Below are 144,179 nucleotides of genomic sequence, written 5' to 3'. Positions count from 1 at the left end.
TTTTTACCCTTATGTTCAATTTTTGGAACTCCTCAATGTGCTCCATTATTGAACCCTTTTGTTTGAGACTTATCAATTGGCTAAAGAAAGTGTTGCTTTTTGTATCCTCATAATGTGTTATCAATTCTTCCGTAAAAATTGCCCAAGTGATAAATTATTTATGAGAGCAAAGCCATTGATACCATACAAACTGATTTGGTTCCAAATATAAAGTTGCAATACGTACCTTTTGTGTGTTTTGCACATTATTGAGATCGAAAAATTGCTCCATCTGTAATATCCATGTTGCGAGATCCTTGCCATCAAACTTCCTCATATCGATTTTTGGAATATGGTGGGTCTTCGATCCAACATTAGAGTCTATGAAATCATGATTAACATTTCTTTTGTTCTTATCATGAGTTTCCTTTACTACCATTTCACCATTAGTAAGCATTTCTTGTAGAAACTTTGTTAAATCTGTCTTCAAATCTTCCATGCCTGTCTTCAAATCTTCCATGTTTGTCTTCAAATCTATCTTCAAATCATCCATCTTAGCTTCCACGTCAATCATCTTAGCTTCTACGCCTTTCTTTAAACAATCCATATTATCTTCTACACCTTTCTTTAAACCATCCATCTTAGCTTCTACATCTTTCTTTAAACCATCCATCTTAGATTCTGTTCCTTTTTGTGTAAGTTACAGTTGTTGCACTTGGTCTTGTAATTTGGATATGTCATGTTGCATTTCCTCCTCTTCTTCATGAGTCATGCTAGAGCTTTCAAGTTCCTTACTAGGTATTTTCATTTTCTTTCCTCGGGGCATCAGTTACCGATAACAATGCTTTACTATGCCCTTTGAATTCCTTCAAAATAAATTTCAAACCAATCTTAAGCAAATATTTAAAAGAATCTACACACCTTTTTTCAGTTTGTAGGAGCTCGATATTGCCTCTGATGTATCTCTGTGCATTCAAATCATCAAGTTCTGAAATTGTGAACTGCAGTATCCCTCTTTTTTCTCTATCCAATGCCACCAGTCTGATCCAAATTGGATTCTCCAAGGAAGAGTTATGCGAAATCTCCCACAATGACCTGATTATAGACTAGTTCAATATAGCGAACCTGTACAACGTGCCACGAGTCACTGTTTCAACCTTTGGCTCTGTAAAATATATACAAGAAACTACAGTCCGTCCTCTTTCTATAACTTCTTACGAAATTTCAATCCAATGCTCAGAGAGAAAGTTATGATGATTTTCCCCGGGTCACTTGTTTGGAATGTAATTCAGGAGTCTGCAAAAAGGCCAACTTCCTCAGATCATATCTCCGCAAATATAGCGTGAAAAGCTCTAAAATTCTGAACCGAGCTTTAACGCGATGTCTTCTCAAATGGGTTTTTTTTTTAGCTTCTGAAACGTCGCAGAAAAAAATTTATAATTAAAATGCCACGATGACCTGTTTGGAGCAGCGAAACCCTAGAATCCAAAGCTCTGATACCAAATGTTATGAAACCAGCTCAAGAAAATATAGAAAAGAAAGATCAATGCCTTAGAATTCAGCCTCTTCGAGGGGGCAACCTCCTTTACATTACATAAATGAACAATTCTTGGATAATACAAATGAGAAAACCTCCTTTCTATATATAGGAGTCTAAGGAGTCACAATATAACCCAGCCGACCTAACAATAATAATATAAAGCCACAAAAATAACAATAGAGGGATTCTATGGGGCATAGTAATAACAATATGGGGATAATAGGGGCACAACAATATTAATAAGGGGTACAATTACAATAGTAATGGGGTAATCACTAGTATTATAGGGACCCAACAGATATACTCATTCCTATAAAAGGAATATACCCAAGTGCCCTCTTAGTCAGGGACTTGCCCAAGCTCCCTCTTAATTAGGGACTTGTTTCCAACATCTATCTACTTCTTTGGTGGAGATCATCGTACTATTAGTTGCTTGTAGGACTCCTTATTTTAGTATCATGTCATGAACTCCAACTTCTTCATCATGGAGCCCTCATCTTCTATATCTTCTTCGTAGGGCATCGATCATCTTCTCCATTACTTCCCTTTAATGAGCCACAGGGTTGAACCAATAGTTATGTCATCCTTCTCTTCATCGGAAATTGATCTTCTAGTCATCATCTGGATTTCCTTCGTACAACTACCTTTTCCAAGTCATTTTTCTTTCAGGATCTTCCATCCAATTTTACGAGTACTACTTGTAGGTGACTTTCTACAACCCTCTTTCAGTAGCCCTATAACAACCTAACTAAAGGATTTCTCAAAAATAAAAAATAAGCAGTAAATCAAAGTTACATTTTTATGATGGCCTTTCATCATGACATCAACATCCAACATATGTATGAATCCATCTCCAAAACATACATTACCGGGGTTATCTTTTTTTGGTACACATATTAGGGTCTTCATACCTTCTTCATGGAGATGGAATAACTAATCCTTCTAGTCAATATCAGATCTTGATTACTTATCTTATCTTATAGATGAATCTTCCAACAAACTCTTATTTTATTGCACATATTTCTTTCCTTAGGATCTTCTTTACATGGTTCTTTCAACATGAGAACCATAATTGTCAACCACCTCATATTCTCAATGAGGTCATACTATATTGATTCCATCTTGTCAATATGTATAAGAGTTCAAGGCATATTGTTTACATGTCTTCATGCATCTTTCTAATGGAAGAGTTTCTTCTTCCCTCTTCATGCTCATGAGATAGAATATCCAACCATTTTATCTGCTATCATATGATGACATCACTTATCTATTTATTACCAAATATATATACATACCTCTTCCTCCATGTGGTTATCTAGACTTTCTTCTAGCACCTTCCATTCCATGCTTGAAGATAAGAGTACTTCAACCAACTTGAATTTTTGCACATCTTTGTCTTCATACCTTACCAATGGATCCCACACAAGGTGGAATGTGGACTTTTTTTGAGACACTTCCTTCTTCATAGTGTTGGGTAGCGGATCCCCCCATAGCATGTTTTTGGGGCTTGAAGCCCGAATTTTGGTCAAGTGTAATGTAAAGACCCCACGAAATGCGGGCGCGGAGCGTGAGAGTCTAGGGTTGTCCGCCCTAAAATAATGTAATTTAATGTATGGTATGTCGGCCTACCCATGGTCCACGGACCATGGGATTGTATAAATAGAGCGAGGCTCTAAGTGAAAAGTCGATCTTAGTAAGTTTTGACAAGTATGGGATAGATGTGAAGGAATGGTTAGAAGATAGAAGTGAATCTGAAGTGTATTAGGTCGTAGTAGTAGGTAGAGGCTCTACAGTTGAGTGCGCAGAGGCCTAGTAGAGTCCGCAACTGAGTGCGTGGACCCCTGCAGCTGAGTGCACGGGGTGGAGTCGAGTCTGTAACTAAACTAGAGTATTAATAAAGATAAGGTTGATTCAGAATATTGTGCATTTGCTTATAGACCTGTATTTCTATGTTCTAGTTATTCTTTATGCATTAATATTATTTTCAAGTACGCACGCTAATCTGAAAGTTTAACAAGTAATAAGAATATTGGGCCTGCACAAACTAAGATAAGCACTAATATAATAGCACAGTAAGGATTGGATCGGAATAATACGAAGGTGCACATGGGTTGTGAAGAATAGAAAGCTGCACGAAGCAGTGCAGCACGTAGATTAGGATTGTGAACCTCCAGAACCCTCATCAAGATATCCATAGGGTGCAGAAACTTGGTTCCATCACCCTCCCATACTAATTCGAGTGAGATCTCAGTCCGCGCTCTGCAGACTATTGCCAAAAGGGCCAGTAGTACCGGGATTTGCTTGGCTAAACTCACTGTTGAACCTGGGTCAAACCCTATGTAGGCAAAAAATGGATTTGCTGTCGGGACCAGGATCTGCCTAAGGGATGTCTGATGTCGTGCCACTGGACCCCTTAAAGAAGGAAATTGAAGAGTGGTTGGACAAGAAGATTCATGAATTTGTGATACAGGAAAACAAAAATCCGCAGGTATCCGAGAAAAGGTAGCTGGATCGCTACGTGTATACGGAAATCCACGAGATCTTCTTTGCATCCTTTCCTTCTGAACTGTACGAGTGGATCGCGAGGTTAACTGACAGCCAGGGAAGGTGTAAGCTCGACCAACCGATAGTGTGGACTCTGGAATTCGTTCGCAAACTAGAGGCATCAGAACATAAGATCGCACGAGCTGTGGACCATTGGCTTGACCGGATAATAGGGGGATTTAGCATTGGGTTTATGATAAACATGATAGTGAGCTACAACGAAGCAAAACAATGTTTTCTCAAGAGGCTGCGAGGTAAGTACATTAAATCTTTGAATACTTGGATTAAGATGTTGTTATGTGAAAAGCAGGTCCCTTAATTTCACCTTTGCGAGAGAGTGAGGAAGAGCTCACTCGGGCCTCTCTGAGAAGTGCGGTCAATTTGATAAGGCAGCACATTCCGCAGTTACCACCCTCACCCATGCCACCACCCGCTTCACCTCCCTCACCTCCATCTCCACCCACTCCACCTCCACCAACCCTGCAATTCAGCATGGCGAGCACGATCAAGCTACCCGTATTTAGAGGAGTAGGGAATGAGGATCCAGACCAGTTCTGGTTCATGGTAAGAGCAGTGTGGGAGCGCAAGGGGTCATGGATGAAAACATTAAGAAGGTTACAATGGTGAGTATGTTGCAGGATCGCGCATTGAGATGGTATATCAAGCACTCTAATGATCACCCAAATGCAGGAATAGCAAAGATCCAAAATGCGCCAAACTGAGAATTTAGCCGGCCGAAATCAGAGACACAGTCAATCATCGGGTTTAAAGAGATCGCGATGCTTCCAGGCGAGACCCCCTGGGATCTGGATCAGCGGCTAAAGAGTACGATCCGCGAGGCTAATATGACACTCATGGATGCGCAACATCACGCATGGTTTGTGGCATCTCTAACACCACACCTGAGGACAGTGTTGTCGCAACAGAAACTTTCTACCCATGCCGAAGCGTTGAAAATGGCGATGAGGTTGCATGAAACACCGATACAGGATCCGGGGTTGGGAATTCAACAAATCCATGCACAACTATAGAATCTATGCCTGGAAATGTAGATCTTGAAGCAGGATAGGACACCACGGCCGGAGGCGCGCGAGGAAGTGTGGTGCATAAAATGCAAAGGCCAGGGCCATGACAAGGACCATTGTCCAGTATTCGCGAACTACTTGGCAAGAGGGGGACCAATGCCATTGAGACCGGAGGCACAGGCAAGGCCAAGTGCAACACCCACGTTATGGTGCGCGATCTGTCAGATAGGAGGAAAACACATGATGGATAATTATCATTTGCTACAAAAGTATACACAGACTCCCCAATAGTTGTTTTGTAATTTCTACAGGTCAATAGGGCATGATGAGCGTACTTGTCACAGCTACGAGCTAATGACGGATCGGACCCCCGCATATAGGATGCAGACAGAAACGCGAGCTGTCGACCTAGCTGCACGGATGGCGCATGTTGGATTTCAGGGGCAAGGTCGAGGACGAGGAGGAATGGGGCCAAGAAGGTGTCGTGGACAGTTAATTTGTTACAATTGCGAAGGACCAGGGCACTACGACTGCGATTGTACCAACCCAATGAGACTATCTTTTTCATATTGTGCTCAATTTGATCATGAATTCATAGATTGTCCTACGTTGATCACACAGATGCGCAAGAAGGGGGTACTCCAGCCTCCTTCGACTCAAAATATTCAAATGATGAGGTCGGAACCACGTGAAGAAGACCCAAATGTGAACATGGTGCTTAGAAGCGGTGTGACCATAGGTGAGGATAAGGGGAAGAAACTTGAGGAAGATACATGAGTTCGCAAGGCTCCTACAAAGGAACCTAAATTTTACATAGAACGCACAAAGGAGACATTCATGGAAGCTAAGCAGAGCTTCGCGGAGGCCTCCACTTCAAGTAGTAAGGATCAACCAGAGCCAAGGATGGATCCTTCTATGCTTACTATCTTTTTGGAGACATGCATGAAACTGCTGCGATAATAAGGCATTTAAGTGACGACAGGAGTTGATCACTAAGTGCACAGAGTCAGGGGAACCATGCCTAGTCCAGAAACTGGGAAAACATGCATTGCGCACCGGGAGGGAAATGAGATTGACGGTGCATATTCGCGAGTTTGAAATGGATCAGGTAATCCTAGACCTGGGTTCGGACGCGAATGTGTTACCAAAGCAGACATGTGAACGCATGGGCAAGCCTGCGTTACAGTGGTCCCCTATTCAATTACGAATGGCGAACCAACAGAAGATTTTGCCATTGGGGAGGTTGCAAGGGGTAACAGTTGATATCGAAGGCACGAGCACACAGATGGAATTTGAAGTAATAGAGATTGTCAATGACAGCAATCCTTATCCCACGTTTCTAGGAATAGACTGGGTGAATGATATGAATGGAGCCATCAACCTAAAGAAGCAAAAGATGATATTCGAGAAAAATTCCGTTCGCTTAGTTGTTCCGCTAGACCCAACCAAAGGAGCACGCTACACCGAACCAATGCGCGATGATGAGCTAGATTGTATTTACCAAATAACATCACGAGACTAGGATTGGGTGAACCCAACTGCAGATGGGAGAATCTCATGGGAGCGTGACAGTTCCTGTACTTCGGATTCAGACAAAGAAGTAGAACACTAGCAGAACCGGTTGCACGAAGTGACAATGCTGAATTGCAACATGATGATTAGATCATTGCGTTGCATGACAACAGAGGCAAGGGAACTGCCAACATATGATGGAGTGATAGCGGTGGATGAATTCCTAGACAAATTTGAAAGCGCAGTACCGAAATAGTAGCGGTACGGTGCGCTGGAATCGGCACTGCGCACAACACCTGCACAATGGTGGAGTACACGTCAGAAGACCATTGTAAACTAGCGCGAATGTAGAAGGTAGATGCGCTTGTGGTTTGGAAACCCCCAGCGTCGAACGAAATCTGGGCAGCGAGGACGAAGCAACTTGCACGCCCACCTGTGTCGATGGGTGCAGACATGTGATGCACAAGCACATCCCAGACTAAGGATCAAAAGTCAAAACCTGACGCGGCAGCACGAAAAGTGACGCACACCACAAATATTCCACATCGAGGCATTCACAAATCTATGTAGAATCATGAAAAAATTTTACCAGGTGGAACGAACTAATTGGGACCTGCGTACCAGCAGTCTGATGGGCCTATAGGGCCATGCACAAGAACCTGAGCGCGGGAATGATTCCGAAGACGACGAGCAGAGTCGAGGCTGTAGCTTTGGAAAAGAATCCTCACGTAATAACTCCCATAATTGGGACAGCACGCGAGGACCAGAGCGAAGAGATTATGCAGCCACGCGAGGACAAACATATGCATATTCAAGAAGCCATTCAGCGAGGGAACCTTGAGCTTCGCGAAATCGAAGAAGATCGGGTACGACTGAAGCAGAGAAGCATGTTAATGGACGCGGAAATCAGAAAACTGGAAACCAAAATCACGCAAGCAATATGCGTCGACAGAAGGACAGGACAACATATGGGCAGCCATACCACCACACTAGAAGATTATCGCCAAGAATTTCTAGCTTTGGTACCATGGTTGCGATCGCACCTTATCAGACAAAGTAACCAGGGAAGCGCACCGCATAAGGAAGAACGCGAGGTGCTGACTAGTGCGAGGGTAACTAAGGAAGGCCCGCAGACCGGGTTGGAAGGTGACTTGAAGCCTCGCACCGGTGGTGCGACCACCTGACTATCTGTAGGAAGCATAGTCTCAGCGCTCCAAGCAGTTGAAAGAGAGTGCGAGACTATAAAGGAGTCTCTATGGGAGTTGTGCGACACGGAAGCTGCACGCAGGATCAGTATGATGCATGGGTCGCGTTCGCGCACAAGGGGCTACTCTATCGTGTAGGTAGGCTAGAAAGTGACCGTTGGTGTCACTATTCATGACAAGATGTCCAATTTAAGGCAACGAGGAGCAGACGACGGGCAATTAAGACACAAAGTCAGAACTAGATTTGGGACTATTGGCCACCAATCTCGCATTAATGAGCCGAATATGGTGAGAACGGTCAAATTTGAATTCAAAAGGGCCTATAATTCATAGGTGGCTCTCCACCGAACAACCCTTGGCACTTTGAGAATTCAATTGTTGCGCTATCAATTGGGTATGAACCTGACGAATTTGAAGGCTATGAGAGCAAGCCCATGGTTTGAAACATTGTTGAAGGAGACACAGGATTCCCTGATCAGAATAATGTTAACAACCAAGGGAGCCGCGCAGAGCTCTAAGCCATCGGTAGGGGGTGCATCGAAAATCCCTAAATCGCCCCGGACGCCGACCACAGGCAGCAGGACCGGTCAGTATGTCTCCGCGAAATCTTCAGTTTGGTAAACTGTCTATGGAAGACAATGGAAAGATGGTTAATATTGAGACAGATGATCAGGAGGAGGATCTTCAGGCCTTTGTAGAAGAGATTGAACCAGATGAAGAAGTGGAGGAAGACATTCAGCCAGTACGTGTTGCAGCAAAACTTCCCAAATATGTCCCCCCATGGAAAGGGAAAGCAAAAGTACCCAAGGATGTGGATACTGTTAAGAGCGCACTCGAAACCCCACTCCCCCTAGATGGAATTCTATTTGAGGGTTCAGTCCTAGGCCGCATGCCCGTGATGAAATTTGAATATTGGGACCTCATGGACATCGAAAAGTTCCCACATTTGGAGACTAGAAAACTTATGAAACAAATCAAGGAGAGGTCAGTTACAGCGCTACAGCCGCAGAAATGGTTGTGCAAGGTGGAGGAGGCCGAGCTACTCCACCTACTATGGATTCCACACTTTCACCGGGCACCAATCACGATATTCGTCATCAGGCAACTACTTTGCCTAGTACATGATGGGTACTTGTGGCTGGAGGAGCTGATTCCCATCACGGCGGAGCTTATTCATAGGATTTCTTGCCTTCCCTGTACAGGAAGGGACCCCGCGGAAATAGCTGGCCAAAGCGGAGACTTGGCGCTCGTAGAAGCCATGAAGAAGAAATACAGGTTGGAGAAGAAGCAGAGGGGCTATGTCATTACTAGCATTCAAGACAAAGGGGTGTGCGTAGCCACCCAGCTGCTGGCAGGAAAAGTGATGAGAAAATGTCGTGACAACGAGGTACCAGCAACGGTCATCACACTGGCCAAACAATGCGCCAAGGGGGTATAGTTCAACTGGGCGTAGTTCCTCTGCGAGGAGTTCCTGACGAACTGCAAGGAGGCCCAGGAGCAGGGTAAGACCTTCCACTATGCGTGGTTGCTCTTATCCATCTTGTTGGTTGCAGGGGAATTGCTGGAGGATAGTCAGTTTCCTCCTCTTGACCAGGACTTGCCAGAGGCAGCGAAATATGCGTCGCTATGGGCGACAAGGCATGCTACGCGAATCCGCGAGATCAAGATCTTCTGGATACTCATGGAGGCAAGCATACGAATGTGGATCAACAAATGGTCGCGCCTATCCCCCACGATATACGACAGTCTACGAAGCTTTGCAGACTTTAAGGCAGATATGCACAATGTGTATATCAAGGCACGGAAGGATCCGGAGCAGAACTGGACCAAACTCCTGTTCATCGCAATTGATGATGTTGTTTTTGCGGTGCTCGACTCATGGCCACCTGAATGGCGCGCCCCAGATCTAGTAACGCATGATGAGGCAGCGATACAAAGACAAAAGGATGCTGCCAAGCTATTGGCACAACAGAAGCAGAATGAGAAGTTTGCCAAGGAAGTAAGGGCTTCCCGCGAGGTAGCAAAGGCCGCTGCAGAGTAGACCAAGGCCGTTGAAAAAATAGCAGCAGTTGGGGCCACCACAATGCAGGAGAAAAGAGGCCCAGACTTGACCACAGGACATGGGACAGATGATACGGTGGAAGGTGTAGACCCAAGTGTTAGTGTCAGTCTTTCCAGCCTTCCTCCAGTGATCAAACGGGCTCTTACAAAGTGATTTTGAAGTGTCAAGGTCAAATTTTGTCATTTCAGTGAGTCTTCAAGAAAAATTTGGTCATTGGGCATTAGGTCTAGGGTTTGCTTTCACTCTTTTCAAAGTTGCCAAAATGTCAGTCTATGTCACTATTCAGCTGAGTCTATCATCATTCATAGGGTTTTCTTTATCATGTCAGTGTCTAATGAGTCATTTTACACCTTGTTCATGCTTCAGTTGCGCCTAGGTAGGGTCATTTCCCTCTCCTAGGGTTTTGGAGGTAATTTCTTTTGGGCGGCCAAATCACCGGCAAAACTTGTTTCCTGAGGTTGTTCACGAGGAGGGAGGACCATCACAGCAGCATGACATCCCCGTCACTAGACATGTCAGCTCCTCACCTTTGGTTACTTATCAGAGAGGCCAGAGGGCCTTATTTGTAGCAGCTCGGCAAGTACTTTCTCCACAGCATGTGGAAGGGGTCTCGCCTTCATCATCAGTTCAGCGAGTGTTATCTCCACATCAGGTGGAAGGGGCCTCGCTTTCTTCAGCAGCACAGAGGGGCAAGCAGCCCAAGATTGATGAGGGGCCATCAGGTGTTCCAGATATAGAGCTTATTGATCTTGATGTCAGTTCTCCTAGCCGAGAGTCAAAGGAGATCATTCAGCACCTTAGAGCTGAAAATGATGCATTGCAGAGGAGGTTAGAGGGGGCACAATGGACAATCTCATATCTAGAGCAGCGAAACAAAAAGTTGGAGGATGAGCAAGCTCTTGATGAGTTGTGGAGGATCCGTAGTGACCGCAACTTGAATCGAAGAAGACCTGGTGATCCATTGCCCGCTGAGCGAGAATCCATGCTTATCCAGCTCAATGCTCACTTGGAGAGGTTGTTGGCTAAGGCCAACCAAGATAAAAAATTATTGAGAAACATGAAGAACCATTATTGGGCGAGAATGCATGTGTGCAAGGCAAAGATGAAGATGTTCCAAAGGCGGTTGGCCAAGGCACAAAAAAGGAGAAAGAGGCCCGATCCCCTCCATATCTTGGCCGAGACTTCACTGAAGGACCAAGGCACTAAATAGCCCAGCCACAGCACAAATCCCAAGAAATTTTGAACATTTTGGGTCAATTTTGATTTTTCAAGCAATTTACAGGTTTTGTCCATTAACGGGTCTCACCCCCCGCACGACCCTTCATCCTGGCAACTCCATTTTGCAAAAACTCAGCATTTCCAGATTTTTCATGAGAAGTTACATATGCTCTTTAATGGACAAGAGATTTTATGAAGTTTTGGGCCTCCAGAAAGTCAAAAAAAAAGCAAAAAATGACTTTCTACCACATTTTTGAGACACAGAAAGCAGTCTTGGGAGATTGCAATTTTGAAGGGGTAAATGACCACCAAATTCAGAAATTCTAGTTGGGTTGGAAAGTAGACTCACAGACCTTTCCAACAAGCCTACTCTTGCTCAATTTTGCCACCTGGAAGTGCCCCAAAAGTGGTCGCAAAGGTGCGCGACCTGTCAGGCAGAGGCACGCGACCTATCAGGCAATTTTCTCAAAATTTTACTGTACAGCTCAGAAAAACGCAGATTTGACCATGTTTGACTTTTTGGAGTGGATTGTTATCCTCCTTGATGTAAATAATGTAATTTTTTGACACTTTTACACTTATGTATCTCTTCTGGAAGATCCATTCATGAGATAGGTGAAAATTAAATGAATGAATTGGTTTTCAAGTTTATAGAGGCAAGTTGTTTTGACTGCCTAGATTTTAGTGCTCAGTTTAGAATTAGTTGAAACAGCTCCTAGAAGGATGAGCTCGACCCCTAGAGGCAAGGGAAGAGGTTGGCTTGCCTATATTATGTATTTTCTTAATCATTTTCAGGGGTTGGAAGGTTGGACTCTTGAGGGAGAAGCTCTTATTGTATTATTCACTGTATCTCTGCAATTTTTGGCTAAGGAAGACCAGGGTTTTGCAGTCCTTTTTGGGATTCTTGTGGTTACATGTATTGATGGTGTGTTTCTTTATGTACCTGTAAGTGTGTTATGTGAATCATTTCTTTTCTTTTCCTTCTGCACATTAAGCAAACGAAGTGTTAAAGTAAGAATTCATGACTGTCATGCTCTGCTTTTAAGTTTGTTTAATTTCAATGTTTTCTACTGTTTAAGGAGAATTCAAAGTTATTGTTTGCTCTCCTTAGCTCCTCACCTGTCATTCCTGACCATCCACCTCAATCAAAGGCATCAATATTGTCTCCTACCTCGCCCCAAAGAACCCCCTGCAGAAACTGTGCCCAATCCCCGCACCCAAAATTGCCATCCCCTCAATTTGCCACCAAAAACCTTAAAAACCCCAAATCAACCTTTTTGATCAGTTTACTAGCCTAAAATCAGTGTTACCCTATTGGTCATCTCATCCATTGAAGATTTCACCGAGATAGACCGGAGAGAGCCCTCTCCAGCCCCGTAGGGCTAGCTACGAGGCTAAGTGGTTTGATGTTGCCTTGAGGTTTACCTTTCTCAGCCTGAGGTGAAATTTCAAGCGCTAACATATTGGCGACCATACTGGGGAGAACAACTTGTTTTTTGATTGATGTGTTTGTTTCATAAGTCTTAGACGGAGCCTGAAGTTATGCCAGGTAGCCTTCGAAACGCTTTTTCTTTGCATAAGCGGAAGTAGATAAACGTTGCTTCAGTCCATATCCGTGAGCTTGTGAATACAACATTTCATTTGCATTTTACCCCAGTACATGTATCAAGTTCAGATCTGATTGTTGATAGTGGACAACGATCAGCCACTTGAAAGGCTGAAATCATTCACTTGGCGACTCTAAATCATTTCGAGATCAGATCCAAAGACTCCACTGGAGGATGATCCCAACCAGCAGAAACATGAAAGGACAATATGGACATATCACGTATTCAAGTTGGAATTTCATCCAAGACATTTTGTTCTTTGTCATAAATTATTTCTTCTCTTTTCCCAAGAATGTCAAGAAGGCTTTGCAATGTATATTGTATTTGAGAAGAGATCCTCGGCCTGCAGTTGATTCTTTCCCTTGAAGATTGTGAATACTAAAGATTTGCATGCCTTTGAGCTTGATCAGGATCCTTTTTCCGAATTTTGTGATGACCATCTTCAGATTGATGAGCCTCAAGAGACCAAGACTGATTCTATACCTGTTGTACATACCCCTACACCTTGTAAAATTCCAGATCGGTATAAACCTCTTGTTTTACCTTCTGTTCTCCATGCTTTCCCCAAAAACTATGATCTATACTTGCTGAGGTTTGATGGTGAATGTAAGAATGTCAATGTCGAGCAACATGTGCAGAATGTTGAGACTTTTCTAGATCTTTTTGAAGTTGATGATGAAGATGTTAGTATAAGGCTTTTTGCTCTTTCTTTGCAAGCCAAAGTGAAGAGTTGGTTCAAAACCCTGCCTGATGCGAGCATCTCAGATTTCCAGCAGTTTGTCAAAGTTTTTCTCGACAGGTGGATGATCGGGCAGAACCTTTTCTTGATTGTAGAAGAGTATAACCAGCTGAAAAGATTGCCAGGGGAGACAGTACAACAGTTTTCAGCCAGATTTAACCAAGTTTATTATTCGATGCCAGTTGATATTAGACCTTCTCCTAGATCTGCTCTCTTGCACTATCCGGGTGCCTTTGATCCGGAGATGGAGTTTCAGCTGAGAGAAAGGGATATTACAACACTTCATGAGATGCAAAACAGTGCAGTAAATGTAGAGGGTCATCTGCTGATCCGAAGGGCAAGGTTGAAGGAAGAAGAGATGAAAAACATAGATCCGGCCGAATCAACATCTTTAGAGGTAAAGCTTGACATTTTGGTAAGTGCAGTGGAAAAGATGATGGACAAGATCAACGCAAGAAATGCTTATGATGTTCAAGATCATGGTGCGCTGATTGAAGAAGAACAAGTTGTTGATTCAAAATATTTTGTTTCTGATCCCAGTTGTCATAGTGATTGTTTTATAGATCATTGTGAAGAAGAGAGAGTTGTTGATATGATGTGTATGTTTGATGATGATTTGCCTCAGTTTGATGAGTATGATGATGATTATGTTCTCCAAAAAGAAGCTAATCTTGCGGACAAATCAGCAGCTAGTTTGTTGGAGGAAAAGGTTCACTTACAGCAGATCGAGTACAATGATCAAATGATGCATATCAGCTATGACATCGACGAGGAAAGTGCAGCAAATTTTGAAGTAAGTGAAGGATCTTTGCCTTTTTGTTTTGATTCATTTCATTTCATCAGAGATAACTACCATGCAATCAGAAATCAAATGTCAACAAGTCTTGATCTAGACCATCTTGAAGGCAATAAAAACCTTGTTCAAGACTTCTCATATTCAGATTTGCAACCCCCGAAAGCCATTGATTTTCAAGTTGCAGCTGAAGACTTGGAAGTGGACACACATGATTTAATGATTCAAGGTGACTCCGTACCATTCTGTTTTGAATCATTTCAGTTTTTGAAGGGTAGATTGCATAGTAAATCTTCAAATGAATGGAGTATAACAAATCAGCAATCTCTCAGTGTTAATGTTGAGGATGAGATAGATAACAGAATTCTTGAGCAGCCTGTAGCATTAGATTTGCAGCCACCACATGAAATTGAAGGACAAATTACAGATGAAGTTTTGGAAGATGAAATACATGATTTGATGATGCAGGAAGATTCTATACCCTTTTGTTTCGAAGCATTTCAGTTTATAAGGCAAAATTCTCGTAAAATCTCTCAAGAACAAGATGAACAGCTAGAAGGATGTCATGCATTTTCAATGGATACATTACAGCAGTCTTTTCAAGTTTTTCATGATCCAATAGCTGATGTTTTGGATGAGGTTTGCAGTCAAAGTCTTTCTCCATTGACCACATGTGAGCTTGAAACATGTGCTGATATGAATTTGATCCGGCAACCGGTTTCTTTGTCATTTTCAGCAGAGGTCTCGTCACAAGGCTCATATCAAAGTGTGCATTCATGGTATGAGAAGAAGAGAAGTAATCCATTGGATGAGCTAAGTTCCAGTGTGCTTGAATTTCAAGATCCTTATGCAGTGTTTTTGGAGGTGGATAGAGAATTCATATCATTCTACGGATCTGTTTCTAAGTCGTCATGGGAGTTGCATTTTATTAGTTCTCTCTTGTTGGTCATAAGCGAGAACTTGTGGAGAATTTGAACAGCAGATCGGATACTTGCTTGGTTACATTGGTTGTTTCATTTCACTTGATCAGGTGATGTATGACACTGTTAGAGTAGGTTTTGATGAATAAGCTCCCCTTTGAGCATCATTTTCAGTTTGTCGGTTGTGTTTCAGTATCGAGTCAGTTTTTAGTTGAGTGAGAGTCAATCTGTGTTGTCAACTCATCAGTTTTTAGTCATGCATTTCAGCTTGAGTTTTTGACTCCATTGCCCAATAATTGTAAGGCACTGGTCTGCTCTCCCAGAGGTCTAAGGTTCTTGGCACCTCCAAGGAGCTACCATCCCCATTGGAGCCAATGTTAGTGTCAGTCTTTCCAGCCTTCCTCCAGTGATCAAACGGGCTCTTACAAATTGATTTTGAAGTGTCAAGGTCAAATTTTGTCATTTCAGTGAGTCTTCAAGAAAAATTTGGTCACTGGGCATTAGGTCTAGGGTTTGCTTTCACTCTTTTCAAAGTTTCCCAAATGTCAGTCTATGTCACTATTCAGCTGAGTCTATCATCATTCATAGGGTTTTCATTATCATTTCAGTGTCTAATGAGTCATTTTACACCTTGTTCATGCTTCAGTTGCGCCTAGGTAGGGTCATTTCCCTCTCCTAGGGTTTTGGAGGTAATTTCTCTTGGGCGGCCAAATCACCGGCAAAACTTGTTTCCTGATGTTCATACACCTTCCCATATCCTTAAAGTACCTTATCAAACACTTCCCATCACTGAGATCCCCCAAATTCTTCATTTTTGCACAAACCCTAGTTTCTAGCTACAACCTGGCAATTTTCTAGGTTGGGCCTGTGTTTTGCCCTTTTGGACCCCTTTCCCTCACTCAATCCCTGAGATTCCACTTTCCCCTACTTCCTAACATCCCTCCCTACTTCCAAAAATTTCCCCAAGAATTTAGAAGCCCCTTATCCCCTTCATTTCGCTTCATTTCGACAAAATTCCTTGTTTCACACATCGGGATAAGTTTCACTCAAAAGCTGTTTCAGAGCAATCAAAGATGAATTTTGGAAAACTGAGAGAGGTTTTTGTTTAAAACATGCCAAGGAAGAAAAACCTCCTTCACTTTTTACACAGGTGTCATGGTTTGAGAGAAATTTCAAGAATATCGTTGCTTCAGGAGAATCAAAGACACCTCTGTAGTGACCTTGGGAAAATCAAGTTTTCTCCTAGCTTGGTTGGCCAAATGATTTGCTTGATGGGTAAAATGGTAACTATACACAAAGAGCTTTCCAACGAGCTATCCTGCACCTGATTCTAACACCACGAAGGCCTCCAAAAGCCTCCTGCAAAAGCGCGTGACCCGTTGAAGGCGCGCGACCCATCAAGACACATTTGCCAGTGCAAAAATTACACTGGCGCGACCCGTTGAGGGCGCGCGACCCGTTGGGGATTTCTCCACAGGAATTTTCCAGTGAGCCACAAATCAACTTCTTTCTCCTAAATTTCTTCAGGTAGGCCTCTAAATCATGGTGATTTTGCTTGGTAAAGAAAAAATGAGCATGGAAGATGTGTCAAATGCCATCAAGATGAAATGGGAAATTCATGTGTATTGTGCTTAAAAAGGTCAAAGTGCAAGTAAAGCTAGGGTTTTGTTTTGTTGTGCTCAAGTTCATCCTTTTCATCCCCACTTTTTCCCCACGTCCCATTACCACCTCCCTTATCATTTTTACCCAATCTCCCTACCAAAAATACTAAAAGCCCTAAAACCCTACCCCTACCCCTAAAAATCAATAACATAACCCTAAACCATACTTCCCATAAAACCCTTGCATATTATGATTATGTGATGTTGTATATGTCATAATTTCTTCCCTAAATTCCCTCTTACATATATTTTCCCTAAGTCCCCTCAAAAGTCCCCCTCCCTAACTTTTCCCTTGTGTTATTTGTCCCCTTGAAACAGCATCTCAAACAGTGAAAACAGCAGGGCATCCCATGGGAGGGGTTTATCTCTCGTGAGTTTTTCACAGCGCCATCATCACCCCCTGAGGTTGTTCACGAGGAGGGAGGACCATCACAGCAGCATGACATCCCTGTCACTAGACATGTCAGCTCCTCACCTTTGGTTACTTATCAGAGAGGCCAGAGGGCCTTATTTGCAGCAGCTCGGCAAGTACTTTCTCCACAGCATGTGGAAAGGGTCTCGCCTTCATGATCAGTTCAGCGAGTGTTATCTCCACATCAGGTGGAAGGGGCCTCGCTTTCTTCAGCAGCACAGGCAGCACAGAGGGGCAAGCAACCCAAGATTGATGAGGGGCCATCAGGTGTTCCAGATATAGAGATTATTGATCTTGATGTCAGTTCTCCTAGCCGAGAGTCAAAGGAGATCATTCAGCACCTTAGAGCTGAAAATGATGCATTGCAGAGGAGGTTAGAGGGGGCACAATGGGCAATCTCATATCTAGAGCAGCGCAACAAACAGTTGGAGGATGAGCAAGCTCTTGATGAGTTGTGGAGGATCCGTAGTGACCGCAACTTGAATCGAAGAAGACCTGGTGATCCATTGCCCGCTGAGCGAGAATCCATGCTTATCCAGCTCAATGCTCACTTGGATAGGTTGTTGGCTAAGGCCAACCAAGATAAAAAATTATTGAGAAACATGAAGAACCATTATTTGGCGAGAATGCACGTGTGCAAGGCAAAGATGAAGATGTTCCAAAGGCGGTCGGCCAAGGCACAAAAAAGGAGAAAGAGGCCCGATCCCCTCCATATCTTGGCCGAGACTTCACTGAAGGACCAAGGCACTAAATAGCCCAGCCACAGCACAAATCCCAAGAAATTTCTAACATTTTGGGTCAATTTTGATTTTTCAGGCAATTTACAGGTTTTTTCCATTAACGGGTCTCACCCCCCGCGCGACCCTTCATCCTGGCAACTCCATTTTGCAAAAACTCAGCATTTCCAGATTTTTCATGAGAAGTTACATATGCTCATTAATGGACAAGAGATTTTATGAAGTTTTGGGCCTCCAGAAAGTCAAAAAACAAGCAAAAAATGACTTTCTGCCACATTTTTGAGACACAGAAAGCAGTCTTGGGAGATTGCAATTTTGGAGGGGCAAATGACCACCAAATTCAGAAATTCTAGTTGGGTTGGAAAGTAGACTCACATACCTTTCCAACAAGCCTACTCTTGCTCAATTTGGCCACCTGGAAGTGCCCCAAAAGTGGTCCCAAAGGCGTGCGACCCGTCTAGCAGAGGCGCGCGACCCGTCTAGCAGAGGCGCGCGACCTATCAGGCAATTTTCTCAAAATTTTACTGTACAGCTCAGAAAAATGCAGATTTGACCATGTTTGACTTTTTGGAGTGGATTGTTATCCTCCTTGATGTAAATAATGTAATTTTTTGACACTTTTACACTTATGTATCTCTTCTGGAAGATTCATTCATGAGATAGGTGAAAATTAAATGAATGAATTGGTTTCCAAGTTTATAGAGGCAAGTTGTTTTGACTGCCTAGATTTTAGTGCTCAGTTTAGAATTAGTTGAAACAGCTCCTAGAAGGATGAGCTCGACCCCTAGAGGCAAGGGAAGAGGTTGGCTTGCCTATATTATGTATTTTCTTAATCATTTTCAGGGGTTGGAAGGTTGGACTCTTGAGGGAGAAGCTCATATTGTATTATTCATTGTATCTCTGCAATTTTTGGCTAAGGAAGACCAGGGTTTTGCAGTCCTTTTTGGGATTCTTGTGGTTACATGTATTGATGGTGTATTTCTTTATGTACCTGTAAGTGTGTTATGTGAATCATTTCCTTTCTTTTCCTTCTGCACATTAAGCAAACGAAGTGTTAAAGTAAGAATTCATGAATGTCATGCTCTGCTTTTAAGTTTGTTTAATTTCAATGTTTTCTACTGTTTAAGGAGAATTCAAAGTTATTGTTTGCTCTCCTTAGCTCCTCACCTATCATTCCTGACCATCCACCTCAATCAAAGGCATCAATATTGTCTCCTACCTCGCCCCAAAGAACCCCCTGCAGAAACTGTGTCCAATCCCCGCACCCAAAATTGCCATCCCCTCAATTTGCCACCAAAAACCCTAAAAACCCCAAATCAACCTTTTTGATCAGTTTACTAGCCTAAAATCAGTGTTACCCTATTGGTCATCTCATCCATTGAAGATTTCACCGAGATAGACTGGAGAGAGCCCTCTCCAGCCCCGTAGGGCTAGCTACGAGGCTAAGTGGTTTGATGTTGCCTTGAGGTTTACCTTTCTCAGCCTGAGGTGAAATTTCAAGCGCTAACACCAAGCACCACCTCTACACAATTGAAACGGTCGCGTGGTACAAAATGAACAAGGCCACTGAAGAAGATCAAGGCTTCCAAATTGGATGGGGAGCCTATTACACTGACACAGGGTGATCTATACAACATCGGTGACACAGTTCGCGATGTCACTAGGGAGGCACTCCAAGAAGCAATGACGGAGCAGCAGAATGTGTTGGGGGCACTCAGGGAACAATTGCAAGGACTTCAAGTGTGACTCCCACAAGAAGGAATGGTAGCCTTTTACGGTGCCATGGGAGCATCGGCAACAGAGTAGTTGTTTCGGGCCAAAATGGCCAACACTATCGCGCTGTTGGAAGGAGCACCGACAGTGGACAGCATGGAAGATAGAGCCGCGGTAGGATGGATCAAGGGACTCGGCCTAAACTTGGCTGCCCTTCCACGGGATATTGTATACCAGCTACAGGACGAGGCGACAGCAGAGCTCCGCACTAGGGAGAGATGCGCAGTGCAAATTCTAAGTGAACAACGAATCAACATTGAATAGCTTAGCCTACAACGCGATGAAGCAGTGGCTCAAAACCAACAGTTGGAGCAGATCATAGAGGAAGCATGTCGCTGCGTCCTAGAACTGGAAATTGTGACAGATCTGCCAGTAGGAATGTGGATCCACAAATTGGCCAGTGGATTCCGTGAGGCAAAGGAGGAAGCTACGAGGATCCAGCTGGACCTCAACCTGCAAATTGTTGAACTACAGTTAAAGGCACAGCCCTCCACACCCCCAGAAGTTCGAGATCAACGCACCGGTGATATCCGAAAAGGGTTGGAAGAAATTGAACAGGTAGTGCAGAGCTGCACCACGTTGTTGGAAGAATCCTTCGGGGTCCTCACAACCTTACAGGAGGACCCCACCATACAGCGGTTGGAAACAAAGGCGCGGGAGCTTCAAATGCAATATGACAGTGTGTGTGGGACAGCGCAGACAGTGGTCCTAACTCAGCGGCTCGCGAGGCTACAACAGGCAAAGGCATTGAAGGAGAAAGTGGACGCAACATGCCAAAAAGAGGTAGTACTTAAAGCACGCATCCAGCCTTGGATTGATGAGGCCTTCCTCATCATGGCCAACATCGAAGGAAAACTTGCACAAATGAAAGCGATGCATGACCTGAGACAGGGATTTGACCCTGACAATGAGCATTCAGCCGAGCGAGCAAAACAGATCCAGCAGACGACAGAGCAGTGCGCTATGGATCTTCGCGCAGCACAGGCACAGTTGGATGGACTTCGCGCCAAGATCGCCGCACTAGCAAAGTGACTCGAGACAAGTCACGATGATTGTGTTGGGGGCCTGTTGGGCAGCGGATCCCCCATAGCATGTTTTTGGGGCTTGAAGCCCGAATTTTGGTCAAGTGTAATGTAAAGACCCCGCAAAATGCGGGCACGAAGCGTGAGAGTCTAGGGTTGTCCACCCTAAAATAATGTAATTTAATGTATGGTATGTCGGCCTACCCATGGTCCGCGAACCATGGGATTGTATAAATAGAGCGAGGCTCTAAGTGAAAAGTTAGTCTTACTAAGTTTTGACAAGGATGAGATAGATGTGAAGGCATGGTTAGAAGATAGAAGTGAATCTAAAGTGTATTGGGTCGTAGTAGTAGGTAAAGGCTCTGCAGCTGAGTGCGCAGACCCCTGCAGCTGAGTGCGCAGGGCGGAGTCGGGTATGTAACTGAACTAGAGTATTAATAAAGATAAGGTTGATTTAGAATATTGTGCATTTTCTTATAGATCTGTATTTCTATGTTCTGGTTATTCTTTATGCATTTATATTTTTTTCAAGTACGCGTGCTAATCTAAAAGTTGAACAAGTAATAAGAATATTGGGCCCACACAAACTAAGCTAAGAACTAATATAATAGCACAGTAAGGATCGGATCGGAATAATATGAAGGTGCACACAGGTTGCGAAGAATAGAAAGCTGCGCGGAGCAGCGGAGCACGCAGATTAGGATCATGAACATCCAAAACCCTCATCAATACATCCCTAGGGTATGGAAACCTGGTTCCAACACCCTCCCATACTACTTTGGGTAAGACCTCAGTCCATGCTCCACGGACTGTTACTGAAAGGGCTAGTAGTACCAGGATTTGCTTGGATAAACTCACTGTTGAACCTAGGTCAGACCCCAAGTAGCCAACACATAGTAGGGGTGAACCTTCTCATAAAGATTCTAGTGGGGGATCTTAATGATCCTCATTCTACAAATTCTCCTTTCTAATAATGATGATATATGATGGTCTCTTTATCTCTTATTTTGCTAGATGACTGTCTCTCATCTTCACTCATCTCCACACATCTCTCTCTCTCTTCATTGATTGGGTATGGATTTCTGGGTTGTCTCTCTCTCCACATGTGCGAAGGAAAGGAAGGCAAATTTTATGTTTCAGCGTTGACTAGGTTTGGCAAAATTTGCAAAAGGTTTTTTTTACTGCGTTGACCTCCTTTGACTGCATTTTTGTGAGGGCTATCTCTGTTTGGGCAGGCTGCATTTCTGGGCACAAAAATATAGGTTAAATGTTTATTTTTTACCAATGTTGACTATGGATAAGGCTGAACCAGGTGGACTATTTGACCACACTTTGACTGGGTTGATTTTGGATTGTTTTGAGGGTTGATTCATCTTGTTGTTTGGAGGCCGAAGTTGACTGAATTTGACCGAATCTTTGAGGGTCAAATCTGCACTGTTGACCAACGTTGACTTTTCTGGTTAGGGAAGAAAGGAATCCTTGTGGGATATAGTGAAAATTATAAGGGATATAGAATTTATGTGGTTGGTCAAAATCAAGTTGAGATAAGTCATGATGTCACCTTCGACAAAGATATGGCCCTGTTAAAATTGGAAACTAGGGCCAAAATCCATGTGGGTCATCTTATTTATGGTAACAGATATTTTTCTTGGATCCCTCTCATCAAGGTGTAGGATTGATCTAAATATCATCTAATTTCGATAAGTATTCATGGAGTTATGAATTTAGTGTTATAAGACAATTCGTCAAGTTTAGCCAGCAACCAAATAAACCCCACATGTGCTCAATGTTTTTGTATAAAAGGAGATGACTTGAGAGTCATTTCTCACTCACACTTCTATCTTGATTTCTCTCCACTTGTCTTGGATTTTAGTGGAAGAGAAATCTAGGAGTGGAATCCCTAGACGTTGGAGGAAAGAAGACTAAGGGAGTTTCCCTAGAGGAGATGCCCTAGCCCTAGACGCTGTCAAAGAAGAAGTCTAAAACGTTGTCAAGGAAGCATGCCCTAGCCGTAGTCTTGGAGGAATATTATTAAAGCTAAGATAGGCCCTAACATAGTCCAAAAGAGATGCCCTAACGTTGTCCAAAGGCAGCCCTGAACGTTGTCCAAAAGGCATCCCTAAATGCAATCTAAGGGCAACCCTAAATGCAGTCTAAAGGGAGCCCTAATGCTAACCTACGGTTCCCTAGATGCAGGCCTAATACGGCTGAAAAGGTGGGTTGTAGGTGACCCTCAAAACAGGGGCAGCATGAGAGTTTGAGGACTCAAACATGCCCAGGACAACAATGCTAATAAATGGGACAGCTAGGCTACATGGTGCTGCTAAGACACATGGGACAGCAGCAAGGGATGGCAAGGCAAAGGGGACAGCAGCAAGGGGACAACAGCAAGGTATAGTATGACTGTTAGGGACAGCAACTACAACATATATCTAGGCAGCAGTGGCAAGGGACAGCTGCATAATAAATGGGACAGCAAGATATGCTAAGATAAATGGGACAGCTAGGCATGATGCTTGGTGCAGCAAACAGTGGGACAGCAAGCACTCATAGGAGCAGCGATGGATGGCTAGCATGGTACAACAAGGCTGAAAATGGGACAGCAGCCAAGTATGGTGCTGCAAACTCATTAGACAGCAGCAAGGTACAGTGTGCTAGTAAATGGGACAACAAAGGGATGCTAAAGCAAAGTGGGACAACAGTTGTGACATGACAGCAGAAAGCATGGACAAAAGCAAGCATGGAAAGCGTGGACATCATGGAAATCATGGACAGCATGGATAGCAGTGGCAAGCATGGTGCTGCAAGCACATGAGACATGTTGTATGATGACATGGTTCAACAATGGCACATGGGACAGCAGTGAAGCAGTCATGAGGTCCAACATTGTGATGATCGGTGTAGCATGGTGCAGCATGGTGAGGTGCAGCATGATGATGAGATGAAGCACAATGATAGATGAAGGAGTCACCTTGGAGAATCATTTGAAGCAGCATGTCTTCAACTGATCTCATGTATTATCTTCTTAGAGATGATATATGCTCTTATCTAGATAAGTCAAAGTGTTGACTTTTGTTGTAAATGTACTATCTCTCTCTCTCTCTCTGTTGAACTATTGAAGAACATATAAGAATAATTGATCAATGGTTTCCCCACATTAGTGTTTGTCCCTGGATAGAGCCACATCTTGTGTCCTCTTATATTGTCTTGTCTTCTGCGATTTATGTTTATTTTCTATCTCCAGTTTACTTTAATGCTGATGTGATTTCTAATCTGGAAAAAATATTGAGCTAACTGTGAAATTTGAAATAAATTGCTCTAAGCATAGAACATACCTAAAATTAACATGGTACCAGAGCGAGGTGAAGACAAAGCCCAAGAAAGAGTGAAAGAGTAATCATCGAAGACAGTTGGGAAAGGACAAAAGGATCAATGGATTCCTCATCCCTCTTCAAATTCACCAAGGGTGAAGTCGAAGCAGAGAATATTATTAGAATGGTGCAGAGGAAGCTTCTAATGGCCTACCTAAATACCACTTCAATGGGAAGTCTGGATCTAAGGGTGGAAGGAAAGGCAGATGCCTTGCTTGCAACAAGTTTGGTCATTATGTGAAGGAGTGTTCGAATGGTAGGGACACATCACTTGATGATGATAACAATCATTCTAAGGACATCTTCAATGATCAGAGGAATGATAGGTAATGCAGGTCATCAAGGTAACGGCTAAATCTTCAAAGCAAGGAACCCCAGATATGAAGAATCAAATTTTGTTTCTGATAAGATAAAGAATCATTATCTTGTATTGGCCCTCTCCTTCAAATTCTTTGGGAATTTGGCTTATTGATTGTAGTGCTTCAAGGCACTTCATCGAATAGAAGGGTGCTCTCTCTAATTTGATAGAGATGGAAACAATCATGGGATTATACTTGGAGTTGATTCCACCTATCCTGGAAAGGTTGTAGGGAATGTTACCCCTCAATTGAATGAGGGTAACTCGATTCATTTACAGAGTCTCTTTGTACCTGATCACAAGAAGAACCTAGTGTCCATTTCGGCAATGGAAGTCAAAGGTTTTAGGGTGGAATTCATCGATGGAAAGGTACGTGTTTGAAAATAGAATTTTCAAAGATGCTTTTTCTCATGGGTTATGGGGTCCTACCCGATGTGAGTCAAATGGTGACAAGGATGCCTGAATTCAAGAAGAGCATGAAGGTACATGTCTGAGATGTACTGAAGGAAAATCTTACAAGGGGACCATTCCCCTCATGTAGCAGGTCCACAGGTTTGGAACAACCCGAGGAGTTTGAGATTCATGATTGGGAATCTCATGTATATAGGTGGAAGAAAGCCCTCTATGGCTTGAAGCAAAACAACTCAGGCGTAGTATGATAGGATTGATAACTATCTGATGAATATTAGATTCACTAGGAGTGAAACTGATCCAAACCATTGCTCAAAGGTTGTGGATGATAGACCTCTCATAGCAGCACCTTCTCAGGATGTCCTATTTCTAACAGGTGCTGACCCTATGATTTGGAGAAGTAAGAGGGAGTTGGATTCTAGATGTGGAATGGTAAACTGAAAGCCTGTGACTACCTTGAGGATCTTAACTTTCAGAAGTTATATAGTGGTGATGTTGGACCAGATTTGAGAAATTCCTCTGAGTTTCATAAACTCATTCGCGTTGATGTTCTTGGTGAACTTCCATCCAGACATATGTTTTGTAGTTAGCATGATGAGCTATATGGTTGAGCCTCACTGGATTGGTGCCAATAATATTCTGAGATATATTCGGGGCACAATCTCTCATGAATTGAGATACACTGTCGGAAATGTGAAGCTGCATAATTATTTGAATGCTGACTAGGCAGGAAGTGTGGAGGATCACAAGAGAACTTCTGGTGCTGGTTCTCTTTGGATTATGCTTCGATATCATGGATGAGCAGGAAGCAGAAGTCGGTTGCTATAAGCACCGCTAAGACCGAACACATAGCTACGAGTATGATCTCGTGTGAAGCTACCTAGTTGTGGAATCTCTTCAACGAGTTGTTTGTACACATGATGGATACCATCATGATCCTCTGTATCAACCATGGGGGGGATTCGATTGTTGAGGAATCATGTATTCTATGATTGCTCCAGCATATAGACATCATATACTACCTTATCTGGGATATGGTACGTCGATGAGCGAGGAGGCTCCATCACATTGAGGATGATGTACAGGTCGCATATATTCTGTCAAAGCCCCAGGGAAATTTCAAATTTGTGACTTTCTCGAATGACTTGGAGTCATTGAGAGACCCTCTTATGAGAGTCCTGCATGTTGCATGCATTGAGCTCAGGGAACTCGGGGGGCTTGGGGTACTTACTAGAGGAACAAGCAACCATAGGGTGACTCACCCTCACCTAATGGTGTGTTTTGTATAGGGTGAATGGCTCAGCCTTCCCCTATGATACCCAGTGGTAACTTAGGGACAGGATGAGTGGTTCTCCTATCGAGGCATCCTACCCATGTAGTCTGGGACTCATGGGAAGTACCTCTCATCTAGCCAATGAGTAGGGAAATGGGATTAGGGACCATATTAGTACTATCGATGGACACATCGTTGTATCTACCGTACTCCCTATGCTAGGATGACCTCCATTGATACGGGATCAATGAAACTGATCTGGGATCAGTATGAGTGGTTTGAGACACCCTCTTATGATGTTGATCTAGGATCAATAAAACTGACTTCGGGTCAATAGAGAATGGCATGAGACATTCTCGATCAATTCTTATTCATCATGGTTCAGCAGATAAGTGTAGGGAACTGATGGTAGAGATAGTACAGTCGGACAGATGGATCAGCAGATGGAGTTCCCCCTAGTTGAGAGGGAGTGTTAAAATTGGAAACTAGTGCCAAACTCCATGTGAGTCATCTTATTTATGGCAACTGATATTTTTCTTGGATCCCTCTCATTGAGAGATGTAGGATTCATCTAAATATCATCTGATTCTGATAAGTATTAATGGAGTTATGAAGTTATTTGTGTTATAAGACAATTCGTCAATGTTGGCCAGCAACCAAATAAACCCCACATGTGCTTAACGTTTTAGTATAAAAGGAGATGACTTGAGAGTCATTTCTCACACACACTTCTATCTTGATTTCTCTCCACTTGTTTTGGGTTTTAGTGGAATAGAAATCTAGGAGTGGAAGCCCTAGACGTTGGAGGAAAGAAGACTAAGGGAGCTTCCCTAGAGGAGATGTGCTAGCCCTAGACGTTGTCAAAGAAGAAGTCTAAAACGTTGTCAAGTAAGCATGCCCTATCTAAAGTCTTGGAGGAATATTATCAAAGCTAAGAGAGGCCCTAACACTGTCAAAAAGAGAGGCCCTAACGTTGTCCAAAAGGCAACCCTAAACATTGGGCAAAAGGTAGCCCTAAACCCAGTCTAAGGGTAGCCCTAAATGCAGTCTAAAGGGAGCCTTAAAACTAACCTACAGTGCCCTAGATGCAAGCCTAATACGGCTGAAAAGGTGGGTTGTAGGTGACCCTCAAAATAAGGGCAACATGAGAGTTTGAGGACTCAAACATGCCCAGGACACCAATGCTAATAAATGGGACAGTTGGGCTACATGGCGCTACTAAGACACAGGGGGCAGCAGCAAGGGATGGCAAGGCAAAGGGGACAGTAGCAAGGTATAGTATGAATTTAGGGACAGTAGATACAGCATATATCTATACAGTAGTGGCAAGGGACAGCTAAATAATAAATGGGACAGCAAGATATGCTAAGATAAATGGGACAGCTAGGCATGATGCTTGGTGCAACAAATAGTGGGACAGCAAGCACTTATAGGAGCAGCAATGGACGGCTAGCATGGTACAGTAGCAAGGTACAGTGTGCTAGTAAATGGGATAGCAAAGGGATGCTAAAGAAAAGTGGGACAACAGTTGTGACATCACAGCAGCAAGCATGGAAAGTATGGCAAGCGTGGATAGCATGGATAGCAGTGGTAATCATGGTGTTGCAAGCACATGAGACATGTTGTATGACAACATGGTTCAATAATGGCACATGGGACAACAATGCAGCATAAGGTGCAGCAGTCATGAGGTCTAGCATTGTGATGATGGGTGCAGCATGGTGTAGCATGGTGAGGTGCAGCATGATGACGAGATGAAGCACAATGATAGGTGAAGGATTCACCTTGGAGAATTAGTTGAATTTGCATGTCTTCAATTGATCTCATGTATCATCTTCTTAGAGATGATCTATGCTCTTATCTAGATAAGTCATAGTGTTGACTTCTGTTGTAAATGTATTTTCTCTCTCTCTCTCTCTCTCTCTCTATGTTGAACTATTGAAGAACATATAAGAAGAATTGATCAATGGTTTCCCCACATTGGGGTTTGTCCCTGGCTAGCGCCACATCTAGGGGCCCCATCAAGGCTTCAACCCGTCGGGAAAGTTTGATGTCTTTGCTTGGACATACTCTACGATTTATGTTTATGTTCTATCTGCAGTTTACTTTAATGTTGATGTGATCGCTAATCTGGAAAATATATTGAGCTAATTGTGAAAATTGAAATAAATTTCTCTAAGCATAGAACATGCCTAAAATTAGCAGGCCCTCAGGAAGATCAACAACCTTCCTATCCTGAGGAAGGACAAAGAAGCTAACATACGAAATTAGGGTGAAAAAGAGGACGAAATGTTGCCTGATATTGATGAACCCATGGATCCTACTGATCCTCCTCCTCATGAACCCTCCTCCTCCAAAAGGAGACTTTCATGGCTTAGGGAGACTCTCGAATATTCTGAGAGACATGTTGCACCAAGGGGTACTTTCCGTGAAAGAAATAACTCGAACATGTATCAAGGATATTTGACCACCATGAGCACTATCATTCAAAATGAGCCTTCATCATTCAAAGAAGTCATGAAGCAACAAGTATGGAAGGATGCTATGAATGAAGAATATGAGTCAATTATGAAGAATGATGTCTGGGATGTGGTCCCTAGACCCCAGCACAAATCGTTTGTCACTTCTAAGTGGCTCTACAAAATCAAGCATGGAGCTTATGGTAGTGCAAAAAAGTTCACAGCTCGCTTTGTTGTTCGAGGCTTCTCTCAAAAGGAAGGTGTAGATTACAATGATATATTTTCACTTGTTGCCCGATATACCACCATCCGCTCGATCATATCCCTTGTTGCCTCGCAAGGATGGAACCTACATCAGATGGATGTCAAGACGCCTTCTTGCATGGTTCAATCAAAGAGGAAGTCTAAGTGGAACAACCTGAGGGGTTTGAAGTACATGATCAGGAATCTCATGTATGCAGGTTGAAGAAAGCTCTCTATGGTTTGAAGAAAGCACCCTGAGCTTGGTATGAGAGGATCAATAGTTATCTGATGAAGCTGGTATTCACTAGAAATGAAGCCGATCCGAACCTTTACTTTAAGGTTGAAAATGATAAAACTCTCATTCTGGTGCTTTATGTGGACAACCTCTTTCTAACAGGTGCAGGCCCTCCCATTCACAAATGTAAGAGGGAGTTGGCTTCTGAATTTGAGATGAAGGACCTAGGACCGATGCATTATTTCCTAGGGTTGGAGGTTTGGAAAAACCTAGGTGAAATTTTCCTCTCTCAAGGAAAATATGTTGTGAAGATATTGGAAAGATTTGGGATGGTGGATTGCAAGCCTGTGACTACTCTGATGGAACTCAACTTTAAGAAGTTATGTGGTAGTGTTGTTGGTGAACTCTCGTCCAGACATATGTTTTGCAAGTAACACATTGAGCCAATACATGGTTGAGCCTCATCATATACATTGGATTGCTGCCAAGAATATTCTGAGATATCTTCGAGGCACTATCACTCATGGACTGACATACGTTGCCGTAAATGTAAGGCTACATGGTTATTCTAATGTTGATTGGGTTGGCAGTGTGGTGGATCGCAAGAGAACTTCTAGATGTTTTTTTTCTTTGGGTTCTACTTCGATATCCTAGATGAGCAGGAAGTAGAAATCAGTTGCCTTGAGCATCGCTGAGGCCGAATGCATAGCTGCTAGTATGGCCTCCTGTGAAGATGTATGGTTGATGAAGCTCTTCAATGAGTTGTTAGGAAATGTGTTGGATACCACCGTGATCCTCTGTGACAACCAGAGTGGGATCTGATTATCAGAGAATCTCGTGTTTCATGATCGCTCCAAGCACATAGATATCAGGTACCACTTTATCCGGGATATGTACAACGAGGAGCAATAAGAATCCATCACATTGGAACTTATGAGAAGGTCATCAATATTCTGACAAAGCCCCTGGGGAAGGTCAAATTCTTGGTCTTTCGAGAACGACTTGGAGTCGTGGAGAGACCCTCTTATGAGGGTCCTGTATGAGATGGACATTGAGCTCTGGGAGCTCCAGGGGGCTTGGGGTACTTATTGGAGTCGTGAGAAACCATAGGGTGAGTGTTTAGCCTTCCCCTATTGGTTTGTTATGTACATGGTGAGTGGTTCATCCTTCCCCTGCGATACCCCTTGGCGACATGTAGGAAGGATGAATGGTTCATCCTTCTCCTGCTGAGACATCCTACCCATGCAGTATGGAACTCATGGGAAGTACCTCTCATCTGGCCAATGAGTAGGGAAATGAGGATAGGGATCATAGTACTATCGATGGACACAGTGTGTACTACAGTACTCCCTATGCTAGGATGACCGATATTGATCTAGGATCAATGAGAACTGACTTCGAGTCAGTAAGAGTGGTATAAGACACTCCCGTTTGATTAGAACTGACTTTAGGTTAGTAAGAGTGGTATGAGACACTCTCTTTTGATTGGAACTAACTTTGGGTCAGTAAGAGTGGTATGAGACACTTTATTTTGACTGGGACTGACTTCGGGTCAGTAGAGAATGGTATGATACATTCTCGATCACTTCTTCCTCTTCATAGTTCAACAAAGCAGAGTAGAGCAGTGCATTGATGTCATAGTTAGTACATATTGGCAGATGGATTAGCAGGAGTATTTCTCCCTAGTTGAGAGGGAGTGTTAAAATTGGAAACTAGGGCCAAACTCCGCATGGGTCATCCTATTTATGATAGCTGATATTTTTCTTGGATTCCTGTCTCCAAGAGGTGTAGGATTGATCTAGAGATCATCTGATTCTGACATGTACGAATGAAGTTATGAATTTATTTTGATTATGGACAAATTGTCAAGGTCGGCCAGCAAACTTATGTAGGCTCAGAAGCCCAATAGTCACATCTATTCATCCTCAACGTGGCATATAAATAGAAGGTGACTTAGCCTCATTTGGACACACACTCATCTTCACACATCTCTCTCTCTCCTCATTGATTGGGTATGGATTTCTGGGTAGTCTCTCTCTCCACATGTGTGAAGGAAAGGAAGGAAAATTTTTTGTTTCAACGTTGACCAGGTTTGACCAAATTTACAGAAGGTTTTTTTACTACGTTTACCATGTGTTGACCTCCATTGATTTCATTTTTGTGATGGCTATCTCTGTTTAGGCATGGAGCATTTATGGACACAGAAATCGAGGCTAAACGTTGATTGTTGACCAGTGTTGACTACAACTAGGGCTGACCGCCGGTGGATTGTTTGACCAGACTTTGTCTAGGCTGATTTCAGACTATTTTGAGGGCAGATTCATCTTGTTCTTTGGAGGCCGAAGTTGACAAAATCTTTGAGGGTCAAATCTGCATTATTGATCAGAGTTGACTTTTTTGGTTAGGGCTCTTTTGTTGCTGTTATAAATTATCAGAATTTGTAAATTGTATTATCTCTCTTTGTTGAACTATTGAAGACTATAAGAAGAATTGATCAAGGGTTTCCCAACATTGGGGTTTATCCCTGGCTGGTGCCACATCTTGTGTCCTCTTGTCTTGGCTTGTCTTCTACTGTTATGTTTATGTTCTATCAGCATTTTACTTACATGTTTATTTGATTTCTAAACTAGATATTGATATTGGGCTAACAAAGAAATTGAAGTAAAATTTCTCTAAAGCATAAAACAAACCATTCTTGCCTAAAATTAACATATTTTCAGGTTCTTCTACTTCTTCGGTGATATGGGATTCATTTCTTTCTTTCTCTTCTTCTTGTCCTTCTTGAGTTTAGGACAATTCCTATTAAAGTGCCCATATTCATTACACTCATAACATTATATCTTTGACATGTCGATCTTCCACCTTTTCCAAGGATCAAACATTCCAAACTTCCCTTTCCTCCTAGCCATGACAGCATTTGCTTGAACTTGTTATTTGATCCAACATCACTCTTTGCCTTTAGTCTAGTTTCTTCAAATTTGCATAATGACCATAATTCACTGAATGGAGTAGCTTCCTTCTTTCCATAGATTCTTGATACAAAGTTGGCCCATTCATCAGGTAGTGCATTGAGCATAACGGTGGTCATTTCCTTATTAGGCATTATTTCTCCTAATTCTTATATTTGGTCTCTTATTTGTGATACCCTCATAAGGTATGAGGCTACCCCTTCTTCCTTTGATACCTTCATCTTGTATAGTTTGGTTATCAATGATATAACTTCTTCTGCGGTGCTTACAGAAAACAATTCTACCAACTTTTCATACATCTTTTGATTTCTCCAAGTTTGCTACATAAGGGATGATGGAATCCTTGATTGATTCTATGAAGATTATTTGAGCCCTTATTTCCCCTTTCATATACTTCAATAGCGCTTGAGATTGCTCTTGAGATGATTTGGAGGTTGAACCCTTGGGATCAAATATATACTCATCTTCCACACAAGGAAATTTGATGACCCAACTAGTTTGTTGCTTTCCCTGTAGAATGAAGTCATGTTGATAGTAGATTCAGACATAAATATAAATATACTTACTTTTCAAGTGAAGATGGTATCTTCAACTTGATTCCTTCTTGATAATGTTGATAATTGAAGATGTCTTCCTTCTCCAAATATGACAGTGCTCCTTTTGCAAGAGAGGGAAATAATATTTATTCCTTTGATGATCATGGAAATGTTTCTTTTTTCTTCCTTGGATGATGATAGTAGAATGTGTGAGCTTTCCAAAAATTTTGAAGTGTAGAATCCTTTTATGAATGAGCTAGGGTTTTTGAGGTATTTCCACAAAGTGTTGATCCTTCTAGATGATATGATCCTTGAGATGAGATGGGTAGTCCTATTTGATGCTCCTTAATTCCTTCTTTCAAGATGATGAATGGATTAGTCCTTCTTGATGATCTCCTTCAAGTTTCCTTTCTTTGTTGTTGTCACCTTTGCTTTGATACCATGTTGAGAAATCTAGGCACAGCTAGATTAGGTGATTTATCTTAATTTGATAATTGCTTGTGATGTAATATTACTTAACTTGATTAGCTTCTTCTTTCACTTGATTACAATTAATGTCCTTTATCATCAAACATCTACCAAACTATGAAATACAATGAGACAAGAGGACACAAGATATAGGCTATTAACCAAGGCCAAAACCTCTCCTTTTGAGAGGAAAACCCACAAGAATTATTCTTTTCTTATAGAATGCTCAGATGATGAATTCCAAGATCTATGACACTTTAGAAAGACCCCTCCAAGGCCAATTCAAACCTCCGTTTATGAGATTGTTCTTCACAAAGTCAACCTTAGGCAAATTGTTGTAACTTCTCAAACTTCGTACTTGCAACTTCCTAATTTCAGACCTACAATTTTTTACTACTACAAAAACCCTAGCTCTTGCATGTGTGGGAAAAGATGGTGATTCTTCTTCTTTATCCTTCACTTGAATTGGTTCTTTCTTATAGGGAATTCAACTTGCAAAGTATACCTATTGATGCCCTAACTCAACTTCTCTTAGTAGGACCTTTGCAATTTGGTCTAACTACTACAACAGGTGCCCTATTTTTCTCGCACATGTGAAGGATAATAACCCAAAGAAAGTCCAAAAACTTTACTTCTTTCTTCTTCTTCTTTTTGAGGTATTTAGGCTTCTTTCTTGTCTTCTTATCCTCAATCGAACTTCTTGAGAGATGGATGGATGTCCCTTTAAGGGAGGTCAATGTCTCTTATATATAGGCTTCTCTTCTAGGTCGAATAGGCTTAGTGAGGCCGACTTGTCCTTTCATGGAGGCCGACTTATTGCAACTGGGTTGACATGTCTTGGAGGGGGACTCTCACATAATCTACGACTCAAATGATTTATTTTACATGATACAACATGTTCAATGGGGTCTTCTTCATATGACAATGACTCATTTTAATTCATGACTTTATGACAAACCTAGAAGCACTCAATGGGTTCTTTACCTATAAATAAATTTACCTTGAACATGAAACCCATGCATCAAGAATGAAAATAATAGATTTATTTTCTCCTTAATATCAAATACATAAAATCATGATTACATATGTCATTATGAAGGCCGAACCTAGCTACATATTTCAACGCTATGGAATCCAAGCAGGGCCTATGGTTTACAAAATCAAGGACAACAAGATACCTAGGTCAAGGAAGGATGATAAGGGTTAAAGAATGATAAACTTCCAACAAGTTTTTAAGAGAAAATAACCTTAGGAATGTCTCTAACCAAAAAAACATAGGTGCATAAATGATGTTGGAGCTAGGGTTCAAGGTTTCTCCAAATCTAGCCACAGGATTTGCTTCAAATTTTGATTACACTTAGAGGAGACCCCAGCGCAGTAACATGTCAACTAACTCTTACAAGTGACCAACCTAATGCATTTCGCACTAGGACCTAGTTGGACTTCTAGGTTTAGGGTAGAAAATGGGAAAACGGTGCAGAAAAGGTTTATCAATGTGAAGTGATCACCAAGGATTTGTACATTAGTGTCTGCCTTTAGGAAATATGGAGTCAAGGCTTACTTTGATTTGAATATTTTTTCTCTATCAAGGAGACCTATGCAGCTTCACTAGCCCTAAAAGAGGTAGCAACATAGCTACAAGAGGATTTTATACTTCGATGACAATGTTTAATGGAGTTTCAAGGATGCAATACACAAGATTGACCTCTAGGAACATTCTTTCATCATAGCCTATGAGTAATGCATGCAATTCTTCCAAAAATATTAATGTTCTCACAAATTCGCATTTGAATTAGGGCACATTAAGCATCATGAAATGAAATTCCATACATTAGACATTAAACAAGGTAAAATATAGCATCAAAGAGCACTTACAAGACAATGAGAGTATATCCAACCATTAACATTGCAAAAGGAAGCTCCAAGAAAAGATAGTGAAAACTTTCCAAATGTCAAAGTGCATCCCAACATCCAAATTTTGTCCAAAATTGCAAGTCTTGATTCTTTTTACAAGATAAATCAAAATCTAAGTGATGATGATGAATACAAATGAGGTCTCTTCAATTTATATGAGCCTCAAGGGGTTCAATTTAGTCTAATTAGCCTAATGAGCCCCTAAAAATAACTTTAATGTGCAAAATAACAATCCTATTGGTGACAAACCCACCAAATAGCTCAGGAGTGTACAACAAGCCTTCCTAATGAGGCCCAAATGATAGAATAACGATGTAAGAGGGTCATTCGAAGGCCAAGGTAAGTCCTATGTGTCCCAAGATGAAAAGGAAAGCAATCCAATGACCAAGGGGTTAGCCCCTTGGTTTCAAAGCAAAACACTTGTGGTGCTCGCAAGTTGTTGTGGGGCACAATGAATGTTCTCATGGGTCTCCAATTGGATCAAACATGTCGATGCTCCATGAATAAGGGCTAGAATGATGATACAAGCCTTCTCATTTCTCTTCGGATGAGAGAACACCTCATCTAGGCCCCAAATCAGCTTCCAAGTGTCATGTGCAAGTGTGTGGCTCACTGGGAAACGCAGCCTAAGTGTGTCATCATCTCTATATGGTTGAGGCATGAACAATTAATGTGGAGTGTTGAAGATTCCCATGACATGGCGATATATGCTATGTTGTGGTGGAGGCCCATGGCTCTCAACGCACACCCTACAAGTTCCATTATGACCCTCTAGAGGGCTTGGATCTCGTATAGGGAGGCCAAGCCCAAGATGAAGACCCACCTGCAATCTTGTATAAGATCCAATGCATCTCCTCACCTTCCAGTACAACAATTCATTAGTGCAATTAAATAAATAAGCTTGCAAATCAGGGGCAAAAATGGACACTTCATAGTGGCATGCACTTCCTAATGGGATTTAGAGTGTACAAGAGTCACCAAGCTCAAGAGTGAGATTAATAAAGGACTTTATTAGGTGGTTTCAATCTCTAAGGGAGTGATAGGTCCATGGTACATCCATCGAATGGCAAGTATCATGTGAAATGATGGTGGAACAAAATGGGGCAACATGGAAGGCTTCAAGCCACATGCCATGGTATAAGGGTAGATGTGATGAGGGAAGCCCATAGAAGGGTATATGGATGTAGGAAAGAATAATCGTGATACATGAGTTACCCCAACCTTTGTTTTTAAACCCTTCTTCATATGCCTTTTCCTTTTATTAATTCTTCTTTCTCTTAACTACTTAGGGCTCAAGGGGATGAGAGCATCATGTGTATGATAAATCAGTGATTACCCCCTTAAGGTTGGGTCGTTCATCACCCACCAGGGGTTGGGACAATCATGGGTTCCTTAATGATGCAAAGGGCACACATAGGGGCCCTAGGAACTAGGTTGATGGCCATAATGGTAAGGGGTAGAGCTCATGCTTGGTTTTTTCCCACATTCTAATTTCTTATGTCCCGACCATCATTTGCATTTTATGGTACATTTCCTGTTGTAAGTGGCCAAATTATGCTTTTAACTTGATTTTTAGTTGCATCAACCTCCAAGGCATCGTTCTAGGCCTGGCCCAAAGTGTGCACAAGGAGGGGAGGCTAACTCCTTATGGATCCAATGGAAAAATGTGGACCTAGATGGGAAAAGAGTGGAAAGGGGTTATAATGAGCGAAGGGGAGTGAGATATATGATGTCGGGAAGCGGGACCACACAACCAATATTAGGTTTTCCCATGTAGAACCACTCTTAAAGCTAGTAGCCAATAGAGGAGATCCCACGAGACTAGGATACAATATTAACCACCAATTTGGGACAAGGAAACAAGAGTACAAACCAAACCCATTCTTTACGTCGTATACACCCATCAATCCATTTCCAAATGTGTCCCAGAAAAGCAAGAAAATATATCAAATTACATAATTAAAGCCATACTTTTGGGGTTGGAAGGCCCACCGTCAAACATACGATCATAACAGATGGGCGAGGGCACATAACGACTAGCTCAAGTGGCGGAGAATGGTGGCACATCGTGCTATCTGGTGGCTGGAAGGGGTTGTTGTCTGCCGACTGAAGACATATCTAGGAGAAAAATTCTCCCATGGGTGTCACCCACTGGTGTTGGGTAACACTCCCCATTGAAGATAATTTTCTTGTCATATAAGTAAGGACTTCCAAAAAAATTACACAAATATCAAGTGGTACAACCTTTAATTCTACCCCATCTATGAAATTAGAGGTGATCACATATTTGAGCTTACATTGTTTAGATACTTGTAATTTAGCATTTATGCATACCTATCATGAAGGATATAGTTCTGGATGAGGTTTAGTTTCAAGCCCCAAAGTATCAACAAATAATTCATAAATAAAATTAACTTATGAACCATTGCCAAAGATCATATCAATCATAGTATATTTTGAGATAACTCTAATATAGAATAGCCCATTTATTTTCCTTTCATAATGCATAGTTTTAGATTTTAAAGATAGAGTATTAACACTATAAATAGCAAAAGAAGATATACCTTATCTTCCCAACATTTTATATTTTTTCATCACCTGAATCTAATCCAAGATTCTGTTGGATTGTAGCCATGGCCTTTTTATTACCCTTCTTATTTCTAAACCTCTTTGGGCTTAGTTTTGTAAGAAGTTCCCAACACTTAGCCTCAACATGTCCTTCATTTCTGCAATGTGAACATGAAGGCTTATCATAGTCTTTCTTTGTTGTGTTTGTTTATTTCCATTTACCATTTCCTTTGTGATTTCCTTCAACTGACTAAACTAATTTCATTAAGAGAATTTCCTTGACAACGTTTTCCCTTGACTCAATATGAATGGTTTTGACACAAACTTCATCAAATTTAGTTAGATTAAACATAAGTATAGTATGTCTCAAATAGTTATGCAACTTACTAATTACTTCAAAAAAGTTTCTTGTGTATAAAGGGAAATGCTTAGTATAAGTGCCCTCTTTCTAAACTCTTGAGTTAGTCTTGCAATTATGTCCATTATTTTGTCTTAGATTCTACCAATCCATTATTACTTGTTGTATATACCCAAAAGGATAAATTTGCCCCTTTAATGTAGCAATGAATTCATACAAGGAAGATATCAATCTCCATATCTTAAATCATTCTTTCCCACCAAGTTAGTGTTGTGCCTCCGAATTAGAGAGTAGCTAGTTGGACTTTTGCGTCTTTGTCCACAATTTTTTGAACCTGTTGTGGCCACCAACAACCCCCCTCTTTATTTAGTATTAGCAATAACACTAGGTAAGTGGGGACCCTTAGTAAAAAATTCAAAAAATCAATTAAGGCTCATGTATTGTACTCCTTAAGAAACATTGCATCACGCGAAGAATGATAGGACATTTCCTTATGAGTAAAAATGATAAACTGCGAGATTACGACGTGAACTCCATCGCATCGCATGCATTAATAAAACTTCACATTGGAAAACCTTCAAAAATCGCCGATATGCGATATCGCATATCGCATATTGAAAAATTGCATGAAAAACACATGGCGATTTAACGATTACAGCGATCTGCGATTTTGCGATACTGCGATCCGTGATCTTGCGATAGCACGATCAAACAACCTTGCGATAGCACAACACGATGAAATTGTGATAATGCGATACAGCGAAATGCGATACTACGATGCAGATCACAAAAAAATTCCATCACAAATTTTCCTAGCTCAATATTCAAGAAAAGTTTTCCATAAACCAAGAACTAGATACGCATTAATGATAATTAATGAATTATATGCCAGTTGTTAATAAAATATGGTTTGTGTTGTTCGAAGATCCAGTTTATGTCAGGTGGCATGTTTTTGCATATCCGTAGCATTTAAAGCTTTCCTGTCGATTTTTATTATCATTACTCTCTCCTCACTTGTGAACTACAGGAACGAAAAACAAAACATTACACAAAGCAATGTGCAGGAATCTATGAGGAAAAAGGGTAAAACTATAATGTTCAAAGACAGAGAAAAGACGCCCGCATGCAACAGAGCCGCAGATTCACAGAACGTTGTTGAGCCATCCATTGCAGATATTTCATTTACAGCCATGGTTGAATGAGTATTGAACGATGCTGATATCAATAAGCAGTTTAATGCTCAAGGTCAAGAGCTCACGAAAGCATTATTTTTACAAATTTTGAAGCTTTATACCCGGTGAAGAAAAAGGCGCCAAAGGCGAAAAACACATCAGAGAAGCCCGGATCAAAGAACAGAGGCAGTTTCCGATGCACGATTAGCGCATCGCTGAGAAAATTGCTCAAAAAGCAAAGCCTCTAACTACTCAGTCACTCGTAAGCCCAAAAAATGCAAGAAAGAAATGGTAAAGAACAAACTGGAAACATAAAGCTAAAGAAAACGCAGAAGCGATTCAAGGGTTAACCAAGTTGAACTTGGATTATTACTGAGCATACGCGGTGAAGCCACATAGTCAGAAGATGACTCTCGAGTATATCATCGATTTTGCTGAAAAGATGGTGCCAGCTCTTACCATTTCTATTTGCTTAGCTCAACCAAAAGCAGAAGACAGTCAACCGACTCTACCCAGGCAAATACTGAATGCTTGCAACATTAAGGAGCAAATGCAGAAATAGTTAGATATTAGATTTAATTTTTAGAAATAGTTTTTCTTAGAAAAAGGGTGGTCATTTAAATCCTAAATCTGTGTAATTAAGTTATTTATTTAGTAGTATTTAAACCCTTCTCATGCATTTAGAGAAGGGTCCAGAAATTTATCAAAAACTTGTCCTCAGAACATGCACTTTTGCACCCTCAGAGGAGGTTTTGGTGAATGAATGGATCAAGATTTGTTGATGTTTGCATTTTATATCTGCTACTGATGTTTCACTTCTGTACTCTTAGTGGATGTTAGAGCAAGGAGAGATAAATCATTGTCGCTTGAAGCTCATGAGTAGGATTAGTCATAAATGGTACTTTTATCTCTTGAACATTTCTGCTTATGTGTTAAAGTGATATACAGTTTTTAGTTGTTTATGTATTATTGCATGAATGCCTGAGTTATCATTTGGCACTTTTGTACAGTGATATCTATTTATTTATGCTTAATGTATGAATAGCTCATTATGCGATATGTTTTTCACAACTGTTTCGTCTAACTTTTTATGCGAAGTGGTTCATCTTTATTGATTTTCTTTCTTTTAATTGCTGAATGATCTTTATTACCAGTTGTTATTTGAAATCTCTTTAGATCGCATAATAGAAGAATTACATCCCGGGTTAGTATAGACTTAGATGTTACAGCTTATTAGATTACAATAGCATAGAATTAGATTAAAGTTTGAATTAGCATATCTTAAATAGGAACTGTTAGATCAGCGACATCGAATTCTACACACACACACACTCATAGATTGGGAAACCAGTCCCATTATCCCCAGTTGGACCTGCTATACCAAACGGATAAGGAGCTGCCAACCAAGGTCCGGACCGGGCGGGTATCCCCCTTGTTGTCAACCCGATTTTCGGGGCTTCAACATATTTGGCGCTAGAAGGAGGGCCTGAACTATGAATGGCAAGTAAATCTAAATCTGAATACCATTCTAAGAGTAAATCGCCCTCACCATCTCCCCCAACTTCTCCATTACACTTAAATCCAGAGTTAGAATTCACTCGAGTATCAACCGCTGCTACACACCCTGACATTTCAGAACAATCTACCGTTGAACTTCCTGAAGTCGAATCTCTCATTCACAAACTTCAGCAATTTTCCATTTCTCCTCAAAGGTCTAATAAATCTCAAGGCAGCGTGACTTCGCAGTATAACCCTGCTCATCCCCTAACCAGGCTAAAGAGTGAAAATTTTGGCGTTCAGCCAACCGAATTACCTCTTCCCACCAAGAAAATAGCGAGGAAATCACCTAAAGAGTCCGACAACGAGACTCTTTCGTCAACATCATCCATCTCAACTTCTTCACCGTGAAGTCAACCATCCACGCCACCACTCCAGATCATCGTCCATTCGTTCACTGGAACCCCCACAACTCTTCCTCAATCATCTACAATCATAGTATCCTCATCCTCCCAGCCACAAGGATCATCTTCTGCACTTTCCTCTGTTAGCAGTTCAACAATGGCCTAGTCACCATGGAATAACCCTGGGGTAGCCTTAATGCCTGCACCCTTGAGTCAAATACCGACCCATCCTGAGAAATGGTTGCCTAAATTTAATCCCGAGGCAGGCATGCTAGCAGAAGAGCACATAAACAACTTCATGCTATCCATTAATCTCAATGGGGTTACTAATGAAGATGTTGTTGTTCGGATTTTTCCTTATACTCTGCAAGGAACAGTCGGGTCATGGTATTTTTCATTACCCTCTGGATCCATCACTAGTTGGGACATCTTCCAGGAGCAATTCCTAACCAAGTTTGGTGATGACAGGTCTACGGCAACGTTAATCAATGACCTATCCAACCTTAGGGCCGAATCTAGAGAGCCTATCAAAGATTTCAATTTACGTTTCAATAAAATCTTCAACAAAATTCCTACTGCTTCCCAGCCCAGCGAAGAAGTACGATGTGAATGGTATATCACCGCTCTACCATCAAACATAGCAATCTTCGTGGACAGGGCCAATAAAACAACCTTAGCTGATAACATGAAAGAAGCAATAGTAGTAGAGAAACGAATAATAGCCCTGGAAAAGAAATCCACGATAGAGGAACGTAAATCCAAAAAAGTCACCTTCAAGGAAGACTCCAAGAAGAAACAAGCAAAAGATCCATTCGATTTGGAAGGATTGCAGAAATTTCTAAAGACCATGTCCAATGAAATGGTCGACATCAAAAAGCAAGTAGCAGAAACTTCTTCAAAAAAGCCCTACAAAGCTTTTAAAATAGGTCCTTCAACGGATTCAAAGCCACCCAATGCTATTTCAAATGCTGAATCCGAGGAAGACGAAGAGGAAATTGCCACTGAAGGGCAGACTGATGAAGAAGAAGTTGTGGAATTACAAGGAATGTGGGATTTCATCCTTCCACAAGAAGAAGATCAAGAAGTATTTCCAGTTAGCACACGAAGCAAAAATCAGCTTGATCCTCCCCAGACTATCCCTAAGCCGAAGAGCGCAAGCTTTGCAATAAAGGATAAAGTCACAACAAAGAAAATGACATCTAAAGCGACTCAAACCAACCCAGTCCAAATAGATGAATCAACTCCATCTAAAACACTGATCGTGTCGGATGAAATGGAGTACAATATTATAGAAGACATGAGAAATACTAGGGCCAACATCACCCTTTACGAACTGAACAAGTTGAAGCATCAACAAAATATAATGATGAAAGAATTACATGCCGTGCCAGGTACACCTTTGCCTGCCGCTGTATTTTCTCAAGCTTCCCATAACATGGGAAGACCTCCAACTAACGCGATCAATAAGATTGATCCGAATGACATCGCCCTAATTGGAGGAAGATCAAGATCTCACACTCCCCTGTTTCTCCTTACTTATGAAATCTTCAATAAAAATGTGCACAAGTGTTTGGTAGATTATGGTGCTTCATCGAATATTTTACCCAAATCCATATGTGCCAAGTTAAACGTTCAACCACAGAAATCCGTTGTGTGCATAGTTCAACTAGATCGATCTCAAGTTGAAGTGATTGGCGAACTAAATCAAGTAACCATAAGGTTGTCATCCAACCCAAAGGTATGTCAAGTTATTGACATCTTAGTTGCTGCATTCCTGAATTCTATGGCTTAATCCTTAGCAGGGATTGGTCAAAAAAACTTCATGGATACTTCGCAACCAATTGGTCGCACATGTGGTTGCCCTACAACGGTAAACCGAATCAAATAAAAGTTGAACGAGAGCTACATCAAAAGTACATAGTAACGGAGTTAGAGGGGGAAAATGAACCAGTAGCGTATAACAGCAGCATTATTGGCAATTACTCGATAGATTCTTTCCTCAGCAATTTCAATGCTCATGCGTCACCCTATTTAGAACACTATGTTTTGTCCCAAGTTGAAAATTTTTCTCGAATTGATAGTTCAATAATGTATCAAATTTTTAGATAAACCTGTAAATAAATCTTTGTTTTGGAAATTATTTTTTGATGGTTCTAGATCTAACGAAGGAGCAGGAGCAGGATGCGTTTTGATTAGTCCAGAAGGAGATAAAATCATGTTCACATGCAGACTCGAATTCGCTTGCACCAACAATACAGCAGAATATGAGGCTTTGGTCCAAGAGTTGTACAAAGCAATCGGGTTAGACGTCAAATATCTTCAAGTTTTTGGAGACTCTGAGATTGTGGTTAAACAGGTACGTAACACTATACATTGCTTATCAGGTCATTTAAAAATTATATCCTTAGTTCAAGATCTGACCGAGCATTTTATAGCATTTAATATTTCTTCAATCCCCAGACTCCAAAACGCAAGTGCAGACCTTTTGGCTAACGTAGCTTCTAAGCTTATTCCTTCAGAAGATTTTATTCCAAATAGATTCTCAATAGAATTAATCTTTAGACTATCCATTCCTGATAACATCACAAATTGGAGAGTATTCAATGACGATCCTGATATTGTAAATTTCCTCACATCTGAAGGATCCTACTCCAATAAAATAATTGACGAAGACCAACATGATCGACAATTGCAACAAGATAGCACTAATAATTCTATACCTAAGTCAGTAGTCAAGTTAGAAGACTTGTACGATTTGAAAGATCGGTTTAAGAGGTCTACCAATTCAAAACTCCAAAGTTCAACCTTGAACTACGAATTAGTAAACCTAGTAACCGATTCCAAACCACAAAACATTAATCTAGGCCTCGACCTAACCCCTAAAGAAAAACTAGCGTATATTCGTCTTTTGAGACAATATAAAAATGTTTTTGCCTGGAATTATGATGAGCTCAAAACATACAACACTTCCATCATCCAACATACTATTCCCATGATCGATAATGAAAAAACTGTCCAACAAAAGCTGAGAAAGATCCATCTCAATTTAGAAAATCAGATAAAAACCAAACTCAATAAGTTATTGATAGCCAGAATAATCTTTCCCGTCAGACATTCTAAATGGGTCTCCAATATGGTACCTGTTACAAAGAAAAACAGAGATATTAGGATTTGCATTGACTTTCGAAATCTTAACAAGGCCTGTCAAAAAGATAATTTTCCTTTACCACCTATGGAACAGATACTGCAGGCAATGGCGGGCTCAGAATTAATGTCTTTCTTGGATGGATTTTCATAATACAATCAAGTGTTGGTACATCCTGATGACCAATTGAAAACCACATTCAGAACTAAATGGGGCACATACGCATATCGAAAGATGCCATTTGGTTTGATTAATGCTGGTGCCACATTTCAAAGAGCCATGGACATCGCATTCAAAGGTTTAGTCAATAAATTTGTAGTAATTTATTTGGATGATATAACAGTGTATTCTAAGAAGCGAAGAGACCATCTTAAAGACTTGAAACAAATCTTTCAACGGTGTTTAAGGTATGGAATTTCACTTAACCAAAAGAAATCTTTTTTCGCACTAAGTGAAGGGAAACTTCTAGGATTCATAGTGTCAAAATCCGGTATTCACATTGATCCCGACAGAATCAAAGAAATTTCTGAAATATCCCTACCTCACAACAAAAAAGCCATGCAATCTTTCCTTGTTCAGATCAACTTTGTAAAGAGATTCGTTCCAGATTTTTCACGAATCGTGTCTCCTTTGCAAACCATGATTAAAAAGAACTCAAATTTTAAATGGGGAAAGATGAACATGAAGCATTCAACCTGATCAAACAAGCTATTATTAATTCTCCATCTTTAGCAACTCCAAATTTTTTAGAGCCTTTTATTTTATACACATTTGCCTCAGATAAGTCATATGCTGCGATTCTCACTCAAGCAAATCAAGAAAAAGCGGAAGCCCCAATTGCGTTTTTTAGTTCAAATTTACAAGGTGCTGAACTAAATTATTCAGACGTGGAGAAACAGGCTTATGCCTTTTTCAAAGTGGTCAAATACTTCAGACCTTTCTTACTTAAAACCCATACTAAAATCATAGTACTGTTTCCAGCGGTAAGGAATCTTCTAGTATAGAAGGATGTGGGTGAGAAAAGGGTCAATTGGGTTACTGCCTTACAAGAATATGACATCGAGATTAAACCAGCAAACATTTTAAGAGGTCAAGGCTTCTGCAAAATGCTGGCTGGAGCGTCGCAAATTGCTGAAATTTCATCTGCAGAGGTACAAATATGCGAGGTAAGCCTAAACGAAGCAGAGTCATTATACGCTGATATCATTTATTATCTTAAGAACGGGTATGCTCCTTCACACCTCGATCATACTAATAAAAGAGCTCTAAGGTTGAAATCCAAACAATATCAGCTCATAAATGATATTCTTTTTAGGAAAAATTATGATTATGTTCTTCTTAGGTGTATTGAGAAATCTGAAGCTGAAAAAGTTTTGCAGGAACTCCACGATGGGCCGGCAGGCAGACACTATACTGGAGATGCCACTGCACATAAAATCTTGCACGTAGGATATTACTGGCCCACGTTATTTAAAGATTCACACAGTTACGTGAGGAGATGTCAAGTCTGCCAAACTACTGCTGGAAGACAAAAGAAGCCATCCTTGCCACTACAGCCGGTAAACATCGAGCAACATTTCAGCCAGTGGGGATTGGACAGGTGAGATCGTTCCTCACTCTTCTAAGCAGCATAGATACATCCTCACAGCAACTGATTATTTTACTAAGTGGGTAGAAGCAGTTCCGCTCAAGACGGCTAATTCTGAAAGTATCATTGAGTTCATAGATCAATTTATAATCACCAGGTTTGGATTTTCGTCCGCTTTCATGTTTGATAATGCATCATACTTTTCTAGAAATGCAATGACTGAATTTGCACTTAAAAGAGGATTCAAACTTAAATATTCGGCCAATTATTACCCACAAGGGAATGGGTTAGCTGAGTCCACAAACAAAAACCTAATCAAGATTATTAAAAGAACAGTTGACCAAAATCATAAAAATTGGCATAAGGCTTTGATATATGCTTTATGGGCAGACTGAAGAACACAAAAAGCTTCTATCGGAACTTCTCCCTTTAATTTAGTTTATGGGAAAGAAGTGGTTCTTCCGACTCACTTAGCAATTCCCTCTTTGTCTTTAGTTCAATACATTGATGAAGTACCCATTTCCTCCTTACAGCGGAGACAAATGGAAATAATCAGATTAGAAGAACAACGAGAACAGGCTAGGAAAACGCATGCTCATCATCAAGCACTAGTAAAATCCTCTTTTGATTCAAACATAATGACCAGAAAAGATTTTCAGATGGGAGATTTAGTTTTAAAGTGGGACAAGGCTCATGAAGAGAAAGGAAAACATACAAAATTTCAAAGAATGTGGCCTGGTCCTTTTCAAATTGTAGAATTCATAAGTCCATCAACGTTTGTGTTACAAGATTTATCAGATAAGAGGGATCCTTTGCCTGTTAATGGACAAATTCTCAAGAAATATTTTCCATAGAAGATTATTCTTCTATTTTTGTAGAGTAGTTGTTTTTCTTTTTCATAATAAAACCAGTTGTGAGTGGTTACATTAGGCATTTACGAAAAAGACACCAATTCTCTTTCAGATTTTGAACTTTTCGCTTGTATAAATAGAAAATCTTTTGAAAAACTGATCTTTATTATTGGTAGATACAGTTAAAGACTCTAGCCTAGATATGATACTAGTTTCAACTTCAAAAAGTTTGATGAAAACAACCTTTAGTGAAGAAATTGTTGTATCTGAGTACAATGAAAGGTATCAATAACAAAATAAAGATTCTCTGTAGAACAGTTGTTTCCATAAACTCTATTATTGTCGTCCAGAGCTATCTTAAGGAAACAATGACTTCCTCCCTGCTAAGGAAATCACAACTTTCAGAGGAACAACCCAAGGATACACTTTATCTTGAAGAATAAGAGGTCTCATCACGAGCCGGCTTATCATTATCACAGATATTATAAATTGCTGACTTTGCCAATACTGTACACCACAACAGGGCAATGACTCAAAGATTTTTGCAATCAAAAGACAAGGGGTCTCATCACGAGCCAGCTTGTTCAGCAAAGTTATAAATCAAGTGAATGACTGCATCATAATTTGGCTACCAAACCAAGACATTGTTCTTTAAAGAATAAAAAAGAAAATCAAAGCAATAAGTGTGGATATGGATTTTTCTTTGAAAGTTGTAGGCTACCTTAAGTAGGATACAGGATCATTGTTGGGTAACAGGTAACCCTGTCAAGGCTATAAACTCCTGCTGGCAGCAGAGGCTCTACCTACAACAAATGAGCATATTTAAAACTGCTTTACAGAGGAGACTTTGTTTTATCTTTACAAGACCAAGTAATGACTGATGTAAATACAAGGATTAGCCTGAGGAAGCAAATAATCAAAGTGGAAAATAGTTGAAACAAAATATCATTGACATATTAGAGCATAATGTACTTTATCTTTCCATAATAAAGTTTAATTTTCTGAAAAATTTTCTGTTTTGGAAGTTTATAAAATTCAATAGAAAAACAGAGATAACTGGTTCTTCCAAGTGAATCGCCAATTTTTGTGGCCACCAACAACCCCCCTCTTTATTTAGTATTAGAAATAACACTAGGTAAGTGGGGACCCTTAGTAAAAAATTCAAAAAATCAATTAAGGCTCTTGTATTTTACTCCTTAAGAAACATCGCATCGCGCGAAGAATGATAGGACATTTCCTTATGAGTAAAAATGATAAACTGTGAGATTTTGACGCGAACTCCATCGCATCGCATGCATTAATAAAAACTCACATTGGAAAACCTTCAAAAATCGCCGATATGCGATATCACATATCGCATATCGCAAAATTGCATGAAAAACACATGACGATTTAACGATTACAGCGATCTGCGATTTTGCGATACTATGATACTGCGATCCACAATCTTGCGATAGCACGATCAAACAACCTTGCGATAGCACAACACGATGAAATTGCGATATAGCGAAATGCGATACTGCGATGCAGATCATAGAAACATTCCATCGCAAATTTTCCTGGCTCAATATTCAAGAAAAGTTTTCCATAAACCAAGAATTGGATACGCGCTTTAATGATAATTAATGAATTATATGCCAGTTGTTAATAAAATATGGTTTGTGTTGTTCGAAGAGCCAGTTTACATCAGGTGGCATGTTTTTGCATATCCGTAGCATTTAAAGCTTTCCTGTCGATTTTTAGTATCATTACTCCTCACTTATGAACTGCAGGAACGAAAAACAAAAAGTTACACAAAGCAATGTGCAGGAAGCCATGAGGAAAAAGGGTAAAACTCTAATGTTCAAAGACAGAGAAAAGACGCCCGCATGCAACAGAGCCACAGATTACAGATCTTTCATTTACAGCCATGGTTGAATGAGTATTGAACGATGTTGATATCAATAAGTAGTTTAATGCTCAAGGTCAAGAAAAAGGCGCCAAAGGCGAAAAACGCATCAGAGAATCCCAGATCAAAGAACTTGCTCGAAAAGCAAAGCCTCTAACTGCTCAGTCACTCATAAACCTGAAAAATGCAAGAAAGCAATGGTAAAGAACAAACTAGAAACATAACCACTGAGCATACGCGGTGAAGCCACATAGTCAGAAGATGACTCTCGAGTATATCATCGATTTTGCTGAAAAGATGGTGCCAGCTCTTACCATTTTTGTTTGCTTAGCTCAACCAAAAGCGGAAGACAGTCAGCCGACTCTACCCAGGCAAATATTGAATGCTTGCAACATTAAGGAGAAAATGCAGAAATAGTTAGATATTAGATTTAATTTTTAGAAATAGTTTTTCTTAGAAAAAAGGCAGTCATTTAAACCGTATCCTGAATCTATGTAATTAAGTTATTTAGTTAGTAGTACTTAAACCCTTCTCATGCATTTAGAGAAGGGTCCAGATATTTATCAAAAACTTGTCCTCAGAACATGCACTTTTGCACCCTCAGAGGAGGTTTTGGTGAATGAATGGATCAAGATTTGTTGATGTTTGCATTTGATATTTGCTACTGATGTTTCACTTATGTACTCTTAGTGGATGTTAGAGCAAGGAGAGATAAACCATTGTCGCTTGAAGCTCATGAGTAGGACTAGTCATAAATGGTACTTTTATCTCTTGACCATTTCTGTTTGTGTTAAAGTGATATACAGTTTTTAGTTGTTTATGTATTATTGCATGAATGCCTGAGTTATCATTTGGAACTTTTGTACGGTGATAGCTATTTATTTATGCTTAATGTATGAATAGCTCATTATGTGATATGTTTTTCACAACTGTTTCGTCTAAATTTTTATGCGAAGTGGTTCATCTTTATTGATTTTCTTTCTTTTAATTGTTGAATGATCTTTATTACCAGTTGTTATTTGAAATCTCTTTAGATCGCATAATAGAAGAATTACATCCCGGGTTAGTATAGACTTAGATGTTACAGCTTATTAGATTACAATAGCATAGAATTAGATTAAAGTTTGAATTAGGATATCTTAAATAGGAATTGTTAGATCAGCGACATCGAATTATACACACACACACACTCATAGATTGGGAAACCAGTCCCATTATCCCCAGTCGGACCCGCTATACCAAACGGATAAGGAGCTGCCAACCAAGGTCCGGACCGGGCGGGTATCCCCCTTGTTGTCGACCCGATTTTCGGGGCTTCAACAGAACCCTAAATCCACTTCAATTATTTTGATACAATGATCCAATTTCTTTGCATTAAGCTCTCATAAATACATTAGTAAGTCAAATTTCACATCTAATTTTGACCAATACATAATCAAACCAAAATTAGGTTTCTTTGGTTGTTTTTTTGTGTGGAATTAAAGAGGAAATTGAACTTCAAGGAGATAATGGGGAAGGAGGAATTTTAGAAGGGTTTTCATTTCCAAAAAGGCTCTTCAAAACATTGCTTCAGATTCAAAGGGGTTTTATTCCCTTGGAGATTCCATTATTTACCTTTGGAATGCATCTCTCAAAACAGTCTCAAGATTGTACTCTTCAAGCAAGCTTTCTCCTTGCTAAAGCTTATAGACCCGATTAGTATTCAATACTAACACTTAAACGAATCTAAATCAACATATGAGTTAATACCTAATCGATTGCTCTAATACCAAACTTGATATTTAATTAGTGCTAAATGATTCAATGCACTAATCAGAATTCTAATAACAAGCTTCTGAATTTCCCACAATTTTGTTCAAATTGACTTAATTAATTACAAATTGGTATTTAACAATTGAAATTTAAACCAAAACAAAATTTACACAAACAATACTCATAAATTGATATCAAAGTTACCTACCTGGGCTACATCTCCAAGTCCACTTCAAATGACGAACAAATCCGTTGAGAAGGCTGAAAAGAACATAATTACACCTCTTTACATGAAATAATGGCCTTCAATCTATGAAACAGTCTCTAATGTCCTATAGGAATATAATAGCAAAGCGTCCCCACTTTCAATGGTTTCTTCTTGCAATAAAATGAACACAGAGTTTGCCTACCTTCAATAGATCCCTCCATAGCAATCAATAAGAGCACATCGCTTGCTCTATGAATTGGATTGAGATCTCTTCTGCATGAACTAAATCTATATTCGAGACATAATAAATCTACAGAGAAGAGAGCTTAGTGGCTATCATTTTTTGGGTATTGTGTTCTCCACCAGTAAATAACCCTGTATTAAAAAAATCGTACACTTCGCAGATAATTGAAGAGAGAATTCCAAAGGCACGATTTGCAAGAATGATCGCCAAAAACGTAATCTCCAACAATGAGCACATAGAACTCTAATAGAGATGACAAGCAACGATCGACAAAAAAAATCTTGGAAGGTGTCTTTCTTCCTATACCAGGCTACCCTTTCTCGTCATCATATATCTTGAAAATTGGCACTCTCTTAACATTAACAAAAAGGCTCTCTTTAGATCACAAGTTAGAGTTTGAAATCACGAATCAATGAAGCTACACGTGAAATAACATCTTGCATTGCTTGGTTCCCATGATACATGAATAGCCGTCAAATATCTTTTTTAAATCATCCTCCTTGGAAATGTCACATTTTTTTTTAAATTTGGGTAAACATCGATTTTAAAAAACAATCTCCATGCCTTTGGATCTTATATGGAAAGTCTTTCGTTCGTCACCATGTTGAGGCCATCTGGTGGCTTGGGTGCTGATCCTTCGCAAATATTTGAGACCCTTTTTTTTTTTGGATATATTGTGGTGATCTTCCTAGATCATTTATTTATAGGGATCCTATGTGAATGTGCACCAATTCATTTATTTATAGGGATCCTATGTGTATGTGCACCAATGTGTGAAGCATATATAGGGAACATTAGGTAGTGCCATAATATATGTGGTCTTGATGTTAATAGTCAAATTTTCGTGAAGTTTGGAATGTATATGTACACTGATTGTTTAGGTAGTTTTTGCTCCAAAGTTTATGTTTGGGAGAATATCAATATTGTTGAGTGGATATTTTGTGATTCCAAAATTCTCCTAGAGTTGAGTGGTTTAGGAATTAGATATCATTTTTTGGGATTCAACTGTGTTAAGTAAGTCATTCATCTATTATGACCATTTCCATGAGAGATAGTCGTATCTGACTAAATTCTCATGATTTTTGAATAGTCCACTTAGCACTCATTGCATCGGGTGATGCTCACAGGGGTAAAGAAGTGGGATTGAAACTAGTGAAATAAATCGCATAGCGTCAATCATCACTTACGGGGCTTGCACCCGGTAACCAAGACTTCCGAGGAGGTCACCCATCCCAGATCGCCTCTAGTTCAAGCGGGCTTAACTGTGGAGTTTTCCCCACAATCAAGCCCACTTAGCTTGCTACCCCATTTGCAAAACCTTAGCAAGTATTGTGCCTCATGAACCATTCAAGTAGACTTCCCTTCACTCTTTTGAATTAAGTATTGGGGGTTTTCACAGTGCATTATATTAGATATCATTTTTTGGGATTCAACTGCATTAAGTAAGTCATTCATCTATGACCATTTCCTTGAGAGGTAGTCATAACTGTCTAATTGCTCATGATTTTTGAATAGTCCACTTGGTTTGGGAATTTTACTTAATTGCATGGAGAAGCTATAATTAAGCATGATTTGATATATCAACCCACAAGTATTTGAAACCCTAGAATTGGCTACTCAAAGACAAATAATTTAGATTGACTACTTTAATTTTATATATTTTAAGGCCCAAGTTAATTAATATGCAATAACTTAATCTAGAATAGGCAAGCTAAGAAAGCCTACATGACAGCTAAATTGTATTATTTAGTATATTTACCATTGAAAATAGATAAGACTCGACATTATTAAGGAGGTAAAACACCTATAACATCATCACTAGATGAAAGTGGGACAAATCCAAATGTATATTTCTACAACTTCAATCCTAGAATAGAGTTTTAAACATATCATTTGATACTATAGGGTTGTGAGACATTTAATCCCAAAACAATGTGGGAGTTTTAATACACGTAGTTTTGTTACTGTAGGGTCTTGAATTTGGTAATAGTATGTTGTGGATTCCATTATCTCTGACATGATTGTTTGGGTCTTTTCTCCAACACAAGATATTGTAGAGTTACCATATTTACAATGTTATCATAAGTTCTCCAATGCTCAAAACAATAGGTTGCAAACTTAAGTTCCCTACAATCGCTATGAATTGTGATATTTGCAAATTGTTGGATTCTAAGCATTAGCTTTCATGACTTTGGGTTGTGAGATTTTCAGTCAAACTAACATTAGGTTATGGTGTCTCATTCCAATAACCATGGGTTGTGAGCTTAAGATATTTTGTGCTGCATTTTGCCTCTACGACTTTACAGTCTTATCATAACCTCAACTCTACATCTATATTAGAAATACTACACCCTTGAAAGCCCAATATTCAAGATATCTCTTAGGGGGGACTATGACCTCCATATTAAGTTAACCCATTTTTAGATGGCATTAGAGCTTTGAACTAAGCATTTATTTTTACTCATGGATTTTAGAGCTCGAGGCATCACAAAAGGTTTTGATGCATTTCATGGTACCATTAAAATCATGTGTCATTGTTATTGCCATGACAAGAGTGATGTGCAAAATGCCTACTAGTTATTGTTAATTTTAGGTATGTTCTATGCTGATAGCAAATTTATTTCAATTTTCCATATTAGCTCAATATCAATTCCAGATTAGCAATCACATTTAGCATGATAGTAAAATGTAGATAGAACATAAACATAAATTGCAGAAGACAAGCCAAGACAAGAGGACACAAGATGTTGCGCTAGCCAGGGACAAACCCCAATGTGGGGAAACCCTTGATCAATTCTTCTTATATGTTCTTCAATAGTTCAGCAGAGAGAGATAGAGTACATATACATCAGAAGTCAACATTTTGACTTATCTAAATAAGAGCAGAGATCTCTAAGATGACACATGAGGTAGCTTAACTGAACTCAGTTGAAGGCATGCTACTTCAACTGATCCTCCAAGGTGACTCCATCACCACGTGACACCTATCATTGTGCTTCACCATGCTGCACCATCATACCATGCATGGTATAACTGCATAAAATAGAGTTTCACAATGCAATGACTATCAACTTTTGAGTTATCGACCAATGAAATTTCTAGCATCATGTTACAAGGAGTAAAGAAGCAGAAAACCCCTCTAAGTATTCACAATGTGCACTGAGCAAAAAATGTTGTGCAAAATCTACTGAACATCAAATTCTCACGTTGGCAGAGAATAATTCTTCAACAATATAGTGTTAAAGAAAATCAGCTACCTCGTATGCTAGAGACCGATCCGATACTAAAGTTGATGACGCTCCTTTTAATCAGATTTTTGGAAGAGGGGTTTTCTACTTCATCACTCCTTGTAACATGATGCTGGAAATTTCATTGGTCAATAACTCAAAATTTGACAGTCATTGCATTGTGAAACTCTATTTTATGCAACTCGTTCAACAAAGTCTCTGCTTCAATTTTTATCCATTGAACAGACCAAAGAGAGAGATCCAACCTAAATCGTAATAGCTTCGTAACCTCCTTGAGCTTCAACGTCGATCCAGCTAAGCTTGAACCTTGGCTCCAGCCTCACGGCCTTGACGTAGCGGCAACGAGTATTAACAGGTTCGCTACTACGCTAAAGCCCACTTTACTCCCCTTCAAGTTTATGACATTGATGTGTATTAAAATCCCAAATCTGCACATAGCTATTACCAGCCCATGTTGCAACAATAGATGACTGTAGTTGAATTGGCTGTATGCAATTTAGGCAACTTTGATGAGCCTCAGTTCCTCTTTCCCATCGGCCCACCAAGCGGAGCCAAAGAAAGAATTCCAATGGAATCCTTGCAGGCGGTACCCACTGAAGCAGCTCAACACATCCGCAGCTCACACATATGATAATTTAATCTACATCACTGATCTAAGTCTCACATCTCTCTCACATATACCAGGGCCTTCCTTTAAGGGAGTTACCCATAGAGCCAGTAGCTCTGATACCACATGTAGAATAATAAACACAATTAACACATACAAAAATACCAGAAACATAGAAATGACGGAAAATGCCTCAGCCTTACTGTATTCCTCTCATGATGCAATCCAATTGTACAAATAATGATAATAATACAAATAAATACATGAGGAAGTTTGTCTCAAGATAGTACATCTATCTTGGACACTATGGTTGAGCAAATATCTCAACCAAACACTAATCTAGGAGCCTAACTAGTTGGAGGGGATCTCTCAACCAACTAAGCCTAAACTGATTCATAACCATGAGGAACAAACTCAATCTAGAAAGGTAGGATTAAATCCAGCTTTCTTGATTTTAATTAATTTAATTGTTTTGGACTTATAATTGTTTTCATCACATGAGAATGAGGCTGATATGTCCAGCATCGATGAGCTGCACCGTGTTGCGCCCCTTTACATCATCATGTTGCATACCTTTCATCATGTTGTTTTGTGTAGTGATGCACTATGTTGCACCATCATTGTGTCTCACTATGTTGCATCTTTCATACTACTGCACTATGCATACTATTGTCATATACTTACAGCATTCATCCTAAGATACCAACGTTGCTTGCTATGGTGCTATGGCCTGTGGCCTAGCACATAGCAATGCTAATGTCTTCGAACAACGAAATTGATTACAGTGACTGATTGCTGCAACAGCCCTAACAGATTCATCAAGCAACCCTTATAATATGCAGCCTAGGCAAGGGAGACTTCTCTTCGACCGTGTTGTTGCTCTGGGCACAAATCTACCCCAAACTTATCCACATTGTCTCTTGTTCTGAGGTGATTAGGCCTGTTGTCTATCACAATTCAGCTGTCATCTACAACTCACTTCAAAACCCCTTGATTGCAGTCCAAACAACCTTGATTAGGCTTGGCGTCAATAGCCCTACACACAGCTCCTTGATCCTTGAGACAACCCTGTTCTTGGCCCTATTTGCACCCTCAAACAACCCTCAAACTAATCCGCACTCCCATAGCAACTCGACCTCTAATCTAAGCTCTCCATGTTGTCCTAAAGTGACCTAACAACCCTGCACATAGCTCCTCCAACGCTGGGCTATAACCCTTCCTTAGATCTGTGGCTAGGGATCCTAGACTATGGATTCAAGGCCTCCTTATGATAGCGGATCTTGCTATGTATAGAAGCTCCCCTAAACGTGGATAGATCTTCCTTCAATGATCTTTCTTTTGCTGCAGCTAGGAGCCTCTTTTGACTGCGGTTAGGGCATCCATTTTTGCTGCTTCTAAGGGTTGCCTCAAACCCTTCCAGAACAGCATATAGAATTAAGGCATGACTACGTTTAGCGAGGGCATGATAAGACCGCATTAGGGCCAGCTATTAGGTCTCCTTCACCGTGCTAGATCTCCTTGCTTGCACTGCAGCTAGACTTCATTATAACAGCAGCTAGGGCATCCTTCTTTTGCTGCGTATAGGGTCTTCTTCTAGACCTGCGTTTAGGGCTTCATCCTCTTAGATTTATCTTGCCACTAAAACACAAAACAAGTGGAGAGAAATCAAGAGTGAAGTGTGTGTCCAAATGACTATCAAGCCACCTCCTTTTATACTAAAACGTTGAGCACACATGGGGGTTATTTGGTTGCTGGCCGACATTGGTGAATTGTCCCATAAAACGAATATATTCATATCTCCATGAATACTTATTGGAATTGTATGATCTTTAGATCTATCCTACACCTCTCGACGAGAGGAATTCAAGAAAAATATCAGCTTCCATAAATAATATGACCCACATGGATTTTGGCCCTAGTTGCCAATTTTAACACTCCCTCTCAACTAGGGAGAACTCCATCCGTTGATCCATCTGCCAGACTATACTATCTCTGACATCAGTGCCATGCACTGCTCTACTGAACCATGAAGAAGAAGAATTGATCGAGAATGTCTCATAACAATCTCTACTAACCCAAAGTCAGTCCCATATGAAGAGAGTGTGTCATACCACTCGTACTAATCCCAAATCAATTCCAAAAGAGAGTTATATCACTCTTATTGTCCCGAAGTCAATTTCATTGATCCTAGATCAATATCAAAAGAGATTGTCTCAAACCACTCATACTAACCCGAAGTCAGTTTCATTGATCCCATATCAATATCATAAGAGAGTGTCTCAAACCACTCATACTAACCCGAAGTCAGTTTCATTAGATCATTATCATCCTAGCATAGGGAGTACGATAGTAACGCAATGCGTCCATCGGTACTACTATGGTCCCTATCCTCATTTCCCTGCTCATTGGCAGATGAGAGGGACTTCCCATGAGTCCCAAACTGCATGGGTAGGATGTCTCAACAGGAGAAGGATGAACCACTCATCCTGCCTACATGTTGCAAGGGGTATCCTAGGGGAAGGCTAAACCAACACCCTGTACACAACAAATCACTAGGGGAAGTTTGAACCACTCACCCTATGATTATGTCTTGGCAGGAGAAGGATGAACTACTCATCCTGCCTATATAGCAAACCAGTAGGGGAAGGTTGGACCACTTACCCTATCGTTGCTCATCGTTCCATGATGTACCCCCAAGCCCCCCGAAGCTTCCAGAGCTCAATGTCCATATCATATAGGACCCTTAGGAGAGAGTCTCTCCACGACTCCTAGTCGTTCTCGAAAAGTCACAAATTTGACCTTTCCCAGGGGCTTTGACAGAATTTCGGCGGCCTGCACATCAGTCCTAATGCGATGGAGCCTTCTTGCTCATCGATGTACCATATCCCAAATAAAGTGGTACTTGATGTCTATATGCATGGAGCGATCATAGAATACGGGATTCCTCAACAACGAATCCCCCTCTGGTTCTCACAGAAGATCACAATGGTATCCATCATGTGTACAAACATCTCACTGAAGAGCTTCCTCAACCAGGGATCTTCACACGAGGTCATACTCATAGCAATGTATTCGATCTCAGCGGTGCTCAAAGCAACCATCTTCTGCTTCCTGCTCATCCAAGATATCGTAGCAGAACCAAAAGAGAACTAGTACTCAGAGGTGCTCTTGCGATCCTCCACACTGCTTGCCCAGGCAGCATTCGAATAATCATGCAGCGCCACATTTCCGAAAATGTATCTCAATCCATGAGAGATTGTGCCCCAAAGATATCTCAAAAGATTCTTGGCACCAATCCAGTGATGCTCAACCATATATGAGCTCAACATGTTAACTACAAAACATATATCCGAATGGGAGTTCACCAAGAACATCAATGCTAGAATGAGTTTATGAAACTCAGAGGCATTTGCCATTTCAGGGGCGGAATCCCTACCACATCACTTCTAAAAGTTAAGCTCCATCGAGGTAGTCACGGGCTTGTAGTTCACCATTCCAAATCTGGAATCCAACTCCCTCTTACTTTCGCAAATGAGAGGGTCTGAACCTATCAGAAAGAGGTTGTCCTCAGAAGGACCTAGTATGAGAGGTCTATCACCCACAACCTTCAAGCAAAGTTTTGGATCAGCTTCACTCCTAGTGAATCTCAACTTCATCAGACAGTTATCAATCCTCTCCTATCAAGCACGAGGTGTTTTGCTTCAAGCCATAGAGGGATTTCTTCCACCTGCATACATGAGATTCCCGATCATGAATCTCAAACCCATCAGGTTGTTCCAAACCTGTGGACCTGCTACATCAGGGGAATGGTCCCCTTGTAAGATTTTCCTTCAGTACATCTAGGACATGTACCTTCAAGCTCTTCTTGAATTCAGGCATCCCTGTCACCATCTGACTCACATCGAGTGGGGCCCCATAATATGTAGACCTTCAGTGCTTAGACGAGATGTGTCAACTGACATGGTCCCCAATGGACTTCCTACAACTTTATACAAATTGCCAACCCTGAACCCATGAGTAAAAGCATCTTTGAAATTTTCATTTTCAAACACGTACCTTTCCATCGATGAATACCACCCTAAAACCTTTGATTTCCATTGTCGAAATGGACACCAGGTTCTTCTTCCAATCAGGTACATAAAAGATATTCTTGTAAATGAATCGAGTTACCCTCATTCAATTGAAGGGTAGCATTCCCTACACCCTTTTCAGGATAGGTGGCATTGACTCCAAGTATAATCTCCACGATTATTTCCATCGCTACCAAATTAGAGAGAGCACCCTTCTATCCAACGAGGTGCCTTGAAGCACTACAATCAATAAGCCAAATCCCCAAAGAGTCTGGAGAAGAGGGTCAACAACATTTGATTCTTCATACCTGGGGTTCCTTGCTTTCTTTGAAGAGTTGGCCATTTCCTTGATGACCTGCATTCCTTCGATCATTGAAGATGTCTCTGGAATGATTGTTATCATCGTCAAGTGATGTGTCCCTACCATTCGAACACTCCTTCGCATAATGGCCGAACTTATTGCAAGCAAGGCCTCTGCCTTTCCTTCCACCCTTAGATCCAGACTTCCCATTGAAACGATCCTTAGGTAGGCCATAAGATGCTTCTGCTATGCCACTCAGATAATAGTCTCTGCTTCAACTTCACCCTTGGTGAATTTGAAGAGGGATGAGAAATCCATTGAACATCTCGTCCTTTCCAACTGTCTTCGGTGATTGTTCTTTAACTCTTGCTTGGGCTTTGTCTTCACCTCAGCTCTGATACCATGTTAATTTTAGGTATGTTCTATGTTGATAGCAAATTTACTTCAATTTTCCATACTCGCTCAATATCAATTCCAGATTAGCAATCACATTTAGCATGATAGTAAAATGCAGATAGAACATAAACATAAATCGCAAAAGACAAGCCAAGATAAGAGGACACAAGATGTGGCGCTAGCCAGGGACAAACCCCAATGTGGGGCAACCCTTGATCAATTCTTCTTATATGTTCTTCAATAGTTCAGCAGAGAGAGAGATAGAGTACATATACATCAGAGGTCAACATTTTGACTTATCTAAATAAGAGCAGAGATCATCTCTAAGAAGATGACACATGAGGTAGCTTAATTGAACTCAGTTGAAGGCATGCTACTTCAACTGACCCTCCAAGGTGACTCCATCACCATGCAACACCTATCATTGTGTTGCACCATCATACCATGTCCAGCATCACTGAGCTGCACTGCTCTGCGCCCCTTTACATCATCATGTTGCATACCTTTCATCACGTTGCTTTGTGTAGTGTTGCACCATCATTGTGTCTCATTGTGATGCATCTTTCATACTGTTTCACTATGCATACCGTTGTCATATACTTACAGCATTCATCCTAAGATACCAACGTTGCTTGTTATGGTTTTTTGGCATGCGACCTAGAACATAGCAATGCCAATGTCTTCGAACAACGAAACTGATTACAGTGACTGATTGCTGCAACAACCCTAACAAATTCATCAAGCAACCCTTATAATCTGTGGCCTAGGCAAGGGAGACTTCTCTTCGACCGTGTTGTTGTTCTGGGCACAAATCTGCCCCAAACCTATCCACAATGTCTCTTGTTCTGAGGTGATTAGACCTGTTGTCTATCACAATTCCGTTGTCATTTACAACTCACTTCAAAACCCCTTGATTGCAGTCCAAACAACCTTGATTAGGCTTGGCCTCAACAGCCCTACACACAACTCCTTGATCCTTGAGACAGCCCTGTTCTTGGGCCTATTTGAACTCTCAATAATCCCTCAAACTAATCCGCACTCCCACAACAACTGGACCTCTAATATAGGCTCTCCACGTTGTCCTGAAGTGACCTAACAGCCCTACACACAGCTCTTCCAAAGCTGGCCTATAACCCTTCCTTAGATCTGTGGCTCCTAGACTATGGATTCAAGCCCTCCTTATGATAGCGGCTCTTGCTATGTATAGAAGCTCCCCTAAACGTGGATAGATCTCCCTTCAATGATCTTGCTTTTGCTGCGGCTAGGAGCCTCTTTTGACTGCGGTTAGGGCATCCCTTTTTGTTGCGTCTAAGGGCTGTCTCAAACCCTTCCAAAACAACATATAGGAATAGGGCATGATTGTGTTTAGCTAGGGCATGATAAGGCCGCATTAAGGTCAGTTGTTAGGTCTCCTTCACCGTGCTAGATTTCCCTGCTTGGACTGCAGCTAGGCTTCATTATAACAGTGGCTAGGGCATCCTTCTTTTGCTGTGTATAGGGTCTCCTTCTAGATTTGCGTTTAGGGCTTCATCCTCTTAGATTTCTCTTGCCATTAAAACCCAAAACAAGTGGAGAGAAATCAAGAGTGAAGTGTGTGTCCAAATGACTATCAAGCCACCTCCTTTTATACTAAAACATTGAGCACACATGGGGGTTATTTGGTTGCTGACCGCCTTGACGAATTGTCCCATAACATGAATAAATTCATATCTCCATGAATACTTATCGGAATCAGATGATCTTTAGATCAATCCTACACCTCTTGACAAGAGAAATTCAAGAAAAATATCAACTACCATAAATAAGATGACCCACATGGATTTTGGCCCTAGTTTCCAATTTTAACAGTTATGCAGATTTTAGTTATTTTAAAGTAAGTCTCTAATGGCAATATTATCTCGTTGGGCCATAAAGTAGCTTAGGGCATCTATGGTAAGAACAAGGAAAAATAATATCAAAAGTAGCCTTGCTAGGTAGATCTTAGAGCTTTGATGTAAAAGTAGCATAACAATTCCTATACTTCACAAAATTTTGGTGGGGTCATTAACTTGGAAAATCAATTAATAAAGAAAATCTTGGAATTAAAATAAATTAGTTTGAAAAAAAAAACCAACCTTAAAAAACCACGACAAGAATAAGCTCGGTATCCATGTAATGTTTCAACTTCTTTCTTGGTAATTTGAAGGTTGTCAATAATTGCTTGTAATTTAGCTTCTCGATCAATCTGGACATTCCCAATCTATGAAGGTCAGCGTAGGCTCTCTACAGTATGTCAAGAAAAAAGGCAAGGAGTTATGGAATTCAAACACTCAACAATTGCATACATGGAACATGGAAAGTATTTAACCATGGCCAAAAGTTTTCTTTCTAGTGTGGACAAGGCTATTTTTGCAAGTCATTGTCATATGATTCCATAAAATTGTGTAAAATGTAGATGTAGGGGGGAGGTTTTATCTAGAGGGAACAAAGATAGCAAAGTGGGAAGCCTATTTATATCTATGAGATGGAGGACATTTATGAGTTGTTGTACCACTTCTCTAGCAAATGACTTTGCTTAAATAAAGATTGGTGAGTTGGAGATCTAGTAGAGAGATGGTCGAGAGTTTCAATCCATTTGAAAGGTTTATTCTTCCTTTATGAATAAAATTTGGTGTTGGTTATTGTTTCATCCAATGTTATCGGAACTGGATCTGAACCAATTGAACTGGCCAGTCCGACTGTTTTTAGCCCAAAACCAGTCTGAACCGGAAGTGGCTGGTTCAGTACCAAACCGATCGGTTTTGTAACAGAACCAGTTGGTTCGGTACCAAACGGCCTATTCCACCAAACCGGCCAATTCAGGACCAGTGTTGTTCTGTTTGTCCCCTCCCAGATCATCGTAAAAAAGTTTGCCTTTTTTTCCAATCGGTTGGCACACTTCTAATTCGCACCTAAGCCAACCTAATATTCAAGTCTATGGTCCTATTATTGCTATGCATTTCATGGTAATGTTAAAAGTGACATTCTCCTTAATCTTTCATTTCCATCCCTTTACTTATTTTTTTAACATTACTATGAAATGACTCAGGATGTTTGAGAGTGGTTCCAACCTCATTGGATTTCATACGGAGAAAGTAGAATTTTAGATTTCACTCAAAATCCAACAAACTTAACAATTTTTCAAAATATCGAAATTGCGACGATTGCAACATTTCCATTGGATTTTGTCATGTACGAGGGTAAGTAACTAGTATTAATAAAGAGCATCAATCCCTCTATGTACTTTGATGTTAGTGGCAATGGTTGTCAAACTCCTCTATCATGACTCTACTAAAAATGTACCCCTCACTAAAACAAAATCTTGACTTGACATGCTACCTTTTTTCTATATTATTTTAATGCTTAAAGGGTTATATTGATGATAAAGATCCCAATATAGGCAATGATTGCAGACTTGGATGCTACTCATTCTTCAAATGAGGATGAGAATGATGATTCTGAAGATGACATTGACAATTAGCACTTGTAGGTTGTAGTTGTAATATTGTACATTGTAATATCATACTATCATGTTATTTTGGACTATAAAGGCCTTTTAGAGCCTACTGCTTGATGTTTTTTAGTTCAACGATGTTTTTCACTAAGTGGTATTTTGGTTATATGCACTATTACATGCTATATAAATGAGAACTTTTGCATATTTGTGTATAAATGGTTTGGATTCATATGGATGCACATCAACATATATATTTTTCTTTAAAATATGAATATTTTATGTGTTTTTGGTAAACTGTTTTTTTTTTCAGTTTTTTACTGGTTCTGAACAGTTCCCGGTCCACAAGGTTTTTTGGTTCGATCACTGATTAGGTTCTGATAACATTAGTATCATCATGGATTAGCGATCAAGAAATCTGGTGTTGGTTATTGTTTCATCATGGATTAGCAATCAAGATTAGGTTGTACAAAGCTGACATTATTGGTTCAACATGTGCAGTGTACCCCTAAGGAGGAGACAATGCAATGTGTTTTTGGAAATGTCCGTGTGCCAAAAAAAATTGGTCATAGTTATAGGCTAAATTTCAATCCCTTTTTGTAACTCTGCTCTCTTGGAAGGAGCCCATAGTTATAGGCTAAATTTCAATCCCTTTTTGTAACTCTGCTCTCTTGGAAGGAGCACCCCTTGGAAAACACTTGATGGCCAGGGGATAGTGCAAATTAATTTGACTTTCAGTTTGTTTGTGCGCACTTGGCTTATATGGAAATGCCGTTGTAATGTTACTTTCAACGGGGTTCCTCATCTCCTTTCTATTAAGGATTTGTGGAGTTTTAACCAGCAGTTGGCTCTAACACTGAGTTTGCTCACATGCTTTCTTCCATGATGTTGAGTCCCTCCCCATAGGGGTTTAGGCTCATATGATGTCATTTTAATTTTTGTGGACCAGGACTTTCCTAATTCCCATGTTATCTGTATATGTAGTTATTTTGCATCACGTTGTACTTGGTTCTTTGAGGTAATATATGAAGTTGTACTTGGTTCTTTGAGGTAATATATGAAGTGTTTTGGAAAAAGAAAAAAAGAAAAATCGGTAGTAAAATTTGCAAAACAACTAAGGACGATCTCAGCAAATCAACGAACGAAGTTCAACGCATTTAATTGGACACGACTTATAAAGTTTAGAAATGAAATTACTGTTAGATATATTATAATATATTCAAGTACAAAAGACTTGCAAGTATACGATGCAATAGCACTGACTTACAACATGACTTGTTGACAGAACAAATGAAGACATAATGCTTAGAGGCTACTGAAAACCTTGTTAGACTACCATATACATATTCCAGTCAAAACATATGGACACGTGCATCAAATACAAGCAGTAACAGTTCTCGAGCTCAAACAATCATCACATCGCTTATGAAATATAATTATAACAATAAAAAATACACTACATTTTCAATCCAATCAATCGTATTTAGATATTTAAGTTTTAGAGTTCAGGAAAATTCACACAATATTCTATATACCAGGAACAAGTGTTGAGAATAAGGTCCTAACAAATTCACAATAAATATTAAACACTAGTATCAAACAGCTAGTGACTAGGCACTATACAAATGCATATATAGAGGAGACTCAAAATCAACTACTGTGAATTCAACACTACTACTTTCTATTCCATGGTAATGCATATATAGAGGAGACACAAAATCAACTACTGTGAATTCAACTCCACTACTTTCTACTCCACCATGGAATATAGTCCGAAAATATATACAAAGCATTTCTAGATGGATGTTTATAAAACAAGCTTTGTTCAGTACAGCCCTCTTCAGATTCTATAAAACAAATCGTAGCATTTCATTTACTCCTCTCCCAATGCTTTCTTTATGTCTTTCTGCACACAAACAATAGTTTGAACCCAAAAGACAAGTTATAAATTGTTTATTTATGTAACAATTTTAAGATAGAAAACATATAGTATAGTAAAGCAAGCGCTCATGTAAGAATGATCAAATAAACAGCTGTAGTTAAAATAATAACTTTCTTTTAGAATTAACAATCAGCATGCCTCTCACTCAAAAGTTATGTTTTACAAACGTAAAAGCAGTGAGGTGCCAAATCATCTTTCCAGAATGTGGTACTAGCCATACCTCAATTGCAGATGGAGACGTTGTGGGAGCATATCGAGCGACAACATGTCCATCTCTATCAACCAAAAATTTGGTAAAGTTCCACTTGATACGAGATCCCAGAAATCCACCCTTGGTTAACTTTAGAAAATTGTAAACCGGAGCTGTATTTGGACCATTGACATCAACCTAACACAATGTAGAGTATCAGAAACTCCAGTAAGAGTTGCAAATGACGCCTTAAGGACACTCCTGATTTGAATTGCACAGTGCTGTATAAATAGTTACTATTGTATGGAGTTAAATACTAAGCAGCTTTCTCAATATGTTTCACTTTGATGACATCCAAATTCTCATATGCACAGTTCTGAAACCATTTCAAACAGTAAATAAAAATAAGCTCTATCAAGCCACTATCATATGGCACAACATTTAACTGCAATTATTGAAATTCAGACCGTTTGCATTGCAATCAGTTAACATGAAATCTATGTTATCAAAATGCAAAACCAGAAACAAAATGGCAAATGGCAATGGAACAAGAAGTAGGTGCTGTTAACTTTTGGGATTACCAAAAGTGTTTTCACCTTGCCAGGACAGTGCTAGGTCTCCTAGTCCCTTGATGACCCTTCATGGACATATGGATGATTCAGTTTGGGAGCATGCTTGATCTTGGTTGGAGTGCTAACATAGCTCCCTTATCTAGGAGGTTGTTACCCTAATTGGCATGATGACTAACCCATTGGGTGCCCACAATGGTGGGGTCAGTTGCTTCATTAGGGAAGTACCTACCTAGCAGAAGGAGCAATATGCACTTGGAGGAGGACACTTAGCCCTAGGAGCTTGGGACCATGTGATATACAACTTGGAGGTTAGGAACTTGAATTGAGAATGCTTTGGTTGAGGGGCATCATTCATGGAGGTTGGTTGTGTACCTAGGTCCTAGACAAGTTTGTTGATGAGAAGCAATGGAGCTTAGTGACTACAATGGCACACATAGAGTATTGGAACTTAGTGACCACATTGGCACACATAGAGCATTGGGCACGTGAGAGGGCATGTGGCAGACAGTTGGAAGAGGAACGCCTTGCATAATGACACTTGGATACCACTATGGAAGATGAGATTTGGAATAACAGCTTCTTGGATAGCACTCCATCTTGGAGGAAGGAGGGTTGAACCCCTGGAGATTCATGCTTGGAGGTGTTTCATCTTAGGGGTTGGATAAACCCTAGTATGACACTTGTACATCCTTATCTTATAGAGCACTCCATGTGGAGTTGAGTTGATGGTGACTTGTAGGGACACCTATCATTGTTTTATGTTAGCCTCCCTCACCTATTTTGTATATAAAGGGAGGAGAGAACTTGGTCATTTTGTTATTCATCACTATACTCTAGTCTTTGTATCGTCTTAGCGGAGTCAACTAAGGAGCAAGATGCCTAGTTCATGAAGTAACCCTAGCAGAAAACAAGAAGAGAAAGAGAGACATCTTAGTTGTTCTTCAAGAGATTCCCCTTGTGGGATGCTAGAATTTTCTCTCGTCATATGCTAGATTTTATTGTAACGGCCCCAAAATAAATATCTAATTAACTTATTAACATTAAATTTAAATAAGAGTGGCACTTACCTAACATGTAATTAATTAACTAAATTCAAATTTAATGAATAGTGCTTACTTGTTTACCTGTGATAGAAGTAGGCTTACCGCAACAAGGTTTTGGGGATGACTCTCCACCCAATCGTAGGCTCAAATGTGCAAAGTCTTGCTACAACTGGCCACCCCCGAGCCCTCAATCAACGTACTACTGCCAGTGACTCCTAAGTCTTAAAACACCATTCTCCCAAGAGCATGAAAGATAGAATCTTGGAATGATGGAAGACAAGAATGCCTCTCATCTTCCTCACCATCTATTAAATAGAACAACATTGGAAGGGGAACCACATGCACACACTCCATGTGTCTACATGCAACTTTCTTTTGATTTTTAGCTTTCTTGTTTTATTTCTTTACTTTTCTTTTGATTTTTAGCTTTCTTGTTTTATTTCCTTCTTTTTGATAGTTTTCTTGTTTATTTCTATTTATTCTTATTTAGAGTTTTAGTATGGTTATTGATATTTTTATTTTTATTTATTTTCTTGTATATATTTATTATTTAACATTTATGATTTATTATCTTTATTATTTTTATTATTTATTATTAAGTGATTTATTTATTATTATTAATTATTATTTTTGCATTATTTATTATTTTATTATTTATTATATTATTATTTATTATTTATTATTAAGGGGAGGGATATTACATTTATGCTATGCAAGTAGACCCTGGAGAAAACCATGACATATAAAGGGAGGAGAAAACTTGGTCATTTTTTTATTCATCACTATACTCTCGTCTTTGTACCGTCTTAGCGGAGTCAACTAAGGAGCAAGATGCCTAGTTCATGAAGTAACCCTAGCAAAAAACAAGAAGAGAAAGAGAGACATCTTAGTTGTTCTTCGAGAGATTCCCCTTGTGTGATGCTAGAATTTTCTCTCGTCATATGCTAGGGTTTATGCTATGCAAGTAGACCCTAGAGAAAACCATGACATTGAAAGATTTGATGGATTGTCTTGTGGCTCTTGTTGTAGTGCTAAGATTTGAACGCTTGCATGATTTAGTAGCCTTGTTCTTTTGTGATGCATGGAGGCTAGTGCAAGATCAAGCAAATCTTAGCTTAATAAGTCTTGAGGTTGGTGTGATGCCTTGCTTGAAATAAGACTTAGTTATTGTATTCTTTGTTGAAATATGTAACTAGATTTTGTCATCATAATGACATATGTAATCATGGATTTATGTATTTAATGTAAAGAGAAAATACATTTATTATTGTTGTTCTTGAAGCATGGGTTTCATGCTCAAGGGAAATTTATTTTTAGGTCAAGCAACCATTGAGTGCTTCTAGGGCTTGTCATTTAGTATACAAGTCAATTGAGTCATTGTCATTTATTGAAGGCCCTTTTGGGCATGTTACATATTGTAAAAAAAAATTATTTGAGTCAAAAACCCTCCAAGACCTTGTCAAACAAGTAGAAACAAGTCGGCCTACATGAAGGGACAAGTCGGCCAAAAGAAGCAATTTGACCTAGTACAAGACCTATATATAAAGGAGACTTCGACCTCACTTGGAAGACTCACTCACCACACACAAGTTTGATCAAGGAAGAGAAAAGAGTGTGAGGAAGAGAAGGACAAGAAGAAGAAAAGAAGAGCGAGATTTTTGGATTGTTTTTGGGCTACTACTCTTCACACGTGCAAAGAAACTAGGTCATCTATTGCAGCAGCTAAAGACGAATTGTAAAAGTAAAGTTAGGGTATAAAATTGTTATTCTTTGTAAGCCGAGAAACAACCAATCCAAGCGAAGGTGAAAAGGAAATCATCATATCCTCCACACATGCAAGGGATAGGGTTTTTGCAAAAGAAACAAGGGCTAGGGTTTATGTAGAAGAAACTGCTAGAGGACGAAATTGCAGAAGAATCTGTTGGGAGGTCGAAGTTGTAGAAGAATCTGCTAGGAGGTCGAAGTTGTAGAGGAATCTGTCGGGGATCGAAATTGTAGAAGTTGTTGAGGTCAAAGTTGCTGGAAGGAAAGATTGTCAAGAAGGAAAGATTTGACTTGGTCTTGGAGGGGTCTTGGTCAAGGGTCATAGTTCTCGAAATTTGTCAATTGAAGTTCTATAAGAAGAGAAGAATTCTTGTCGATTTTCCTCTCAAGAGGAGAGGTTTTGGCCTTGGCTAATCGCCTACATCTTGTGTCTTATTGTCTCATTATTCTTTGTGATTTGGTAGTTGTTTGATGATATCAACACTAAATATAATCAAGAGAAAGAAGAAGCCAATTAAGTTAAGTAAAAAGACATCACAAGCAGCGATCAAAGTAAGAGAAATCACCTAATCTTGCTGCCCCTGGATTTCTCAACATGGTATTAGAGTTAAGTTGACAAGACAAGGAAAGGCAACTTGTAGAAGAACCATCAAAAGGAATACCGAAAAAGGTCAAGACATAAAGAAGGGATATACAAGGACCAAGAACTATCAAGGAAGGAACCAAAAGAAGATCTCAAAACCCTAGCTCATCCGAAGAAGGGTTCTACAACTAAAGCATTCTTGAGAAGCTTACATCATCATCACAAAGAAAAGATCTCAAGGACCCTACCTCCTCTCAAAGAAGAACTACACATTGAAGCATCTTGAAGTCTCTATATCAAGTGGAAGAAGCAGGAAGAAGCATTACCATCATCATCAAGGAATCAAGGTGATCTCCCTCTTCTTGAGTCAAGGATCACTTTTGAAGAAAGACATCTTCTATTATCAACATCATCAAGAAAGGCATCAAGTTGAAGATTTCATCATCTAGGAGTATCTTCACTTGACAAGTAAGTATCTTTATATCTATGTCTGAATCTATCAAAATGACTTCATTTTGCAAGGAAAGCAACAAATTGGTTGGGTCATCAAATTTTCTTGCATGGAAGAAGAGGACAAATTTGATCCTCATAGAAAATGAAATCGTTGGACATGTTAAGGGTTCAATCACTAAACCTCCAAAGGAAGAAGCTCAAGCTCTAGCCAAGTATATGAAAGGGGAAATAAGCGCTCAAAGGATCCTTATAGAATCCATCAAGGATCCCCTCATACCTTATACTGCAAAGTTGGAAACATCAAAAGGTATCTACGAGAAGTTAGTAGAATTGTTCTCTATAAGCACTGCTGGAGAATTCATATCCTTAAGAACCGAGCTATACAAGATGAAGATATCAAAGGAACAAGGAATAGCCTCATACTTTATGAGGGTGTCAGAAATACAAACCAACTGCAAGAGTTGGGGGAAATAATGTCCGATAAAGAGATGACCACAATTGTGTTCAATGCACTACCTGAGGAATGGGGTAGCTTCGTATCAAGCAACTATGCAAAGAAGGAAGCTACCCCATTCAATGAACTTTGGTCATTGTGCAAGATTGAAGAAACCAGGTTGAAGGCAAAAAGTGATGTGGGATCAAATGAACAAGTTCAAGCATTTATTGTCATGGCCAAGAGAAAAGGAAAATTTGGGAAAAAGAAGAAGATCGATATGTCAAAGATCCACTGATATGGCTCTCAGGAATATAGGCACTAGAAGGAAAATTGTCCTAAGCTCAAGAAGGACAACAAGAAAAGGAACGAAGCCCATATCACCGAAGAAGTGGAAGAACCTAAGAAGAAGAAATCAAAGGAGGAAGTAAAAGATCTCTACTATGACTAAGATAATCTCCTTCACTTTGTTCTTTTCAGTTTTTGTAAGATAGCCATCATAATAGAAATCATCAATACGATAGGATGTATCATAGTAGGAGATGGTATCATACGATTGAAGCAGGAGCTCGTGACATCATTGAAAGGATAGTTGAAGTAGAAGTCTACATGATTGTAGCAGTCATCATAGAAAGGAGGTAGCTCTTGGTAACCTCATTGAAAGCATAGGTAGTACATATGGTTAGAAGAAAGTCATCTAGCATGATAGAGGATAGAAAGAGTTCATCATGCATCATCATCATTAAGAAAGAGCATTCGCAGAATGAGGATAATCAAGATCCTCCATTGGAATTTTCATTAGAAGGTTCACCTCTACTTAGAAGAAGCAAGTTTCTCGCTGATCATTCCACCTCATGTGGGATCCATTGTTAAGAAGGATGATGGTATGGTGACAAAGGATTGCAGCATGTCAAGATGGTTGAAGTACTTTCAATCGCGGAAGGAGCCCTACAAGTAGCTGAAGGTACCATGAACTCCACCAAAGAGCAGAAAGCTACTCGAAACAAGTCCCTAGTTAAGAGGGAACTTGGACAAGTCCCTGGATAAGATGGAGCTTGGGTAAATTCCTTTATAATAATGAGCATATCTTCCCTAGTTGAGAGGGAGAGATAGACACATCATTCTTGTCTTCACTTCAGGAAGAAAGAATGGAGGATTGGTAAGCATCTAACATTCGATACTCTTTGAGGATGAGGTAGGGCATCTAAGATAAGAGTAGTCAAAGAGGAAATTCCTTGAGGATGTGCTATTCCAAGATAGGAATTGTCTTGGAAGGACATACCCTATGAACACCCAGGTGGGTTGTGTGAAAAATCGAAAACTCGATTCCTATTGCAACAACTAGAAATAATTCTCCTAATTGTTAAATTAATTTTTAACAATTTATTTACTGTGTGCTACAACAAATATTGAATCAATCACACTACAACCTACACAAATAAACTGTGGAAGAAATAAACACTAGAAGAAATACTAGCATACACATAAAATGACAATTATTTTTGGACCAATGTCCCCAGAAATACCCAACTGAGGAAAACTGGTGCAACAGCTAAGGGTTTTATTGTTATGCAACAGTGAAATAATCTAAGTACAACTAAATGCCGAACCTGGAAATCCTACAAAGAAATACTCGCAAGAAAATCTATTGAGGGTAAATTCCTCACTCCACAGGCAAATCACGGCACTGACCTCAACTCAAATTGAGCCATCCAAACTGTCCTCTGCGCAGTCACCCTAGCGCATTTGTTGTTGCTCTCGGCGTGGAATAGCTTCTCCTCAAGCCATCTAACCATTTGTTGTCTGGAAAAACGTCTCTCCTAGCCTCTGGAACCTTTGCCCAAATTTTTGCACCGAAATTTTGCTTCTCCCCAACAATTCAACTTTGCCTCTAGAGGTTACTACGCTGCTCTACATCAGCCTCTCTGCAAATGCACTTACTGGATCAAGAAATCTTCCTCCGGCTTCACTATCCCTGTCCCTTTCTCACTGCTTCGATCTCACAGCTCTCTCTCTGGTAGATGACCGTTGCTACTCAGGAAATCGATCTATTCATGGAATCGAACTGCATAAGTAATTTCTCCAAGCCCCATCGACTTCTTTTTATAATCTTCTGTTGAGACTTAATCGATGGATAAGATTAACTTGAAGTCGATCCGTGTGAGTTTCTAGAACATTCACACCATAACTTAATTAATTCTAATTAATTAGTCATATTCCTTAAGTTTAGACTTAGGAAATATTTAAAAACTAACTAATAATCTAATTAAATCATTTTTAGGTGGAATTTCCATAAATGATTTCTAGTTTTTGGAGATGTCATGTATTCTAGCCTCTACACAAAATTTTGTGGCTAGAACACATCTGATGCTACAAAAACTAACAAGGAATGTTTTCTAGTGTTGCTGCCCCCTGTAGCACCACCCTGTCTTTGCATCATCTCCTGTTACGCTGCTAATGTCTGGCTGCTGCTACCCACCAACTACTGTGCAACTTTGATATGTGTTGCATCTGCGTTGTTGTTGACCCTGCAAAACTGCTGCCAACACTGCATCTGCACTGCAACTCCCTCTCCATCTGCTGCTACTGCAACTGCAACTCCAGCATCTGCAACTAAAAAGCATCCTAAATATTGAATCAACGGTGATCTGTATGATATATCTATCACCCGAGTCTCTGGCTATTGCTAGTATTTGCGCTGTCACTAAGGCATTTGTGCTATTGTTGACTCTATATTGCCCAATATCTGACTACAACTAGACTCTGCATCTGTCACTCTGGCATTTGACTACATCTACTGCCACTGATCCATCCTGCTACAAAATATTGTGGGCCCCATAGCAAGGTATTGATTCAAGAGGTGGACCTCCTCAAGAATCCTGCCCATCTATAGCACTTTGAGGCTATAGCACCAAGTCACCCCATTTCACTCCTAGGGGTATGTCAGCAAACATGGCAAAGTCTTCCTCCAGCCTGGAGGAAAGCCTATCAATCTCTGTTGATGTTGCCTGTTGGTCCTGCTTCTCCTCCTTGTCCTTCTTTCTAAGAGGACACTGGGTGTTGTAGTGACCAAGCTCACCACATCTGAAGCACTTGACCTTTGACAAGTCCTTCTTTCTCTGTTCCCCCTGTCCCTATCTGGGACCCTCTAATGTAAGGGCCACATTCTCCTCCTTCACCTGCTTCGACCTGTTGCTATTGCCATTGATGGAGCTCTTCAATAGAGCTCATCTCAACTCCTCCTACTGCAAATCAGCCCACATTCTATCCCAACTTGGCAAGGTTTCTCTGCCTAAGATACTTTGGACAAATACTTGCCACTCCTCTGAGACACTATTGAGTGCTAATCATACCAGCTTTGTGGGTTGAGGTGTTGCCCACAAGCTGACAACTGGTCCCAGATCTCCTAAATCCTGGTGAGGAAAGGGTCTATGTGTTCCCCTTTCTTCATCCTGATGCATCTCAGCTTCTCCTCTAAGTACATCTTCTGCTGCTCATAAGTGCCTTGGTACAGCATGGTGAGAGTCTCTGACATCTCTCTGGCAGTCCCTTTGCCAACTATGTGAGAAACTATGTGATCCAGAACACCATCAAGGATCAACCTCTTCGTTCATGCCATGTCCTTTCTGTACTCCTTCAGCTAATCTACATCCATGGGGATAGCTACCACTATATCTATGAATGGTTTCAAGCCATATTCATCTAGAAGGAAGGACATCCTTGCCTTCCAGATGACATAGTTGGAAGCATCGTCCAACCTATCTTGATCTCGAAGTTTGGCAGTGGCCATCTCAAAATAATGTCGAAAATCTCTTCTTCCCTTCTGCTCAGTTGTTGCTAAGCTATTCGCACTCCCTTCTGGAATGAGAAAAACTGCTCACAACGACTGTTGATCTGCAAGGGAATTCAAACTTCCTGAGACTAGAAGTTCCATGAGGAAAATTTTCCCTCAGTGTGTGCTCTTCTTCCTCCCAACACTAGTTCTTCTCTAGCAAACCGTTGCAAACTACTGTGTCCAACTAGAGATCTGCTCTACAAAAAATACCGGCTTCTCCCTCTGCCTCTATAAACCCTCAATCTGGAGAGATCGAATTTTTTTGTCCCCCTCTCAGAAAAATCAATTTCTCCTCAAGAATTCAACCTCTTAGCCAAGGTGATTGTGCTGCCTTTGGGGTTTCGAACTGTTGCCCCTCAATGAACAGCGAAACTTCTTCGCTAATGAGCACTTTGGTTGCTCATCTGAGCTCTAATACCATGTGAAAAATCGGAAACCCAATTCCTATTGCAACAATTGGAAATAATTCTCCTAATTGTTAAATTAATTTTTAACAATTTATTTACTGTGCGCTACAGGGAATATTGAATGAATCACACTACAACCTACACAAATAAACCTAGGAAGAAATAGACACTGGAAGAAATACTAGCACACACACATAAAATGACAGTTATTTTTGGACCAATGTCCTCAGAAAAACCCAACTCGGGAAAACCAATGCAACACTGAGGGTTTTATTATTATGCAGCAATGAAATAATCTGAGTACAATTGGATGCCGAAACTGACAATCCTACAAAGAAATACTGGCAAGAAAATCTAGTGAGGAGAAATTTCTCACTCCATAGGCAAATCTCGACACTGACCTCAGCTCAAATTGAGTCATCCAAACTGTCCTATGCGCAGTCACTACATCATCCTGGTGCAGTTGTTGATGCTCTCAGCTTGGAGCAACTTCTCCTCAAGCCGTTTGACCAGTTGTTGTCTGGGAAAACGTCTCTCCTAGCCTCTAGAACCTCTATCTAGCTTCTGGCACCAAAATTCTGCTTCTCCTCGGCAATTCAACTTTGCCTCTAAAGGCTACTGTGTTGCTCTGCGTCAGCCTCCTTGTGGCTTCTCTGCCTCTCTGCAAATGCATTCACCGGATCAGGAAATCTTCCTTCGACTTCACTGTCCCTGCCCCTCTCACTGCTTCGATCTCACAGCGCTCTCTCCAACCACTGACCGCTGCTACGCAGGAAATCGATCTGCTCATGAAATCGAACTACACAAGTAATTTCTCCAAGTCCCATCGACTTCTTCATATAATCCTATGTAGAGACTTCAACGACCAAGATTAGATCTGAATCAATGGCTAAGATTAACTTGAAGTCGATCTGTGTGAGTTTCTAGAACATTCGCACCATAACTTAATTAATTCTGATTACTTAGTCATATTCCCTAAGTTTACACTTAGGAAATATTTAAAAAATGACTAATAATCTAATTAAGTCATTTCTAGGTGGAATTGCTAGAAACAATTTCTGGGTTTTGGATATCTCATGTATTCTAGCCTCTCCTCAAAATTTCTCCCTTTGCCTCTACAAACCCTCGATCTGGAGAGATCGATTTTTTTTGTCCCTCTCTCAAAAAAATCGATTTCTCCTCAAGAATTCGACCTATTCGCCAAGGTGATTGTGCTGCCTCTGGGGTTTCGAACTATTGCCCCTCAATGAACAGCAAAACTCCTTCGCTAATGAGCACTTTGGTTGCTCATCTGAGCTCTGATACCATGTGAAAAATCGGAAACCCAATTCCTATTGCAACAATTGGAAATAATTCTCCTAATTGTTAAATTAATTTTTAACAATTTATTTACTGTGTGCTACAACAAATATTGAATAAATCACACTGCAACCTACACAAATAAACTTAGGAATAAATAAACACTGGAAGAATTACTAACACACACACATAAAATGACAGTTATTTTTGGACCAATGTCCTCGGAAAAACCCAATTCGGGAAAACCAATGCAACAACTGAGGTTTTATTATTATGCAGCAGCGAAATAATCTGAGTACAGTTGGATGCCGAAACTGACAATCCTACAAAGAAACACTGGCAAGAAAATCTAGTGAGGAGAAATTTCTCACTCCATAGGCAAATCTCGACACTGACCTCAGCTCAAATTGAGTCATCTAAACTGTCCTATGCGCAGTCACTACGTCATCCTGGTGCAGTGGTTGATGCTCTCAACTTGGAACAACTTCTCCTCAAGCCGTCTGACCAGTTGTTGTCTGGGAAAACGTCTCTCCTAGCCTCTAGAACCTCTATCCAGCTTCTGGCACCAAAATTCTGCTTCTCCCCAGCAATTCAACTTTGCCTCTAGAGGCTACAGTGTTGCTCTGCGTCAGCCTCTTTGTGGCTTCTTTGCCTCTCTGCAAATGCACTCACTTGATCAGGAAATCTTCCTCCAACTTCACTGTCCCTGCCCCTCTCACTGCTTCGATCTCACAGCACTCTCTCCGACAACTGACCGCTGCTACTCAGGAAATCGATCTGCTCATGAAATCGAACTACACAAGTAATTTCTCCAAGCCCCATCGACTTCTTCTTATAATCCTATGTTGAGACTTCAACGACCAAGATTAGATCTAAATCAATGGCTAAGATTAACTTGAAGTCGATCTGTGTGAGTTTCTAGAACATTCACACCATAACTTAATTAACTCTGATTAATTAGTCATATTCCCTAAGTTTAGACTTAGGAAATATTTAAAAAATGACTAATAATCTAATTAAGTCATTTCTAGGTGGAATTGTTAGAAACGATTTCTGAGTTTTGGAGATCTCATGTATTCTAGTCTCTCCTCAAAATTTCATGGCTAGAACACATCTGATGTACAAAAACTAACAGGGTGTGTGCCTTGACAAAAATGATGATGGTTTCTATCGGTCATTAGTCTCGCCAACATTGTGTTATGATCTTGTGGAGAGATGATCCGGATTTAAACAGGAACGCAATAGATTACAGAGATAACCATAAATACAGAGATGCAATAACCATAAAAACATAGATGCAGTGGAAATAATGCTTCATTTCATTAATGGAAAATACTGAAATATGCTTACAACCAGAAATGGAAATAAACCAGCTAGGGCGATGGTAGCTTATCTCTGAGAAGAGATGTGCGGCTACATGCCTCTGAACTGTTCCGAACTGTGTTACAATGAGGCTCGAAGGCCTATTTATTGTTGAGAAACAATGGAAAACCCTTCACATCCCGAAACCTAACCCTAGAAGATGAAACGCCAAATTGTGGGCCCCGTTTGGGTTAATGGGTACATCAATTTCCCGGGGTCGTAACTTTGGCATACGATCTTCGTTTGACGCGTATGATAGCTCATTAGAAAGATCTATCCGAGTACTACCACTTTGGGAGGCAACTTGGGTCCATGGACCCATGTTGCCCCAGATTCCCAAAAAAACGTCGTTTAAGGCCTCAAAACGGCTCCGGAAGTTCAGGACCCGAAAAACTGCTAAAAATAGTAAACTGTGATACAATTTAGGAAACTGAAAAGACTGAAAGAGACAGTTGTGGGGGTCCAAATGGGTTGGTGGGTGGCCACCAACATCCACCTGGATCATTCCTCCCCCCTTAGGAAGCAATGGTCCCCATTGCATTGAGTTCCTCCATCTGCTGAACTTGTCCTGCAATCTCTGATGTGTCCAGTGATGGTGGGAAGCATGGTCGACGATGGTCCACATTGAACATTTGGTGCAGGCGAAGGAATGGAGGAATGATGTGCTCCAAAGCATTGTTCCCCATAGCCTTGGTACTGTTGTAAGGACCATGTCGGAGTGGTCTGAGCTTCTGATGGGTTCTGGTAAGGCGTTCTCTCTGCAGATGCAACCAGACTTTGTTGCCCACTTGAAGCTTATGTGGTACCCCTGTGGATGAGGAGAAGTTGTTCCTGTGTTCTGTCATGACCGTATTCCTTTGCTGCTGCTGCTGTGTAGAGGAACCCTTTGCAGGGGTCATGGATGTAGCAACGATCTTCCCCTTATTTTGGGAGTGAACCAGACAGATGAATTTCCTGGTCTGTGATATGAGCTTGTTGCCTTTCTTAGTAGTGATCAAAGATGTGGTGGAAGGTGGGGCTACCTCCGGTATCCTATATAATGAATCATTCAAAGAAATAATGACAGCACGAGGCCTGGACTCATACACAGCATGTCGCCTCCACAAGTATGGCTGGCCTAATAATACATCGCAAACATCCAGAGGTGTAACATCACACAATACCTCGTCTGTGAAGGGTTTGATGCTGTAGGGAAGGCGGCACTGCTGGCGAACTTTGAGATCTCGTCCTTCATGAAGCCACCCGATACTATACGGCTGTGGGTGCGGTGTAGTTGGTAGGCCCAACCGCTTCACAATCTCTGCTGAAATGAGGTTCTTTTGGCTGCCACTGTCGACAATGAATTGTAGCGGCGAACCCTTCACCCACATCTGTGAGTGGAAAAGACGCTCCCCTTCCTCTGGATTTTCGGGCTCATCTTTCTGGATCTTGGCGGTGGCAACAGTGGCGCTGGGATCCGCATCAATGATCTGCTTCCCTTTACCATTCCCCTTGTCGGGTTCTGGCTCAGGGTCGGAACATGCATCTGATTCGGAAGCCTTCAACTCAGCCACCAGCGACTGCTTGGTCCGACACTCACTTGTGTTATGAGTGGGACTCTTGTGGAACTCACACCACTTCCCTGTGTCCTTCTTCGGCTTCATGGTGTTGTTCTTTTCTTGCGGCTTTGACGGGTTGTCTTGGGTCACCCCGCCTTGGGTTTGTCCTTTGGGCTTCGGATTTGCAGATCCAAAGTCTCGCTTCTTCTGTTTGAACTTTTGCTCAATTTTGACAGCGTATCGGTATGCTGTGCCGAGTGAGGAGATGTTCAAGAACACCATCTCTTCCTGGATGTATCTGTGTAGGCAGCCACGATATTTGAGTACCAGATGCAGCTCAGAATCTTTAATACCCAACTGTGTGCGAAGGGTATGAAAAATGTTTGTGAACTCCGGCACATCTTGGTCTCGTCCCTGCCGCAGTGTGGTCCATTTGATGTATTTGTCCTCATAGGTTCCGACAGGGTAGTACTGCTCCTTGATGGCATCCCGGAAATCATTCCAAGTGGGTGCGGCTGAAAATAGTGAGCCTGTACTTTCATCCTTCTGCTCGCAGTAGGTTTCCCACCAGTCCTTGACGTGGGGGGCTGCTTTGAGAAGAGCGAAAACAATCTTTTCCCGACTTGAAAATTCATGAACAGAAAAATACCCATCTAGCAGATTTAACCATTTATCTACGGCATCTGCGTCTATCTGACCTTCGAATATGGGGATTTCAAAATTGACTTGTACCTTGAAGGGTGTGGCATTTCCAGAGTCGCTGTTGGAAGCCGATGCGTCGCCTCTGGGTAGCCGCTGAAGGATCTGCGCAAAGCTATCCATCATCGCGTTCCTTTGCCGCTCGAGTGCTTCTTCGAGCAAGATTTTGATAGGATCTCCTGCCCCCTCGTCTTTCTTCTCATCCGCCATGGGAGGCCGTCGGGATTTGCGACACTGGTCTGGTAAAGGTTCGACCAGTTCAAGCCCTAACTCCTTATATCCCGACCTCGTTGGGGACATGCAAAGAAAAACAAAGAAAAAGCAGACCGCTCTGATACCACTTATCCGGATTTAAACAGGAACGCAATAGATTACAGAGATAACCATAAATACAGAGATGCAATAACCATAAAAACATAGATGCAGTGGAAATAATGCTTCATTTCATTAATGGAAAATACTGAAATATGCTTACAACCAGAAATGGGAATAAACCAGCTAGGGCGATGGTAGCTTATCTCTGAGAAGAGATGTGCGGCTACATGCCTCTGAACTGTTCCGAACTGTGTTACAATGAGGCTCGAAGGCCTATTTATTGTTGAGAAACAATGGAAAACCCTTCACATCCCGAAACCTAACCCTAGAAGATGAAACGCCAAATTGTGGGCCCCGTTTGGGTAAATTGGTACATCAATTTCCCGGGGTCGTAACTTTGGCATACGATCTTCGTTTGACGCGTATGATAGCTCGTTAGAAAGATCTATCCGAGTACTACCACTTTGGGAGGCAACATTGGACCATGGACCCATGTTGCCCCAGATTCCCAAAAAAACGTCGTTTAAGGCCTCAAAACGGCTCCGGAAGTTCAGGACCCGAAAAACTGCTAAAACTGTGATACAATTTAGGAAACTGAAAAGACTGAAAGAGACAGTTGTGGGGGTCCAAATGGGTTGGTGGGTGGCCACCAACATCCACCTGGATCAAGAGATAGAGTTGTTAGTCAAGGCATTGGTACGTGACAATGTTGGTTGGTATGATGCAAAGAGATGGCTTACCAATCTGAGTCTTCTTATGAGAATTCTTCAGTTTGAGAATGTCCAAGTACCTTGCATGGATTTTGAATACCTCCCTAGTTAAAAGGGAGTGTTGAAATATGTAACTAGGTTCAGTGTTCATAATGACATATGTAATCATGATTTTATGTATTTAAATTTTAATGTAAAGAAAAAATAAATTTAATATTGTTGTTATTGAGGCATGGGTTTCATGCTCAAGGGAAATTTATTTTTAGGTCAAGCACCCATTGAGTGCTTCTAAGGCTTGTCATTTATTATACAAGTCAATTGAGTGGTTGTCATGTATTGAATACCTTTTTAGGCATGTTACATATTGTAAAGAAAATTTATTTGAGTCAAAAATAGAGTCAAAGACCCTCCAAGACCTTGTCAAACAAGTAGCAACAAGTCGGCCTACATGAAAAGACAAGTCGGCCTAAAGAAGCAATTTGACCTAGTAGGAGACCTATATATAAAGGAATATTCGGCCTCGCTTAAGATTCACTTGCCACACACAAGTTCGATCAAGGAAGAGAAAAGAGCACGAAGAAGAGAAGGACAAGAAGAAGAAAAGAAGAGAGATTTTTGGATTGTTTTTGGGATACTACTCTTCACACGTGTGAAGAAACTAGGTCATCTATTGCAGCAACTAAAGACAAATTGCAGAAGTAAAGTTGGGTATAAAATTGTTATTCTTTGCAAGTTGAAAAAGAACCAATCCAAGCGAAAGTGAAAAGGAAATCATCATCTCCTCCACACATGCAAGGGTTAGGGTTTCTGCAAAAGAAACTGTTGGAGGACAAAATTGCAAAAGAATATGTTGGGAGATCGAAGTTGCAGAAGCATTTGTTGGGAAGTCGAAGTTGCAGAAGAATTTGTTGAGGATCGAAATTGCAGAAGTTGTTGAGGTCAAAGTTGCTGGAAGAAAGGATTGTCAAGAAGGAAAGAATTGACTTGGTCTTGGAGGGGCTTTGGTCAAGGGTCATACATCTTGGAATTCATCAATTGAAGTCTTATAAGAAGAGAAGAATTCTTGCAAGTTTTCCTCTCAAGAGGAGAAGTTTTGGCCCTGGTTGATCGCCTACATCTTGCGTCCTATTGTCTCATTGTTCTTTATGATTTGGTACTTGTTTGATGATATGAATACTAAATATAATCAAAAGAAAGAAGAAGCTAATTAAGTTAAGTAAAAAGATATCACAAGCAGTTATCAAAGTAAGAGAAATCACCTAATCTTGTTGCCCCTAGATTTCTCAACATAGCATCAGAGCTAAGGTGACAAGACAAGGAAATGCAACTTGTAGAAGGACCATCAAAAGGAACACTGAGAAAGGTCAAGACATGAAGAGGGGATACATAAGGACCAAGCACTATCAAGGAAGGAACCAAAAGAAGATCTCAAAACCCTAGCTCATCCGAAAGAGAGTTCTATACCTGAAGCATTCTTGAGAAGCTTACATCATCATCACAAAGAAAAGATCTCAAGGACCCTACCTCCTCTCAAAGAAGAACTACACATTGAAGCATCTTGAAGTCTCTATATCCAAGGGAAGAAGCAAGAAGAAGCATTACCATCATCATCAAGAAAGACATCAAGTTGAAGATTTCATCATCTAGGAGTATCTTCACTTGACAAGGAAGTATCTTTATATCTATGTCTGAATCTATCAAAATGACTTCATTTAGCAATGAAAGCAACAAATTGGTTAGGTCAATCAAATTTTCTTGCATGGAAGAAGAGGACATATTTGATCCTCATAGAAATTGAAGTCGTTGGATATGTTAACGGTTCAATCACTAAACCTCCAAAGGAAGAAGCTCAAGCTCTAGCCAAGTATACGAAAGGGGAAATAAGGGCCCAAAGGATCCTTATAGAATCCATCAAGGATCCCCACATACCTTATATTGCAAAGTTGGAAGCATCAAGAGATATCTACGAGAAGTTAGTAGAATTGTTCTCCATAAGCACTGCTGAAGAAGTCATATCTTCAAGAACCAAGCTATACAAGATGAAGATATCAAAGGAAGAAGGAATAGCCTCATACTTTATGAGGGCGATAAAAATACGAGACCACCTGCAAGAGTTGGGGGAAATAATACCCGATATAGACATGACCATACTTGTGCTCAATGCACTACCAGAGGAAAGGGGCAACTTCATATCAAGAATCTATGGAAAGAAGGAAGTTACCCCATTCAGTGAACTTTGGTCATTGTGTAAGGTTAAAGAAACCAGGTTGAAGAAAAAAGGGGTGTGGAATCAAATGAACAAGTTCAAGCATTTGTTGCATAGCTAAGATAAAAGGAAAAATTTGGAAAAAGAAGAACATTGATATGTCGAAGATCTAATGCTACGGTTGTCAAGAATGTGTGCACTACAAGAAAAATTGTCCTACGCTCAAGAAGGACAACAAGAAAAAGAATGAAGCCCATATCACTGAAGAAGTGGAAGACGCTGAGAAGAAGAAATCAAAAGAGGAAGTGAAAGATCTCTAGTATGACTAAGATAATGTCCTTCACTTTGTTCTTTTCAATTTTTGTATGATAGCCATCATAATAGAAAGCACTATAAATATGATAGGATGAATCATAGTAGGAGATGGTATCATACGATTGAAGCAAGAGCTCGTGACATCATTGAAAGGATAGCTGAAATAGAAGTCTACATGATTGTAGCAGTCATCATAGAAAGGAAGTAGCTATTGGTAACCTCATTGAAAGCATAAGTAGTACATATGGTTAGAAGACAGTCATCTAGCATGATAGAGGATAGAAAGAGTTCATCATGCATCATCATCATCATTAAGAAGGAGCATTTGCAGAATGAGGATAATCAAGATCCTCCTTTGGAATTTTCATTAGAAGGTGCACCCTCTACTTGGAAGAAGCAAGTGTCTCGCTGATCATTCCACCTCATGTGGAATCCATTGTTAAGAAGGATGATAATATGGTGACAAAGGAGTGCATCATGTCAAGATGGTTGAAGTATTTTCAATAGAGAAAAAGAAGTTGTCGAAGGAAGTCTAGATGACCAAAGGGAGAAAGAGGTATGTATATTATTGACAAATTAAGTCGTGTCATCATATAATTGCAGATAGCGTGGTTAAATGTTCTACCTCATGGGCATGATCAAAGAAATGGAATCTCCTCCTTTGAAAAGATGCATGAACGCATGGTTCACATATTGACAAGATGAAATCAACATAATATGTCCTCATTTGGAATATGAGGTAGTTGACAAAGATGAAGGAACCATGGACGAAAGTTCCTAGGAAGCAATATGTGAAGAAAGAAAGGAAAGAGAGCCTGTGAAAGATGCAACTATGGTCATGTAAGATAAGTTAAAGCATCGACATCTGATCACTAGAAAGATCTGGTATGACATCTCCATGGGAAAGGTATGAAGAAAAGGAAAGAGACCTTTGACATTTAGAGTCTTGGAGATGTGTTTATAAATGAGCAAGATGTTGATGTTGCAAACAGATGTCATGATGAAAGGCCATCACAAAAGGTAACTCTGATTTTATGTACATTTTTTTATTTTTGAACAACATCGAGATGGGTTGATACAGGGCTACCAAAAGAGAGTTGTAGATGTCACCTATAACTAGCACTCATGTGGTTGGATGGAACATCCTAAAGGAAACGTGACTTGGATGAGGTAGCAATATGAAGAAAAGCAAGATGTGGACTAAAAGATTACTTTACGATGGAGATAAGGATGACATGACCAATATGGTTTGTAAAGGAAAGTGATGGATGGTTGATGTTCTACAAAGAAGAAAGAGAAGATGAAGGCTCCATAATGATGAAGATGAAATTCATGACATCGAAGGAAGGAGATCTACAAGCAACTGAAGCTACAATGATCTCCACCAAAGAGAAGAAAGCTACTAGAAACAAGTCCCTAGTTAAGAGGGAACTTGGAAAAGTCCCTGGATAAGAGGGAGCTTGGGTAAAAAATTCCTTTATAGGAATGGGCATATCTTCCCTAGTTGAGAGGGAGAGATAGACATGTCATTCTTGTCCTCACTTCGTGAAAAAAGAATGGAGGATCGGGTAAGCATTTGGTATCTGATACTCTTTGAGGATGAGGTAGGGCATCCAAGATAATAGTTGAAGAGGAAATTCCTTGAGGATGTGTTATTCCAAGATAGGAATTTTCTTAGAAGGACATACCCTGTGAACACCCGAGTGGGTTATGTGCCTTGACAAACAATGATGATGGTGGCTATCAGTCATTGGCCTCGCCAGCATTGTGCTTTGATCTTGTGGAGAGATAGACTTGTTAGTCAAGGCCTTGCTATATAACAATGTTGGTTGGTATGATGCAAAGAGATGGCTTTACCTATCAGACTCTTCTTATGAGAATTCTTCAGTTTGAGAATGTCCAAGTACCTTGTATGGATTATGAATACCTCCCTAGTTAAGAGGGAGTGTTGAAATATGTAACTAGGTTCGGTCTTCATAATGACATGTAATCATGATTTATGTATTTAATGTAAAGAGAAAATAAATTTAATATTGTTGTTCTTGAGGCATGGATTTCATGCTCAAGGGAAATTTATTTTTAGGTCAAGCACCCATTGAGTGCTTCTAAGGCTTGTCATTTAGCATACAAGTCAATTGAGAGGTTGTCATGTATTGAAGACCTTTTTGGGCATGTTACATATTGTAAAGAAAATTTATTTGAATCAAAAATAGAGTCAAAGACTCTCCAAGACCTTGTCAAACAAGTAGCAACAAGTCGGCCTACATGAAGGGACAAGTCGTCCTAAAAAAGCAATTCGACCTAGTAGGAGACCTACATATAAAGGAGAATTCAACCTCACTTGGAAGACTCACTCACCACACACAAGTTCAATCAAGGAACAGAAAAGAGTGCGAAGAAGAGAAAAGCGAGATTTTTGGATTATTGTTGGGCCACTACTCTTCACACGTGTGACGAAACTAGGTCATCTATTGCAGCAGTTAAAGACGAATTGCAGAAGTAAAGTTAGGGTATAAAATTGTTATTCTTTGCAAGCCGAGAAAGAACCAATCCAAGTGAAGGTGAAAAGGAAATCATCATCTCCTCCACACGTGCAAGGGCTGTGGTTTTTGCAAAAGAAAATGCTGGAGGACAAAATTGCAAAAGAATCCGCTGGGAGGTCGAAGTTGCAGAAGAATTTGCTAGGAGGTCGAAGTTGCAAATTGCAGAGGATCGAAATTGCAGAAGTTGTTGAGATCAAAGTTGCTAGAAGGAAAGATTATCAAGATGGAAAGAATTGATTTGGTCTTTGAGGGGCCTTGTTCAAGGGTCATCGGTCTTGGAATTCATCAATTGAAGTTCTATAAGAAGAGAAGAATTCTTGTGGGGGTTTTCCTCTCAAGAGGAGAGGTTTTGGCCTTGGCTGATTGCCTACATCTTGTGTCTTATTGTCTCCTTGTTCTTTATGATTTGGTACTTGTTTGATGATATGAATACTAAATATAATCAAGAGAAAGAAGAAGTTAATTAGCTTAAGTAAAAGGACATCACAAGCAGTTATCAAAGTAAGAGAAATTACCTAATCTTGCTTCCCCTAGATTTATCCACATGGTATCAAAGCTAAGGTGACAAGACAAGGAAAGGAAGCTTATAGAAGGACCATCAAAAGGAATACCGAGAAAGGTCAAGACATCAAGAAGGGATACACAAGGACCGAGCACTATCAAGAAAGGAACCAAAATAAGATCTCAAAACCCTAGCTCATCCGAAGAAGGTTTCTACAACTGAAGCATTCTTGAGAAGCTTACATCATCATCACAAAGAAAAGTTCTCAAGGACCCTACCTCCTCTCAAAGAAGAACTACACATTGAAGCATCTTGAAGTCTCTATATCCAAGGGAAGAAGCAAGAATAAGCATTACCATCATCATCAAGGAATCAAGGTGATCTCCCTAAGGTGATCACTTTTGAAGGAAGACATCTTCTATCATCAACATCATCAAGAAAGGCATCAAGTTGACGATTTCATCATCTAGGAGTATCTTCACTTGACAAGGAAGTATCTTTATTTTTACGTCTGAATCTATCAAAAATGACTTCATTTCACAAGGAAAGAAACAAATTGGTTGGGTCAATCAAATTTTCTTGCCTGGAAGAAGAGGACAGATTTGATCCTCATAGAAAACGAAGTCATTGGATATGTTAAGGGTTCAATCACTAAACCACCAAAGGAAGAAGCTCAAGCTCTAGCCAAGTATATGAAAGGGGAAATAATGGCTCAAAGGATCCTTATAAAATCCATCAAGGATGCCCTCATACCTTATATTGCAAAGTTGGAAACATCAAAAGGTATCTATGAAAAGTTAGTCGCACCACTGGAGAAGTCATATCTTTAAGGACCGAGCTATACAAGATGAAGATATCAAAGGAAGAAGGAATAGCCTCATACTTAATAACAGTGTCAGAAATACGAGACCAACTGCAAGAGTTGGGGAAAATAGCATACGATACAAACATGGCCACAGTTGTGCTCAATGCACTATCGGAGGAATGGGGAACCTTCGTATCAAGCATCTATGGAAAGAAGGTAGCTACCCCATTCAGTGAAGTTTGAATATTATGTAAGACTGAAGAAACCAGGTTGAAGGCAAAAAGTGATGTGGGATCAAATGAACAAGTTCAAGCATTTGCTGCCATGCCCAAGAGAAAAGGAAACTTTGGGAAAAGAAGATCGATATGTCAAAGATCCAATGCTATGGCTGTCAAGAATATGAGCACTACAAGAAAAATTGTCCTAAGCTCAAGAAGGACAACAAGAAAAGGAATGAAGCCCATATCACCGAAGAAGAGGAAGAACCTGAGAAGAAGAAATCAAAGGAGGAGGAAGTGAAAGATCTCTACTATGACTGAGATAATCTCCTTCACTTTGTTCTTTTCAGATTCTGTAAGATAGCCATCATAATAGAAAGCACTGTAAATATTATAGGATGTACCATAGTAGGAGACGGTATCATACAATTGAAGCAAGAGCTCATGACATCATTGAAAAGATAGCTGAAGTAGAAGTCTACATGATTGTAGCAATCATCATAGAAAGGAAGTAGCTCTTGGTAACCTCATTGAAAGCATAAGTAGTACATATGGTTAGAAGAAAGTCATCTAGCATGATAGAGGATAGAAAGAGTTCATCATGCATCATCATCATTAAGAAGGAGCATTTGCAGAATGAGGATAATCAATATCCTTCATTGTAATGAATTTTCATTAGAAGGTTCACCTCTACTTGGAAGAAGCGTCTCGTTGATCATTCCACCTCATGTGGGATCCATTGTTTAGAAGGAAGATGGTATGGTGACAAAGAAGTGCAACGTGTTAAGATGGTTGAAGTACTTTCAATCAAAGAAAGGAAGCTTCCGACGGAAGTCTAGATGACCACAGGTAAATGCTCTACCTCATGGGCATGATCAAAGAAATGGAATCTCCTCTTATGGAAAGATGCATGAACACATGGTTCACATATTGACAAGATGAAATCAACATAATATGTCCTCATATGGAATATGACGTAGTTGACAAAGATGAAGGAACCATGGATGAAAGTTCCTGGGAAGCAATATGTGAAGAAAGAAAGGAAGGAGACTTTGTGAAAGATGTAACTATGGTCACATAAGATAAGATAAGTAATCAAAATCTGATGACTAGAAAGATCTGGTATGACATCTCCATGGGAAAGGTATGAAGAAAAGGAAAGAGACCCTTGACATTTACAGTCTAGGAGATGTGTTTATAAATGTGCGGGATGTTGCTGTTGCAAACAGATGTCATGATGAAAGGCCATCACAAAAGGTAATTTTGATTTGATGTTCATTTTTTTATTTTTGAACAACGTCTGGATGGGTTGATACAAGGCTACTAAAAGAGAGTTGTAGACGTCACCTATAACTAGCACTCATGTGGTTGGATGAAAGATCCTAAAGGAAACATGACTTCGAAGAGGTAGCGGTATGAAGAAAAGCCAGATGTGAACTAGAAGATTACTTTCTGATGGAGAGAATGATGACATGATTGATATGGTTCGTAAAGGAAAGTGATGGATGGTCGATGCTCTATGAAGAAGAAATAGAAGTTGAAGTCTCCATAATGATGAAGATGAAATTCATGACATCAAAGGAAGGAGCTCTACAAGCAGCTGAAGGTACCATGATCTCCACCAAAGAGTAGAAAGTTGCTGGAAACAAGTCCCTAGTTAAGAAGGAACTTGGACAAGTCCCTGGATAAGAGGGAGCATGGATAAATTCCTTTATAGGAATGAGCATATCTTCCCTAGTTGAGAGGGAGAGATAGACATGTCATTCTTGTCCTCACTTCTTGAAAAAAGAATTTAGGATTGGGTAAGCCTCTGGCATCCGATACTCTTTGAGGATGAGGTAGGGCATCCAAGATAAGAGTAGTTGAAGAGGAAATTCCTTGAGGATGTGTTATTCCAAGATAGGAATTGTCTTAGAAGGACATACGCTGTGAACACCCGAGTGGGGTATGTGCCTTGACAAACAATAATAATGGTGTCTATCACCCATTGGTCTTGCCAGCATTGTGCTTTGATCTTGTGGAGAGATAGCGTTATTAGTCAAGGCCTTGCTATATACAATGTTGGTTGGTATGATGCAAAGAGATGGCTTACTAATCCGACCCTTCTTATGAGAATTCTTCAGTTTGAGAATGTCCAAGTACCTTGTATGGATTATGAATACCTCCCTAGTTAAGATGGAGTGTTGAAATATGTAACTAGGTTCGGTCTTCACAATGACACATGTAATCATGATTTTATGTATTTAATGTAAACAAAAAATAAATTTATTATTGTTGTTCTTGAGGCATGGGTTTCATGCTCACGGGAAATTTATTTTTAGGTCAAGCACTCATTGAGTGCTTCTAGGGCTTGTCATTTATTATACAAGTCAATTGAGTCGTTATCATGTATTGAAGATACTTTTGGGCATGTTACAAATTGTAAAGAAATTTTATTTGAGTCAAAAATAGAGTTAAAGACCCTCCAAGACCTTGTCAAACAAGTAGCAACAAGTCGGCCTACATGAAGGGACAAGTCGGCCTAAAGAAGCAACTCGACCTAGTAGGAGACCTATATATAAAGAAGACTTCAACCTCACTTGGAAGACTCACTCACCACACACAAGTTTGATCAAGGAAGAGAAAAGAGTGTGAAAAAGAGACGGACAAGAAGAAGAAAAGAAGAGCGAGACTTTTGGATTATTTTTGAGCTACTACTCTTCACACGTGTGAAAAAACTAGGTCATCTATTGCAGCAGCTAAAGACGAATTGCAAAAGTAAAGTTAGGGTACAAAATTGTTAATCTTTGCAAGTCGAGAAAGAACCAATCCAAGCGAAGGTGAAAAGGAAATCATCATCTCCTCCACACATGCAAGGGCTAGCGTTTCTGTATAAGAAACTATTAGAGGATGAAATTGCAGAAGAATCTGCTGAGAGGTTGAAGTTGTAGAAGAATCTACTGGGAGGTCGAAGTTGCAGAAGAATCTGTCGGGGATCGAAAATGTAGAAGTTGCTAAGGACAAAGTTTTTGGAAGGAAAGATTGTTAAGAAGGATACACTCCTACTGAACTTGCGACTGATAGAGGTCAACACCATGTAGCTTCATTTCTTTTAAATGCTCGGAAGATGTTCAATAAGTGGTGGGATGAAACAATTCTTTTGGGATAGACTGAAAAGCTAGGACATGTGTCCATCCTTTTGTTTGTTATGATTGCCCTTACTATCATTTCCATCAATTCTGTGAGGACATTGTCAACATTTTTAAAAGTGATAGTCATTGTTGGGCTATGGGGATGGACTATTTGTTTTTATTTCAACAAGTGGCAGTATTATGTTCTGTAGATGCATCAATAATGATCCTAGATATATCAAAATGAATTCATCTGAATCAAAGAATTTTAAACATGTATATGCACCTTTATTTCACGATGATCCACATATATCTGCTCAGTGGCAGGATATTGCTCTCAGCTTTGTCCTACTTGCAAGATAATCAAGCATGTGCGGTCCAAGCATTGCTCTTCTTGCAACTGATGTGTTGAGCAATTTGACCCTCATTGCCCATTGATTTCTAATTATGTTGGCAAGAAGAATAAGTGGGACTTCTTCGTGTTGATGTGCCGTGAAACTTCTGCAACATTTATTGGTGCTATAGTTGATATTCAGTGACTTTGGACTGATCCCATGGCACCTTCATTCTTTTACACATGGATGCATTATATAGTTGTTCATCATCCTAGCGCATTAGCCTTTTTTTGCAAAATACCTTTGTTGTCCTTGGAGTTATTGCACTGGCACATAGGCATCACATGTTGCATGAAATATTAAAACCAACGAGATGGAAAACTCTACTCGCTACAGTGGTCTCAAATCTCCTAATGGACATTTTCAAAACCCTTGCCACCGAAGTCCATTTTCTAGGCAGCACATTATCAGCATCACAATTGGCCCACAAGCATTATAGGGTATCTCTATCCTCGAATCTTCGTTCATCATGGTTATGGGTCATCATCCAAAAACCCATGGTTATGGGTGAACCACACAAAACCCTTTCCATCAAAGTCCATTTGCTAGGTTGTCCTCTGTCAGCATCATAGTTGGCCGACAAGCATTACGGGGTATCTTTATTCTCGGATCTTCATTCATCATGGTTATGGGTCATCCACAAATCCAAGATTATGGGTCAACCACACAAAACCCTTTCCATCAAAGTCCATTTGCTAGGTTGCCCACTATCAACATCATAGTTGGCCCAAAAACAATACGGGGTATCTCTATCCTCGGATCATCCTTCATCATGGTTATGGGTCATCCACAAACCCATGGTTATGGATCAACCACATAAAATCCTTGCCATCGAAGTCCATTTGCTAGGTCAAACATTATTAGTATCAAAGTTGGCTCACAAACATTACAGGATATCTTTATCATTGGATCTTCTTTCATCATAGTTATGGGTCATCCACAAACCCACAGTTATTGGTCAACCATGTTGAATTTCTACGACCTTGGGTCAAGGTTAGAGTCTTAAAATCACTCACGCTACCAAACCAAGAATCTCAACCATAAACTACTTTTCACAGCAGAAATATAAAGCAACAAATCACATATGCACAAATATACACAGTTTTTAACAAAATTGTACAATATTGCACAATCCCAATCTTCATTATATTAAACCAAATCTAAATAATACAACAGCCTATGGTATAAAAGATATAATGACAAATTTCGTTGCGCAACTTCGATGTCGTATCTTGTCCTGCCAGTCCTTTGCTCCCATATTGCTCAATAGTACTGCCTTAGTCCATCAAGGCCACTACACATCGAGACTCCAAGAGGGCTACCACCTAACAATGTTGCAAGTCACTTTTGTTGCATGTACACGGGCTCATCAAACTGCTCTCTAGGCTGGCCAATACCTGAGCTCCAATTTGCCTTCTAGTAGCCTCTTTCGTCCATCAAAGAGCTACTCATTAGGCTGCAAACTTCACCCAATCACGCACCAACAACGTCCTTCTTGTCTATTGCTCTAGGGCTACTTTGGGTAGCCAACACACTGCCCTCCAATCAAATCAATGGCACCCAATCACATCACTATCAATTCTGCTCCTAGGAAGACTCTTCACCTCCTCGAAAGATCCTCCACATGGCACCAACAGGTTGCTACAATCATGATCCAATCCGGTCAACACTTTGACCCAACACTCCTCCACAAAATGTTGTTATCCTCCATTGTTTGCATGCTTCTCCTGCAATTCTGGTTAGGGCACAATATGAAGCCCTTAACCCAACACACAGTCAGCGAAACTAGCCCTCAAGGGCTGCAGCCTACCTTGGAGCAGCTCCTCCCATGCCACGCTCTCCTCTGAAGGTTTTTTCCACCTCAACGCAATCCTAGAATACCTCTAGTTGCTTGCTATAGCCTGTGGCCTAACACAACAGCTTGTTGTAGCTTTCGGCCTTCTCCAAAATGTGCTAAACAGTCACCCCACTCAGCAACATATTGCCTCCTAGCTCCTCGGCATAGCAACCCAGCACCTCGGCCCTAGAACAGCTCCTCGGACCTATTTTTTTAGCCCTCAACCAGCCCTTAGACAGTCTGCAATCATGCCTAGAACTTCGGCCTCCAGACAGACCTCTCCCACGCTGTGCAAGACCCTTTCTTGTTGCGGCTAGGGCTCTTTTTCCCCACCAAATTCATAGCTCTTTTCCTTGGAGGAATGTTGCACAAGTGGATGCTTCAAAAACACATCAATTCACCCTCCTTTTATATCCAAATGAGGGGCTCCAACAAATTCATGAAGGGATGTGTCTCTTAGACGAATTCACATCAAGCCTATATGACTTCACTATCCATAATTATTTGTCACCTTCAAAAATTCATAACATCGTTTCTAGAGCTTCGATTTGAGTGATCTTTAGATCATTGGAACTAGATCGCCAAGCTCTATCACCTCAAATTTTCCCAAGCTCAAATTCATCATGGTTTTGACCCAAATCCTGATGGGTGCAAAACCCCATGCTTGGGTTCCAAGCCCACAAGTGACCCTTGTGGCACTTTGCCCTCCAAACCCTGAACCCTAAGGCTTGGAGTACCTCCCAAGCTACACAAATCAACACTCCCTCTTAGCAAGGGAGGTACTTCCAAGACTAGGAAGTCTCTCTTCATCAGCATCACTACTCGCAACACTTGCCCAACTCCTGGCACTCACAATCGCAACAATCCCTGTACGATGAACTACGCCCTTCTCGGAAGTGTCGCTGTCACCACTGGAAGCACCCTGCTTCTTCTTCTTATCCTGTAACGTCTTCCACTATCTCCATGATTCTTTCTTGGTAGTTGTAGGAGCACCCTTGCTCTCCATAGACCACGTGCTCTTCTTGGGCGACAGAGTCCCCCTCTGAATCTGCAAGCTCCCTCTCGAACTAGACTCCCTCTGAGTCTCTAGAACCTGGACCTTCTCGAGAAGGTGTACCTTCTTCTCAAGAACCTGTACCTGCTTCTTTCCATGATCCACAGGCTTGCCCATCAACTTATAAAGACCACGCTCTCTAACTCCGAGTACAATCCCACCGAACTTAGAGCCTCTCGACCTGAGTCTTGCCTTCCCATCCTGGAACAACACCCCAAACACTTTCCTCTCGATCATCGAGACGGAAATCATGCTATATCTTAGTCCTGGTACAAACTGTACATCCTAGACCCACATCACACATCCTATCTCTATCCTGTCTCCATCCTGAATGGCACAACTCCCAATCCTCGGATCTCCAATTGACTCATGTCGCCCAACACTATGTGCAACTTTGAGTCCCATTCAACTAGAGTCTCAAAAACCACCTGTGGCCCTGTCATATACTTCGTCGCACCACTGCCCCATCCTCATTGGCAATACCCTGCGAGAAATTAGAAATCATAGCAAAGTCCTCCTCTTCCAATCTCCTGTATAGATCATCTATCTCAGTTGAAGTGGCAACACCAACGACCTGCTTTCCTTTCTTCTTCTCATCATTTCCCTTCTTCTTTATCAGACATCTCGACGAAAAATGACCCATCTCGCCACAGTTGAAACACTTGACTTTACTCAAGTCCTTCTTTGGCTTACCCTTCATTCGCGTTGCAAGTGCCATGTCATCATCTGAAGCCTTCTTCTTCGGATGAAGATGCTCGTCTCGCAACTCTTCTTGAATCAATTCATCCCACAGCCTATCCCAGTCTGGCAGCTTCTCTCTAGCAACGATCCCTTTGATGAAGGACTTCCATTCCTCGGTGAACCCTTTCAAGGATATCCTTACAATATCTCCATCTGAGATAGTCACACCGAAGGCAGCAAGCTCATATTTGACCTGAGACAATCCTGTCAGATACGGGGTCAAGCTTTCACCCTTTATCATCTTAGTGGTGATTTGAATTGGATCCTAGAACACACTCTAAGTTTTCATGAACTCTTTCAATTATGCCAAAAAGATTCAAGTCTTAAAAGGATCGAGCTATCAGAAGGAATCCTCGTGACAGTTGCAGATTGTGACCAGCACGGAGCAACGAGGACCCTTAGTCAAGCACACAGACCGAGGGCCCATGGTAACGCACGTTGGGGACAAACTGGCAAAACCGAGAGCCGGATCAGAGAACGGGAGCAGATTTTGATACGCGATTAGCGCTATCACAGGGCGTCCCCCTCAGTGAAGGAAAGCCCCGAAGCGCCCGGACCCGAAAAGGTTATAGAATGCGGAAAAGTACCAGTTTCAGTTCCAGCGGAGCAGGATTCCACAAAAACCAGGCAGGATATCGAAAGGGCCTCGAGGCGGTAAGCAGTTTAGACCGAGCCCCGCCCGATGCCACACAGCGAGTGACATGTGTCCAACAGAAGAGAGAGAAAACCGCACATATCGAACGGGTAACCGTCGAGCTAATTATGAGCCCGATATGCACGATGACTGTAGGATCTGGGGGGCCCAGATTAACGGAGGAGGCGCGTCCCGATGAATGACCGGATTTGACCGATGATAAAGAGAGATTATATGGAATTGGAGTCCGATGTGGACGATGAGTTGGCAAAAGATTCATATTTGGCAAGCAATCTCGGAGCAAACGGAAATAACGACCGTTCAAACATTTTCAAGAGAACTGACACTCAGTTCATTATGAAACAGGTGGCCAGCTCCCTGTGAAGCGTTACACAGTGATGATGACGCAGAACAGAGGAATTCAAACGGACAGAGAGGTAGGAGAACCAGAGCGCCGGGAAACGGAAACGAACAGTCAGAAAGCAGATTGGCTTTAAAGCCATGAACTGACAAAAACAAAGGGAGGCAGTGAGTTAGTCAAGGTGGAAAGCCAAGAGCAGAGAACAGAGAAAAGAAGCCGAGCTGACCTGAAGGCAACATCAAGCCAGACAGAGCCAGAGAGAGTCAGAGAGAGTCTGTGTACTCCAGAGAGGGCTTGAGAGGTTCAAGCAAACTCCTCTGTACTTACCTATCATGTATGATTATCTAATTGGGCTCATACTACTGTGACCAATAGAGGTCGAGTTTCAGTAAGGAGAGTCTGTGTACTCCAGAAACTTGGGGGATCCAAGTCCAGTCCCACTGATTTATATGCGTTGAGTGAGACTCAAATTGAGCTCACTGTTGTAAAAATTCTGCTTTGAAAACATAATAGAGAGGCCACCACTGAAGGCTGGACCAGGAGATGTAGCCCAAGAGCATTGGGTGAACTCCTTATTAAACTTGTTGTGTTTACATGTTTTACTGTTATGTTTTCACTAACTGCTTCAGTGTTTATGTATTTCGCAATCTTATCGATCCGTTGCATAAAGTAACATAGGCACCTCCATGCACATGAGTCTGTAATACCTTTAATTCTTTGTCCTGGATAAATTCCAAATCAGGTGGACTTCAACTTATCCTCCAATACCAATACCCGATTCTCGTTCTTATTTTGGAACAAATTCTGAAGAGTATTCCACATCTCATGTGCATTGTTCTTCCCATATAAATAAGGTATTAGGGCATCCTTCACACCATCTAGGATGATCAATCTCACCATCGCATCCAAATCTTCATATATTTCCAGCTCCTTATGGTCGGTTGGCTTCTTGATCTCTTTCTCGGCGAACTCCTAGAGTTTGTTGACCTGCAAGGCTGTAAGACCAACTTGATATTGTCCTTCCAAGGACTATAGTTGGACAACCCTTCCAGCATGTCCTCATCCCGGAGACCTGCCTGCAACTTCGACATTGTAGTGAGCCCTTCACTTACAATGTGACCAACTCCCTCTCACGTTGTACTTCACTACGCACGACTCTGATTTACTTACTTCCAAAGTAGCTCAGAAACGCTCTGATACCATGTTGAATTTCCACGACCTTGGGTCTAGGTTAGAGCACTCACTTACAATGTGACTGACTCCCTCTCACATTGTACTTCACTGCGCACAACTCTAATTTATTTACTTCCAAAGTAGCTCAGAAACGCTCTGATACCATGTTGAATTTCCATGACTTTGGGTCTAGGTTAGAGTCCTAAAATCACTGACGCTACCAAACCAAGAATCTCAACCATAAACTACTTTGCACAGCGGAAATATAAAGCAGTAAATCACATATGCACAAATATACACGGTTTTTAACAAAATTGTACAATATTGTACAATCCCAATCTTCGTTATATTAAACCAAATCTGAATAATACAACAGTCTATGGTATACAAGATACAATGACAAACTTCGTTGCGCAACTTTGATGTCGTATCTTGTCTTGTCGGTCGTTTGCTCTCGTACTGCTCACTAGTAGTGCCTTAGTCCATCAAGGCCACTACACATCGAGACTCTAAGAGGGCCACCACCTAACAATGTTGCAAGTCACTTCTACTGCATGTACACGAGCTCATCAAATTGTTCTCTAGGTTGGCCAATACCTAAGCTCCAATCTGCCTTCTAGTAGCCTCTTTCATCCATCAAAGAGCTACTCATTAGGTTGTAAACTTCACCCAATCACGCACCAACAATGTCCCTCTTGTATGTTTCTCTAGGGCTACTTTGGGTAGCCAACACAATGCCCTCCAATCAAATCAATGGCACCCAATCACGTCACTATCAATTCTGCGCCTAGGAATATCCTCCGCGTGGCACCAACAGGCTACTACAATCATGATCCAATCTTGTTAACACTTTGACCCAACACTCCACAAAATGTTGTTATCCTCCATTGTTTGTCTGCTTCTCCTGCAATTCTGGTTAGGGCACAATATGCAGCCCTTAACCCAACACAGTCAGCAAAACTAGCCCTCAAGGGCTGCCACCTAGCACAACAAATGTAGCTTTCAGCCTCCTCCAAAATGTGCCAAATAGTCACCCCAAACAACAATGTATTGCCTCCTAGCTCCTCAGCCTAGTAGCCCAGCACCTCGGCCCTAGAACAGCTCCTCGGACCTATCTTTTTAACCCTCAACCAGCCCTTAGACAGTCCGCAATCATGCCCAGAACTTCGGCCTCCAGATAGACCTCTCCCATGTTGTGCAAGACCCTTTCTTGCTGCGGCTAGGGCTCGCTCTCTTTCTCCACCGAATTCATAGGTCTTTTCCTTGGAGGAATGTTGCACAAGTGGATGCTTCAAAAACACATTAATTCACCCTCCTTTTATATCCAAATGAGGGGCTCAAACGAATTCATTAAGGGACATGTCTCTTGGACGAATTCACTTCAAGCCTACATGATTTCACTGCCCATAATTATTTGTCATCTTCAAAAATTCATAACTTCGTTTCTAGAGCTCCGATTTGAGTGATCTTTGGAACACTAGAATCGTATCGCCAAGCTCTACCCCCTCAAATTTTCCCAAGCTCAAATTCATCATGGTTTTGACCTAAATCCCGATGGGTGCAAAACCCCATGCTTGGGTTTCAAGCCCACAAGTGACCCTTGTGGCGCTTTGCCCTCCAAACCCTGGACCATAGGGCTTCGAGTACCTCCCAAGCTACACAAATCAACAAACCACGCAAAACCCTTGTCTTCAACAACACTTGGTTTTGGGTCATCCACAAACCCATAGTTATGGGTCAACCATATGAAACCTTTCTCTTCATTCACTCATATTCAACAAAGTCTTCTCAAAAGGGAACTTCACACAATGGGGACCACTGCTTCCCAAGGGGGCAAGATTGATCCGAATGGAAAGTGGCATCCACCCATGGTATTATAACTCAAAAAGACAATAAATAACAAGCCTCACTTTGTCAAAGGACATATTTGTTGATTTTGGGTAGCATCAGATGTGCTCTAGCTCCGAAATTTTGTGGAGGGGCTAGAACACATGAGATCTCCAAGACCCTTAAATCGTTTGGAGAAATTCCACCCGAATGAAGAGTTATTAAGATAATTAATATTTTTAATGGGTTCCTAAGTCTAAACTTAGGAAAATAAAAATATTAATGGATATTAATAAAAATATGGGTGAGAAATTTCTAAGTGACGAAGATCAAGTCTGTTTTAATCTTAGTCATTGATTAGGGACTTGATCTCGGCCATTGATTCATCAACAGGAAAAGTATAAGAGGAGGCTTGAGGGTCAATTGGAGATACACCAAGTGATCAGTCGATTCAATTTTTCTAGGGCGAGGTTTACTGAGAAAATCGAATAAGTGATCTGAATTGCAATGAGAGGCACAGTAGCAGAGAGTTGGATAGGAAGGGAGTTCTGAGCCAACGAGTACCAGGCAGAGATGCAGTAGTAGCATCAAAGAGGCAACACAGAGGCCTATGCAACCCAAGAAGGGGCTCACGCAAAGCTGATGCAAGCCAAGAGGGTTCTTGCAGTGGCAGTGCAAGATACTCGTCAGAAGTTCGAGATTTTGTTGGGAGTTCGATGCTCTAAGCCGAGAGGGCTAAAATCGAAGCTCTTGAGAGCAAATCGATCCAACAGATAAGTGACACAGTCTCCCAGAGGCAAGATGCTGGCCCACACAGAGCAGATTGTGCTGGGATTTTTGCAGTGCTTGCCAGAGTCAGCCATTTAGTGGATCAGTTGTGACTTAGAGAACGAGGTAAACCCTCGTATGTATTTCTTGCTGTCGATATTTCTCTAAAAGGTTAGCCAGTGTGAGAGGCAACTTCTTGTACTCAAATTCTGCTTGCTTAATAATAGAAACCCTCTATATGTTGCACCAGTTTTCCCGCATTGGGTTTTTCCGAGGACAATTGTCCAAAAATAATGGTGTCCCTTGTGTGTTTGTCTCATATCTATTTCAGTTTTGATCTGCATGGAAGTGTAATCTGTAGTAGTGTTTTTTATCGGTGTTTAAATAATTAAATAACTTGTTGAATGTAAAAATAGGTAGGAGATGATAAACCAGTGATTGCAGTCGGATTTCTGATGTGTAGATTCAAAAAATTTCACAATATTCGTCCACACGATGTAGATGTAATAGTGTTTTCCTTATTTAATAAAAAATTGGATGTTATGGTATATCTTGCTCTCTCTTTTTTTGTCTTTTGGATATATTCAATTCACGCATTCCTTCATCAATGTTCTCGTGCTTGGTTATCTCCTCCTCCCTCAGCATTCTTGGTTCCTGGATCTTAGCTCCCAATATCCGAATCAGGGGTGTTGACATTCACTCTCAAGTCATATGTTATCAAGTGCTTTTGCACCCTTTCCAATTGATTCTATTGAGCCGTGGCTGTGTTATGCCCCCACACCTCACAACCATACTGGAGATTGAGTGCAATGAGTACCTAAAATAGGAACCTAACATATCCAAATCCATACTTTAGTTGTTATACATCTATTTTGCAGTAAGAAGAGCACTTTGCAACCTCACTCTCATGCACATGTTCCAGCTTAACCTTTCATTTAATTCCAACCCTATCAATTTGCATTTTTGGGTGGATTTGTAATATTCCTAACGAAAATATTAAGTGAATAACATAAACATGCACTATAACAACAACTAGGAAATTCAACACATACACAAAAAATCAAAATACAAGAGGAAATGCACAATAACTCTGAGCCATTATATTCATCTCTGAGCAAAATGGAGTACAAATAAGTATGGAAAGAGGAACCTGGGCTTGCTACAACAAGCCAGGCAAAACCCGGGTTGGAATTGTGATGCCCAAGTGTTGGAATGACTCCACCAAGAGTGAAAAACCTCTGTGCTGACCCAGAAAATTATTGCCACTACTGTTGTAGGTGCACTGAGATTTCGGCCCTCAAATCTACTCCAAAAATTCTGCAAAATGAAATGTAGGTTCTCCACACCAGCTCCAACAAAACCCAAAAATATTTCACAAACCCAAGTGATGGAAACGATCCCAGAGTGAATTTGGCCCTCCTCTCGTAATTTTTGTTGCTGGCTACTGACTAGAACACTGATTTCTGTCAAAAATATTGCCCAGAAAATTCTGCGAAATTAACCACGAACTCCTCTCACCAAACCCACCAAAACCCAGAAAAGGTTTGGGAAAATTTTACCGACCACTCGGGACGCCAATTTTAAGCTTACTCCTCTCAACTCGCTGCCAAATAGCTACAGAAATTTTATGTTATAATAGAGCTGAAATCCACCTCCAAATTTCTCCCAACTAAGGGAAATTTCCCCTCATCACCCAATGAATTTCCAACTCCCAACAAAAGCAACTCTCAATCTAGTGCGGAAATGCCCAAATTGCCCCTGCGCAAGCCCTCAATTTCAGTTGCTTGTCTCTCCCAAAATGTGGTTGAAATGACCCTGGAAATGCTCCTAAAATTTCTGCGCTGTCCAATGATGGATTGACTGCAAATTTCCTCCCTTCAACTCCCGAATTCACTGCTCTAATTCAGCCCCATGAGTTTTCTCTACGCCCTTTGAGAAAGCACGCCCTGGCTAAAGAAAACTCTATGGATCTGCTCCTCCAAATTCCTGAAACCAATCCAATTTCTCTCCTAGAGTGACACTCAAGGTTCACCGAAGGAAGGGTTGGAATTTCCACCGAGAAACTCCTTGTGCTAAGCAACACTAGTATTATTGGCTAAGCAGCTCAAGAGTACTCTATGTCAGAAATTCAATTTGTCAAAAACCCCAAAATGATGCCTCTTCCTTCTATTTATCTTTGTTGCCCCTCTCTCCTTGTGGGTCCCCTAAGTCGACCTCCTTCCTTGACTTTTCCTCCCCAATGAATTTCCTTCCAAGGGGCTCAAATTTCCCTCCTTTAAGTGCCCCCCACACTCCACCAACGAATTAATTTTCCCTTTCCTCTAATGTTTTGCAATCTTTTCTCTCCAAAATCAAAAAGTGTCTTCACAACCCACCTTTCCTAAGTTTTCATGCCAAAATTATTTCCTTGTGCCAAAATTGCAAAAATGGGGAAGCTTACTTAGCAAATTAATTTGTGGAGACATTACATGTAATTTCTCCTATTCTCCTAAGTCCTCAAGTCTCCCATACCAAAATTGCCTCCAATTCCCGAATTGCAAAATTGTGCTATGCTTAGCACCACCCCAAGGATCCTATTGACCTCCTCAGATGAAAAAACAAAATTGGGGATATTGCAGGCTTTTAGTTGTTCTCTTCTGAAACTTCCCTTGACTTGCTTTGGATTTTTTTCTAGTGAAGGAAAGCTATAGCTAAAATGCACGGTAATCTTCAAACTCACACTCCAAAGGGCATATCAACTGACCAATATTAAGCATAACCACTACAAGACCAAGTTGGAAATGGCAAGAATAATAAGAAAATTTTATCATATAATTAAAGATGTTTAGGACAAGTTTCTTGTCTTGCTTAGGCACCCTTGATTACTCCAAAAACAAAGATAATGCTAGAATGCACAATAATCTTCAAACTCACACTCCAAAGGGCATATCAACGAATAACTATTAAGCATGATTGCCACAAGACCGAGTTCAAAATGCCATGGAGAAGGCATAATGATTATCGCAGATGACTTGCTGTAAATCTTAATGTCCTCTCTATTCCACTCTCATTTAGCACCCGTAAAAATATGATTGGTCTTTTCTTCAACCACACTAAAAATATTCTTGTCTATCGATTCGACATTAAGAAGGGCAGTGTTCAATAGCTATCTGCACCAGCTTATTTTCTTCTACTGTAGTGGATTTGATTTCTAAGACATAATGGATCATGTCATAGGCTTGCCAGTGGATTTGATTTCTAAGACATAATGGATCATGTCATAGGCTTGCCAATATCATGTTGAAGGAAATGTAACTAGGTTCGGTCTTCATAAATGTACTTTTGATATTCGTATTTATTCAAGAAAAGAAATATTGTTTTTATAATATATGTCAATTTTCTTGCTCATTGAAATAGGTCTAGCACTATTTAAAGTGCTATAGGTGAGTCAAATAGTCAAAAGAATTATGTTGAAGACCCTAAGGGCATGTTACATCATGTATAAATATATATTAAAGTCAAAGGGAAAACCTCCAAGCAAAGTCAAGTCTACTCAATGCAATGGCACCATCAAGAAGCTCCTTCAAGCATGCTACACCACCATGGAAACTATCTGAAGTCAACTCAACAAATCAGCCTCCTAGCATGTTGGGTTGTGTTATATTCTTTCCACGACTAGCTCCCCTAGTTAACTGGGGAGTTAAAGGGGGGCGGAGCCCCCCCTTTGTTGCACTGATTGCGCATCTGGAGGGTCACAGGGGGTTTGAGGGGGGCTAAGGGGGCAAAGCCCCCCCTTCGTTGCACTGATTGCACAGCGGGGGTTCACAGGGGGTTTGAGGGGGGCAGTTAGCCCCCCTCTATGGGGTCTGAAGCAGCGCCCCGGAGAAAAAAAATTGGACCTTATATTAAGTGGGTGGACCTACCTATGGTTTTGTGCATGGTTTTCGCACATGGTTTTTTTGGGCGCGATGGTTTTCGGACTATGGTATTGGATGCTTCAGCATGTATATATATGTATTGTAACATTGAAAGGAACGTAATGAAAAATCAAGCTGGTAGTCCCGATTTGGGAATCCATGGCAAAATCTCTATGTATATGTATTTTATGTGTTATGCTCTTGCATTATTTACTTTGTGTTTTAGAATTCGTATGTAGGTAATTTATATACGGGGTTAAAATCTACATTTGGTATCGGAGTTGTTTTGGCTTCAAGAGGACGCCTTTGTTGCTGAGGGGTTTCGCTCGGGCTTGTGGTAGACCCTATTCAGTGGGAGATCTGCGGGATCGATTCTAGTGGTGAAAGATGATGGCAAGCAGTGGAAAGATAGAGATCGAGAATTTAATGGTCAGAGTTTTGAGTTGTGGAAACTCAAGATGGAGGATCTGTTGGTGAATAAAGATCAGTGGATCGCGATAGATCCGAGTACTAAACCAACGGGAGTGTCCAATGAAGAATGGAAGAAGTTGGATCGTAAGGCAAAGAGCACAATACGATTGTGTGTCTCAGATTCAGTATTGCTGAATGTATCAGGGGAAGCTACAACTAAGGCTTTGTGGGACAAGTTAGGGACTTTGTACCAATCAAAGTCTCTGGTAAATAAACTGTTCCTACAGAAAAAGCTGCATAACCTGAGGATGAAAGATGGAGACTTGGTGACAGATCATTTGAACGCATTTAATATTGTGGTAAGTCAGTTATTATCTGTTGATATTAAAATTTCAAAAGGAGATAAGTGCGTCAGTTTGTTGTGTTCTCTACCAGATTCGTGGATAATCTAGTTATTGCAATAGGTAGCAATGCAACTGCCTTGCAATTTGATGAAATAGTCTCGTCCTTACTGACGGAGGAGATGAGACAGAAAAATATGGAGAGCCAAAATGGTGATGCCTTGTCTGTACGCAGAAAGTCCCGGAACAGAAACAAAAATAAGTCATCGAGTGGGAGATCTAAATCTCCAGGAAAACCTATAAAGGTGTGCTGGAAATGCGGAAAAGAAGGGCACTACAAAAGGCACTGTAAATTTAAAGCTCCTGACAAAGGAAAGGGATCTGATGATGCTCCTTCTGCAGAGATGAAAACCACCTCAGAGGAAGGTGGGGATGTGTACTTGGCTTCTTCAAGTACACATGTAGATCATGAGGCATGGTTGATTGACTCGTATGCATCCTCTCACTTCACTCCCCATAGAGAGTGGTTCTGCGAATATGAGAAATATGCCAGTGGTGATGTCTTCTTGGGGATGACAGGAAGGCTAAAATCGTTGGTCGCGAAAAAGTTAAGTTGTATTTGCAAAGTGGAAGGATTAGAACACTTCCGGGTTTTTTGCATATTCCTACATTGGCCAGAAATCTGATTTCTGTAAGCAAGCTGGATAATGCAGGTGTCAAAATAGTGTTTGAAAAGGATACCTGCAAGATGGTTCAGGGAGCACTAGTATTGATGCGGGGAGTTCGGATTGGAACTTTATACAAGCTGCAAGGTAGCATTATTGTTGATGGGTGCAACAATTTTGTGGTTCCTAAAAGTGGAGCAGAAAATCTATGTGGTCTCTGGAGAAAAGACCATGCTATGGCATCAAAGGCTTGGACATATTGGAGAGAAGGGCCCTCGAATACTTCATGGTAAAGGTATGGTAGAAGGTATGACTAATAGCTCTCTGGATTTTGATTTTTGTGAAAATTGTGTATATGGGAAGCATAATGGGGTGAGTTTCCCCTCTGGTGGTAAGAGGGCGAAACAGAGATTAGAGCTTGTGTACAGTGATGTGTTTGGGCTTGTGAAGGTTCCATCACTGGGTGAGTTTGTGTACTATGTATCATTTATAGATGACTTCTCAAGGAATACATGGATATATTTCCTTAAGAAGAAATCTGAAGTCTTTGACAAGTTTAAAGAATTTAAGGCTCTGGTGGAAAACCAGACAGAGAAGATAAAGGTGTTAAAGACAGATAATGGTGGAGAGTTTTCCAAAAAGAAATTTGAGGAATTCTGTAAGAAGTGTGGTATAGCACAGCAGAAGAAACTACTCCATAAACACCTGAGAAAAATGGAGTTACAGAAAGAATGAACAAGACATTGATGGAAAGGGCAAGAAGCATGTTTAGTGGTGTCGAGTTAGGACAGGAATTCTGGGTAGAGGCAGTGGAGATGTTACCTGGTCAACAGATTACCTTCATCAGCGTTGGAGGATAAAACTCCATAAGAGGTATGGACTGGTAGGAAACCGTCTTTTTCACATCTAAGGGTATTTGGATGTGATGCATATGTACATGTTCCAAAGGAGAAACGAACAAAGTTGGATAGTAAATCTGAAAAGTGCATCTCTATTGAGTATAAGGATGGTTTAAAAGGCTATAAGCTTTAGAACCCAATAACAAAGAAGGTTGTGTATAGCCGAGATGTGGTGTTTAGAGAGGGGAAAGATGTTATTAAACATGAAGTCCCATTAAAGGAACCTGAGAAGACAGAGTTTGAGCCAAAGGAGGAAGAATTAGACTCTCCAGCAGAAGAGGAATCAAAAGATGAAGAGCCACAAACCCCGGTTGTGAGAAGATCAGTTCAAGAAAGAAGGCAGCCAGAAAGGTCCATCTGCTTGTTGTTATTATTTTGCTTTATCTATTACTGATGATGATCCCAGAACTGTGAAGGAAGTAGTAGATTCAAAGGATGGAAAACTCTGAAAAGAGGCCATGGTTGATGAAATGGAATCTTTGCACAAAAATGAGGCTTGGGATCTGGTGGAGTTGTCGGCTGGAAGGAAACCCATTGGCAACAAATGGGTGTTCAAGAAGAAGACAAATGCAGAAGGAAAGGTGGAAAAATACAAAGCTCGGTTGGTAGCAAAAGGTTATTCTTAGATGCCGAGAACTAATTCTGGTGATATTTTTTCTCCTATTGCCAATGTAGCTTCTATTAGATTACTTTTATCTGTTGTTGTTGCTTTTGATTTTGAGGTAGAATAGATGGATATGAAGACAACATTTCTTCACGGGGATCTGGAAGAAGAGATCTACATGAAGCAACCTGAAGGCTTTGCGGTGAAGGGTAAGAAAGAACTAGTATGCAAGTTAAAGAAGTCTTTGTATGGGTTAAAACAGTCACCAAGGATGTGGTATCAAAAATTTGATACATTTATACAGGGACTTGGCTTCACCAGAAGCAAAGCAGATCATTGTGTGTATTTTAAATTAATTAGTGACCGTGTTATTTATCTGGTCTTGTATGTGGATGATATGTTGCTTGTTGGAAATGACAAAGAAATTATCCAGGATTTGAAGACCCAATTGTCCTCCAAATTCGACATGAAAGATCTTGGTGCCGCAAACTATATTTTGGGCATGGAAATTAAAAGAAATCGGGCAAATAGGAAGCTCTGGTTAAACCAGAGGAAGTATGTTGATACATTACTGCAGAGGTTTAATATGCAGGATAGTAAACCAGTGAAGGTTCCTATTCCTGTAGGTGTAAAGTCATTTGTTGAAGAATGTCCCAAGACACAAGAAGAGGAAGAGGACATGTCCCGTGTTCCATATGCAAGTGCAGTCAGTAGCCTGATGTATGCGATGGTTTGTACTAGACCAGACATTGCACATGCAGTGGGAGTATTGAGCAGGTTTATGTCAAAACCAGGGAAGGAGCATTGGACAGTAGAGAAACGGGTCTTCAAGTATTTGCGTGGCACTAGTGATTATGGTTTTTGCTACCAAGGAAGACCAGGATTGGACAAAGTTTTGGATATTCATGGCTTTGTTGATGCAGACTGGGCTGGAGATCTGGATCAGAGAAGATCTACAAGAGGGTATGTGTTTAACCTATTTGGAGGTGCAGTCAGTTGGATGAGTAAGAAACAATCTGTAGTGGCACTATCAACTACAGAGGTAGAATACATGGCAGCCACTCATGCAAGCAAGGAAGCAGTATAGTTGCAGAGATTGTGTTCAAGTATGGGGTTAGTACAGGGAGCTATAAGAATAAACTGTGATAACCAAAGTGCAATTTTCTTGGCAAAGAACCCTGCTTACCATTCAAAGACAAAGCACATTGATGTTCAGTATCACTTTGTGAGGGATATGATAGAAGACAAAAAGGTATTGTTGGTAAAGGTGGACAATTTGAAGAATACTGCAAATGCATTGACAAAATTTGTGAGCTTTGAGAAGTTCTCTTGGTGTAAATAAACAATGGGTGTTGCAGACCTAGATAAATGACTAAGCTCTCCTGTGGCCCCCTCCGGAAAGAAAACAACAAATGGGAGAATGTTGGGTTGTGTTATATTCTTTCCACGACTATCTCCCCTAGTTAACTGGGGGGGTGGAGCCCACCCTTCATTGCGCTGATTACACAATGAGCGGGTCATGGGGGGGTGGTTAGCCCCCCCTTTGTTGCGTTGATTACGCAGCAGGAGCGTCACAAGGGGGGCGGTTAGCAGCGTCTCAGGGAAAAAAAAATTGGACCCTATATTAGGTGGGCGGACCTACCTATGGTTTTGTGCATGGTTTTCGCACATGGTTTTTTTGGTGCGATGGTTTTTGGTCCATGGTATTAGATGCTTCGGCATGTATATATATGTATTGTAACATTGAAAGGAACATAATGAAAAATCAAGCTAGTAGTCCCGGTTTTGGGATCAAGGGGAAATCTCTGTGTATGTGTGTTTTATGTCTTATGCTCTCGCATTGTTGTTAAAATTGGCAATTAGGGCCAAACTCCATGTGAGTCATCTTATTAATGGAAACTGATATTTTTCTTGGATCCCTCTCATCGAGAGATGTAGGATTGATCTAAAGACCATCCGATTCCGATAAGTATTCATGGAGATATGAATTTATTTGTGTTATGAGACAATTCGTCAAAGATCGGCCAGCAACCAAATAAACCCCACTTGTGCTCAACGTTTTAGTATAAATAGAGGTGGCCTTCAAGTCATTTCAAAACACTTGGGATCTCTTCCTATCTACTTGTCTTTGAGTTTTAGTAGGAGGAGAGATCCTAAGGGATAATGCTACCCTGATCTAGAGGGCAGAAGCCGAAACAGCTAGAACTGCTGGAACTACCAGAATTGCCGAGAAAAGCCGGAAAAGTCGGAAAAGCCAGAACTTTCAGAATTGTCGGGAACTGCCGAAACTGTTGGAACTACCGGGAATAGCAGGAATTGTCAGAAAACTGCCAGGGACTGTTAGAATTGTCGAGAAAAGCCAGAACTGTCGGAACTGTCGGGAACAACCGGAACTGCCGGAATTGTCGGGAATAGCAGGAATTGTCGAAACTATCAGAACTGCCGGAATGTAATATTCCTAATTAGCTATGGCTAATTGGAATATTCGATTTTGTCCAATTTTTGCCTTCTATAGTTATTTGTAAATAAAAAAGTGCGGACGGGGGACATAACTCGCTTTAAGAATAAAAAGTCACTTCCTAGTTGCACAATGTTGTGACTTAAAGGGGAGCTAAGGGGGCCAAAGGGGACGCAGAAATAGGGCCCACGCAGACACATGGAGAGACTGTGCAGGAGGAAAGAAACATGTGGCAAGAGGGGAATCACGCAGGGGGAGGTGAGCCTAAGGATTGTGAAAGGAAGAGGCTATAAAATAGAGAGGAGCCCCCTCATTTTGGATCATTCAGTTATGTGCATTTTGAGCTAGTCGTTTCGACTTCTGAGCACGCTGGTTGTTTAGCTAGTCTGCAGCACTGTTTAGTGCATTGAGTGTCTCCGTTCGGAGATCTCACCCTTAGCCCCAGGGGACTTCGAGTGCCTGCTCAGGCAAGGTATTTCCTTTGGCATTTCAGCAGTAGTTTTATCAGCATTCCAACAACAGTTTCAGCAGCGTTTTGGAGGACTGCGCAACACTGGGAGAGGGACGCAGTTCTTTCTGGCAACAGTGTTGGATTGGGGTTTTTGCAGGAGGATTTATGCTGGGTGATTGAGCAGGGGACCAACCCTTGCATCTTGGAGGATTTTTGGCAGAGTTTCAGGCAGAGTTCTGGAGGGGTTTCTTCAGTGGCAGCGCAGAGCATTGAGGGACTGCGCAGATCCCCAAGGGGGTGATTTTCGGGGGTCGGCTATTCCAGGAAAGCTTTCTGGGTTTTTCTGGGTTTCTTGAGTAGAGCCTGATTCCAGAGTTTCAGCATTTTTCAAGGAGGGGAGCAGCCCCAAATCATTATTTGTTTCCTAGCAGCAGCAGCAGCACAGCAGTTCTCCAGCAGCATCCACGCAAAGAGGCCATTCCTTGTTATTCTGAGAGCTTTTCTTCACTTGCCTTGTGCAAGTCGAGGTGCCATATGTCTGATCACCTCTTGTACTCATTTTATTGCTCAGTATAATAAAATGGCTTAGCATTTCTCGCTGCATTTCTTAAGTATCTGCTTATATTTCCTGTTTACATTATTATATGCCATACCACTGTTATTTTGTCATTTCTGGGTTATTATATCGTTTGCACATATTTGGTTGGAGTTTTGCTGGGGTTTGAGGATTATTCCGGGTTAGGGATATTACACAGGAACTGCTAGAACTGTCGGGAATAGTCGGAACAGCCGAAACTGCCGAAACAGCCGAGAAAGTTGACCCAGAGGGCAGAAGCCGGAACTGTCAGGAATAGCCGGAATTGCCATAACTGTCGGATTCGCTGGGAACAGCAGGAACAAATGGAATTGTCAGAACAGTCGGGAACTGCTAGAACTGTCGAGAATAGCTAGAATTGTCGGAACTGCCGGGAACTGCCGGAACAGGCGAGAAAGTTGACAGAAAGGGTCAGTATGGCAACATGGTGCAACAATGGCAGATAATGCAATACAGTGATGGGTACAGTCATGATTAATGAAGCGTGATGAGATGCAGTATAGTGATGATGGGTGCAGCATGGTGTAGCGCGGTGAGGTGCAGCATGGTGCAGCGCGGTGAGGTGCAGCATGATGACGAAATGCAGCACAACAATAGGTGAAGGAATCACCTTGGAGAATCAGTTGAAGCAACATGTCTTCAATTGATCTCATGTATCATCTTCTTAGAGATGATCTATGCTCTTATCTAGATAAGTCAAAGTGTTGACTTCTGTTGTAAATGTACTATCTCTCTCTCTCTCTGCTGAACTATTGAAGAACATATAAGAAGAATTGATCAAGGGTTTCCCCACATTGGGGTTTGTCCCTGGCTAGCGCCACATATTGTGTCCTCTTGTCTTGGCTTGTCTTCTGCAATTTATGTTTATGTTCTATCTGCAGTTTACTTTAATGTTGATGTGATTGCTAATCTGGAAAAGATATTGAACTAACTGTGAAAATTGAAATAAATTGCTCTAAGCATAGAACATACCTAAAATTAACATGGTATCAAAGCTAAGGTGAAGATAATTCCCAATCAAGAGTGAAAGAGCAATCACCGAAGACAGTTGGGAAAGGACAAAAGGATCAGTGGATTCCTCATCCCTCTTCAAATTCACCGAGGGCGAAGTCGACGCAGAGAATATTATTAGAATGGCACAGCGGAAGTTTTTGATGGCCTACCTAAAGATCACTTCATTGGGAAGTCCAGATCTAAGGGTGGAAGGAAAGGCAGATGCCTTGATTGCAATAAGTTCGGCCATTATGCAGAGTGTCCAAATGGCAGAAACACATCTCTTGATGAAGATAACAATCATTCCAGGGACATCTTCAATGATCAGAGGAATGACAGGTAATGCAGGTCATCAAGGAAACGGCCAACTCTTCAAAGAAAGCAAGGAACCCCAGGTATGAAGAATCAAATGTTGTTTCTGATAAGATAAAGAAGCGTTATCTTGTATTGGCCCTCTCCTTCAGATTCTTTGGGAATCTGGCTTATTGATCGTAGTGCTTCAAGGCACCTCATCAGATAGAAGGGTGCTCTCTCGAATTTGGTAGAGACGGAAACAACTGTGGGATTATACTTGGAGTCGATGCCACCTATCCCGGAAAGGGTGTAGGGAATGTTACCCCTCAATTGAATGAGGGTAACTCTATTCATTTACAAGAATCTCTTTTATGTACCTAATCGCAAGAAGAACCTAGTGTCCATCTCGGAAATGGAAGTCAAAGGTTTCAGGGTGGCATTCATCGATGGAAAGATACGTGTTAAAAAATAGAATTTTCAAAGATGTTTTTTCTCATGGGTTCAAGGTTGGCAATTTGTATCAAGTTGCAGGATGGTCCATTGGGGATCATGTCAATTGACATATTGCATCTATAACACCGGAGGTCTACCTATGGGGCCCTACCCAATGTGAGTCAGATGGTGATAGGGATGCCTGAATTCAAGAAGAGCATGAAGGTACATGTCTGAGATGTACTGAAAGAAAATCTTATAAGGGGACCATTCCCCTCATGCAGCAGGTCCACAGGTTTGGAACAATCCGAGGAGTTTGAGATTCATGATCACGAATCTCATGTATACAGGTGGAAGAAATCCCTCTATAGCTTGAAGCAAAACACCCCGGGCGTAGTATGAGAGAATTGATAGCTATCTGATGAAGCTGTGATTCACTAGGAGTGAAACCGATCCAAACCATTACCCAAAGGTTGTGGATGATAGCCCTCTCATACCGGCACCTTATGAGGGCAACCTATTTCTAATAGGTGCAGATCCTCTCATTTGCAGAAGTAAGAGGGAGTTGGATTCCGAATGTGGAATGATAAACTACAAGCATGTGACTACCTCAAGGATGTTAACTTTCAGAAGTTATATGGTGATGATGCCGAACCAAATTGGGAAATGCCTCTGAGTTTCATAAACTCATTTGCATTGATGTTCTTGGTGAACTTCCGTCCGGACATATGTTTTGCAGTTAGATGGTGAGCTCATATTTGGTTGAGCCTCACTAGATTGGTGCTAAGAATCTTCTAAGATATCTTCAGGGCACAATCTCTTATGGATTGAGATACACTGCCAGAAATATGAAGCTACACGAGTATTCGAATGTTGACAGGGCAGACAGTGTGGAGGATCACTAGAGCACTTCTCAGCGCTGGTTCTCTTTGGGTTCTACTACGATATCATGGATGAGCAGGAAGCAGAAGTCGGTTGCTATAAGCACCATCGAGACCGAATACATAGCTACGAGTATGATCTCATATGAAACTGCATGGTTGCAGAAGCTCTTAGGTGAGTTGTTTGTACACTTGATGAATACCACTATGATTCTTTGTGACAACCAAAGGGGGGATTCAATTATTGAGAAATCCCATATTCGATGATTGCTCCAGTAGATAAACATCAAATACTGCCTTATCTGGGATATGGTAAGTCGTTGAGCGAGGAGGCTCCATCGCATTGAGACTGATGTAAAGGTCGCAGACATTTTGTCAAAGCCCCGAGGAAAGGTCAAATCTGTGACTTTCCCGAACGACTTGGAGTCGTTGAGAGACCTTCTTATAAGGGTCCTGCATGTTGCATGCATTGAGCTCTGAGAGCTCTGGGGGGCTTGGGGTACTTACTAGAGCAACATACAACCATAAGGCGACTCACCCTCCCCTGGTGGTGCACTATGTACAGGATGATAGGTTCAACCTTCCCCTATGATACCCCGTGGCGACTGTGGAACAAGATGATTAGTTCTCCTGTGGGCCGGGATGATTAGTTCTCCTGTGGGCCAGGATGATTAGTTCTCCCATGGCAATTATGAAATAGGATGATTAGTTCTCCTGTGGGCCAGGATGATTAGTTCTCCCGTGGCAACTGTGAAACAGGATGATTAGTTCTCTTGTGGGCAGGAATGATTAGTTCTCCCGTGGCAACTGTGGAACAGGATGATTAGTTCTCCTATGGGCCGGGATGATTAGTTCTCCCATGGCAACTGTGGAACAGGATGATTAGTTCTCCTGTGGGTCGGGTTGATTAGTTCTTCCATGGCAACCGTGAAACAGGATGATTAGTTCTCCTGTGGGTCGGGATGATTAGTTCTCCCGTGGCGGCTGTGGGGCAGGATGATTCGTTCTCCTGTGGACAGGATGATTAGTTCTCCTATCGAGGCATCCTACCCATGCAGACTAGAACTCATGGGAAGTACCTCTCATATGATCAATGAGGAGGGAAATGGGGTTGGGACCATAGTAGTACTATCGATGGACGCATCGACGTATCTACCGTACTCCCTATGCTAGGATGACCTCCATTGATCTAGGATCAATAAAACTGACTTCGAGCCAGTAAGAGTGATGTGACACACTCTCTTCAAATGAAATTGACTTCGGGTCATTAGAGAATGGTATGAAACATTCTCGATCAATTCTTCTTCTTCATGGTTCAGCAGAGCGGAGCAGTGCAGGGCACTGATGGCAAAGATAGTACAGTCAGACATATGGATCAGCGGATGGAGTTCTCCCTAGTTGAGAGGGAGTGTTAAAATTGGCAACTAGGGCCAAGCTCCATGTGGGTCATCTTATTAATGGAAGCTGATATTTTTCTTGGATCCCTCTCATAGAGAGGTGTAGGATTGATCTAAATATCATCTATTCCGATAAGTATTCATGAAGATATGAATTTATTTGTGTTATGGGACAATTCGTCAAGGTCAGCCAACAACCAAATAAACCCCACTTGTGCTCAACGTTTTTGTATAAATAGAGGTGGCCTTCAAGTCATTTCAAAACACTTGGAATCTCTTCCTCTCTACTTGTCTTTGGGTTTTAGTAGGAGGAGAAATCCTAAGGGATAACGCTACCCTAATCCAGAGGGCAGAAGTCGCAACTGCCGAAACTGTTGGGAACTGTCGGAATTGCCGGGAAAAGCCGAAACTATCCAGAACTGCCGGAATTGTCGGGAACTACCGGAATTGCCAGGAACTGCCAGAACTGTCGGGAACAGCCTAGAATAGTAAGAATTGCCGGAACTGCCGGAACTGCCAGAATTGCCGGGAAAAGCCAAAACTGTCGGGAATAGCCGAAACTATCGAGAATAGCAGGAATTGTCGAAACTATCGAAACTGTCGGGAACTGCTAGAACTATCGGGAATAGCCGGAACTGCCAAAATAGCCGGGAAAGCTGACGCAGAGGGCAGAATCCGAAACTGCTGGAACTGCCGAAACTGACGGGAACTACTGAAACTGCCGGGAACTGCCGGAACAGGCGAGAAAGCTGACGCAGAGGGTCAATATGGCAACATGGTGCAGCAATGGCACATAATGCAATACAGTGATGGGTACAGTCATGATTAATGAAGCATGATGAGATGTAGCATAGTGATGATGGGTGCAGCATGGTGCAGCACGGTGAGGTGTAGCATGATGACGAAATGCAGCACAACGATAAGTGAAGGAGTCACCTTGGAGAATCAGTTGAAGCAACATGTCTTCAATTGATCTCATGTATCATCTTCTTAGAGATGATCTATGGCTCTTATCTAGATAAGTCAAAGTGTTGACTTTTGTTGTAAATATACTATCTCTCTCTCTCTGTTGAACTATTGAAGAACATATAAGAAGAATTGATCAAGGTTTTCCCCACATTGGGGTTTGTCCCTGGCTAGCACCACATCTTGTGTCCTCTTGTCTTGGCTTGTCTTCTGCGATTTATGTTTATGTTCTATTTGCAGTTTACTTTAATGTTGATGTGATTGCTAATCTGGAAATTGCTCTAAGCATAGAACATACCTAAAATTAACAATTGTTTACTTTCTATGTTTTAGAATTCGTATGCAGGTAATTTCGATACGGGGTTAAAACCTACATAGCAGTCCTCAAGTCGACTTGCAAACAGTTGACAAGTCGGCCTAAATGGAGGGACAGACCTCTATATATAGAGGTTGTCCACTCCTCTATAACGCATTCAAGGATCTCTGAAATAAGTGAAGACAAGAAGCCGAGAGAAGGAAGGGAAGGGAAGTCTAAAGGGTCTCCAAAGGTACAGCGAAGTAAGAAGGAAGGACAACGAAGGTGAAGGACTGTTTCTAGGGCTAGAAACAGTCACACGTGCGAGGAAGAGGAGGAGAAATTTGCGGGTATGATAGCAGGAACAAGCATTCCATTATTTTGTGTTGTTTGGGCTTGACATTAGGCTCACAAGGTCTCCCAAGACAAGCGAAAGGACCTCTCACCCTAGTGAAGGAAGAAGGAAGAAATACCGAGCCTTAGAATTTTGTCCTAGGGCTTATTACAGTCACTCGTACGAATGAAGAAGGGCTGACTACGGTCATCACAGCAGCACTATCACAACCACATATATCTCATTGTTTAGGGTTCAAACTAGGCCTACAAGGCCTCTCTCTCAAGCATGGAAGAAGGGTATGCAAGCGAAGAAAGGAAGACAAGTCTAACATAGTTTTGTGAGGAGAATCACTCACACGTGCAGAGAATTAGGGCTGCATTGTTGCTGCCCTAAGTTTGCAACAGTTGTCGGAAGAAGTGCCGAAGGGAGGAAGACAAAGTGTTGCAAGAGGAAGTGATCTTGAAAGGACTTGACTTGTGCTTGGAGGATCTTCTAGTCAAGGGTCTAGGGTTTGGCATTGATCAATAGAAGCTTCAATAAGAGAAATTCACTAAAGGGTTTTCCTCTCAAGAGAAGAGAGGTTTTGGCCCTGGCAAAGAGCCAACATCTTGTGTTCTTGTTTTATTTTTTGGTAGCAGTTTGATGAAATACACACATATGAACTAATAAGAAGAAGAAGAAGAATAAGCTAATAAGGAAAAGTAAAAATACTCCACAAATTGTTATCAAAGTAACGAAGAATCACACCACACATTTGCCCTAGATTCTTCAACATGGTATCAGAGCTAAGGTGACACATCAAGTTAAGGGCAACTCAAGAACACTCATCAAAGAGAAGCATCTACAAGGTTGAAGTATCAAGTCTAGAAGCCTCAATCACTTCAAGGACAAGAGGGTATACAATCCACCATTCATCAAGGAGGTCTACAAAGCTAGAAGAAGAGCCTTACATAAAGGCACCTACAAAGAAGAGCAAATTGAAACAAGACCTACATCAAGCTACAAGTCTTCAAGCAAATCTCATCATCAAGCAAGTCCACTTGGAGAAGGCAACTTGAAGAACATCAAAATCTAAGGAAGGCAAGCCATCAAGTCTTCAAGGAGGAAGCAAATACATCACATCTCAAAAATCTATCAAGTACATGTCCCCTTCTGAATATACATCAATGTCCTTTTACAAGGAAAGCAATAAATTGGTAGGTACCAATAACTTTCTTGGATGAAAGAAGAACACTGATCTACTTCTCAAGGAGAATGAACTCCTAGAACATGTCAAAGGGAATATCACTATCCCTGCTAAGGAACAAACTCAAGCCTTAGCTAAGTACAATAAGGATGAGACAAGAGCTCAAAGGATTCCGATAGAATCAATCAAAGACTCTCTCATTCCTTATGTCTCCAAATTTGAGATATCAAAAGCAATTTATGAAAAGCTAGTAGAGCTATTCTCGGTATCCACAACCAAACAAGTAATATCTCTAAGGAATGAATTGTACAAGATGAAGATAACAAAGGAAGGAATAGCTCCCTACTTCATGAAAATCTTTGATATGAGATATCAACTTCAAGAGCTTGGGGAAGTCATGTCTAACAAAGAGATGACAACTGTAGTACTCGATGCTCTACCTGAGGATTGGTGCAACTTCACATAAAGCATATATGCCAAGAAGGAAGCAACCACTCTTAGTGAAATTTGGTCTCTATGCAAGACAGAGGAAACCAAACTTAAAGCAAAAGAAGATGTGGGATCAAAGGAGCAAGCATTTGCTACCATGGCCAAGAGAAAGGGTAAACTTGGCAAATTTGGTCCACGAAGAATAAACAACAAAGACATGTCCAAAATCCAATGTTTTGGATGCCAAGAATATGGACACTACAAAAGGAATTGTCCTAAGCTTAAGAAGGGCAACAACAACAACAAAAGAAAGAGGGAAGAAGCACACATGACTCAAGAGATGAAAGAAGAAGAAAAGAAGCAAAATAAGGAAGATCCTCCGAATCTCTACTATGACTAGGTCAAACTCTTTACTTCAAGTCTTCTTTCAAAGCTTTGAGTAGGATAGGAGCATGTAGGAATAAAATAAAATTGCATGAACCATCTTCTAGAATCCAAAAGCATGTAGTACATAGAGTTCTAGATACTCATATAGAAAAAGCATTTATAATAAGAACAAAATGCATAGGTAGATATATCTTCTAGAATATAGGAGCATGGTAGATATAGCTCAAGATATTCATATAGAAGGAGCATACCTAGTATAGGGCCTCATCCATCATAAAAGAAGACTAATCATGATTAAGAATCTTAGAAGACCTACATCATCAAAAGAAAGGAAACATTTGCAAGGCAAGGGTCTTTAAGATCCTATAATGGAATCTTCAAAAGAAGGTTCATGAACCAAAGCAGATGTCTCATCGGGAATCCCATTCATGGGATTCAAGAAAAGGATGATATGCAGGCAAGCTAAGATGAAGCAAGAAGGGCCACACCAAGGACAACCAAATGAAGCTAAGATGATTAAAGGAGAATCAAGATGAGGTATGTATGCATCAAAGTTTAGTCATGTTATCATTTGTATATTATTGATTCATGGGAATAGTTCTATAACATAATCAAGTATGGAAGAATCTCTTTCACCAAGAACATGTCCGAAGGCATGTACTACAATGCAATGAAGTTCAACAAAAGAATATGCTCACATAAGGAGTATAAGATTGTTGACTACGAAGCAAGAAGAAACATTGACTAGTCCAGGAAGCAAGCACTGAAGAAATGCTCTCACAAGAAGCATAAGACGATTGACCTATCTATCTAAGAAGAAGCGAATGAAGAAAGAGATCAAGCATGTGAAGAACACCATGATCACCGAAAATCACTATCTAACAAGATACTCTGAAGATATCTCTCGAAAGAAGGCAAGACAACTTTGACAAAGGAAGGAAGGACCTTTGACACATATGAAGGCCTTGGAGATATAAAAGATGCAGATAATTGATCCTACTCTACGAAGATGTCATGATAAAGAAGCCATCCAACAAAAGAAAAAGCAATGTTGAAACAATATCAGGATGAAGTCATGATGGGCTACTAGGTCGAAGCATGTAAACAAGCAAGTCCAACAAAGCATCCATGAGAAGAGTATTCTGAAGCATGGACAGATGACAAAAGAGTAGCCAGATGACGAAACCTGATATATGGCAAGAAAGACACTTTCCACGAAGGAAGCAATGACATGACAAACCGGGAAGAAAAGTGATCGATGGATGGTGTCCTACCTAGAAGAAGTTCGAACAAAGACTTCATGACATCAAAGAAAGGAAGGAAATCAAGCAGCTGAAGAACCCACAAAGAAGATGTTGTTGGCGAAGGAGAGAGTCCCTAGTTAAGAGGGAGCTTTGACAGGTCCCTGATCAAGAGGGAGTTTTGGATCATCCCTTACTACAAAAGAGTGACAATTGTGTTTTCCATTTCATAGGTCATGCACTAGACCAGGAGTAACAACCGTAAGTCTGGATGAAGGCCATGAATGGAAATGTAAACACAAGATAGACACAACATTCTTATCTTCACTTGGGAAGAAAAAATGAGAGGATTAGGTAATCATCTGGCATCTAATACTCTTTGAGGATGTGTGGAGCATCCAAGACAAGAGTAGGCAAGAGGATCGATATTCTTTGAGGGTTGGGAACCCAAGATAAGAATAGTCCTAGAAGGCCTTGGAGATATAAAAGATGCAGATAATTGATCCTACTCTACGAAGATGTCATGATAAAGAAGCCATCCAACAAAAGAAAAAGCATTGTTGAAACAATATCAGGATGAAGTCATGATGGGCTACTAGGTCGAAGCATGTAAACAAGCAAGTACAACAAAGCATCCATGAGAAGAGTATTCTGAAGCATGGACAAATGACAAAAGAGTAGCCAGATGACGAAACCTGATATATGGCAAGAAAGACACTTTCCACGAAGGAAGCAATGACATGACAAACCAGGAAGAAAAGTGATCGATGGATGGTGTCCTACCTAGAAGAAGTTCAAACAAAGACTTCATGACATCAAAGAAAGGAAGGAAATCAAGCAGCTGAAGAACCCACAAAGAAGATGTTGTTGGCGAAGGAAAGAGTCCCTAGTTAAGAGGGAGCTTTAACAGGTCCCTGACCAAGAGGGAGTTTTGGATCATCCCTGATTACAAAGGAGTGACAATTGTGTTTTCTATTTCATGGGTCATGCACTAGACCACGAGTAACAACCGTAAGTCTAGATGAAGGCCATGAATGGAAATGTAAACACAAGATAGACACAACATTCTTATCTTCACTTGGGAAGAAAAAATGGGAGGATTAGGTAATCATCTGGCATCTGATACTCTTTGAGGATGTGTAGAGCATCCAAGACAAGAGTAGGCAAGAGGATCAATATTCTTTGAGGGTTGGGAACCCAAGATAAGAATAGTCCTAGAAGGTCATACTCAGAGAACACTCGGGTGGGTATGTACCTTGAGAAACAATGATGAAGGTGTCTATAAATCATTGGTCTCGCCAACATTGTAGCTCATGATCTCATGAAGAGATGGAGCTGTTAGTCAAGGCCTTGCAATCTGACAATGTTGATGAATATGATGCTATAACAGATGGATTGCAAATCTGATTTCTCTTATGTGAATTCTTCAAGATTGATAATAGCCAAACACCTTGGAATATTGTATGAATACCTCCCTAGTTAAGAGGGTGAAGGAAATGTAACTAGGTTCGGTCTTCATAAATGTACTTTTGATATTTGTATTTATTCAAGAAAAGAAATATTATTTTTATAATATATGTCAATGAGTTTCTTGCTCATTGAAATAGGTCTAGCACTATTTAAAGTGCTATAGGTGAGTCAAATAGTCAAAATAATTATGTTGAAGACCCTAAGGGCATGTTACACCATGTATAAATAATAAATATATGTTAAAGGAAAAACCTCCAAGCAAAGTCAAGTCTACTCCTATGCAATGGCACCATCAAGAAGCTCCTTCAAGCATGCTACATCACCATGGAAACTATCCAAAGTCTGCTCAACAAATCAGCCTCCTAGCAGTCCTCAAGTCAGCCTACAAACAGTTGACAAGTCGGCCTGCAAACAGTTGACAAGTCGGCCTAAATGGAGGGACAGACCTCTATATATAGAGGCTGTCCACTCCTCTATATCGCATTCAAGGATCTCTGAAATAAGCGAAGACATGAAGCTGAGAGAAGGAAGGGAAGGGAAGTCTAAAGGGTCTCCAAAGGTACAGCGAAGTAAGAAGGAAGGACAGCCAAGGTGAAGGACTGTTTCTAGGGCTAGAAACAGTCACTTGTGCGAGGAAGAGGAGGAGAAATCTGCGGGTATGATAGCAGGAACAAGAAGTCCATTATTTTGTGTTGTTTGGGCTTGACACTAGGCTCACAAGGTCTCCCAAGACAAGCGAAAGGACCTCTCACCCTAGCGAAGGAAGAAGGAAGAAATACTGAGCCTTAGAAGTCTGTTCTAGGGCTTATTACAGTCACACATGCAAGTGAAGGAGGGCTGACTGCGGTCATCACAGTAGCACTATCACAGCCACATATATCTCATTGTTTAGGGTTCAAACTAGGCCTACAAGGCCTCTCTCTCAAGCATGGAAGAAGGGTATGCAAGCAAAGAAAGGAAGACAAGTCTAACATAGTTTTGTGAGGAGAATCACTCACACATGCAGAGAATTAGGGCTGCATTGTTGTTGCCCTAAGTCTGCAACAGTTGCCGGAAGAAGTGCTGAAGGGAGGAAGACAAAGTGTTGCAAGAAGAAGTGATCTTGAAAGGACTTGACTTGTGCTTGGAGGATCTTCTAGGGGTCTAGGGTTTGGCATTGATCAATAGAGGCTTCAACAAGAGAAATTCACTAAGGGGTTTTCCTCTCAAGAGAAGAGAGGTTTTGGCCCTGGCAAAGAGCCAACATCTTGTGTTCTTGTTTTATGTTTTGGTAGCAGTTTGATGAAGTGCACACATATGCACTAATAAGAAGAAGAAGAAGAATAAGCTAATAAGAAAAAGTACAAATACTCCAGAAATTGTTATAGTAACGAAAAATCACACTACACACATTTGCCCTCGATTCTTCAACATATCAAAATAACAAAAAAATGGACAATAATCACAACATCCTCTCAAAATCCTCTCAAAGTAAATCAATAAATTGATGGGCAAGATACACATTTGGGGAACCAACTTTCGAATGACACTGTCAAGAATTGTCTGTTTTATCTTAGAAGGTAATAAACCCACTTTTAATAAATTGATGGGCAAGATACACATTTGGGGAACCAACTTTCGAATGACACTGTCAAGAATTGTCTGTTTTATCTTAGAAGGTAATAAACCCACTTATCTAGACAAAATTCATAATTGCCTACACCTTTAATGCTTCAGAAAGTTCAACTCTAATTTGACTTTTACACAACATTTTAAGAAGTGAACCTAGATGAACAGAAGTGATGATTCAAGTGGCTGACAACAATGGCCCGTTATTTTTCCAACTTTATTTTCTTCTTCCAAAGGAAGATACCTTCCTTAATTATTCAAAATACTTACAAATAGAATGCCTAAACTATAAAATTGTAAGCTCTAGTTTCTCGTATTCCAGTGGAGGAGGAGGTGGGGTTGTAGGCAGGTTAATACTTTCTTTGCATTCATCAGCCATCATCAGGTTGTCTGCGCCAAGTTTGCTAGATGTATATAAAATAGTTGAAAACTATTAGGTGGAGGTAACATTAAGGTTAGTTGCAGGCTATAGGCCCCCACAAACCATTCGCATGACAGTTGTGGCTGAAAGAAATTATAGAACAGATATCACATTTACCATTCAGTTTTTGCTTTTAAGGTTTAAACCTTACAAGGAAAAGCGACCATGAACCATACAGATATCAAGCCTTGCTTATAAGGCAGTCAATTAGTTCTGAATTTGCAGTCATAAAGTACCTTGTCAAAGATTGGAAACTCGGCTTTGTATCTGGTACATGCAAAATCCTTGATCTCGTCATTAGTCCCAGGCTCCTGTGACCCAAACTGGTTGCAAGGGAAAGCCAGGATCTCGAAATCTGTACCAAACAAAAATATCAATAATATCTAGCATGTATCAACAATTTAATTAGTTAGCAAAACTAAAAAATGTAGCAGTTACCACGCTATTCTTTCTTTTATGTTTGATTTTTTTCGTTTTTGAAAACCACTATTCTATCTTGTTTAACCAGAAGAAAGCTACTGTGATCTGAATGAAAATGAGAGTTGAGATCATGACCAGAACAAAACCTACACAGTCCTTAAATTTTACTAAACAACATCTGGGATGCTCTATCTACGAACCAAACCAAACTTAGCTTTCACGATAAGTAAGCTCGCTGCCTCACCTTTATCCTTGTACTTGTTATAAAGCTCAGTCAGCTGAGTGTAATTTGACTTAGTGAAGCCACTGTTCAACACAGAGCAAGGATTTCAAAAAATTGGCAGATTAAAGTCATTAACCAAAATGGAAATTTAAAAGAAACATTAATTGTTATGATGAGTATCGTTTTAGAAATCAGCTGAAAACCCATTAAGAGTAATTTATGTCAATGAAACCATTGTCAAGTACAGACAAGCAAGCTCAATGATAGTGTTTTAATTCCATGAAAGATAAATGTTTTATTCCCAAACAAGAAGCTATTTATTATTATATGTATCAGTGCAATATAAGCTGAGAAATTATCAGCAGTAATGTATCTCAATCAGTTAGCCACCGGTGTGGTCAGTTGTGCAACTGTGTTTTTGGGCAGCTAAGCCTTAGCCACCATCTTTTGCAATCAAGGTCATGCTGTTCTGTTGCATGACACCCTGTGATTTCATAAAGGGAGGTTTAATTTGCTCTGTTAATACTTGTTTTGGAGATCATGCTTCTCCCCTGCATGGGCTTTGTGTTTTGCAAGGAGAAGTTTTTTGGTAGTCTGGCTTGTTACTTTCAACTTCAAGTTTTCTACTTGCAGGTTACTAGCTTCAGGTTTTGGCTTTGAGCCCATGAACTACTTGATGGCGTGCCTGTTTTGCTGCACAATTCTTGTAGTATACTCCTGTAACTGTACATGTGCTTTATTGTTTGATTAATAGATATAAGAAGCATATTCCAAAGTCAATTCCGGTTATCCCAGGTAGTTGGGAGGAAGGAATTGGATCTCCCCACCAAGGTTCAATTCCCACAAGTGACACTATGGACTTTGATGTAATAGTCTAATAGCTGGAATATGTATATTCCTTCATGTGGAATGTATAGCACTGTATCTGTGAAAAAAAATTAAAAGAGAAGCAAACTCCAAAAAAATATCTCAATTGTTGATGGATCATGGTTCAGCAGTGAAGACAGCGACACGTCAGGCCACCCACCAAGGTTCAGTTTCCTGGAAGCATTGATAAGTGGTTAGGTCCAAGTGCAAGCCTCAGTGATTTTGACAGAAGAGTAACCTCTGTCACAGCAGGACTGTCAAGGGTCATGTATGGTTCTGCGGCTTCTGCCATCACAAGCAGGACGCATGTGGTACCAAATCTGTTCAGGCCAGTTGTACAGCACCTTTTTGAGCTTTAAGCTTAAAAGGAAGCAGTTGAGGAAAAAAGAAATCAACGAAAGATGAAAGTTGAAACCTCTGTCAAGCAGATGAGCGATTTTGAAAAAGAAAAAGATGTCAATGAAACCACTACCGAGTGGACGAGCAATTTCAATGATTCGCATCTGAAATCCATGAAAGAGACACGCTTTCATTGAAATTAAAGGAAAATACTACTTATTATCATATTGGTCATTAACATATGGACTGAAAAACATGGAGTGTGTTTCATTTCAACGAAGACCCTATTGAAAGCAGAGAAACAATTCACCTTCAGGACCAACCAAGTTAAAGCCTTTGAGGAACAACTCTGAGAAGTGTTGCACTTTCAGTCGAGACTCTAATTATGCAATTTATTTTTATTTAAAATTAGGAACAAAAAGAAGAGTTTCTTTTAGAATACTTGATATAGGGGCTGAGAAACAATGGACTGTAATCTTACTTTAATCTCAGGGAAGACACTGTTTAGACACAAGCCGATAATTTCAATGATTCTGCAACAAACTTTTCAAAAATTTAATTCTTATTAATTACATAAAGGATCGTTTATCAGCATCACTTGGGTCGTTGACAGATAGCTGAGAAACCCTCAGCCTGTACTTCACCTAAATGAACCAGCTAAAATTTTGCAGATTTGTCCATCACAATTGAAGAAAAAATTGAAATCGTTAATTATCATATGGGTATTTGAGAGAGAGAAAGTACCACTGGGATGCGACATTGACAACCAGCAAAACCTTGCCCTTATATATGCTGAGATCCACATCTTTGCCTGTGATATCCTGAAATAGATAGATAACATATATGTCATCACACAATGAAGCTAGATACATTTCTTAACCAAAAACGGCAGTTGGCCCCTTTTTCGTGATTACCTTGACTGCGAATTCGTGAATGCTTTGTTCCTTAGGCTTCTCAGCGGATTGCCCACCTCCCATGGCTGCTCTACTGAAATTAATTGATACCCAAATCACTGAACAAGATTCAGTTTGATACCCTTAACAAGGCTAAGACAGTTATCCTCGGAGACACAGAATTGGAGTGTTTGTTTGTATAGTGCGATCCTATTTGTCTGTATAGGAAGTCAGCTTTCCCCATGTGAACAGATGGTGGGACGTAGGCTAGTTTTGAACAACTTGGTTTGGTGATATGGTGCTGAGCTGGCTGCTTGTTTATCTTTAGTGCCGTGATTAATGCAAATCCCCCATTCAATGTACGGGGTTTTGTTCATTTAAGGACTCCATTCAAAACGCTCTTTCCTTCGCCCTTTTTTGCGTTTCTGGTGGCTGATTTATGACCCATTAATGCCGTATTCCGAATTGGCTTTGTGACTTTGTATATGTACGGTTGTGGTTGAATGCGACCGATTACAGTGGAAATTTTTGCCAGATTCCATTAAAAATGATCCCAAAAAAAGCAATTTGTTGATCACTCTTTACTGTAAACCATAATCCCTAGTTTGATAAAATCCAATTTGAAAACTTGAAAATGTGGGTTGAGTTGATTTGCGGTTTTGTAAATTTTAATATATCGGTTTCAAGTGGAACATTTTCCCAAATTCCAATAAAGTTGACTCTAGAGAAAGAAATTTGAATGCCCTCTGGTGTAATCAAATAATCCCGAGTTGATAAAAGTCAAATTTAAGACTTTGTGGGCCTCATTTTCATGATAATACATTTAAAAAAAAAAAAAAATTAGAAAAAAAATATATTTGAAGATGGTTTAATGATAAGAATCATATTTGAATTATTTGTTAGGAATGTAGTTTTTTCGTGTTGTTTTTAGTGTGATTTTTTGGAAGTTTTTTTAGTGGGTTTTTTGGATCTAATTATTTTTTAAATCCAATCACAAGCTTGATTGGTAATACCTGTACAATTGAAGTGCCCAAGGGTTTTTCAGAGTGTTGAATCCATATATGCAGTCAAAAAACCAGTTTAAATAACACAAATCGAGATTTCACCTCAAACACAAATCGAGATTTCACCTCAAATGTTTCCGTTGGATTCCTGCACCGGAAAGTCCAAAAAGTCGCACTAAAGACAACTCCATTTTTTTTGGGTGAATAAGTTAAGCTTAGGGTGGAGCTAGCCCGCTTAACTTTTTTTTTTCCCGCGCGCCGTTGCTACCTCTGCGAGCGCCCCTCTATGACCCCTCCTCACAGCCATGGCTTCAGAGGGAGGCTATGAGCCTCCTTCCTCCTAAGCTCTTGGCCTTCAAGTAGCTAGTGGGTGACTGCAGCGAACGTCTTATTTCAATCTCCCAACATAAGTTCGTCAAGAAGATGGAAGCAATCCCGGTCGTTGCTCTCCCAGTTGAAGAACCCTGTCGAGCTGCACTGAATATCACAGAAAGAGGACTCATCGGCCAGTTCACGGGGTTATGACCATCACCAAGAACCATCGAATCGTGGGTACAACGCAACTGGAGACCGTTGGTTTCAGAAGGAATAAAATGCCACTTCGTCGGTAAGGGTTATTTCGTTTTCATTTTTTACTGCATTGAAGATAGGAACCTCATCTTTAGAAACGGGCCATACTTCATGAGTCCCCAGGGTCTGTACTTGAACAAATGGACACCATACTTTGACCCAACCCAAGATGTGCCCTCGGCTGTCCCTGTCTAGGTGCGCCTCCCTCATTTACCCTTGCACTGTTGGAGTCCGAAGACTTTAGAATCCATCGGAAACACCCTTGGAAAATACATTAACAGAGCAGACAAGAAGGGACAATACCCCTATGCCAGAATATGTGTCGAGGTTGATCTGGAAGTTGGGCTTCTATAAGCCATAAAACTAACAGTGACAGAGTGGTCTCACATGCAAGAACTGGATTATGAGAAACTGTCTTTCAAGTGCAGGCATTGTCATGGATACGGGCACTTTGCAAGAAACTATAAAAAGAAAATTGAGGAAGAAGCAGAGAAAATGAAAGGAGATCAATGGACAACGGTGCAGATGACGACCTCATCAAAGTAGCCTAGCAAACCGAGAGGGAAAGGGGCTCAAGCAGGACTCATTGTGCCATCCACAGAGCTACAGTCGAAAGGGGCAGTACCCCCTAGAACAGATCTTCCCTCAAATTCCTTCGCAACTCTTAGCACATAGGAAGAAACCCCTGTTATAGCAAGTGACGCAAAACAGCAGGCCAATCCCCCATTAAACGAGGAAGGAAACGCAGGGGTTCCCTTTGCCCAAACTGACTCCCCAGAAAGAGGCTCTTCACCATCCTCTTATGCAGACATGATAAGAAAGAAGCCCTCGGAATTGACAGGCTCATCAGAAGAGGAGACATTTGAAAGGCCCTTGAAACAGGCAGGGAGGAAATCCCTCAAGGAAGCAAGAGAGGAAGAAGCAAAGAGGTAAAAAATGCAAGAAACTCAGTCCACTCTAGAAATGTCCATAAGTCAAAATACCAGAGCGTAGCCACCAAAGGGAGGCCTCTCCTCCACTACCCCAATTAAATAATGTGTATAGTCTCTTGGAACAGTAGAGGCTTGGGGAATCCCATGAAAGTTGCAGCTATTAAAGATCTCATGAAGATAGAAACCCCAGAGATCCTCATGCTCTAAGAGACAAAATTGAAGGGGAAGCCCTTCTAGATTTAAGAAAAAAAAACTGGAAGACCAAAGCTGGGATGGTTGTAAGTGCAAGGGGAAGCTCAGGAGGACTTGCCACGATCTGGATGGAGGAATTGTTCCAGCTGGAGAACTCTTTCGAGACTCAACATTGGATTTACACCGAGCTTCGACATAAAGCAAGTAAGCTCACTTTCGCCTTGTTTAATTTGTATGTTCATGTTCTTTGCCTTGAGAAAAAAGAGTGTTGGCAAAAACTTCTCGATTTTGTAGATAGCTATTCTCCCATGAACATTATAATCGCAGGAGATCTAAACATCGTTCTTGACCCAAAAGAAAAAAGAGGGGGTAACATTAGTAGAGATCCATTGCTACCCCTCGTGGAGGACATAATTCAGCAATGGGATCTTCTTGATCTTAAATCCAAGAAGGGGAGATACACTTGGACCAACAACAGAATAGGGGCAACACACATCTCAGCTCAGCTCGACAAATTCCAAGTGTAGAGCTCTCTTCTAATGGACAAGAGAATAGTATCATTGAGAATCCTTCCAAAGCTCACCTCGAACCATAAACCCATCCTCTTACCACTGGATGAGGAAGAAAACCTGGGGCCTATACCGTTCTGCTTCAGCCCTTTGTGGATTGAGCAGGAAGGGTTTATGGAAGTTGTTGCCAAGGCTTGGTATATCATGGTCACTAGGTCACCCAGTCATGTATGGGAGCAAAAATTGAAAGCAACCAAAGCAGCTCTGAAAGAGTGGGTCAAAACACCTCCCAACACCTCCACCACACATAGAAAAGAAATTGTCCAACAGTTAGCAGAATTACAATTAGAGTTGGAGGACAAAGACGTAACCACGCAAGAATTGGAGAAAGAACAAGTTACCCAACTTGCTTCTTTTAGCTCCTTCAGAAAAGAAGAAGAATTTTTGCAGCTTAAGTCCCGAAGCCTATGGTTAAAAGCAGGTGACCGAAACACAACCTTCTTCCACAGGCAGTTCAGAACCCGCCTCTCCCGGAATCACATTTCATAAATCACCTCAGCAGATGGACAGTCGCCAAAGGTTTTACCCAAGTTAAAGAAGTTGTTGAAACTCACTTTCAGCGGTTATATACAGAGGATGGAACAGGAGATGAGGCGATCTCCAATGACTTCCTCTCCTAGATCCCTTCCTTGGTTAATGAGGAGAATAACTCAAATCTTATGAAGCCCTTCACTAAGGAAGAAATCAGTAATGTAATATGGGACATGGAGCCTGACAAAGCCCCAGGCCCAGATGGTTTCTCAGCACACTTCTATAGAGCTTGTTGGACAATCATCAAATCTAACCTTCTAAGAATGGCAAAGGCTTTTCAAAAAAAGGCAAAAGTGGGAGGCAACACCAAATCCACCTTTCTTGCCTTAATACCCAAAGAAGTGAATCTGGCTACCTTTAACAGATTTAGACCCATTTCGTTATGTAATGTCTCTTACAAAATTCTTGCTAAATTGCTCGCAAACAAAATTAAACCCCTGTTAAGTAAGCTTATTTCTCCCAGTCAAGGAGGGTTTGTAGTATGAAGACATATTTTGGATAATGTGATACTTGTACAGGAATCCATGCATTCCAGTCACCCGAGGAAAGAGCAAGGGATGTTGATCAAGTTGGATATGACCAACGCCTTTGATCGGGTAAAACTATCATTTCTTTACAAAGTTCTTCTCTCCTTTGGTTTCAGCCCAGCTTTTGTGAACCTGATCAAGGCCTACACTGACAAACCTTGGATCGCCCCGCTGGTAAATGGACGACCTGCCTCTTATTTCCAAGCTTCAAGGGGGATAAGGTAAGGATTCCCGTTATCTCCCTTTCTGTACATAATAATGGCAAACACCTTGAGCAGGAAACTGATAGCGGAAAGAAACAAAGGTACTCTCTCGGGCATCCGACCAACGACTGGATTAGAACCAATAAATCATGCCTTGTTTGTAGATGATTCTCTTCTGTTGGGAGGAGCCTCCACACGAATATCAAAGGAATTAAATGGGACCTTGCAAAGCTTATATATCATTTCAGGAGTGCTTATTAATAAAAGAAAAAGTGTAGTGTACAGTTGGAATACAGAGGAGCAAACCATACTTTGAATTGCTAGAATCCTGGACTTTCCGGGCTATGCCTCCTGGGACAAAATACAATACCTGGGACTGCCTTTAACCCTGGGGACTAACTGAGCCTCACTTTGGACTGAAGTCATTAGCAAGACCAAAAACAAGATAGCTGCTTGGGGTGGGCAGTGGCTCAACTATGCTGGTAAGCTAGTCCTCATAAAGTCTGTCCTTTCCTTTCTCCCTATCTATCAGGCCTCCTTCCTCCTGGCTCCAAAGGAAATCACGGATCAGATTTCACAGCTGCTCAGAAAACTTCCTATGGTAAGGAGGCAAAAGAAACGAGAGGAAATTTCACTTAGTTAGTTGGGACACAGTGAAAAGGCCAAAGCTAGAAGGACGTCTCCAGATTAGAGACCCTGGCCTGGCCAACATTGCCTTAGGTGGCAAAATCCTTTGGCAGCTCTACTCCAATAAACACCATCCAGTCAGCCAATTACTTCGGAATAAATACTTCAAAGGAGCCTCATTGAGAAACCTCCAAGCGTACAGTGTTCCCAAAGGCACGCTGCTTTGGAACCTATGTAGAAAAGGGCTTGCCACCTTCCAAAACCAGCTTTACAAGGTGCTTGGAAATGGAGAAAATATTTCGATATGGCAAGATAAAATCATGGGAAATTCCCCCCTCGAACATATAGTGGATTTAGCTGATCTTTGTGACTAGCTCTCCCAGCACGGCTTGCACAGTCTTGCCGACATTTCTGCTTGGGAAAATCAGGGAATTGGGAGGAATGGGTCTTCCCCAATCTGCTAGCACATTTACTTCACCAAAATCACCTTCTCTTGGATAAGCTGAAGGGCTCGACACTTGTTAACTTACATGCATCGGATCTCTGGAGATGGGGGAAGACAGGAGTCTACACCCCTACGCTTGGCTTTGCAGCCTTACAATCCACGCAAAATCAAGTTCTCAACCCTTCCATCTGGTAGCGCACATGGGATGCATATGGAATCCCCAAGGTGAATTTTTTCACTTGGCTACTTATTCACAAGAAAGTGTTGACAGGTGAAAATCTTGCCCACAGAGGCATTATAGGGCTGGATTGGTGCATTTTGTGTAGATCGGCATCTGAAAACATGGACCATCTCTTTGTAAGTTGTGCCTTTGCCCAATCGGTATGGGCTCTCGTCCTTCACGGTCTCAACGCACCTACCCCTCTCCAATGTACAGTTGTGGATCTCTTCTCCACCTGGACTGCAAGGTACCCTAGGACTCTCAACGCACAATCACTGTGGAATCGGATCTGGCACTCCATTCCCAAGTTCATTTGCTGGAAGCTCTGGCTCGCCCGAAATAACTAGATATTCAACAATGTAACGTCCTCTCCCTTGTCAGTCGTTTCCAGAGCTAAGGCGTCCTTGATGGAAGCTCTAGGAAACTACTCCAACAAGTTAGATGATACCCTCATAACTGAAGAACAAAGCTGGCTGGGAACCCTTCTCGTTCGGGACAGTAAGAAAGTACCTGCTCGCCCCACATTCAATCCTGCTTGGCGCATTAGAACATTGGATGCAGAGTTCCAAAAATGGTGGAGGATGCAGGGAAAGGTAACCGTTTTCTTCGATGGCGCCTCTAAAGGTAACCTAGGGATCTCTAGTGTAGGTGGAGTGGTCTACTCTCAGGACGGCTCCCGAATAGATAGCTACAACTGGGGTCTAGGACAGAGCACAAACAATCAGGCCGAAATCCTCGGGCTTCTTAAAAGGCTGCCAGATCGCTCAGGAGCATGGACACAAAGCTCTTCAGGTCTTCGGGGACTCGGAGCTCTTGATAAAGACATTAAACTCAGAGGAGCACTTTAGCAATCCGGCTCTCAACAATACTCTCCAAAGGCGGCGAGGCCTGCTGGTTTTTTTAACCTCCTCCTCCTTTTTTCACATCCTTCGCAGCTCAAACAAGGAGACAGATATCAAAGCCAATGAGGGATGTTGTCTGACTCAAGGGTTTTTCAAAAAAAAACTCAGAAGAGCCCGTGTGGATTGCCATACCATAGCTCAACAGCGTTGCGCCGATCAAAATTTGCCCCGATCGCCGATACCCATCGAATATCGGTGCACTGCGGCTCACCCCTTAATCGCAAATCGACATTTCGGATGTCCATTGGTTAAGGCTGCTTCGCTTGACTTGCTCCGATGCGAATTGTTCCGCCAATTGCATCACTATTCGGTATGGTCTATGGTCCGACGTCGTCGACAGCCTTTCCTCGATGCTATTTTTCAGGGATCGCAAATTGCAACACTTCAAATCTTGAGGCCACCCCTTTGTAAACATAGCAGTGAAGTGCCGATCAATTTTTATTTTTTTTTGTCCCGATCGCCGATCTCCAACCCATTGACTATTGGCACATCGCTTGATCGGCTCATGCAAATCGGCATATTGGCAAATTGACAAATTGGAAAATCGGCATATCGGTTTTCCATTAGTTCTGGCCTTTCCGCTTGACTTGCTCCGATGTGATTTGTTCTGTCGATTGCATCGCTAATTAGTATGGTCTATGATCCGACATTGCATACAGCTCTTCTCCGATGCGATTTTTCGAGGATCGCAAATCACACCCTTTTAAGTCTTAAGGCCGACACTTTGTAAACAACATTCACTAGGAAAGACTGTTAGGTGTTGAACTCAAGCCTCCATGTAATATCGGCTGATTAGGCTACGGCCCAACCGTTGATCTATAAATATATTAACTGTTTTAGTTAAAAAAAAAGAAGAAGGGTGGAGCTAGCCCACTTATTACATGGAAGAAGACTTATTCACTCACAATGGGATAGATGTTTATCACCAGGATTCTGTGAGATTGTGTGAGGCTCGTTCAAGCCTAGACTCTTCTTGGGAAGTTTCATTCTCCCAAAAGGACTTTCATTCTCAACCCCTCTCTATGAGGTTTGAACTTGTGACCTAAAAATTAAGTTTTTTTGTTGGCTTACTCACTGGGATTTGAACCTTAAATCTCACTATTTACATAATCCTGAAGGTATTCTTATAACAAATAGATTTTTTTGTTATATATAATTGAAAAAAGAATTTCTTAAAAAAATTTATATAAAAGTTAATATTTATCATGATCTAAAATTCATATATGGTGTGATCAATTATACTTGTTTAAGAGTGGTAGGTGTAGGGTACTTTATTGCATTTTAACAAAAAAGTTGCAATACTAGTTTTGGAAATGTTATTAACCATCAAGCAACACTTAAACAAACAAAAGCCTATGCTTTCTACCTGAGAATCCTCATGGCAAAAGAAGCCACAATAAAATAGTTCATTGTCATAGGAGACTTAAGCGTAATTATTAATTGAACGATCTCCAAATCAACTCCATCTGATAACAAACTAGCCTCGATCATAACCCAAATTCAAAAGGAGATTAACAATCCACATTATGTCTCATTTTAGTCGGTACTATGAGAATACAATCATTGAGTTGATTATTGGGCTAATAAAGCAATTACATTCAATCTAAGGTGTCCTCCGTAAAAATGAGGGGTGGAGCTATCACCCAATTCCTTAACAATCTAAGGTTTTGGAGATGAGTGCTTGTAACACAATAATTAAAAGTTGTTTGTCACTTAAATGATGTCAAGAACTATAAGTTAGGAGCTTGGACTTGAAAGGATAATCCTTCCCTTTATTCACATGCATTAAATTAATTTGGCTATAGGACATGAGCTCCTATGCAAAGGATTGAATTGGCAAGGTGGGTTAGTAAAATGATGTGCAAGAGAAGCTTGTTGTTTCGAAGGGAGGAAGATAGGTTGGCCCAATCCCAACGTGGTAAGAGCCTCACTTCATCTCTTACTTATATTTTGGAATTTTTGTATGTTAGAATTTGTCTTTAGTGTAATCCAAGTGCATTTGTCTCTTGGTTTTGTTCTCTAGAGGGAAATTGTATTTTTCAATCTATCTTATACATCTTCCCACTAGCATCTTTGCACCTTTGAAGCTTACCTAATCTAGACCCTCTCGATTTACTAGGTTTTGTTTGAGTCTTGGTCTTTTTCTTTTGGGTGATTTCACCTCGAGTTAATTTAACCCTAGCTTCTCAAATTTCTTGCTACTTGATTTTGAAAATTCATTTCTATTTGGCACTTTGTTTTAGTAACAAATTTGTGAAATAAGAAATCTCTCATTATACGATGGAAACAAAATTGTCTTTGAAACATTATCTCTTTGCATTAGCATTAATCCTTATAACACCTTTGACTAGTTTAAAGTGCATAAAAATAAACATCAATATACATCATAAAAATCTATAATCATAAATACTCTAGCAAAAGGCAAAAAATTGATTTACTAGAAATAGAATGTAATACTTAATACTTAAGAACACAATTATTAACCTAAGCAAATATTCATAGTCTACATCTCTTCTTATCATAGAATGTTAGGAAACTATGTCTAAATATTTAAGGAAAAAAGTATAATCCAGATATTAAAAAACATAGATCCTAGGAACCAAAATCCTCTTCTTACCTACTTTGACTGAAGCTAACAATCACCACATCTATTTATAATTCATATGTTAATAAAGCAATTAGACTCTTAGAAGCCTATCACCACATCTATTTATAATTCCTATGTTACTAAAGGAATTAGACTCTTAGAAGCCTTTTTTTAACTCTTTTTTAAACCTAAAGTTTTTCTATGAGAATCACTTTAATGCACTCATTGCGAACTTTTGTAAATTATGTGTTGTGGTCTTCGAGACTTGCCATCCACAGTTAAAAATCATTCACTATTTTAATACTTTATTGTTTAGATTCCAGTGACGACTCTTTATAAATCCCCCAAAAAATTATTATTATTATAATGTTTTAGTATAAATGTAAAAAAAGTTAGTAATTTTTTTTTAGATATAAGCGCATCTTTATTATGAGATAAAATTTAGCGATAGTCAAACAATGCCTTAGGTTTTTGTCAAATTTTAATTTCAATTATTAATCATAATTTAATATAATTTAATTTAAGAGCAATGAAAATTTATTATTGTATTTTCACAAAGAAGTTTTTATATTAATTTAGATTTATTTTATGTTTAGATCTAGAACTTAAAGAGATTAAATTTGGAATTAAGATGGATTTAAGTTCACACTGTTGCATTTTATAATTGATTTCTTTAAGCTTTTAAATAGGGTTCATCATAATAAATATTATGGGCTTATAAAGTACCATTGGTAAATCTCTCAAATGACTAACTCAAATTTATATAATAATAATTATTATTATTATCATCATTTTAATTTTAATATTGACCGAGTAACATAACATTACATAATGCTTTACAATATTGATGTCATACTAGGTTGTAGAGTGCCTATGGATGCAAAAATTAATTAAATAAAGTTATTTTTTATAAAAACTAGTGTAACCATATAAATTAGATGGCTAAGCATCATAAAACCTACCTCATCATACATCTCATATTGTGAACATTAAAAATACATAGAAATTAACTAAATTATAACTTTATTTTTATTTTTATTTTTATTTTTATTGTTTTTGTAAGTCAAAATTTCTATTAATTAGAAAGTATATACAAGGATATCAAAAAGCATGTGGTCTCACCCTGACCAGGTTTATTGACCAATGTGATGACCATACAACATACAAAAAGCAAAATTTCCAATTGAGAGGTCTAGAGCCTAAGAGGCCTAACATTCCAGAAAACTAACAAAACAAGAAACACACTAGTGAACATAATCAGTCGTCAAATGTAATTGAAGAGGGGTTGTCCGGCCCAGTACCTGGGGGAGGTAGCGACTGATACATGCAGTTGACATGGTGCTCAAAGTGAGCGAGCCAAGTTTCGAGTTTTTCAACCTTTCCAGTTAGCAAATTCTGGTCGCGCCAGACTACGACCACCCTCTCACAAACATGGCATTGAAGTACTGGAGCTGCTCGAATTTTGCCATGACAACCTCATGCTCCTCCCTGCGAGCTTGATCATGGGCGTCCAGACGAGCAAAGACAGATTGGAGTAGTTTAAGAATTGTCGAGGAGGGACCTGACCTCTTGAAAGGCATCCAACCCGTGAACCTAGAACATCCTTGGCTGAAGCAGCCACGCATTTTCGAGCCAAGAAGATGAACTTGCTCACGAAAACCCACACCTGCATCACAACTAAGTTGTGAGACCATTTTGATGCAGAAGCCCGCCCTGAAGCAACTGACGAGCTACGACCCTCACGAGCGGCTCGACCCCCATGACCAAAGCCTCTCGCTCCCCGCCTAGAGCTTCCCTCTCGAACAGAAACAACATCACCTTGAAACCCAACGAGGGGGCTAGTACCTTTCGGCTTCATTGGAGCAATTATGTGTGAGGAGCGGGGGCTGGGTTTCATAATGAAGCGCGAAAGGGACCTGCAAAACTAGAGAAGAGGATCTCCCTAGCAATGCCACCTGCCACCCAAAACCAACCAAGACCAGTCGCATAGCAGAGAGAGAAGGAGAACCAATGCCAAGAGCCCTGCCACCTTAAATTTGCCACCCGAGAATAGCCAAAATGGGACAGAGAGGATAGAAACACGAGGGGAGAGAGTTAAGTAGAAAGAAACAAGTACCAAAGACGAAATTGAAAGGCAATAAAATTTTATCATCCGAGACAAAGTAGTACAACGAGGGGTGAGTTAAGACTAGAATCCCCAGAAAGCAAGAGTCAGAATGTGAGAAAGCCCAGAGACCATCGACACCCTAGACCTAGAGTCACCACCCCAAGAACAACAACACCACTCTCGTGCCTAGAATTGTGAAGGAAAGAATCATAGGTTCGGCACCGGTCGCTCCAGAAACAACCCCCAAGCGACCAAGGAGGAGAACCCTTGGAGCAGAGGGAAATAAAGATAGGAGTTGGCCAGAACCAATGAAGAAGCGTCCGCCAGAGAAGCTCGAAGAATGCAAGTTTCTCAGGTAGCTAGAGCGAGCGAGAGGGTGACACTTGGGGTGTGCCTGTAGCAGACCGAACAGACCACCACCTTGGAGCAGAAGTCGAAAGGGATGCTAACAGGGAGAGAGATGCAAAACACAGAAAAACACTTTATTTTAAATTATTATTATTAATTATAAAATGAATTAATACATGAGTTAAATATATATATGCATTTAAAAAAAACATGTAACAAAATTCTTAACCATGGAGACTCATCCACTTTACCATGGAGATTCTTAACCTATAAATAGACTTTCTTACAATACCATGGCTACTAATACCACATGCCCAAAAAACCATAATTCATGCCCATATGACATTTTTTTAAATAGTTAATTTAATTACAAAGATAGAAAAGGGATAATTGTTTTTGAAATAAATGTCAACCTTGGATTTGTCATTACTAAGAATATTCTAAAATATTTTATTTTGGAAAAATCTCTATCATCCACCTAATAATTATATTAAAATTTTGGAAACTCTATTTCAAAATGGAAATGTTTATCGACATAATTAAGAAGTTAAATTTAAAAAAAATAAATTATTGCATACTTTACTTCTTATAAATTTGAATATGTGACTTTTTGAGAGGAAACATAGGTTCTCAACTAATAAGTCTACTTAGTTCTTGGGAGAGCTCAATTGGCAAGCATTGTGAAAATGAAGTGTTATGTACCAAATGATTCTTGGTTCTAATCCCTCATCTTACCTCTAAGTAAATGTTGTGATTCTCATGTCAAATCTTGATAGTAAACTTTTCAAAGAGTTTTATGAGAAAACGATGAGAATCCTCCAACTTACCTCTCTTTGCGCTAAAAAAATGTTTATAAATTTATAATCAAAATAAGACAAATCATTTAATCTTATGTATTTGTAAATTTGTTTTTAAATAATTTTTTCAATTAATAAGTAAATGTTGTGATTCTCATGTCAAATCTTGATAGTAAACTTTTCAAAGAGGTTTTTATGAGAATACGATGAGAGGAATAAGTCTTTAAAACTAGAGTTAAGATGTTATAAGGTAAATTAGAATTAGTAAAGTTAAGATGCATTTTCCCCAAGGGAAAATCTTAATTTTCATGAATGAGTTGAAAATGGTATGTAGTAGATGCTTGTAAGCATATGTTGTAACTGTAAAGTTAAAATGTTATGGGATAAATTAGTTTTTTTTTAAGAAAAAAAAATAAAAATAATAAGTTTATAAAAATGAAAGATATTATATAGTATATTAGATGTGGATAAAATTGTTAATTATTTATAATTTTATTATATAATTAACAAAATTATTATAAATATAATGAAAAATGAAACAATTTAATGTTTAAGATTTTTAATTTATTCTTTAAAATTTTTTTATATTAAATAATAAAGAATGAAAAATAAGAATATTAAATTAAATTTAAAATAATATAATTTTTTAAATATATTTTGAAATGAATTTTGAATATTAAAAGAAATCTCAAAATGAAACCCTATAACCCTATAACACGATTGAGAATGAGAAAAGACCCCATAAGTCTTAGAATTTGGCCGCCTACTCTCCATTCTAGAATGAATATTTTGCAAAGGAAGATTCCCTAAAGTCACCTACTCTTTGTCTTATCCCAATGATCCCTCGAACGCAATTGAAAGCAATATATCTAAAATTGATATTGTAGGAAGGTACACCGTGTTAAGTCAAAAGAACCTGATAAGTCATACACACGTACCACCTACTATGAATACTATTTTAATCATTTCCAATAGAAGGTTCCTCAAACTCAGCTCCTCTTTCTCATTCATATATATATAATTTTATTATTATTTTTATATTTATAAAATATATTTTTTTAATAATGCTCTCCTATATATATATAATTTTTTATTAGTTTTATATTTATAAAATAAATTTTTAATTAATGCTAATCATTTTTAAAGAAGTCTTTAGTTTTTTTTTATTATTATTAGTTGTTGAATTGAAGCTTCTGTTATCTATATCAAGTTTTATGAGAAAAAAATTTCGTCGTAAATCACATAATGATACATTTGTCACGCGTTTGGAACCAATGAATGTGGTCTTGTATTGATTGCTATCTATGAAAGCAGATTGACTCAACATGATTATTCAAAGAAAACCACTCCCATTGGCATTACCTACTAATGGTCTTTAAAATGTTAGGCTTTCATTCCAACTAGATGCCTTTGAATCTTGGGCCATTAACATGTTTCCTTACATTCAAATAAGACAAACTCTCAGTCGAGCAAAAATAATTTTAGAGCATACTCAAGGCTCACTACTATTCTCTCTATATATATATATATAATTTTATATTATAAAATAAGTATAATTAAAAAGTTTAACTTCACTGTATCCAAAAACAAGTGTTTGTATAGTTTTTTGTTTTTTTTGGTTTTTTGTTTTTTTTGTTTTTTGTTTTTTTTTGTTTTTAGTTTTTAGTTTTTTATTTTTGTTTTTGTTTTTGTTTTTTTTTAGGAAGTGATAAAAATAAGAAAATATAATTGATGTAAAGTATAATATATTTTTAATAAAAACTTATAGTTTGCAGTTCAATTGGTGATTCTGATGTTACGAAGTACTATGTAAACTATAAAATTAAGGTTAAATCCCTATAAATCGATATAAATAAAATAAATTTAATGAATTTGAATGAAATGTATTAAGGTTATAACTAAATTTAAGCTTATAGTATGTATGTTTCCACGAGGAGTAACATATTGATTATGAGAATTATGGATTCTTGTGTGCATTCTCCGAAGAGCCCAACGTTTTGGGTGAACACTTCACCCATCTTTAGGGGCAGGAAGCATAGGAAGAGACCTAGACCACAGTACATAGATAAAGGATAAAAGAATTCGCCGTTAGAGTGATGAAATTAGCCATTAGAGAAATTTTAAATTACAGATTTAGTGAGATGAAGCTTTGACTAATCATTGATTAGGCATAAATGAATGTAGGCTTCCGTGATCCATATCTTATGCGTTGAACATGAAATTTCTTTCGGAGAAATCACATTAGAGATAATTCATCAACGCGTTTTGAACCATCCAGTGTGGTTCATCGTGAAGACAAGATGGAGAATCAGATCACGACACCATATTAAATAGAGAAACCAATGTAGAGACCTTTAATATTTTTAACGACTATATTAAACAACTAGTTTTGAAAAAATAAATTGTTATGAAGTTTTTAAATTCTAGTTTAATTGAAGTTTGAGTTTCCCTAAGCACGTGTATATATATATATATATATATATATATATATATATATATATATATATATATATATATATATATATATATAACTTTATTTCCTCATAATGTCTTCAAAACCATATTGCATAGTGCAACTATACAATGTTGATTCTTCTTTTCATGTAGAAGGATTCTCACTAAATATAGGGTATCCAGAAGTGTCACCCATATAACCTTTACAAAAATACTCAAAAAACAAAACTAGACATTTTGGTTATATTTAGACATTACAAAACATAAACTAAGATTGGATAAGCGAACAAATTTGTAAACCATTAAGAGTTTGAGGAAGAAACAGGAGTTGGGTCCTTTGCACTCAATCCAGGAAGAGAAAGAGTGTCAAAATCACATTGAATATGCCCTTCAACATGGGTTAGCCTTGCATCAAGCCTATCCATGGAGAATCATTGATTTCTCAACATTATTTTGATATTCTCGAATGAAGTAAACAAATTATATCTTTCCACATGCTTATCCTTCAATACAAGATCAAGCAAAGTCTTCATTTGCTAATGTAGTGCAATTGAATTGAGGTATTGCTTCCTCTTTCCTTTGGTATGACTAGGCTCAGGAATCCAACAAGAGATCTCTTCCAAAATCTCAGAGTCAGAATAAGTGCCTCTCAGCACCAACCATAGTTTCTAGGTTTCAAATTTATCTCCTAGTTTCTGGATGAACAACGTTGAAGTGTGCCTCGGTAGATTCTTGAGCAAATAAATAGGCCCTACGTTGACTTTAAGAGTTGTTGTCGCAACCCCCTCTCCCACTACGCATACATTGCCTAAGAGGCATGGCACACACGAGAGGTCTTCTCTTCAAATGTCCACATGTACACCCATAATGAGGGCTTTGTGGAGTGTTCAACCCAAGAGCTTAAACTTTAACAAAACAGTGATTAACAGTAAGGCAATTACCAATAGCAAATAATTTACACCAGCTTGAGCCAAGGAGTAAACCACCCCTGCTAGGCTCACAGGGGTAATAATCTCCTCTATGCTTGAAGATTTCAGTTCTTTGAATGTTAAGATGAAGCCACAAAAAAAACCAGAGAAGAGACATGCTCTAGTGATAACCCTCTTTTTTACAATAAGAAAACGAAGCTACAGCTACAAATGAGGAGAAACCAAACATCACTTTCAAATCCCACCAACCAGATAATATTATTTGACTCCCTAACCAGGAATAACTAGAGTTGAGATCAGAAACCTTCGTAACAATCCCAGAGCGCAACAGAACAATAATGATTGATAGATAGACCACACTAGGAATCATATTAACAGGAAGAATTATAGAAGAAAGGAGAAATTCCAAAGAAAACAAGACTTGAAAACCTCTCATATGGCTTTGCATGTTGGGGGCAAGTCACACCCTTAACCATTAATTCCCATCATGTCAGCAAAGTGGTGGGATCGCCTCATGAGGCCCCCCTCATCCACTGCACCCAACCCATTAGGGACTAGGGTCTGCATGAGGCACCTCATCCAATGTCTGGATCAACCATGAATTTTCTCAGTGATTGTGTGAGGTAATCTCACAAATATTTCTGCTAGTATTTCTCTCTGTAACTGAATAACCCTTTAGGTATTCAGAGATGTATTCAGAATTTTCTACTGCTTAATAATAATAAACCCTCAAAGTTGTTGAACCAGTTTTCCCGCATTGGGTTTTTCCGAGGACATTTGTCCTAATGTAACGGTGTCAATTGTGTTGTATTTTCTTTCTTGCTCAGTCTCTTGTTTTCGCATATAATTTAATTAAGTGAAGGTTGCAGTGTATGTATTACGATATTTGCTGTAGGAAATGGCAAGTAATTTGTTTAAAGGAATTTAACAAATAGGAGTAATATCATCAGTTGTTGCAGTAGGGATTCTGGTAGAGGAATTTTCACACGATATCGGAGCTACAGGTGGAACAAGAAGAGAAGTGCCAGAGAACCCAGTGCTAGGCATAAGAGGGAAATTGAAAAGCTGTAGGAGGCAACAGTTCGAAACCCCAAAGGGTTTGCGCAGTTCTAGTTGGAGGGCAAAATTTTCGAGGCAATCTTTCTCTGAGTGAGTCGACAGAGAGAAGGGCCTCCAGATCGAGTTTTTGTCGGGGTAGAGGGAGCAACGTTGAAGCCTCAACGTAAGGAGCTGGTGGGATGCAGATTTTTCTGCAAGCAGTTTGATGGGTAGAAGATCATCAGAAGAGAGAAGAGAAGCACGACTGAGGGAATTTCTTCCTTAGAGAATTTCTAGTCAAGGAATTTGAATTCTCTAGAGCTGAGCAGTAGCAAGGGGCATCAGTTTTACTAGCTTCAGCAGGGAGTGCGTAGGCCAACCCAGCAACAACACAGAGGAGAGAGGAGGTCATTCGACTTTTTATTTGTGGTAGAAATGTCAACCAGTGGCTTGAGGGATCAAGATAGGTTGGATGGAGGATCGAACTACGTCATATGGAAGGATATAATGTCATTCCTTCTAGATGAGCATGCCCTCAAGACATATGTCGACATCGTGGTGGTTGTGCCTACAGATCCATATGCGCTAAAGAAGTACAGATAAGAAATGGTGACGAATAAGAGGATGATCCTTGATGGATTAAAGGATCATGTAGTGTGTCATGTCACTAGTAGAGGAGCTACTAAGGAGATGTGGGATGCCTTGGCTACGTTATATCAGGGATCTTCCGAGCAGTGGAAGATGTACTTGGAGTAGAAGCTGAGATCTCCTCAGATGCAGAAGGGGGAAAATGTGGATCCATTCCTCACAAAGCTGAAGGAAACCCATGATGAGTTGTCTGTTGTGGGCATACACCTCAGGATTCAGAGTTGGTTAGACTAGCCCTCAATTCTGTCTCAGATGAGTGGCAAGTCTTTGTCTAGAGTATCTTGGGCAGAGTAGCCTTGCCCAATTGGGATGAGATGTAGGTAGCTCTAAAACAAGAGGAGTTAAGGAGAGACTTAGTCAAGGTTAAACTTGATGGTAGCAGCAGCAATAGGTCGAAGCCCAAGGAGGAGGAGGATAATGTAGCCCTTGCATCAAAGGGACAGTGGGAGCAGCGAAGAATTAAGAAGGACGTCTCGAAGATCAAGTGTTTTTGGTGTGGTGAGATGGGTCACTACGCTACTCATCATCCTCTTAAGAAGAAGGACAAGGATGAGAAGCACGATCCGAAGGCTATGCCCACAAAGATCGAAGAGGAGGAGTTTTCCATGACAACTGAGATACCCCCAAGAGGGTGGTGGGCTGATTTAAAATTGTAGTTCAAAAGAGCTACAAATGGGCAAGATCCTTGAGGATTCCACCTCTTAGATCAATACCTTGCTATGGGAGCCCAGTTTTGTGGTAGTAGAATGGACTAGTGTCAGATGGTGTCGAGGAGATAGTTGTAGTGGTTAGGAGCACCAGAGACTAAACAACACAGAGCAAAGTTGGAAACAATGCAGATGGCACAGAGTAGAGGTCAGCATCAGCGCAGTATATTCATAAGGCTAGTGCAGAGACTAGCAGTAGTCAGGCTCCAACATTCACGTGGTATCATACTGAACAAAATTAGTTCAGTAATTTTGGATGTTTTTCAGTTGTTGATAGAGTAGCAGAAATAGTTTGCAGTGTAGTGGCAGTGCTAGCAACAACACAAATGCAACACTTGAGAGGGATTTGTAGTATGGATGCAGTGTCAGCAACAATATAGTTACAACATAAGCACAATACAGTTACAACATAAGCACAATGCAGTGTCAGCAACAATACAGTTACAACATAAGCACAATGCAGTGTCAGCAACAATACAATTACAACATGTTAGACATCAGCATCGCAAAGGACGATGCTTCAAAGTCAAAGAAGTATGCAACAATGTATATTGCTAGAGCACATTCCTCGCTAAGAGGGAGTGTTGATTTGGGGTAGCATCAGATGTGCTCTAGGCTTCAAATTTTGTAGGGAGACTTGGGCATGTGTATTCCAAAGAACTCAGAAAGCGTTTTGGGAAATTCCACCTAGAAACAATTTTATTAAAATAATTAATATTTTTTAATGGGACCCTAAGTCTAAACTTAGGAAATTATAAATATTAATCGGTATTAATCTAATTGTAGGTGTAACTTCTAGAAGAATACAAGGATCAAGCTAAAATGATCTTAGCCATTGATTAGCTTTTAATCTGGTTCGTTGAATGTCAACGAGAATATATTTAAGGGAGCTTGAGGGTCATTTGGAAAACACATCGAGAGATCAAGAGATCGAATTTATGAAGTGAGAAGTTCTCGTGAGGCAGTTTTGATCGAGGATATTTCTTGCAGTCGAGGGGTAGGGATAACATCCAGATAGAGAGAGATATATTTTCTCAGCCAAAGAATCATCAGCAGAGAGAGTCAGAGAGTGATCCAGTAGCTCTCACGTAGAGGCTGATGCAGGGCCACGAATGGCCATGTAGAGGCAGTGTAGAGGGTGAGAGAGAGTCTGAAATTTTGTTAGGCAGAGTCAGTTTCAGAAGCCGGGAGCCGGGGTGTGAGATCGAAAGGCTGAGAGCAGTGACTTCGGGCAGCAAATCGATCAGCTGATCGGATGACGCAATGTCTAGAGGGGTTGACGCAGGGACTGTGTGAGGACTACGCGGAGGCAGTGTAGGGCATGCCAGAGGCAGTTCATCCAATGTCCGGATCAGCCGAGATTTTTCTTAGTGATTGTGTGAGGTAATCTCACAAATATTTTTTCCAGTATTTCTCTCTGTAACTGAATAACCCTTGAGGTATTCAGAATTTTCTACTGCTTAATAATAATAAACCCTTAGAGCTAATGCATTGGTTTTCCCGCATTGGGTTTTTACGGGGACATTTGTTCAAAATAATGGTGTCAATTGTATTTTATTTCTTGCTCAGTCTCTTGTTTCCACATATAATTTAATTAAGTGAAGGTTACAGTGTATGTATTACGATATTTGCCATAAGAAATTGCAAGTAATTTGTTTCAAGCAATTTAACAAATAGGAGTATTATCATCAGTTGTTGCAGTAGGGATTTCGGTTGAGGAATTTTCACTATATCTATAGATATATATATATATATATATTGTAACATTGAAACCAATATAATGAAAAAATTAATTTGGTAGTCTCGATTTTGGGATCTAGGGAAAATCTATGTGTATTTGTTTTGTGTTTCTCACCATTGTATATTTTTTGTGTTTTAAGAATAGTTTGTAGGTAATTTCTGTATAGGGTTAAAACCTACATTTGGTGTCAGAGTTGTTTCGGCTTCAAAGGGATGCCTTTACTTCCGAGGGGTTTTGCTCGGGGATGTGCTAGACCTCGTTCAGTGGGAGATAAAATGTCTGAAGAAGAAAGGAGATGATGAGAAGAAAAAAG

The 144,179-nt window shown here is 40.4% G+C and overlaps 1 protein-coding gene and 1 pseudogene across 1 annotated transcript; one reads left to right on the top strand and one right to left on the bottom strand.

Moving 5' to 3' along the window:
- Positions 1-64,302: 64,302 nt before the first annotated feature.
- Positions 64,303-124,042, bottom strand: LOC149173428 (putative phospholipid hydroperoxide glutathione peroxidase). Its single transcript, XM_089424595.1, has 6 exons — positions 123,810-124,042; positions 123,640-123,716; positions 121,711-121,772; positions 121,283-121,401; positions 64,918-65,085; positions 64,303-64,661 (listed from the first exon to the last, which is right to left on the bottom strand). The coding sequence occupies exons 1-6, from the start codon at positions 123,870-123,872 to the stop codon at positions 64,629-64,631; spliced, it is 522 nt and encodes a 173-aa protein (XP_089280721.1). The 5' UTR covers positions 123,873-124,042; the 3' UTR covers positions 64,303-64,628.
- On the top strand, positions 86,174-96,217 carry LOC149173429 (protein S-acyltransferase 24-like; annotated as a pseudogene).
- Positions 124,043-144,179: the final 20,137 nt, after the last annotated feature.

Source organism: Pinus tabuliformis, chromosome 4_2 (genome assembly GCF_031772625.1).
Source record: "Pinus tabuliformis cultivar Carrire ecotype Pingquan chromosome 4_2, CPIR1, whole genome shotgun sequence".
Lineage (NCBI taxonomy): Eukaryota > Viridiplantae > Streptophyta > Pinopsida > Pinales > Pinaceae > Pinus > Pinus tabuliformis.
The sequence above is the reverse complement of the archived record's forward strand: the minus strand, read 5'-3'. Positions and strand labels throughout refer to the sequence as shown.

What these genes read in the sequence shown, in the direction of transcription:
- LOC149173428 (XM_089424595.1), bottom strand. Translation starts at nt 123,872, where the DNA reads ATGGGAGGTGGGCAATCCGCTGAGAAGCCTAAGGAACAAAGCATTCAC. An exon ending in GTCAATGTCGCATCCCAGTG is followed by an intron (nt 121,773 to 123,639) that starts GTACTTTCTCTC and finishes TGTGTTGAACAG; the next exon opens with TGGCTTCACTAAGTCAAATT. An exon ending in TAACAAGTACAAGGATAAAG is followed by an intron (nt 121,402 to 121,710) that starts GTGAGGCAGCGA and finishes TGTTTGGTACAG; the next exon opens with ATTTCGAGATCCTGGCTTTC.